The sequence below is a fragment of the Balaenoptera acutorostrata genome, chromosome 5 (assembly GCF_949987535.1).
Source record: "Balaenoptera acutorostrata chromosome 5, mBalAcu1.1, whole genome shotgun sequence".
Lineage (NCBI taxonomy): Eukaryota > Metazoa > Chordata > Mammalia > Artiodactyla > Balaenopteridae > Balaenoptera > Balaenoptera acutorostrata.
In genome coordinates, this window is record NC_080068.1 from 135,702,499 (window position 1) to 135,846,677 (window position 144,179).

Below are 144,179 nucleotides of genomic sequence, written 5' to 3' on the forward strand. Positions count from 1 at the left end.
CATTTTTGGATTGGGTTGTTTGTTTTTTTGATATTGAGCTGCATGAGTTGCTTGTATGTTTTGGAGATTAATCCTTTGTCAATTGCTTCATTTGCAAATATTTTCTCCCATTCTGAGGGTTGTCTTTTCAACTTGTTTATGGTTTCCTTTGCTGTGCAAAAGTTTTTAAGTTTCATTAGGTCCCATTTGTTTATTTTTGCTTTTATTTGCATTTCTCTAGGAGGTGGGTCAAAAAGGATCTTGCTGTGATTTATGTCATAGAGTGTTCTGCCTATGTTTTCCTCTACAGTTTATAGTGTCTGGCTTTACATTTAGGTCTTTAATCCATTTTGAGTTTATTTTTGTGTATGGTGTTAGGGAGTGTTCTAATTTCATTATTTTACATGTAGCTGTCCAGTTTTCCCAGCACCACTTACTGAAGAGGCAATCTTTTCTCCACTGTAAATTCTTGCCTCCTTTATCAAAGATAAGGTGACCATATGTGCATGGGTTCATCTCTGGGCTTTCTATCCTGTTCCATTGACCTATATTTCTGTTTTTATGCCAGTACCATACTGTCTTGATTACTGTAGCTTTGTAGTATAGTCTGAAGTCAGGGCACCTGATTCCTCCAGCTCCATTTTCTTCCCCTCAAGATTGGTTTGGCTATTCATGGTCCTTTGTGTCTCCACACAAATTTTAAGATTTTTTGTTCTATTTCTGTAAAAAAAATCCCATTGGTAGTTTGATAGGGATTGCATTGAATCTGTAGATTGCTTTGGGTAGTATAGTCATTTTCATAGCATTGATTCTTCCAATCCAAGAACATGGTCTATCTCTCCATCTGTTTGTGTCATCTTTGATTTCTTTGATCAGTGTCTTATAGTTTTCTGAGTACAAGTCTTTTACCTCCTTAGGTAGGTTTTTTCCTAGGTATTTTATTCTTTTTGTTGCAATGGTGAATGGGATTGTTTCCTTAATTTCTCTCTCTGATCTTTCATTGTTAGTGTATAGGAATGCAAGAGATTTCTGTGCTTTAATTTTGTATCCTGCAACTTTACTAAGTTCATTGATTAGCTCTAGTAGTTTTCTGGTGGCATTTGTAGGATTATCTTTGTATAGTATCATGTCATCTACAAACAGTGACCGTTACTTCTTCTTTTCCAATTTGTATTCCTTTTATTTCTTTTTCTTCTCTGATTGCTGTGGCTAGGACTTCCAAAACTGTATTGAATAATAGTGGTGAGACTGGACATCCTTGTGTTGACCCTGAACTTAGAGGAAATGCTTTCAGTTTTTCACCACTGAGAATGATGTTTGCTGTGGTTTGTCATATATGGCCTTTATTATGTTGAGGTAGGTTCTCTCTATGCCCACTTTCTGAGAGTGTTTACCATAAATGGGTGTTGAATTTTGTCAAAAGCTTTTTCTGAAACTACTGAGATGATCATATGGTTTTATTCTTCAGTTTGTTAATATGGTGTACCACATTGATTGATTTGCATATACTGAAGAATCCTTGCATCCCTGGGATAAATCCCACTTGATCATGGTGTAGGATCCTTTTAATGTGCTGTTGGATTCTGTTTTCTAGTATTTTGTTTAGAATTTTTGCATCTATGTTCATCAGTGATATTGGTTTGTAATTTTCTTTCTTTGTAGTATCTTTGTCTGGTTTTGGTATCAGGGTGATGGTGGCCTCATAGATTGAGTTTGGGAGTGTTCCTTCCTCTGCAATTTGTTGGAAGAGTTTGAGAAGGATTCCTGTTAGCTCTTCTCTAAATATTTGGTAGAATTCACCTGTGAAGTCATCTGGTCCTGGACTTTTGTTTATTGGAAGATTTTTAATCACAGTTTCAATTTCATTACTTGTGATTGGTCTGTTCATATTTTCTATTTCTTCCTGGTTCAGTTTTGGATGGTTATACTTTTCTAAGAATTTGTCCATTTCTTCAAGGTTGTCCATTTTATTGGCATAGAGTTGCTTGTAGTAGTCTCTTATGATGCTTTGTATTTCTGCAGTGTCCATTGTAACTTCTCTTTTTCATTTCTAATTTTATTGATTTGAGTCCTCTCCCTCTTTTTCTTGATGAGTCTGGCTAATGGTTTATCACTTTTGTTTATCTTCTCAAAGAACCAGCTTTTAGTTTCATTGATCTTTGGTATTGTTTTCTTTGTTTCTAGTTCATTTATTTCTGCTCTAATCTTTATGATTTCTTTCCTTCTACTAACTTTGGGTTTTGTTTGTTCTTCTTTTTCTAGTTCCTTTAAGTGTAAGGTTAGATTGTTTATTTGAAGTTTTTCTTGTTTCTTGAGGTAGGATTCTATTGATATAAACTTCCCACTTAAAACTGCTTTTGCTGCATCCCATAGGTTTTGGATCTTCGTGTTTTCATTGTCGTTTGTCTTTCGGTAATTTTTGATTTCCTCTTTGATTTCTTCAGTGATGTCTTGGTTATTTAGTAACATATTGTGTAGCCTCCATGTGTTTGTTTTTTTATGTTTTTTTCCTTGTAATTGATATCTAGTCTCATAGCTTTGTGGCCAAAAAGATGCTTAATATGATTTCAGTTTTTTTTAATTTACCAAGGCTTGATTAGTGACCCAAGATGTGTTCTATCCTGGAGGATGTTTCATGTGCACTTGAGAAGAAAGTGTAATCTGCTGTTTTCAGATGGAATGTCCTATAAATATCAATTAAATCTATATGGTCTATTGTGTCATTTAAAGCTTGTGTTTCCTTATTAATTTTCTGTCTGGATGATCTGTCCATTGGTGTAAGTTAGGTGTTAAAGTTCCCTGCTCTTAATGTGTTACTGTCGATTTCCTCTTTTAAAGCTGTTAGCATTGCCTTATGTATTGTGGTGATGCTATGCTGGGTGCATATATATTTATAATTGTTATATATTCTTGGATTGATCCCTTGATCATTATTTCGTGTCCTTCCTTTTCTCTGGTAACATTCTTTATTTTAAAGTCTATTTTATCTGATTATTGTTACTCCAGCTTTCTTTTGATGTCCGTATTCATGGAATATCTTTTTCCATAACCTCAGTTTCAGTCTGTATGTGTCCCTAGGTCTGAAGTGGGTCTCTTGTAGACAGCATATATACAGGTCTTGTTTTTGTATCCATTCAGCAAACCTGTGTCTTTTGGTTGGAGCATTTAATCCATTTACATTTAAGGTAATTATCAATATGTATGTTCCTATTACCATTTTCTTAATTGTTTTGGGTTTGTTTTCGTAGGTCCTTTTCTTCTCTTGTGTTTCCCACTTAGAGAAGTTCCTTTAGCATTTGTCATAGAGCTGGTTTGGTGGTGCTGAATTCTCTTAGCTTTTGCTTGTCTGTAAAGCTTTTGATTTCTCCATTGAATCCAAATGAGATCCTTGCCGGGCAGAGTAATCTTGGTTGTAGGTTTTTCCCTTTCATCACTTTAAATATATCATGCCACTCCCTTCTAGCTTGAAGAGTTTCTGCTGAGAAATCAGCTGTTAACCTTAGGGAGATTCTCTTGTATGTTATTTGTTGCTTTTCCCTTGCTGATTTTAATATTTTTTTCTTTGTCTTTAATTATTGTCAATTTGATTACTATGTGTCTTGGCGTGTTTCTCCTTGATTTTATTCTGCCTGGGAATTCTCTGTTGCTTTATTCTTTATTCTTTGTTGCTCCTGGACTTGGGTGGCTATTTCCTTTCCCATGTTAGGGAAATTTTTGATTATAATCGCTTCAAATATTTTATTGTGTCTTTTCTCTCTGCTCCTTTTCGGACCCCTATAATGCAAGTGTTGGTGCATTTAATGTTGTCCCAGAGGTCTCTTAGGCTGTTTTCATTTCTTTTCATTCTTTTTTCTTTGTTGTGTTCCACAGCAGTGAATTCCACCATTCTGTCTTCCAGGTCACTTATCCGTTCTTCTGCCTCAGTTATTCTGCTATTGATTCCTTCTAGTGTATTTTTCATTTCAGTTATTGTATTGTTCATCTCTGTTTGTTTGTTCTTTAATTCTAGATCTTTGTTAAACATTTCTTGCATCTTCTTGATTTTTGCCTCTATTCTTTTTCCTAGGTCCTGGATCATTTTTACTATCATTATTCTGAATTCTTTTTCTAGAAGGTTGCCTATCTCCACTACATTTAATTGTTTTTCTGGGGTTTTATCTTGTTCCTTCATCTTTTACATCATCCTTTGCCTTCTCATTTTGTCTATATTTCTGTGAATGTGGTTTTTGTTCCCCGGGCTGCAGGATTGTAGTTTTTCTTGCTTCTGCTGTCTGCCCTCTGGTGGATGAAGCTATCTAAGAGGTTTGTGCAAGCTTCCTGATGGGAGGGACTGGTGGTGGGTAGAGCTGGCTGTTGCTCTGGTGGGCAGAACTCAGTAAAACTTTAATTTGCTTGTCTGCTGATGGGTGGGGCTGAGTTCCCTCCCTGTTGGTTGTTTGGCCTGAGGTGACCCATCACTGGATCCTATAGGCTCTTTAGTCGGGCTAATGGCAGACTCTGGGAGGGCTCATGCCAAGGAGTACTTCCCAGAACTTCTGCTACTAGTGTCCTTGTCCCCACAGTGAGCCACAGCTGAACCCTGCCTCTGCAGGAGACCCTCCAACACTAGCAGGTAGGTCTGGTTCAGTCTCCTATGGGGTCACTTCTCCTTCCCCCTGGGTCTTGATGCACACACTACTTTGTGTGTGCCCTCCAAGAGTGGAGTCTCTGTTTTCCCCAGTCTTGTCAACATCTTGCAATCAAATCCCACTAGCCTTCAAATTCTGATTCTCTAGGAATTCCTTCTCCCATTGCTGGACACCCAGGTTGGGAAGCCTGACATGGGGCTCAGAACCTTCACGCCAGTGGGTGGACTTCTGTGCTCTAATTGTTCTTCTGTTTGTGAGTCACCCACCCAGCGGTTATGGGATTTGATTTTATCGTGATTGCACCCCTCCTACCATCTCATTGCAGCTTCTCCTTTGTCTTTGGATATGGGGTATCTTTGTTGGTGAGTTCCAGTGTCTTCCTGTGGATGACATAGCTGTGTCATTGATTGGGAGCATAAAAATTAACATTTTGCCTCTTTTATCTCATGAATGGGCAACATGGCAGCATATTTTCTGTAGTAAACAAACGTATTTTCTTCCCAGATATACTCTGGAGAAAATTTCTTTTATCGGCTTCCACCATGCACCTGGGAAGTTTCCAAATTAAGTATATATTCCAATATGTTTGGTAGAAAATATACAAAGTAATGTTCTAAGAGAAAATCATCCTGACTTTAATTTGTTTCAGAAATATTAATTTAACAGCTACAACATACAAAGGAGCTGTTACAATTGGAATACATGATTTTAAGATTCTTTGATTTTAAACACTATCGTAATTCAACAAAATTGAACTCACAAGCAATCTTTATTTCCTTATTAGGAGAACATGTGAGTTTTAGCTGAGTATCCAGCTTTGAAACTGAATATTGCTGTCTTCTCTCTCACCATTTTGCTAAATTAGGATTTTTTTCTCAAAATGGAACTGCAATTCTTTCTTCCCAGTATGAGTTCATAAATACTTCTTCCCTTATAACAGATTTATAAATAAAAAGTACCTAGGATGAGAAAGAAAACAGATATTTATTCCAAAATGAATAATAAAAAAACATTCTGTGTTTTTCAGATTATACATACACACACACATATATGACATGTGTCTATCTACTATCTATCTATCTATCTATCAAATTTAGCCTTTAGAACATGTAATGTACAAATCTTTGGCACTTGTACTCATTTATAAAAGCACTATTTTACTATTTAATGGCATTTTACTATTGCTTTATATTTCATCATGTGAACATTGAAATCCAATTTTGTAGATACATTTAAACACCCAAACAATACATAGAAATGTTTGTAGAAAACAGTAGCCATCATACATGTTTATAAAGGAAGGTCAATGTGGAAACGTTTTATGGGTAGTGTTAGAGCTGCATAACACAGTATTCCAGGCAGAAAAATTGATTTGAAAGTAAAAATAAAAATGTTAGACATTTGCTTGAATTTTTGGCACCTGCTTGTGCCCTGGTGGGCTCCAACTGGAGCCCCTTATTGTTTTTCTCTAATTCATACTGGAGCTGACAGAGGTGCAAGTTGCAAGTCACAGCTTGCATATCGTGCCTTAGGATGACAAAGCTCAATAAAAACAATTATTTCAAAACCCATATCTCATCCATTATTAAATCTATGAAAAGAGTTTTAATTTCCTGTGCAATTACATAGTGAAATGTCATACTCTGGATGAAAAAAGATTAATTGCTTTTGATAAAATACTGTGTATTTTTGTTCGATTTTTTGGACATCCATTTAATGTAGAAATATCATTTCAATCTAATGTGCTTCATATCACACAGAACTACCGTAATTTTGCAGAGGAAATATAGTTTAATTATTTTCTTTTCTCATAAGGGAGTAAGAATAAAATATTAATTCTTCTTGGCTCAAAAGCACCACAAGCCACACTTTATTTTTTCCATCACATTGGAGACTCTTACAAATGAGGAATAGCAAAATATGACTAATGTATTTCACAAGAGATTCATAAGAATACCTCAAGGAATATTTATATGTCATGTGTAGACACAAATTATAATTTCTATCACTTGTACTTGTTTTCCACTTACCAACGATTATTAAGTAATTCATAACAATGACCAGTCACTTTCTTCCTGTCACAAATATGACATCAATTTATTCTCTCATAAAGGCTCAACTAATGGCAAATTAATCTTCAGGAAAATAAACTGTCCAAATACTGCAAGCTGTACTTTACCTAGTGACAGAACCAAGAAACCCCTGTGAGAGTGAAAATAGCATTTGAAGAATAGTGGACTAGTGGGTAGCCATGATATTTTGACCTGTTGCATCTAGTCTACTAAATGCTTGGCTGTGATAGAATTTGTTTTTCTAAAAAAAACTGGACTAGGCATTTGATAGAAAATTAATATTTTAACAATTTCACCTTTCTACAGAGAAAATATAAATTTATATTGGATAGTATTCACTTTTCAAGTGCCTATTATATTCATTGATGTTAGACAGCAAATAATGAAAATATGGCATAACATATGAAGACAACATTCAAAATAATTATAATACAAGGAAGAGACAACATTTTATCTGTAGCAGTTTACTATGATAAAGTAACAGTCTGGGCTCTGGAAAAATATGTTGTAGGTCAGGAATGAATTTGATTGGCACATATGCTTTGGAAAGTTTACACAGTACCTCATCTATCAAAAACTAATATGGGAAATTGTAAGCCTTAAAATCAGTTCATTAATTTTTTCCAAGAATTACAAATCAACTAGAGTCACTTTATATCCAATGTTTTCTTCCCTTTTGCTGATTTGTGAAAAAGGTGAAAAAAGGTAAATGGTAGAAGATTGCCTTTTCAGAGTTGACAAGGGAAAAAGTGTTTCAGAGAAAACATATTGAGCATCAAAAATAAAATTTTCATATTCATTTTTAATTTTAAAATACCTATTTAGGTAAAATGTGGAAAGAAAATTTACTTTGCATATATCAGTCATTATTTGTCAGTAATAAAGTACTGGTCATCTCTCCATTGCTGCAATTTAAGGAAATGTCAATAAACCCACATCCACCCTGAAATGTGAATTGGAAAATTGAACAGTTATTCAATTTGATGCTTTTGTAACTTTAATCCTTTAATTCATAGTGTAAATAGAAAAAAAATGTAAACTTATATAACTTTTAAGTATTACACTGAAATCTTCATATAATTAATAGACTCCTAAAACAAATATTATACATATATTAATTGATAGGTTACAGTTCAGATATCTGAGTTCATTTTAATACAATATCGAAAAGCTTTTAACCTGCAATTATGCATGAGTACAAAGAGTGAAATATAAGTATTTTAGTTTCTTGTCTATCTCCAAGACATTCCTATACAGGCACATGCTGTAATAATCCAATTTTATTTAAAACACTTCCATAAATCAATAATTTCTTAATTTTACGCATACGTAGATAAATACAATAAATATATAAAGACATATCACAAATTACTCTTTAATTTTATACCTTATGAGCAGCAATTTACTTGACCCATAGGAGACGTCTCTGTAAATACTAAAGAATGAAAGAATTAAAGAAAGCATAGAGATTATACCTGATGATATTTACATAAAACAATGCAAGTCACTTTTTATTTAGTAGAAAAACATTATACACAAATGCGTCATTTTCTATTATAATTCAGTATTCTTAAAGCTCTAACAATCATTAAATCAATTCTGACCCCTTAAATTTAAGGTTTCTTAAATTGCTTTCTTCCTATCTTTAAAATTGCTTTTTTCAAGGTCAGTGATAACCTCCGTCTTGCCAAATCCAGTTACTAATCCTGTTTCCTCAACATAATCCAAAAATCAGCTTGATTCTCCATGTTCATATCTTTTCTAACTATACTCCTTCTGTAGGCAATCCCATGATTTAAGTATTATTTTTATAATGATGATTCCAAGTTTTCTATCATAGCTTTGCCCTTTCTTTTGAGCTCCTACTTATGCATCTGATGGCCTACTCAGCAACACTCCTTGGATATCTAAAACATCTCCAAGTCAACATGTAGAAAACAGAACTCACGATCATAGCTGTACCAAATGTTCTCCTACCCTAATGTTCCTTCCTGATCTCAGTAACACTTACTCTCACAATCACTCATACAAAATATATTGGAGACATATTTGATTTCTCTGACACAATATATCCAGTTTATCAACGAAATTTTGGTTCTATTTTCAAAGTGTGTACCAAATATAAACTCATCCCACCAGCTTCAACATTATCACACCTGTTCGAGTCACCATCATCTGCCTGCACTGTCATAATAAACTCCTTATTGGTTCCTCTCTGTCCAGGCTTACCTGTTTATATCTTTTTCTTCACACAGTGGCCAAAGTTATATTTAAACACAAAAGTTGGGAAACAATACTCCCTTCCTTATGATATTCCAAGGGATGCACATTATATTTAAAATAAAATCTAGGCCCCCATCTAATGGTCTACAAGGCATTACATGATCAAGTGCTGCCATCTTTCCATCTTATTCCCTACAATTGTCCGTCTTCCCCATTAGCTATGTAACATCCACACTAAATTTTTTGGTGTCCTTTGCAAATTCCAAACTCATTTTGAATTAAGAGCTTTATGTTAGCTGTCTTCTTGGCCTTTAAATTCTTTCTTTGAATCTTCGTGTGGCTCACACATTCTTGACATTCAGTTCATTCCTTCATAACATTCTTGGTCTCGTCTCAAAGGCCACATCCTCAGAAAATTCTAAATATATTTTCAAAAACTGGTTTTCTCTCCAGTCTCTCTCTTTCCTAATATAACAGTTACCATCATTTGAAATTATCTTAGTTTTTGTTCTGTGTTTTTGCAGTTCTGGTAGCATGTGACTCTATGAGGGAAAACCCATTTCTTCACGACTGTATTTCCAAGAACACACTTAACATAGTAGCTCAAAAAAATTTGTTGAATGAGTGAGTGAATGAATGAATGGACTTCCTGCACAACGCTACATTGACTGAGATATTTAGTAATTTTTTGTACAGTACTTAGTAGCTGTCTGCCAAGGTAGCTACAACTTTCCCCACAGTAAGATCCATTATGACAGTTTGACCACAAAAACATCCCATCACTATTCACTTGTTCTAGGAAATGGTCAGGTACAGAAAACCCTCCACTCATGACATTGAACAATCCTTCCACTTTTGAAACGTTCCCAAACTTTTTTCCCCAACTTCATTAAAGTACGATTGGCAAATAAAAATTGTATATATTAAGATTGTACAATGTGACCTTTTTAGGGTGTGTAAAATGTAGTGATTTTATGTGTTATATACATACAGAGAGAGAGAGAGAGAGAGGGAAATGATTATGACAAGTTAATTAACTTATCCATCATCTCACATAGTTACCTTTTTCTTTTTAAATGCGGTGAGAACACTTAATATCTACTTTCTTAGCAAATTTCAAATATACAATACAGTATTATTAACTATAATCACCATGCTGTACATTAGATCCCCAGAACTTACTCATCTTACATCTGAAAGTTGGTACCCTCTGACCAACATCTCCTCATTTCATCCACCCCCCAGATTTGCTTGTTTGTTCCCTTGCAGCCAAAGAAGGACTTCCAAGTGTACATGAAGACTAATTAGAAAGACCCATCCACTTCCCCAAATCCCACCTTAATAGGATGCTTGCCAAAGACTGTCTCAGTATTTCCTCTTTTTACTCTCTAAAATGTAATCTTTCTAACTCTTTGAACCCCTGATGAAACTTGAGATGACAGATGGGTTTCTTTGCCTCAAGTTTATGAATAAATAGGTTTGTTAATTTTGTTTCAGATTTAGTTTTGTCCTTCATACTAATGAAGAGAAATTTAGGAGAATTTGCTGGCTTTCTGAAGGCAGCAACATAGAGAAATATTGGATATTAATCCCTTACTGTCAACTCTACTACCAATATGATAATTCTCAGCCTGAGAAATAGGCAGATGAAACAGTATAGATGAAATGAATTAAATTCACTGATCCTTCAGTTTGCAATTCTGAAAATTTATGGAGTATGTGTGAAATAAACATATAACAATCTAGATATAGGTAGCACTGCTCAAATGTCGATTCCGCTAAAACTGTCCTCTCCACAAACTCGTTATTAATAAATCCTATTTTTGTATTCTTTTAATCCTATTAGAGTCTCTGCAGCATTTAAAAACATTGATAATGCCTCCTTTCTTGTGTGGGCTTCTCTGTCTCTTCATATCTATAATGTTAGCAAGTATTCCCAGGCCACGACAGTATGTAGGTAAAAATGAAATCACAACAATAGTGAGATATGAGTATCACTGGGTTACAAACTATATTAATCAATTAAGGGACTCTAGTTTAAACTAATTCATGCAAAGAGAAAAGGGATAAATTGGCTTATATGAATGAAAAGCCTGACTGTGACACCAAAAACAGATTCAATTGGATTTAGATAGCTAAATGCCATCAGGATATTGTCATTTAGACTCCATTCTTATTCATCTTGTAGTTTTTTCCTTTCTTGTGTTTTATCTTTATTCTCAGTGTGTTCCTCTTGATAGGAAAGATGGCTACTGGTAGTTCCAAGCTTACAAGGTCCTATAATTTCCTGGAACTCATATCAATTATTAAAAAAATAAATAAAATAAAATAAAATAAAATAGACTGAGAGACACCTCAGTAGGTAGAAAGGGAAGAGAGCTGGATGGAACTCTTGCCAGTTAAGAGAGTAGTTCTAAAATACATTCAGCCTCTTGAATGCTAAACATTTATCCATAGCTTTATTGTAATTTTTAAAAATTCTACCTAACAAAATATCACTATCCCAGATGAAACCAAATATGTTCTTTTATTTTACCAAGGGGGACAACCCAAAATTTATCTAATCACTGCACTAAGCTCCAATCACAGGATTTTTATATGTTATACACTCCTATTTATCAGGCCTGGATATACCTCCTTGCTATTCTGCTACTTACCCAAAGTGATAAATTATATGACCATCAACAACATCCTATAATGGTATAAGGGATATAATTACTTGAAAATTACCAAATCCACTTTCATAGAAGGAGAAAGAAAATCAATATACCCCATTTTCAAAAAAAGAAATCATGGAATCCTAAGTATGACAGTGCAATGAGTTAACTGGTAAGGCAATCTGTCCGCTCTCAGCTTTGTCTCTGGGAGATTATTTGTGTCCAATGCCAATTGTGTGATGACTCTTGAAGACGATTTTCTTTAGCCCATGAACTGCCTCAGATACTTGCAAATGTTGACCTTAATTCATCAGTGTAGGTGTATAGCTGACAATGCATCTTCTTCAAGCTGAGCTGTGGTCGACTAACATTTCTTTGACTTAGAGCTCCAAACATTTATTTTCATATCATGCCTCTTGAAATTAGGCCTTAAACCTGAAGATTCTGGGTCTGGGTAGCAGGCTTCAGGGCTTGGTAGTCTCTGTTTAATCTTCTGCCTAGAGTAAGAATTGTATACACTATGATGGTGTGGAACATCCTGTGCCCAGGCTGGTTCCCTGGGGGTTGATTCGGGGTCTAGTTTCTTCTCCAGCTAGATCTCCTGCCTCCCTGCTTATGCTAAGATTGTATTTGAGCAGAGAATGTGGCTTTTATAAACTTTCGAAGTACATGATTATCTGAAGACTCCTGCCTGGTATACTATCAATATTTCCCACCAGTAAAGAGCCTAGTCTAGGAAGGCTGCACTTTTTGGATTGAGATTTACAGCATGTCTATAGGACGACCACAAGAGGGAGCCAACAAAACCCAACATCCTTAAAATTTCTATCAATCCACGTTTAATTCCAATCTCAATATACCCACTGTTTTAGTCATAAATAGAAAAGTACCTCTCTTAACAAGGTGTTTTCCATTCCAAAATACAGGTTGACAGGCTCCAAGCTAAGGAATGGATTATAATCCCTCCACTGTGGTCCCACCTTGACTCAATCAATCCTACAGTTTTGGAATTTTGACTTACAATACCTCCAATGCTTCATAATTTTTCTACTGATCATGATTCCTTCAGGTGAAAATGACCAAAACTCATAACTAACTAACTTTAGCCTAGAAAAGTCAGTTGTTCTTGCATCCTGAATTGGGCAGCATGAAGTTGAAGGGGTTCTGCTCTTCCCAGTGTTTCCGGAAATACCTCTCATTCATTCTGTCTCTCATAACTCAGTTTTCACAACAAATGTGTTGGCTTTGTTTTCAGGTAGCTTTTCTGTACCTGGTGACTAAGATGATCAATTGTTCCATGCCAGACACTTTCAGGCAGAGCATAAGAAGGGAATGTTGACCCTTGGGCTGTGCAAAGTGGCAGCACTCTGCCTAGGCACTGAGTATTAGGCAGAGATCAGAAAGACACAAATACATGCCCAAAAGGAGATTAAATTCCAGTAAAGTAAGATGAATACTAAATAAATGATTGTGTAGAATATGTACAATGGTATCTCATATGGAGATAAAATATGGGGGGTTAGGAAATTCTGTAGAGTGTCAAGTGTAACATCTAGAGAAGAGCTTAAATTCTAGCAAGGGAAGACAAACAACTATCAATCAATAAATGGGAAAAACTTATGTACTATTTCAGTTGACGATAGATTCTACAGAAAAGAAGATTTAAATGCTTGTTTATAGAGAAATAAAGCTCTTAGGGAGTGCCAGTGGTAACTCTAGAAGGAAAAAGATGATCTTTCTGAGGGTATGTATCTGTTCCAATACTTCGTTCTGGATCAACAACTGTCTCAAGAAAAGGCAGTCTCTTTATCCAGCCACCATTTCTGACATGGGAATCCTAGGGCTACTTAAATAATTGGTCATTCAAGGAGGGATGGAGGGCAGGGAAGAAGGCTGTTCTGAGAAGGAAAATATAGATTTTGTTTCTAGACAATGGTTTAGAATTCTGGCTGGAAAAGAAAACAGAAGCTCCATATAAACTATGTCTTACAGAGTACCATTTAAGAGTGGTGCTTCCCAAGAAACTAATTCTGAATTAGTTTCAGAAGTCTAATGCTGCAAACAAGTTGTTAAATAATGCTGCAAGCTGTACTGAGCTGAAGTTACTCTTTATTTCATTAAAAAATGGGATAAATCCTTATTTTCCAAGATGTCTATTATACTTGCTCTTTTTGAACTTGAAGGAGAGCTTGTGTTACCCCGTATCATAGACGATAGTCTCTTTGGCTTCTCTCTTTCTCTGTAGGGCTCACATCTATGAAGTATGCCAGAGAATAGATGTATGTTGTCCTCACAAACCCCAAAGGCATTTCCTAAAGACTGGCGTCTATTTGAGGAGAAGTAAACTTTTATCTGAGGCCGTGTCCCCAGCATGAACCAACTCAAGCCAAAATTGGCTACAGCTTCTGGATACGCAATTGCTACAAAATCAAAGTTTAGGGTTTTCTGGGCCATCACTGCCTCACCATCCAGAACTTTCTTTTTGTCTCTCCCAGCATACTATTTCTAGATGATTTCAAGAACTTCCATGGCCTCAATAAAGAAATAATTTTCTGATTCTTAAAATATTTATTTTCATTGCCCTTAAAGGCCACCATTTTCTTAAATCTTACTATGGCTTTCCATTTCTATTTGCAAACCAGCCAATTTTTGTCTAAACTTACCTCTTTCTTATTATATCATATTTTATATGGCTAATAGCAATGATCATAATTATCTGACTCTTTAATCCCCTAAAATTCTCACGGAGCAGTGTTGCCAAATATTTAACTATGAAATAAAAAGACGTATCTGTTTCTTTGCTATCTGCTATCACATGTTAAACCAATCACTCTTTTCTTTCTTTCTTTCTTTCTTTCTTTCTTTCTTTCTTTTTCTTTTCTTTTCTTTTCTTTACTCCCCTCCTTTCTTCCACTTTTTTTTTTTTTTTTTTAAAGGATTTTCTTATTTATTTATTTATTTATTTATTTATTTTTGGCTGTGTTGGGTCTTCGGTTCGTGCGAGGGCTTTCTCCAGTTGCGGCAAGCGGGGGCCACTCTTCATCGCGGTGCGGGGACCGCTCTTCATCGCGGTGCGCGTGCCTTTCTCTATCGCGGCCCCTCCCGTCGCGGGGCACAGGCTCCAGACGCGCAGGCTCAGCAATTGTGGCTCACGGGCCCAGCCGCTCCGCGGCATGTGGGATCTTCCCAGACCAGGGCCCGAACCCGTGTCCCCCGCATTAGCAGGCAGACTCTCAACCACTGCGCCACCAGGGAAGCCCTCTTCCACTTTTGAATGACATAATTTCACTTACAATATAATTTCTATATTATTCAGAATAGGATGAGGGCTGAAACAATTTATGTCCATATCTTGAGTAATATAAAAATACAAAAGTTTTTTTTTTATTTGCTCATATTAAAGTCCAATATGGGTTAGTGGGGGGATAGGGGGTTCTGCTCAATGCAGTTATGCAGAATTGAGACCTCTTCTATCTTGTTCCTCCTCAAAGTCCTCTCTACTAAGCTAATGGATGGAGAAGTGCAGTGATAATGATGGTTGAGGGATTTACATTTTATGGTCCAATCATGGAAGTAGCGTGTCAACACCACTGACCAGAACTTAGCCACAAATTCATAGCTAACTGCAAAGGTAGTCTTGTTATCTATTGCTCACAACAAACTACCCCAAAATTAGTGATTAGAAATAATTTTGTTTTACTCGTAATTTTGTGGGTCAAAAATTTGGACAGGGATAATCTGTCTTTGTATTTGTGCTCCAATATCAGCTGTTATAGGGGATCCATCCCCCTGATATCTCAACCAATAGCTGGTAAATTGGTCCTGGCAGTCTCCTGGTAGGTCAGCTGCGCTGTTGGACAGGGACCCCATTCCTTCTCCATTTGGTCCTTTCAATGGTGCTTCTTGGGATTCCTCAGAAGATGGTGGCTGGCTTCCAGGAAAAATGTTTCAAGATACTAAAGCAGAAGTTGCAAGGTTCTAATTAATATAGTCTCAGACGTTACACAGATTCATTTCTACCACTTTCTGTTTGTCAAGCAAATAATTAAGGCCAGTCCTTGTTTGACAGGAGGGGGAGTAGATTCCACATCTCAATGTGCAGAGTAGCAAAATATACCCATTTTAACCACAGAAGAGTAGAAAATATAGCTTAACAGTATACTCAAGGATGAAATAAAAATATGAATACTGGTGAGCACAAGCTAGGATGAAGAAGAAAAAAAAAAAAGAAAGTTACCTTCAACTAATTACATATATTCCACATTGCCTACTTGACATTTACACTTTAAAAAAAAATTGAAAATTGTTCTAGTCAACGTATATAAATCTTGAATTCCCTTGGTGTGCCTTATTTCAAAGAAGGCCAATCATCCACTGTATTGAAAAGCCAGAAATCTGGGAGCCATCCCTGACTAGTCATTTTTCTTAATCCCACGTCCAGTCCAGTTCTAAGAGCTGAAAATACTATTGCTTTGAGTCTTACATCTTTCATTCCTTATGACTCTCTTCTCATGGGTCCATTTATGCTAAAACTAAATTTTGTACAGGTCAAAAAAAGTTTTCTCCTGGATTATCAAAAGCCTCCCATCTGATGTATCAACATTCAGATTTCTCTTATTCTAATCAATTCCCCAAACTGGAACTGCCTTCAGAATGATTTTTCTAAAATTCAAATGCAATCATGTTGCAAGTCTGTTAAAAATACTCCAATAGCTCCTCATCGTTGTGAAAATAAAACACAAGCTACTGAAGCTGGCCTAGGAGGTCTTTCTTGATCTAGTCTCTGTTACTCTCCCAGGCTGCATGATGTAATACTCCCCCTACACACTCTGAACTTCCTCCATACTTACCGCCATCACTTCTGTTAAGTGCTGTCATCTTTCTTGTTGCTGTCCTTTGCCCATTCTTCTCCTTCTGCCTGGTTTATTCTTCTCATGCTACCTATGATTTACTCCCACTTGCTGTTGAAGTGTTTATATTGTTTATATGGTTTCTAAAAGTCAACTCTAAGCCATAGGTAATCAGGAAACACGCCCTGTATATTTACATCTTCTACATTCTGATTAGCACTTAGAGAAAGCTCAAAAAATGTTTGAAAATATATGAATGAATGAGGGAATATAATCTTCCACGTGAAGCGATGTTTACCTGGCTTCAAGTCAATGGTAATTAATTTCAGGTTTTCAGGGGTACTGTAAAATTATTTATTTGGAAATAAGTCCTAATTAATAGATGAGTTTCAAAATTATAAATATTGCAGAATTGAGCATATGTATGTTAAAATTTTGAGAAGATTGAGAGTCACTGATTTATACGAGTGAAATTCATTTTGAGGTCTGGTTCCAAGCAATATAATTTCCAGGACATGTTTTCTTGCTTATTGCTTAAGAAAACATCCACTGGGCTTTCAAATACTATGGTAAGACTATATTATATTTATTACTTTCTAACTACAATGTCTGTGGCTTAATCAAATAAAATTTGATGGCCTGAAAGGAAATAATTTTTCACCTAGTGATACTCGTTTTTATCCAGGACTCCATATATACTGAACTAGTCTTGAACTTTTAGTACTCCATTGCTTTTTTTTAAAACTCCCACCTATATTTCTTGAGGATTGTTTTCAAATTTCAAGAGAGGACATATCTCTTTTTTTTCCTAAGTTTTTTAATGATTCTATAACTTGAAGTTAAAACATTCCACAGATCCTTAACTACATTTAACTTTATAAGTAGTGTTACATAGAAATTAACAAGAAAGAACATGAGTACACTAAATTTATTTTTCTTTCTTCATCCCCGAAGGAATTTGAAATTAATATTTGCACAATGAATAAATATGTGAGTAAATGAATGTATGGATAGATGATTGAAGCAAACTCAATTTCCAAAGGGTAATTCAGAAATATGGGACTTATCACTGGGGTAGTACAGAGAATATTCAAGACCTCCATTTTTTCCTTTAAAGTGAAATTCACTTACATGGATTAATAAGTTGATTTATGAAACACTGATCAATGCCTTTTCATGTCATAAGTTTCTTTTCAAAACCAACAGATAATTTATTTTTCTGAAGCATCTTTAGGTAGGGAATTTTATATCCTGAAATATTCTCACCAACATTATTTAGAATAATTTATAACAGTCTGTTATTACAAAATATTTAACCAAAATTTTATCATTTTTCAGAATAATGCTATATATGTTTTAAACATACAATCTTCTGGTTATATTTTACTTAAAAGAAAAATATATGCTTAGAAAGTTCAAGTAAAGTCTTTGCCTTTCAATGTCATATGTGATTAGCTTTCTTTGTCCCTTACCTTTTAAATACGAAGGTAGTCAATTTAACACATACATTTTCAAGTGGTTAACTTTATGTATCTTCTTAGATTATGAATAATTATGAAAATCAAATATTTGATGTTTAATAAAAGAGGGACTTTAATTTACCCCACTAATTAGACTATATTCTTTTATTTTCATAAAAAACGTGTGAGCATTTTACCCCAAGTTTTACGTAGCTGAGAAGAGGAAAAGGTCAGTGTTGGGGTATACTTGATTAGAGAGAGAAAATATTTCACATGAGCAGCGGCTTAGTCATAAAAATGGTTCAGACCAAACTCTATGGTAATTCATGTACTTATGAGGTAGCCTAAATCCTTTTCCTCATGTGGATACAGAGTAAGAAGTGTGGATTATGAACTTGACCTAAGTTCAACTATGACATTTCAGTAGTTCGAGTTTTACAAATTGTTTGGGGTTTTTGAGTCCGTTTGACATTTGTGGTTAGTCTTCTTAGACTCTTAATAATTTTTTGTTTACCTTAGATTATTACCCAGATTTATCAAATCCGAACTGCCTGTCAAATAGAATAAGCTGATATGGTCTTGAGTAACATGTCTAATGATCTGGAGGAAGGTAACAATGATAGACTCCTCTTCTTGGAAAGCTGGTCTCATAAACCAAAGGTCTTTCTTCATTCTTTTTATTTAGCTCTAAAAATGTTTATCTTCCCTTACGTTCGTTTATATTTCATTGAAACACATTATAAATAAGTGTAATTAAGAATATTAAACAACTATTTGACTAGACTAAGTTTTGGTGTTTAGTTATATCGTTGTATTGAAAGGATATCACATTACATAGTTGGTCCTTGAACAGCATGGACTTGAACTGCATGGGTCCACGTGTAAGTGGATTTCTTTTTTTTCAATAGATACTACTACAGTGCTACACAATCCATAGTTGGTTGAATCCCAGGTAGGTTGAATCCGTGGGTGCCAAACAGCTGATACTGGAGGTCTGTCTGTAAAGTTACAGGGAGATTTTCAACTTCATGGTGATCAGCACCCCTAAACCCTTCACCATTCAGAGGTCAACTGTATTGGTCTCAAAATACATACGAAGACATTACATCTTCTATTGAACTTCTTGATATCAACTCATGGTGAATATGTAGATGCAGTTAATTATTTTGTAGTATTAAACCTTTTTTTTTTAACATCTTTATTGGAGTATAATTGGTTTACAATGGTGTGTTAGTTTCTGCTTTATAACAAAGTGAATCAGTTATACATATAAATATGTCCCCATACCTCTTCCCTCTTGCATCTCTCTCCCTCCCATCCTCCCTATCCCACCCCTCTAGGTGGTCACAAAGCACCGAGCTGATCTCCCTGTGCTATGCGGCTGCTTCCCACTAGCTATCTATTTTACGTTTGGTAGTGTATATAGGTCCATGCCACTCTCTCACTTTGTCCCAGCTTACCCTTCCCCCTCCCTGTATCCTCAAGTCCATTCTCTCGTAGGTCTGCATCTTTATTCCCGTCTTGCCCCTAGGTTCTTCATGACCATTTTTTTTTTCTTTTAGATTCCATATATATGCATTAGCATACAGTATTTGTTTTTCTCTTTCTGCTTACTTCACTCTGTGTGACAGACTGTAGGTCCATACACCACACTATAAATAACTCAGTTTTGTTTCTTTTTATGGCTGAGTAATATTCCATTGTATATATGTGCCACATCTTTTATCCATTCATCTGTTGATGGACACTTTGGTTGCTTCCATGTCCTGGCTATTGTAAATAGTGCTGCAATGAACATTGTGGTACATGACTCTTTTTGAATTATGGTTTTCTCAGGGTATATGCCCAGTAGTGGGATTGCTGGGTCGTATGGTAGTTCTATTTGTAGTTTTTTAAGGAACCTCCATACTGTTCTCCAGAGTGGCTGCATCAATTTACATTCCCACTAACAGTGCAAGAGGATTCCCTTTTCTCCACACCCTCTCCAGCATTTATTGTTTGTAGATTTTTTGATGATGGCCATTCTGACCAGTGTGAGATGATATCTCATTGTAGTTTTGATTTGCATTTCTCTAATCATTAATGATGTTGAGCATTCTTTCATGTGTCTGTTGGCAATCTGTGTATCTTCTTTGGAGAAATGTCTACTTAGGTCTTCTGCCCATTTCTGGACTGGGTTGTTTTTTTTTTTGATATTGAGCTGCATGAGCTGCTTGTAAATTTTGGAGAGTAATCCTTTGTCAGTTGCTTCATTTGCAAATATTTTCTCCCATTCTGAGGGTTGTCTTTTCATCTTGTTTATGGTTTCCTTTGCTGTGCAAAAGCTTTTAAGTTTCATTAGGTCCCATTTGTTTATTTTTGTTTTTATTTCCATTTCTCTAGGAGGTGGGTCAAAAGGATCTTGCTGTGATTTATGTCATAGAGTGTTCTGCCTATGTTTTCCTGAAAGAGTTTGATGGTGTCTGGTCTTACATTTAGGTCTTTAATCCATTTTGAGTTTATTTTTGTGTATGGTGTTAGGGAGTGTTCTAATTTCATTCTTTTACATGTAGCTGTCCAGTTTTCCCAGCACCACTTACTAAAGAGGCAGTCTTTTCTCCACTGTATATTCTTGCCTCCTTTATCAAAGATAAGGTGACCATATGTGTGTGGGTTTATTTCTGGGCTTTCAATCCTGTTCCATTGATCTATATTTCTGTTTTTGTGCCAGTACCATACTGTCTTGATTACTGTAGCTTTGTAGTATAGTCTGAAGTCAGGAAGCCTGATTCCTCCAGCTCCATTTTTCGTTCTCAAGATTGCTTTGGCTATTTGGGGTCTTTTGTGTTTCCATACAAATTGTGAAATTTTTTGTTCTAGTTCTGTGAAAAATGCCAGTGGTAGTTTCATAGGGATAGCATTGAATCTGTAGATTGTAGATTGCTTTGGGTAGTAGAGTCATTTTCACAATGTTGATTCTTCCAATCCAAGAACATGGTATATCTCTCCATCTATTTGTATCATCTTTAATTTCTTTCATCAATGTCTTATAATTTTCTGCATACAGGTCTTTTGTCTCCTTAGGTAGTTTTATTCCTAGATATTTTATTCTTTTTGTTGCAATGGTAAGTGGGAGTGTTTTCTTAATTCCACTTTCAGATTTTTCATCATTAGTGTATAGGAATGCAAGAGATTTCTGCGCATTAATTTTGTATCCTGCTACTTTACCAAATTCATTGATTAGCTCTAGTAGTTTTCTGGTAGCATCTTTAGGATTCTCTATGTATAGAATCATGTCATCTGCAAACAGTGACAGCTTTACTTCTTCTTTTCTGATTTGTATTCCTTTTATTTCTTTGTCTTCTCTGATCGCTGTGGCTAAAACTTCCAAAACTATGTTGAATAATAGTGGTGAGAGTGGGCAGCCTTGTCTTGTTCCTGATCTTAGTGGAAATGGTTTCAGTTTTTCACCATTGAGGACAATGTTGGCTGTGAGTTTATCATATATGGCCTTTATTATGTTGAGGAAAGTTCCTTCTATGCCTACTTTCTGGCGGGTTTTTATCATAAATGGGTGTTGAATTTCGTCGAAAGCTTTCTCTGCATCTATTGAGACCATCATATGGTTTTTCTCCTTCAATTTGTTAATATGGTGTATCACGTTGATTGATTTGCGTATATTGAAGAATCCTTGCATTCCTGGGATAAACCCCACTTGATCATAGTGTATGATCCTTTTAATGTGCTGTTGGATTCTGTTTGGTAGTATTTTGTTGAGGATATTTGCATCTATGTTCATCAGTGATATTGGCCTGTAGTTTTCTTTCTTTGTTACATCTTTGTCTGGTTTTGGTATCAGAGTGATGGTGGCCTCATAGAATGAGTTTGGGAGTGTTCCTCCCTCTGCTATATTTTGGAAGAGTTTGAGAAGGATAGGTGTTAGCTCTTCTCTAAATGTTTGATAGAATTCGCCTGTGAAGCCATCTGGTCCTGGGCTTTTGTTTGTTGGAAGATTTTTAATCACAGTTTCAATTTCAGTGCTTGTGATTGGTCTGTTCATATTTTCTATTTCTTCCTGGTTCAGTCTCAGAAGGTTGTGTTTTTCTAAGAATTTGTCCACTTCTTCCAAGTTGTCCATTTAATTGGCATATAGTTGCTTGTAGTAATCTCTCATGATCCTTTGTATTTCTGCAGTGTCAGTTGTTACTTCTCCTTTTTCATTTCTAATTCTATTGATTTGAGTCTTCTCCCTTTCTTTCTTGATAAGTCTGGCTAATGGTTTATCAATTTTATTTATCTTCTCAAAGAACCAGCTTTTAGATTTATTGAACTTTGCTATCGTTTTCATCATTTCTTTTTCATTTATTTCTGCTCTGATTTTTATGATATCTTTCCTTCTGCTAACTTTGGGGGTTTTTTGTTCTTCTTTCTCTAATTGCTTTAGGTGTAAGGTTAGGTTGTTTATTTGAGATGTTTCTTGTTTCTTAAGGTAGGATTGTATTGCTATAAACTTCCCTCTTAGAACTGCTTTTACTGCATCCCATAGGTTTTGGGTCGCTGTGTTTTCCTTGTCATTTGTTTCTAGGTATTTTTTGATTTCCTCTTTGATTTCTTCAGTGGTCTCTTGGTTATTAAGTAGTGTGTTGTTTAGCCTGCATGTGTTTGTATTTCTTACAGATTTTTTCCTGTAATTGATATCTAGTTTCATAGCGTTGTGGTCGGAAAAGATACTTGATATGATTTCAATTTTCTTAAACTTACCAAGGCTTGATTTGTGATCCAAGATATGATCTATCCTGGAGAATGTTCCATGAGCACTTGAGAAGAAGGTGTATTCTGTTGTTTTTGGATGGAATGCCCTATAAATATCAATTAAGTACATCTTGTTTAATGTATCCTTTAAAGCTTGTGTTTCCTTATTTATTTTCATTTTGGATGATCTGTGCCTTGGTGAAAGTGGGGTGTTAAAGTCCCCTACTATGATTGTGTTACTGTCGATTTCCCCTTTTATGGCTGTTAGTTTTTGCCTTATGTATTGAGGTGCTCCTATGTTGGGTGCATAAATATTTACAATTGTTATATCTTCTTCTTGGATTGATCCCTTGATCACTATGTAGTATCCTTCTTTGTCTCTTGTAATAGTCTTTGTTTTAAAGTCTATTTTGTCTGATATGAGAATTGCTACTCCAACTTTCTTTTGATTTCCATTTGCATGGAATATCTTTTTCCAGCCCCTCACTTTCAGCCTGTATGTGTCCCTAGGTTGAAGTGGGTCTCTTGTAGACAGCATATATACAGGTCTTGTTTTTGTGTCCATTCAGCCAATCTGTGTCTCTTGGTTGGAGCATTTAATCCATTTACATTTAAGGTAATTATCGATATGTATGTTCCTATTACTATTTTCTTAATGGTTTGGGGTTTATTATTGTAGGTCTTTCCTTCTCTTGTGTTTCCTGCCTAGAGAAGTTCCTTTAGCATTTGTTGTAAAGCTGGTTTGGTGGTGCTGAATTCTCTTACCTTTTGCTTGTCTGTAAAGGTCTTAATTTCTCCATCAAATCTGAATGAGATCCTTGCTGGGTAGAGCAATCTTGGTTGTAGATTTTTCTCCTTCATCACTTTAAGTATGTCCTGTCACTCCCTTCAGGCTTGCAGAGTTTCTGCTGAAAGATCAGCTGTTAACCTTATGGGGATTCCCTTGTGTGTTATTTGTTGTTTTTCCCTTGCTGCTTTTAATATTTGTTCTTTGTATTTAACTTTTGATAGTTTGATTAATATGTGTCTTGGCGTGTTTCTCCTTGGATTTATCCTGTATGGGACTCTCTGTGCTTCCAGGACTTGATTAACTATTTCCTTTCCCATATTAGGGAAGTTTTCGACTACAATCTCTTCAAATATTTTCTCAGTCCCTTTCTTTTTCTCTTCTTCTTCTGGGACCCCTATAATTCGAATGTTGGTGCATTTCATGTTGTCCCAGAGGTCTCTGAGACTGTCCTCAATTCTTTTCATTCTTTTTTCTTTGTTCTGCTCTGTGGCAATTATTTCCACTATTTTATTTTCCAGGTCACTTATCCGTTCTTCTGCCTCAGTTATTCTGCTGTTGATCCCTTCTAAAGAATTTTTAATTTCATTTACTGTGTTGTTCATCACTGTTTGTTTGCTCTTTAGTTCTTCTAGGTCCTTGTTAAACGTTTCTTGTATTTTCTCTATTCTATTTCCAAGATTTTGGATCATGTTTACTATCATTATTCTGAATTCTTTTTCAGGTAGACTGCCTATTTCCTCTTCATTTGTTAGGTCTGGTGGGTTTTTGCCTTGCTCCTTTATTTGCTGTGTGTTCCGCTGTCTTCTCATTTTGCTTAACTTACTGTGTTTGGGGTCTCCTTTTCGCAGGCTGCAGGTTCGTAGTTCCCATTGTTTTTGGTGTCTGTCCCCAGTGGCTAAGGTTGTTTCAGTGTGTTGTGTAGGCTTCCTGGTGGAGGGGACTAGTGCCTGTGTTCTCGTGGATGGGGCTGGATCTTGTCTTTCTGGTGGGCAGGTCCACGTCTGGTGGTGTGTGTTGGGGTGTCTGTGACCTTATTATGATTTTAGGCAGCCTCTGTGGTAATGGATGGCATTGTGTTCCTGTCTTGCTAGTTGTTTGGCATAGGGTGTCCAGCACTGTAGCTTGCTGGTCGTTGAGTGGAGCTCGGTCTTGGCATTGAGATGGAGATCTCTGGGAGATTTTCGCCATTTGATATTACGTGGAGTGGGAGGTCTCTTGTGGACCAGTGTCCTGAAGTTGGCTCTCCCACCTCAGTGGCACAGCCCTGACGCCTGGCTGGAGCATCAAGATCCTGTCCTCCACATGGCTCAGAATAAAAGGGAGGAAAAAAAGAAAGAAAGAAAGAAGATAAAGTAACATTAAATTAAATTAAAAAAGTTATTAAAATAAAAATAAAATATTATTATTAAGAAAAAAAATTTTTAAGTAGTAAAAAAACAAAAGAAAACGGATAGACAAAACCCTAGGACAAATGGTAAAAGCAAAGCTATACAGACAAAATCACACACAGAAGCATACACATACACACTCACAAAAAGAGAAAAAGGGAAAAAATATATATATATCATTGCTCCCAAAGTCCACCTCATCAATTTGGGATGATTCGTTGTCTATTCAGGTATTCCACAGATGCAGGGTACATCAAGTTGACTGTGGAGATTTAATCCGCTGCTTCTGAGGCTGCTGGGAGATATTTCCCTTTCTCTTCTTTGTTCGCACACCGCCCGGGGTTCAGCCTTCGATTTGGACCCGCCTCTGCGTGTAGGTCGCCTGAGGGCATCTGTTCTTCACTCAGACAGGACGGGGTTAAAGGAGCAGCTGCTTGGGGGCTCTGGCTCACTCAGGCGGGGGGAGGGAGTGGTACAGAGGAGGCGGGACGAGCCTGCGGCGGCAGAGGCGTCATGACGTTGCACCAGCCCGAGGCGCGCCGTGCGTTCTCCCGGGGATGTTGTCCCCGGATCACGGGACCCTGGCAGTGGCGGGCTGCACAGACTCCCGGGAGGGGCGGTGTGGATAGTGACCTGTGCTCGCACACAGGCTTCTTGGTGGTGGCAGCAGCAGCCTTAGCGTCTCATGCCTGTCTCTGGGGTCCGCGGTGATCGCCGCGGCTCGCGCTCATCTCTGGAGCTCCTTTAAGCGGCGCTCTGAATCCCCTCTCCTTGCGCACCAGGAAACAAAGAGGTAAGAAAAAGTCTCTTGCCTCTTTGGCGGCTGCAGACTTTTTCCCAGACTCCCTCCCGGCTAGCTGTGGTGCACTAACCCCTTCAGGCTGTGTTCACGCCGCCAGCCCCAGTCCTCTCCCTGCGATCCGACCGAAGCCCGAGCCTCAGCTCCCAGCCCCGCCCACCCCAGCGGGGGAGCAGACAAGCCTCTCGGGCTGGTGAGCGCTGCTCGGCACCGATCCTCCGTGTGGGAATCTCTCCGCTTTGCCTTCCGCACCCCTGTGGCTGCGCTCTCCTCCGTGGCTCCGAAGCTTCCCCCCTCTGCCACCCGCAGTCTCCGCCCATGAAGGGGCTTCCTAGTGTGTGGAAACCTTTCCTCCTTCACAGCTCCCTCCCACTGGTGCAGGACCCGTCCCTATTCTTTGTCTCTGTTTTTTCTTTTATCTTTTGCCCTACCCAGGTACGTGGGGAGTTTCTTGCCTTTTGGGAGGTCTGAGGTCGTCTGCCAGCGTTCAGTAGGTGTTCTGTAGGAGCAGTTCCACATGTAGATGTATTTCTAATGTATTTGTGGGGAGGAAGGTGATCTCCGCGTCTTACTCTTCCACCATCTTGAAGCTCCTCCCTGTAGTATTAAATCTTAACCTATAATAGGTAATAGCCAAATTACTAATTTTCAACTAATATCAAAAATATATAAGATATTGTTTCCTCATATTTACTCTCATTATATTACTTTATTAAAATAGGGTATCTTTCAATCAGACAAGGAAGTTCATACCATATCTGTGTCTTAGTTGCAACTCTCATTTGTTGTTAATTATGGGTCCTTCTTTTTAAAAAATCCACTTGAAATAAGTAGGAATGTTTACTATGTATAAAGAATTTATTGTATTAATAATTTTAAAAAGCAGTTAGAAGCACTCTCAAATAAACATCAAATATAATATTAGAAAATTGAATATGTAAACGTTTTTGATAAAATAAAAAGTTACAATATTTAGTTTTTTTAAATTGAAGTATAGTTAAGCTACAATATTATGTTAGTTTAAGGTATACAGCAAAATTATTCAGTTATATTTTTTTCAGATTATTTTCCATTATAAGTTATTATAAGATATTGAATGTAGTTCCTCTTCTATACAGTCAATTCTTTTGCTTATCTATTTTATGTATACTATTTTGTACCTGTTAATCTCACACTCCTAATTTATCCTTCCTCCTTCCCTTTCCCCTTTGGTAACCATAAGTTTGTTTTCTATGTCTGTGATTCTGTTTCTGTTTTGTGTACAGATTCATTTGTATTATTTTTTTAGATTTAAGTGATATCATATAATATTTGTCTTTCTCTCTCCATCTTACTTCATTAAGGATGATATTCTCTAAGTCCATCCATGTTGCTACAGGTGGCAATATTTCATTCTTTTCTATGGCTGAGTAATATTCCATTGTGTGTGTGTGTGTGTGTGTGTGTGTATCCCATTGGTTGCCTTTATTAATCTCAAAACCCATTTGATGTCACTTAGATATTTTACAATATTTGCTAAATATTTAGAATTCTGTTTTATTATCACATTTAATTCTCCTCCCATTTCCATTCCATGTACAAAATTTTGAAATATATTTAAGGTAAGAAATCTAAGACTTAGCTCCCCAGATCAGCTGTCTCACTTGTTCCACACAATTTCCTTCTCAACATAAGCTAGAAATTTAAATAATATCAGGGTCTTACTATTTTTAAAATAAAAAAAGCCTTTAATAGCTTCCACTAGCACTTTAACATTAAATATAAATAGTTTATCAGATAGGCCTTTTTTAAAAAAAATTTCTAGATACTCCAAGCTCAGAGCTTTTGCAGGGTAAAGATGCAAAGTAAGGTATATTTTTTCTTAGAAAGATAAACTAATGTGATTGAAGGTGTTATGTGATTACTTTTTCCTTTTGTATCATCAGATTTGTTTTATTTTTTATTTTTACTTAAAATTAGTGGCTCATACATAGAAAATTCAAGAAGAATTTGCACCACTTGTATTTCTTTTCAGGCTGTTATTAATATTACTCACTTAACTTTATTATAACAAAAAATTTTATTTATAGAGGAGGTGGGTGTTAAAAACGATCTGCTATGAATTTTGCTATTATAATACCTTGGGAATGGCATCTAACCTTTGCTCCTCATATTATCATCTGTATAATGTAGCTACTGAATATTTTGCCAGAAATATTGTGGAAATCAATTGAATCAAAGATTTTTTAAAAACCATGTAAATGCCGTTTAAATGTGTTTAATGGACTTTGGAGCTCCTAACCTTCCATACATCAGTCAGCACACCAGCATTCTTAAATTGTATGAACTTCCCACCTGAGAATGGAGGAGACATCCATGATCTATTGATTGTGACATGTAAATATTAATCCATTTTATTCTAAGGGATTGTATTATTTGTTGAATTGAAAATCTAGATGCAGAATATCATGTTGTTTAAGATTTGTGCTTCTCACCAATAAACCTGGGTTTGCTCACTTTTTGCCTCTTTACCTACTAGCTTTGTAACAGGGAGATTTTATCTAACACTTTTTGTCTCCATTTCTTCATTTGCTTTAGGGAGATATACATAATACCTAACTGGTATGGTTGTTTTGATGATTAAATAAGTTCAGGCATATAAAGTATTGATGTAAAATGACAACTCATAAATTGTTCATATGATTTTCATTTCTAGCAACTTTTATCATTATCAACCTAATTAAAAACTGAAAACTTGTTAGGGAAACTTGGATACCAAAACCATCATATATCAATGTAAAGGAAAGTGAATTAGTCTGAATCATTGGTGTGATTCTTAACCTATAATAATTGTATTTCAACTTAAAAGAAACTTGAAGGAAAGAAGAAGCATATGCTGAATCACAAGTTTCTTCTATTCCAGTATTATTGTTAGACAGCTGTGAATATAAGATTGGATTTGTATAGCAAGTGTTAGGCTATTAAAAGAAATTAAATATGCATATGCATACATTTATAGGTATGAAAAGAATATTTAAATTTGGAATATATATTTTAGCAGTTGCTTTTCAGTAATTAATAACATAGAATACTTTTATGAGTAACTAACATGAACTGAAATGTAATATACAAGTTTGGAATCTTTGTTTTCAGATTAAGGGAGAAACTTATAGTTTATTCAGAGATCATATGACATTACTTTTTAGCTTAGTGTAGTATTACAGAACATAAAACAAACACAGTGGTTCCTGGAAGATAAGTCAGTAAAATTAGTTTTGGGTTTCTTGTAAAATTTGGGAGCATGTACAGAGAATCAAAAAGGCTATGCTCAACTACTGGCTTTAAACATATAAGCTCTCTGGAGATCAGTGTTTGATTTTATAAAGTGGAAATGATCATCTTTTCTAATTTCCTAGAAAGACTAAGCAAGTAAAATATTTTAAACACATTTAGTAGGGTTAAAAGGGCAACCAAACCCTAGTTTTAATATTACCAGGCAACATAATAATAAGGAAATTTGAACATCTCTAAATTTACAAACTAAGCATCACCCTTTTTTTTTTTCTGACTTCCCTACTCACATTATCATGTTGTAAATCCAAAGAGTAATAATACATAACCTTCTGCAGATTTTAAATAACAAAACTAGCCCTTGCCTGCCATGTTTTTTCTAAGTGAGTAGGTGTCTTGAAGATGGGTATTGCCATAACAACAGGGCAAGATATAAAACTTTGAGGTGTTTCATCCATTTGTTGATAACTGATTAATTTATCTCACTTGGCTGTTGATCCACTCCCTCTAATAAAATCATGTACAACGCTTTGCAGTATGGACAACCACATGAAGATGCTATCGAATATCACAGCATCTGCTATTATTATGAGTCAGAGAGCAGAGATAAAAGCTTCAGTAGCAGTCTTAATAGAAGCCAGCATTTTGTATTTAGCAATGATAGATGATAATAAAAGTAAAAACTGTGTTTTATATCATCATTGGTTGTTACTCATAGATTCTCAGAGGTTTGTGTGTAGGTTTGGGTCATGGATTTCTGGTCCCCTTTGCTGTACTTGGCAAGTGAATTATTTTAACATCTGAATACTTAAAGCTACACTAAATGCAGAGATGCCTGGAAGAGGGAGGTACTATTTTAGGATAATGCATTTGTGATTATGTATAGATTATAAAGAGAAATGAAAAACTTTACTTTTTTAAACATTCTGTGAAATGTATGCTAGACCTGGCTAAAGTGTTTCATAATATGCATTAGTAATCCTGGACCCATTAAATGATTTTGCTAAAATAATAATATATATTTGAGATGAAAAAGTGATCACTTGGTAGGATAAACTTAATGGAATGAATTATTTCAAAGTATAATTTGGTAGCATTCTTTAGATGTATTTAACTTAATGTTTAATAACTGTACACATTTGCATCTAGAATATCTAGTTAATAATTTTTAGAAGTGTGAAGATGATAGTTATGAAGATCCCTCTTCATCCTTGGAGATAAATTACCTAGTTTTTCAGGCAGGGTCAGGTATTATTTTGCATGCATTCACTTTTATTCTCTGGTTACAGAAGATGAATCTTTATTCTCATGGATTTGACCTGTATTTTCTTTTCACTCCCTTTATGTCAGAAATGCACGTAGTGTGAAATCAATCTTTAGCATTCAGTGATTTCCTAGCATATTCATTTAGTAACTGGACACAGAAAAAGTGTTTGTGTGTTCATCAGTCACGAATAAAAACACGTCTGAGTTTAGTGGCAGCCAAGGAGAGATATGATTTCCTAGGAAGATTGTATTTAAAGAAGATATATATTCACTGGTAATATCCCTCAAATGTCAATTCTGTATATATGCCATGTATGGAACAAAACCATATTTGCCCCATTATGTGGCAGAAATCAATATGATGTGTTTACTTTGGGATACTCATACTATTTCACTTTTCGAATAGCTGAGCCACATCTCCAAATGACTGATCTTGTAAGATTCAAGCAGATTCAGCAAGATGTCTCAAAATGTTCCCTCTCCACCTGCTAGCAAGGAATCCAAAGATACCTTCAGTCAGTATGCAAAAGAAGCCCTGATATGCTTCATCCTATGGAGGGTACTCCTATAGAAGGGAGAATCTATAGAAGGGAGGTTTCCCTGACTGTGAGAATTCCCTGCAGCAAGAAGGCAGTGGAGTTATATTTACCTCCACAGGCTGTCACAGTGAATCTATGGGCGAGAGAGGCCTGCAGAGGTCTCATTATGAGAATCTCATAATAGGGCTACTGCAGTGGTAACACACAACAAAACCTGGTGTCATGAACAGGAGGAAGGTATTATTTTAGATTTCCAATGCCTAATTTTAAAGACAGGTCTCGTTTTTCCATATTTCTTCTTGAAATTGTCTCACTCATTATTTTATAGTTTTATCACATATTCCCTCCAGTGGGGAACCTTACATGCTGAGGTTAACTGATGTCATCTTCTTAGGAAGCTGAATGGAAGACTTGAAATTGGTGAACTTGGACACTTACAAGAAATATTTTTAAAAAAACTCATTATGGATGATACTAATGTTCAAATTCAAATTTCTTTAGCAAATAAATGTACTTCCCATAATTAATGTTCATTATTTTGAAAATGCCTTTCCCATCAGTCCTTTCTCCTGAATCTGCCTGTTCTTCTTGACTTTCCTACTGTTAAATTCCCTTGCATGGGTCTGGCAGAGATACTTGCAGGTGAAGAATCATGATGATGCCGGACAAAGATGAGGAAATTGAAAGCTTTCAGAGCTCAGTGTTTATTAGCTCAACATATGTAGTTTTTCAGTTAGTACTTTAGTGCTTTTCACAATGATATCAATTACTTCGTGCACACTCTAAAACAAATCCTGTTGGAATTTTAAAATTGAAAAATACAGTTTCATATTTTTATTATGCCTGCTTTCCATTCATTACCATAGTTTTTTTCAAACAATTGTTGTTTTCCGATCATAGAGATATATCTTGAATATTAATCATAATCAAAATTCTTTTTTTCTACTAGAAATGCATTCTTTTCTATTTTTGGATATATGTGGCCTCTTCAGTTTATCTTAGCTTCTTCACAGTTATAAAGATATAATACGAGAAGCCATGGCATTGTCTGATATTCAATTAACAAAAGAACTCAGAAATAAGTGATTGAGGCATGGCTAAAAATTTCCTTTTATAAATATAAGTATTAAGATCTAGGTGCCAGCTGTAAAACCTAGTCCTACACCCCCACCAGCCCATAGCTCTGGAAAAGACAGGAAGACTATGGTCTGAGTACCTCCAATCTTGCAGATGCTGCACTTTGCTAGGTATTTTGAATATATGCCATTTTTGAAGAGATGTCTATTGTGACCAATGGACTCAAAGCAGTGATATCCGCCTACCGTGCTATTCATAGTTGTAGAAGACTAATAGCCCATGTTGTAACTTAGGAGCCCTTAAAGCTCTGCATTCCTAAGTTCTCCATATATGATGTGTGATAGAGAAGAATACATTAATGATGAGTTAGGAACACAAATGTTTGTCCCTCTAGTCTTGAACATTATTTCAATTCTAACTACTATGAAATTGTAAGAATGGTGTTAGGAGAGGAGAAGTATTTCATAAGTCTCCTTTCATCTGTAAAGCTCTCTAATTAAATGAAAACATCCCTAAATATTAATTTTAGTAACAGGTAGAAAAGAGAGCATGAAGGCACCCCACAATATGGTAGGTAGGGATGGGGCAAAGAATTTACGTTAAGAAATCTAACAACGAAATCTGAGTTATGTCCTAATCAGACTCCGTGCCTTAACCAGTGTTCTCTTTGGGCTCTCTAAAGGGGGAAGAGAGAACACTCGTTCTGGATGAGATAATGTCTTTATTTTTCTCTCCAGCAGCCAATCTTAAGAAATTGATTTTTATTTGGCAAATAGCAAAAAAAAGTTAATTTTGTAATACATCATTCAGACCAAATGGCATATCTGATTTTTTTATTAGAAACCGATGTAATATATTAAGAATAACGTTTTATACAATTGAATATACGTTTCCAAGGAGAATATCAGATAAGTTTAATCTTTTAAACCAGTAAAACCTGATTACTTTTTAACTCTGTGACTGAAAGGGAACTGCTATAAAATGAGAATGAAACTACGTGCTTCGGAAACTTGGATTTAACAAGGAGTGCTAAAATTCAACCTTGCATTAGTCATTATAATTTTTTGACACTGTCTTAATGTGTGAAGGAAGAATTGAACTCTAGAGCTAGAAAGGGCATCGTTAAAAGACAAGATTGCCTTTCTGTATGACAGATATTAATATTAGATCATTTGCTTCACTAGGAGCAGAGCTTATGAGGTGTATGGAGGCCACACAAATTTGGTTGAGATTGAAAACCTTTCTTGCTATATTTCTTCCTCCTTCCTCTGTGCTTTACCAATGAATTAAAAGAAATATGACTGAGTATTAATTGGCTTTGCTGCTGTATTCCACATTTGTTACAGAAAAAGATATTCTATTGAAATGCTTCATTCAAATAAGAGCATTCTGCCTTATCCTGGAGGCTTTGAAGACAAAATATTTTGCTTAATGTTTTAAGAAAGAACAACTTGCATAGAACCTGAGAAATTCCCGTATTTGCAATGTCTCCCTTCCACAAATATATACACCAGCCAAACATAACTCAAAGCAGCCAGTGATATTCCTTCAAGATAAAAGGAGACAGTTTCTGATTTTGTGTATTATTTTCACCATCAAAACATAAATTTAGTTAAATCAGGAATTGAAATGAAGCAGCTCAGGAAAGTATATACATTTTCTTTTCCAAGCACAGTTAAGACAAAAATGGAGGAAGAAAAAAAGGAGAGAGGAGAGGGGAGTGATTTTAAGCAGACATGTATTCACTAGCTGTTCACAGTCTCTCCTACATACACAGAGGAGGATTGCAGTTCAGACTACTGAAGAGGGAACCCAACTTCCTGGGTTCAAAACCTGGCTCTACTCCTTATTAGACATGTGGTACAAATTATATACTGTTTCTAGGCTTCACTTTCTTTTTCTGTTGGATAGAATAATAGTAGTTCCTCTCTCCTAGAGTTATATGGAATTGAGCTAATATTTCTACAGCACACAATGCTACATAACTTTTTAAATGTAAATAACTGTTCTCTGTTGTGTCATATACAGGTTGATTTATGGTGTTTGTAACTTTCCTAGCTTCTGAGGTCATCTGAGTTTGTAATTTCTAAATTACGTGCTGACTTGAAATGGTATGGACCTTGATATCAAATAAAGAAATTTTCTTGATACTGCTGACACCCACTGAGAGATAATTCTTTATGGGTCACCATCATTTTTTGAGTCAAAAAGCCTGGAGTTGGGGGTGGATGTGATATTTTTGAAGCAGGACAGAGATTTAAAACCAGCCATCTCTGATGTCAAATCTAGAAGCAATGGCTTATGAGAGGCACTGACTCCAGTTAGCTATCTATAAGTAATGCAGAAAACTATCAAAGAATGTGCAAATGTTTGATTTTATCTGCATACTCAGTGTTATGAAGCACAAATACACCACTGAGTTCTCTCTACTCCTGGCCAAGTATTCACTTCCTGCCCAAAAGAAAATTTAGGAGACACTAAAAATGCAGAGAGAAAAATAACAAGCTGCTGTCAAAGGGGTGGGGCACCAGGTGCTCTGCTAAACGCTTCCCATGTGTTATGTGTTAGTGAATTACTTATGCTCTTTAGGCTTCAGCTGGTCATCTTTGAAATGGTGATAATAATGACACCTAACCCACCATGTAATTGTTCAACGGATTCTGTAAAATCGTATATGTAAGGCATTTGTAGTGCCTGACTCCAAAATTTGCATATAATATATTTAATGGTAATTATTTTTACTATGAAATATTTATAATAACCCGATGAACACAGATAATATTATTTTCTTCAATTTGCAAAGAACAAAATTTGGACTTACAAAGAGTAAGTAACTTGCCCAGAGTTGAGCAGCTGGTACGTGGTGGAGCTGAGATTCAAAGAACAGTGGCTCACAGCGACTGTAGCATGTAATCCTCCTCAAAAGCTTGCAAGTGCCTTGGAGTGTGAAGCCGAGATGCTTTCTAGCAATGTGTTGCTTGGTAATTACTCTGGCACCCAAAGTATTTTCCACAATACATTCTTATTTATTTTACTGTTATGTAAGCAATATGTGTGTTCTCAGTTTTGATACTTTCCCTTGGTATTTTTGGGAAACGTAAGAAGCAATTTATGAGATGGGGTCATTTTTCTTCATATTTATCACTGCTATAGTGTGATCATTATATGTTTTCTTAACTGTAGAAACTATATAATTAAATATTAATTTGAAATTCCACGTGAATATAATTCAGCGGTTATGACAAATCACAGTTCCCTAGTGTACATCTGCTCCAGTCAAAATTTTGCCACAGGAAATTATGGCTAATCAGTAATGATTTCCTTTAAAATCAATTGGAATGGCTCCTTATTAGGTTCTGAATTACAAACGCTGATCCATATGTATGTATGGCAGGTATCTAAGTGATAGAAGTTAAGATACAAAAATGCAGATACTACTAACCACTAAAGTCTTATTTAGAATTAATAACTTTAAGACACAATGTTTTGTATGCCTAAAGTCTCACCATTTAAGTAAATTCTATCCTTTCCTTTCTTGTAACTATTGTGTTTGCTGTTCTTTCCTATTTGTGAGCCAACTGTCTCACACACATCTCCCAAAATCAAGTCCCAAATTAAATCACACCTTTTCTGTGTACAAATATGGTGGCTTTCTTCTATCACAACCGGGGGAGGGGGGGAAAGAGAGAAACAAAACAAAACATCTTAAATGAAGGAATATTTCTTTGCTATTCTGATCACAAATATATTTTAAATTCCATAGTGTCAGTACTGTGCAGTCAGTATATGTAATATGAATAAGCTTATATGTCATATAAAACATCTACTAACTAGTCAACTAATAAAGTTTCCTCTTCAATACGCCATATATGTGTATATATGAAGAAAGTGAAGGTTTTATAGATAATTGAAAATTTAAAATAATTCCAAGTTAAGTGAGATTTCATTTTGTAATGCCTTGGAGGATTTTAGCGTCTCTAATTATTTTTCCTGTTAGCTATGGTCTTTACTAGGCTCAGGAACCAAAGGATTGATTGCTTGTGGATAAGTTTTCCATTTGTGCCTGTCTGAATGGAAAATTGTTTACCAGATTTACTTACATACTTTACTAATGATTTTCTGCTTCAGTTATATCAAATCAATTTTGAATTTCTGAATACATTGGAAGGTAGGGAAAGGCACAGCCAGCAAAACGGACTCAAAACATATCATATAATCTCATTTCACTGATTTAAAAAACAGCTGCTAGTACTTAGTGGGCTACATGACACATAATAGGTGCTTTATAAATCATTATGGAAAAATTATCATTGCTCTAACTATAGATATTATTCTTTGCTGTTGTCCAGGGCTTCATTCTTCTTAAAATGATGAATGCAGTTTGATTGGTGTCAGTTTTGAACACCACTACTAACGATAATCACCACAATATATCTATTATTTACTGTGTGCTTATTATGTGTTCAGGCACTAAGCTAAACACCTTATAATATTCTCTCATTAAATTAAATTCTCACATTATGTACTATAATAATCCTTATTCGTCAAGCTACACTGTCTCTATTCTGTAAAGCAAATTGGAGTTTGATTAAGTGACTTTTTGACTGAATTCCTGGGAGATAGCTATGATGTAGAGTAAAAATCATTGAGTAACTTTTGCATCTTGCAACTTTTGGTAATTCAGGAGAATTTCAATTGACTCTTTAGTAAAAATATTATTATTTCAAAAAGTTGTGAATTTAATAGCGAAGAGTTGTAAACTATAACACCTAAAACAAATATTAAGGTGTTTTTATATGTTCAAAGGATAATAATTTCTTAAAATATATCCTCATTTATTTTCCCAATTATTTTTTTCATTTTTATATTAATTTCCTTTAGTTCATCATTAGTAAAATTTTGCAGCCAAATACACTGACTCATAAAAAAGGCTGACCATGTCTGCTAAAATACATGATTACCAACCTCTCGTGGTTCTTAAACATTGCCTGACAACCCAGCTAAGTTTTTGACTCCAGCTCACTCCCTTAATTTTCATGACCTTTTAAGCCCTTTCCTTCTGAAATGTCCAGCCTCTTTTCTTTTCCCTCACACATGCTGACAATTGTGCCTCCAGCTTTGGAGAGAATATTGAAACCATCTAATGACAATGTCTTCCAGGATTAAAGATACAAGTCTACCTATATCTCCATCCATTTTCACTTCCTTCCTTCCTGATATGCCAGAGAAGCTTTGCCTCCTCCTAATTCCAATCCCCCCAAACCTTCCCACATTTCCTGAATTGTTGAAAAATGGACAGTTCTCTCTCTCTCAGTTCATTTGTATTGGCTTTGAAACATTGAGGCTATTAAGTCTGTGGCCTCCAAGCGAATTTTATGTCTTCACAGAGCATGCCCTGTATAGTCCTCTTCCTCACCAACTTTGCGTCGGACATGTGATTTGCTTTGGTCGACGGTACATTAGCAAATAGGAGACAAGCAGAAGCTTGATAAACACTTGTACATTAGGGCTTCTTCTTTTAGAAAACTCCCTCTTGGAGTCCAGCTGCTAAGCTGTAAGAGAACCTAAGTTAAACCCTATGGTGAGACAGAGATTATGAGGAGGAGTACAGGGGCACCAGGCACGTGAGGTAAAGCCTTCTTGGACCCTCCAGTTAGCTCCGTCACCCATGACCCCACTCACAGGTCATGTGGGGCACCTCAGTCACTCAGCCAAGCCCTGCCCAAATTAAGACCCACAGAAACATGAAAAATAAATTATTCTTGTCTTAAGCTACCTAAATTTGAGGTAGCTGGTTATGCAGCAATAAGTAACTAAAGCAAATATGCTCGAATATTTCCTCTTGAAAGAACAAATGGAAAGATATAACAGAAAAACAAATATGGACATGAGACCTGACGATCTCATATCTTCTTCTAATTACCATACATACACTCTATCACAAAGAAAAGTTCTCAAACCCATTTTCATCACTCACTATCTGAATTTCACAATTCAGTCTTCATTCTACACAGATACATCTACGTCCCATCCCTCTAAGAACACAGCTCTACCGCTAGAGAATCAGTGGCTCTCTTCTGCTGAACTTTAGGTTTCTTTTCTGATTTTTAAATGATCTCCTAAAAGCACTGAACTCTTTTACAAAATCCCTCCTTGAAACAGTTCCTTCTTTTGCCTTGCTTTATGTTTCTTGATTTTTGTCTTACCTCTCTGGCAGGTCTGAGAGTATCTTTTAAAAGTGTATCCTCCCTTATTCTGAAATTAAGTGTTAAATTTTCTACAAACATCCATCCTGGGTCCTCCCATCTTCTTGTCTTCTTGTCTCACTGTCTAGTGTCTACTTCCTTGCCTGATGGTTAGTTTACCGCTTGTACTTAAAACGGCTTTCAAGTGTCTTCCAGTGTTTCCTATTTAAAAGAAAATTACCACCTTTCACCCAATTATGCAGACTGAACTTGGTCCTTTACATCTCTGTCTCAAACTTCATATCAAATCAGCCCAAAATTCCTTTTGATTTTACTTCTTAAATATGGTTTTTAATTTTTCATTTTTTTACTTCTTAAATATTTTTAAACCATCCCCTTTTATCCATGACCACCACCCGAAGTGATATATATGTGTGTGTATGATGATTTTAAACTAATATTTGGTATACTGCTGATGCTCCCTTGTGCCAGTTTTGCTTGATCTAAGCAAAAATTAAATCTAACATAAGATTAAGTTTAGGCATTCAAAATTCAAAAATGGTGAAGAAGAGGAAATAAGTGATGAAATGTGTACTTCTGATATTGAGCATAACATTTGACCCCTCCGAGAAGATAAAGATGAGGTTCTACTCTTAACAACTATTTTAAAGTGTAGCATATATTTTAGCAGTCAAGCGATAGATTGCCTATTTTAAGTCTCACTCTCTGGGAAGTTAGATTTCTATCACTTCTTAACCTTTTCCTTTATACCCATCATGTGATAAAGTTGCTAATAAGAGAATAGAAGCTCAATAACTTATGGTTATTTTCCAAAGTGGTCGGAGCAATTTCCTCCAAAGTGAGAATTTGGAAAAAGGAAGAAATGGTCCTTCCTTTTTTACATGAACCCGCATTATTTATGACCTATCTTTTTTACAAAGTTAAAAAAACAAAACAAAACAAACCAGCCCTCCCAAATAATTGATACCCTTTTCTTATAGCCACAATTTGAGTTTACATAATCATGACCGCTATTTCTCTCCTTGCCTAACTTCCTTTCTCAGAACTCTGTGTGTTTCTAGCATTGGAATACCTTTTAAACTATCTGATCATAAAGCAATTCATTTTTGACATAGAGTTATTTGGCCTTCTATTTTTGCAAGTAGTCAGAGATACCGATTGCAAAATATGGTTTTAAAATTGCCCTTTCCTAAGCTTGGCAGCTCTGTGAATTCTCATTAAATTTGTTTGTAATATTTATGACAGAATGCATGCATGAGAAAATCTTTTGTTAATGCCATGTATATAGTGAGGCCTACAAGAAAACCTGTTCCTTTGGATATAATATAGCCAAGAATACTTTAAAAAAATAAGTACTGTGACAATAAATCTCTGCTATGACTGTAGAACTCTAAATTACATAAAAACTGACATGTTTATTCTTGACATACTCATCGGACCATGATTAATATATGTTTCACTTTTCATCAAGTGAGGAAAAGGTGGGATTATGGTTGAGCCCCAGTTCCTGTTTTGTATGTTTTTTGCAACACAGAAATAAAGACAGAAAAAATTAGAGTTCTTATTAATGTGTATTCTTCAAGATGAACCATGTTATGCATATTTAATAGAAATTACTGTAGAAATAGAACAACTAAAAGTTAACTGCTAAAAAATATTATTTTTTTCATAGATAAAGTAATCTAATTTTTTTCAAAGAAAGGCTGCTACTCTTATTTTAGGATTCTATTGGACTACAGATGACCCTTAGAGAACTTAGCAGTTCTCCATAGAATGCAATTGTATATTTATTATTCAATAGAAAGAGGAACAATTGACTCTAGAAATATTCTTATTTTTGTGATTTTTTAATAGTTCAAAACAGCAAGCTTTTAAAATTTTTTGAAAATGTTTATTTAATAGCAGTAGCAATATTTTTAAAGACTTTTAAAGAGTGCTTACTTTACCTTTCCACGGTTGGAAAGGTAAAGGCTATTACAAAGTAGGTTTTATAAGGCTTACACAAACTATTTTTCTATTGTTCTCAAAACAAACATTCTGATGCATAATCTTTGTGCATATTTACATATGCACATTTATAAAAATGTGTATATTGTATTTCCCCATATGAGTTTGTTAATGCCTGTTACAAACTGCCATCATCATAAATTTATGTTGAGCCAACTAAGGCAAAAGATAAAGCAAAAATTTGCAATGGTAGGTCAAATTTCTACAAAGTAGAGAAGCTTGATAATGTATGGTGTAGGTTTTAGATGGAAAATTATATCACTAGATGAATGCACACATTCACACTTGTAAAATCTGAGTCTCATCTCAGAGTCTATGAGGAATTTTAATAGGGTGGAATTCAGTTGTTGACTTCACCAATAGTATAAATGTCTCCAGTCTCAGCAATCTGATTAGTCAACCCACAAATGTTAGATCTTTCTTTTTGAAGTAGAGACACATTATTATGCTCACAGATATAGATATGTGACACTATTATTTTTAAGTGTGTACTATAACGCTAAAGAAATTCAAAGACAAATTCTCTGGAAAGTGGATGATTTCTCTATGGGGAAATTATAATAAGAGGAAATCAATTTATAATAGTAAGTTTATAAAAATGGACTTGGGATATGGGAGTTTTATCTTTGCCACAAAACTTATTCTGGCCTGAAACCAAAGTCAGTTTTTAAGAAGATTTTTGACAGATTATAATCTGACCTAATCTGATGATTAACTTTCATAATTTAATTTTCAGTAGACAGATTCATGTGTAAATTCATGGTGGGGAGAAGGACCTCAATGAAATTCTAACAATCCTGCCTCCTCATTTTCTATAGCTCACACATAATTGGTTTGTATTATATTTTGTATTAAAAGATTGAATAGACAGTGGTTTTCTCATCTAAATATCTATTTTTCAGAAAACATTCTCAGTGTCATAGGTCACCAATTTGTCTGATTACTAAAATGTACCTGTCCAAATCTTTCTGCCTTAACTTAAATTTGATCCACATATTCATTTACCAGCTTGACTCTTGTGGTTTTTTTTTTTATAAAAAGCGTAGATGCATATATGAATTTAAGATCATCAGTTATTCCAATGCTATGGAAGTATTCACTTCCCTAAAAAGCAAGCACCCAAAGAGCCAAACTGGGTATTTCGTAATATTGGACATTACAGTTAATTAAATGCAGGTTGATTTGCAAATACATAAGCACAAACAGAAATGAGAAGTAATATAATCAAAAATTACTCATAATTAAATGTAGACTTTCTTCCATTAAGAGTTAAGATTGTAAAAACTTTAGTATAATATTCTTATATGAGATAATTTTTATTAAATTTTTATTGTGTAATATAATCATCCCAGAAACTCTGTGAGGTTTTACTTTTATCTCAAGTTTTCAGATGTAGAAAATGATCAAATCACTTGATCTGCATGATAGCAGAAGGAACTCATTAGAAGACACTTCTGAAAGGCCAGGACCTCTCACAGTTATTAACTTTAATGGATGAGAACATATTCAGCAGATTGCAGAATCTATTCACTCTCTTTCTCAATTTCTTCCTCTCTTTTATACAAATGCAAACACATAGGCACATACACACCACTACCCAAACCTAAGTACATGTGGCTAAATTCTCTCTCTTCCCCCTAAAACTTTTACCTAACCATAACCTAGAAAGGGTAGATCCTACCTGACAATTATAGGCAACATTCTGGTGTTCCTGACAGAAAGCCACATTACGAATTGCACATTACATCTCACCTCCTTTGTAGTGTTCCACACACTACACAAGCAAATAGAACATCTGTGTGCTTATGTATTAAATGAGTAGTGGCGTAGCAGTAAGTAAACCTGAAGACCAGTTTAATTATCTGTGCAGTTTGTTTTCTTTAGTTTTCTCTCGCCAACTTAATAAATGATATAAAACCACTATGTAGAAAGTAGGATAAATTATAAGATCTTTAGTCATCAACACAGTAAAATAAATGGTGCTCTACTATAAAAATACATGCTAAACTAGCAGTGGTTTTGTTCGCCATAAACTGCACCCTGGGCAGATTGCAGAGAAAGCTGGGTCTTCATCTAGAAGATCAGCTCCTGGGTTTGTCATAAAGGTCCTATAGAAATATACCTACATAATGTTTCTGTCTCATTCACCTCTCAGACCACAGATGTGCTTGTGAAGTCCAAGGGTTTCCTTACAATTTCTGAAGACTAATTGTTTGTTCATTGTTATACTGAAAGAAGAGAGAAAAGTTTTAATACATCAAGGAATTCATTTCACTGGTAAGTTTTTCAGTTAATTTAATGACCTAAGAATTCACACAGGGGTTGGGGCAGTGGTTTGGCATTAAGCCTACATAAGATGCAACAACATCATTACCTTGAATTAAAGTGCAAGAACACTCTACTGGGAGCATTATAGTATCCTACACAAAGAAGATGATTCATGAGCACTCTTCATAAAATTAGCTTTATTTCTCCATTCTAGAATAAATTATAGAACATTCTAAAGTATATGCCCTAAATCAGTAGTAAGCTGCCCCTCCTAAATCTCAATAACTGTCTAGGGTAATCTTCGACAGCTGGGTGCTATTAGGATTTGTTCTAATGGTGACAATGTGGAATTCACTAACACAGGGCTTATTGCCACTTATCCAGCAGGGGCATAAAATGAGGTGACATGGTAATGAGTTGATACAAATGACTTTTGTAACTTTCACACTGCTACCAGGCTGAGGTAGGCAATCAGAGGGAAACTACTGTCTGCCTTTCGTGATGGTTTTAATGTGTTCCATTTGATTTAATACTGCTGGTAGGCAAAATGTGAAAGGAAAGTAGGTCACTGCCTCTTTGCTTTGCTCAGATGACAGGGCAGTACTTACCTGGTTGATTCTAGGAGTTATATTTACTTTCACTGATGACAAAGGATATATTTTGAGCTAGGACTTATGCCATTCTTTGTAAATATAGTATCAAAATACTACTAACAGTAATCATTAAGCAATAAAAGAAAAAAAATCTCATTTAAAACTGATACATATTTATTAAAGTGAAATTGAATTTAGCTACTTCCATAGTCATTGAGAATAAAGGCTCTCATATGGATAATCAGCATTTCAATTTAGGAATTTCTTAAGTTATGAGACTGACATAGTTTGTGAATATATGTAACTGTCAGCCTTTTTACAAATGCACCATTATCACAGATAAACTTCTAAATCAGAAACTTTGGTAAGTTTGAACATAGCATTTGCTAAAATCTTTACTACAAAAACTAAAAGGACTTTTTAAGATAGTTTTCCATTTTCCTTTAATTGTCCTTTTAATAAAAACTTAGACTCATTAAACTGGCAAATGTATAAAATGCTGACCTCATTAGTAAAATATGTTACATTTGTTGGCCTAATTCTTTCGGTTTGCTGAGCTTTTATTGAATTTTATTATAAATGTCATTTTATATTAAAGTAAGTGAAGAATTAAAAATCAATATAGCAGCTTAGATGTTTCTATATGGGCAAACAATACATTATGAGAAAGGAACACATTTTGCCATGATTCCCTATATGCATGTTCTTTTCATAAGTTTCATTTATCATAGCAACATGATAAATTTCAGGAAAACAGCTAAAATATAGTTTCCACAATACTGGTAATTTTGAGGCAGACAATCTTAATTTACACATTTCATTTAAATGATTAACTTTTTTATGCCTCCTTCCTAGCACAGGAAAGGCAGATCTTTGTGAAATTAATTAGATAGATGCCGAATGCTACATGCTTATCCGTGGAGGAAACACCAGTTCCTGCCACGCGCATTAGATGTTACAGGAAGCTGCAAGCTTGCCTCTGAGTCTACGCCCTCCAAGGGAAGCAGCAAGTCAAAGCAAGCGTGGCCTGGGACAAACTGGGGGCAGAACCATTGCTGCTGCCCAGCAACTTCTCTGACCCATCGCTCTCCTGGGGAGAAATTTTCTTTTCTTAACAAAGAGCTTTAGCTATTCACCCTCCATTGGCAGCTTCTCAGTCAGGGACAGCCAGGCTTTATGCAGTCACCATAATGAGAAAGACTTTTGTTTGATGTAACAGGCTAGCTGGAGACTGGAGAGACGGGAGAGAGGTAAGGGAGTTCAATCCCCTTCACTTTTGTGTGAAAGACAATCGAAGCACCTTTTTTAGGATGAAAAAGGTAATTTCCTATATAGTAAAATTTAGGGAAAGAATTTATTTCCAAGTTTCTACAGAACATGTAAGTGAAAAGCAATATATAAAATACTGAAGATGCGAGAATGAGTGTTATGCAAACAAAGACTCTAAAGTCAAGCTTCACAAGTTAAAAGAAAACTCTGTTCTAAAAAAATCTCTAAAGAATTTCAAATTAACCTCATGCCTTATGGGGAGTTTAAGCACTATATAAAAATTGTTGGGGAGATTGTCTCCAAAATTTGAAGGTATGGTAGTGATAATTCGATTTAGAATACAGGGTAGTATGTGGTATACTCAATTTTCATTTGGAGTCGGGGAGCTTCGAATATCCCAGACTCTGGATGACGTCCTCCAGAGCAAAGTTTTACAAATTGCCCGATGTGTCCTGTTAGTTAGTGATGAACTTTAATGATTCAGAACCAAAATTTTCAAAAAATAAAATATAAAAAAAGAATATTATAGTAGAAAAATGAGAACTAGTATAATAAAAAAGAAAAAATTAAAGTGTATCAGAGGTAGCAAAGTTAATTGTACTTCCGGAACTTTTGCTTCAATTGTGTGTGTGTGTGTGATGTTTGTCACTGTTAAATATAGTATTTTTTTTGCTGTGGGTTATGGTGAAAAAAGTTTGAAAATCTTTGCTCTAGAGTAGCAGTAGGTGGAGTATTACAAGGAGCATGTTTTCTGATAACCAGGGTCTTTATGTATGTGTTATGATGCCAAGGATGGAGAAAACAAATCCTGGCTTAAATTAGTACCCCAAACTGAGGGTCACAGGTGTTCTGAATAGGCAGACTTGACCTGCATTCCAGCTGCTGCTTCGACGGGAGATCCACTCAGTGAACTGAGAAGTATGTAGCTGTAGATATTCACTCATTTTACCAGGGATAAATATTCTCCTGGGCAATACACTGGAAACTAGCTAGGATGAAATATAGTTTTACTTTTTTCTTCAATACAATGTATATTTATGAAACACTACTCTGGGCTTGGGGTTTAAGTTGGAGGCAGTGAAAGAATAAATATTACGTATTAATCATTTTTCAGTACCTTAAGGATGTATAATATCTAAGGGGACATATTTATTGAACACTAGAATTTAAAAGTCATATATAAGATAGGTTCATACTTTCAAAGAGGTCATGATGTATAGATAAATATAAATCAACTAATAAATAAACTGTGATACAATTTGTTAAGTATAAATTTAACATCTCTAAAAGAAAGTACAAAGAATAAATCAGAGAAGAATTATAAAGTATCATTTGAAATAAATATTATATAGAATTATTAGAATTTGAATGATAAAATAGAAGAAGAATATTGTAATAACTGGAAATGGTAAAGGCGCTAAAGTATGAATATATCAGGGGAGTTTAGTAAATTGTCTAGTTCAAATAATAATTACACATGTGAATATATGAAGATTACTTATATTTATTATACCATATTTATTATTATTATAAATTATGGACTATAGAATATTACAGTTAAATACCAATAAAACATGTCCAAAATGATGATGAATTTCAATTAATTTGCTTAGCAATTTCTTATCATGTGCCAGATATTGTCCAGAGCACTTTGCAAAAAATAATCCTCCACAATATCATCCCCATTCAATAGAAGAGAAAACTGGGACCAGAGAATGTCACTAACTTGCACAAAGCCACAGAGCTAGTAAGCTGGAAGTCTAGCCTGGAGTATGTAATCTGAATCAACTTACTATTTTGTCTTTATTTGTGATCAGGTACATTTATCTTTGTCTTATATTTTGTATTCTTTAATTTTGTGCCTAAATACACTTGCAATTAGTTGTATACATTTAGGCAGTAGTAACATATATTTCCATCATCTTAAAAATAGGTATGTATCCAAGGAGCAATTCAAATCCATGAAATTCCAAATAAGCCTCCTATTAGAAGACTTTTTTTTCCACAATAAAACGTTAGATGCATACTAAATTTGATTCTGCATCAGACAAGCAGATACAAAATTTCAGACTATGAAACGGTTTAATAACTGATACATATACTGAACTTTCTAAAAGTTAGAGTTGTAATTTAATTTTTATTCATAGCTGTCAAGTACCAAAGGCCAGAAATAGAATAATAAATTCAAAGGAATATTAAAAGACCTTAAATAGAGGACCAGACAGATGTTTGCAAGATTAATAATGTTATTAAATTTCTGTAGAATCGTACAATACAGAAACAATGGTCCTAAATATAACAGCATTTTTTTAACTTGTGAACAACTTTGTGGGCATACTGATGTAAGTAACCGAGCTCATGATCTTTTATCTAATGCTTCTGATTTTCTTTTTGTTGTTGTTGTTCAATATTTGAACTTTTCTGACTCCCTCGTTTTTCCCTATTGTAAGTACTTTTTCTCCTCTTGATCTTTTCTATGAATTTATCACTACTTTTCTACCCCATGTAAAAATTGATTTTAACCAAATTCATACACTCTGTAAAGAGATGTATATTGTGCCATTTACAATGTGTTACAAGTCTTAGTTTTTCTCAGTCTCTACTTTCTTTGACACACAGTAAAGATAAAGCATCTTCCCTTATGCTCATGTTTTTCCATCCATCATGCAGAAACCAACTCTACTGGGAGAAATCACATCCACTTTTAATTGAGCAGCCAGAGTTCCAAGTAAAATCAGTTCCTAAGGTGATAAGAACTTTTAAACAATTTCTCTAGAAACTTTTCAGCTCTTTCCTGAAATTACATATTTTACTTATTAATGCTATGGCTTTCTCATTTGTATGGACAACAAAAATGCCATGGCAAAATTTTTGTCTGTTACCAGACCAGAGGACAGAAAGTATGGCAGCAGATTCTAAAAATATCCAGAATATTCCCAGAAAGTACCATAAATTTTGGAAGACTGTGTCGCAACACGGAACTTTTTAATTTACAAGATTTAAGCACATGGTCTTGAACTTTCTATAATAAGTTCGGTTACTTTGCCAACAAAGGGACCAGAATAGATGGAATATAGTTAAAGGTTAATGTTTGCATGCCACCCAGGTCACAAATAAATGTTTTATTTCTTTGGGAATCCCAACTTTCATTGCTATAAATAATTAATTGCAAGCACTAGATGATAGTTGTTAAAGGTCATAATGGAGACAGGATTTTAACGTTCCTGTTAGTAAAATTATGCAGAGGACTTAGAAGTAGAGGAACTACTCAAGCATCGGTTCTTTACTGACAATTAAACTGAAGAGGGGTGAGGAGAGAAAAAATTTTTTTGAATTCTTTGTTGGCATAAGGGTAATTCAGAAAACACTACGTAAGTCATTTCTTTCTTTCTTTGTAAATGCTTGTGGCTTCATATGTGTAAAATTTTTTAAATTTGTACTGTATATGTACTGTATTTTTCTTTTTTCACATCACCTAGTTCATTTTTCTTTTTACCCCCTATTTTTTAAAAAATTTACTTCTTATTGAAGTAGAGGTGATTTACAATGTCATATTAATTTCTGGCGCACAACAAAACGATTCTTTTTCATACTCTTTTCCATTATGGTTTATCACAGGATACTGAATATAGTTCCCTGTGCTATACAGTAGGACCTTGTTGTTTATCCATTCTCTATATAATAGTTTGCATCTGCTAACTCCAAACTCCCACTCCATCCCTCCCCCTCCCACCCTCCCCCTTGGCAACCACAGGTCTTTTCTCTATGTCTGTGAGTCTGTTTTATAGATAAGTTCATTTTTGTCATATTTTAGATTCCACATATAAGTGATATCATATGATATTTGTCTTTCTGTGTCTGACTTACTTCACTGAGTATGACAGTGTCTAGGTCCATCCATGTTGTTGCAAATGGCATTATTTTATTCTTTTTTATGGCTGAGTAATATTCCATTGTATACATGTACCACATCTTCTTTATCCATTCATCAGTTGATGGACATACAGGTTGTTTCCATGTCTTGGCTATTGTAAATAGTGCTGCTGTGAACATAAGAGTGCATATATCTTTTTGAATTATAGCTTTGTATGTATATATGCCCAGGAGTGGGATTGCTGGATTGTATTGCAACTCTATTTTTAGTTTTGTAAGGAACCTCCATACTGTTTTCCATAGTGGCTGCACCAATTTACATTCCCACCAAAACCACTGTTGACTCTTTTTTTTTAACTTATTTTATTAAGGCATTTATTTATTTATTTTTATTGATGTAGAGTTGATTTACAATGTTGTGTTAGTTTCTGCTGTACAGCAAAGTGATTCAGTTATACATATGTACACATTCTTTTTTTTATATTCTTTTCCGTTATGGTTTATCACAGGCTATTGAATATAGTTCCCTGTGCTATGCAGTAGGACCTTGTTGTTATACCCCTTACTTTTTGAAGTACTTTTCCCACACCATTGGATCTTCTGTCTGTCTCCTAGGGCTCAACGCTGAAAGCTTCTCATAGGCTACAAGAACTTCTTTGCTACTGTGTGTACCCAAACTCTACCCTGCCTCCAGCAGTTATTTAATATTAAAATATTCACAATAAGAGAGGATTATAAGAAAAAAAAATTTTTTTTTATTGTTTGCTCTTTGCAACTCAAATGTGGCTACTATGCAAATTATAATTGCTTTATGGAATACAATTCTTTATTTTATTTTTTAAATCCCAAGGAGTGATAGGAATTTGTAATTTTAGGCTAATTATGAAAGGCTTAACTGTTTAGGTGACCAACATACTTGCTAAATCTCTTGGTAGGCATAATTATTTAAGTGCCTATTTCTAGGAGAGAAAAAAACCTTTCATTTTTCCAGGCTTATGTAGGGAGGTAGTTATAATACTACTCCAAAGAGAAAACAGCCCTCACAAGAGCAGTCATTTTCAGGGAAAATTAATACCAGTTTAAGAATTTTCACAACAGCTAATTATTACCTATTTTTAAGAGATTTGGACATTTTCAGTGAGTAAGCTTTAGGATATATTTATATTTTGGGAGATGATGGCTATGGTCAGTATTTTTAATGACATTAAGGCAATAATTTTCCCGTAAGTTTAACATCAAGAACTTCCAACAGGCACACAATGTTTCTCTGCTTGATTTTTAGTATTTAACACTCACCTAAATGTTAATTAATGTTTATTTTCAATATAAGTAATGATGTGTTAAATGTTTACATATATAAAGCCTAGACACATTTCTGATAATTTACTTAGGTTAGGCTATGAACTATAGCTCATAGAATTTTATAGCTATAGAATCATGGACTTAATGGGAACTAAAAAATTTGAAGACTCTTGAATACTCTGACAAAATTGACAGCCAGAAATACTGTTACTTAAATTATAAGTAAATCTGATTATTTTTTAGGATTGTAATTTTTGTTTACAGTTGATTGACTAGGAGAAGGTAGTACTGAAATATTCTCTGTAGTTTTGAATTGAGGAGTAATAGAAAAAAATTGTATCCTACATTCCAAAGTCCTGTATTTGTCTGAACTCATCCACCACTTGTGTGTGATCTTACATCAAATTAATCAATTTTCTAAGCCTCAATTTCTACATATACAAAATTGGATAAAAATATTTTATCTTATTCAATTTGGTGATTATTAATTTTCAGAATTTTTATATAAGCAATCCCATCATCTGCAAATAATTACATTTGCATCTTTATTCTAGCATTAATATCACTTAATATTTTTTCTGATTGTAGCATTGGTTCATCCAGTTACTGGCAATCTTGTTCTCTTTCTCTCTCTTCAAAATCCATTTTCCATTTGACTATCTCTCACCGGCATGTCAGCTACCATCCCCCAACCTCTTGCTCCATCTTTCCTGGGGTATCATAGTGATTGATTTACAGGTCTCTACTGCGAATATTGCAGCCCTACAGTCTATTTTTCCCATAAATCCCAGAGTTTTAATGTTTATGTCAGTTGTTTTCTCCAATTTATGTAATAAATTTAAAATTTGTTACATAATATTATGCCAGTTGCTTGCTCAAAACCTTGTAAAGTCTTCCCATTACATTTAGAATAAGTCTCAATGTATGTATTAATTGGGATATGGGTCATCCACTAAGGTGGTCAAGGAATCCCTGCATTATCTGGCCGAGACATTTTTTTCTATCTACTCTTCCTCTTGCTGACTCTGCTCCAGTCACACTGATATCCCTCTTTGTTCCTAAATGTTCTCTCTTCCCTTTGCCTCTAATGTTTTATTCCAGATATGAAAGTGACTTGCTTCCTGCTTTTTTTCCTTGTCTATTCTGAAATGTCACCCCTCAGAGATGATTCCTTTCAACACCCTATCTAAATGACATCACCCTGTCATGCACTCTCTACTTACCGTTTTTTTTTCCTTCTAACACTCATAGCTGCTGAACATTATACCCTTTCTATCTCTGCTTCTAATATATACCTTCAGTGGGGGAAGGGATTTTTTTTTTTTTTTATATTCACTGATGTACCTCCTGCAGTGCCTCAACCTGCACCCAGCCTCTGGTAGCTATGCAATAAATATTTGTTGAATGAATAAACTAAAGCATGAATGAACTGGGAAAAAAAAAACTTATGGAACAATATTGAGTAGTACCAGTGATAGCTTGTGTTTCAGTTATGCATTGCTGTATAATCAAAACCTGTTGTCTCAAAACAACGTCACACATTTAGAATTTGGGCAGGACGCAGCAGGGTTATCCCTGCTTTACCTGGTATCTCTTCAAGCTGAGAGAGCTTGAAGCCTGGAGACTGGAACAATCCAAACACTCACTCTCACATCTCTGGAGGTTGATGCTGACTGTCAGCTTGAACATCAGCTAGGATTTGGGGCACAGCACCTACATCTCACCATTCCACGTGACTGCTTGGCTTCCTTACGGTATGACAGGTGAGTTCCAAGTAAAATTATTACAATGAAGAGAAGAGAAAGACAGGTTAAATGTGTATGTATCACTTTTTATCATTTTGTCTGGGAAGACAAGAAATGCCACTTCTGCCCCATTCTATTCATCGAAAAGCATGACTAACACTGGCCCATATTCAAGGGGAAAGATATTAGACTCTAGTTTTTAATGGAAGAAGCATCAAATATTTTGCTGACATATTTTAAAACTATTATAGAATGCATTGTTATTTTAGTCCCCTTTTTAATGGAATTACCTCTAGGGTTTTCCTATTTTATATATATATATTTCCTGCTCAACAATAGCAAAGACAAGATTGATAGGCCAGCTTATTACGAATGAATTAATGAATACAATTTTGTATACATGTAAGGCATTTTCATGCCTCATCAAAGAAAAATTACACCTAAATAGCTGTCAATGCATACTAAATTGGTAAAAAATCTAGTAAGATATTTTAAATATTTTGAAATACAATGCTACAAGTGACTTATTTAGTAAAATGTACTAAGTGTAATCTATCCTTACTGGCTCACTACATGTATGCATTCCCATCCCACCTACACTGGATTCCCTTCATTTGCCATTTTTACTGTCAGCTTGACAGCATCTGTGAATTTATTGGACACTTTCAGGATTCAGAATGTTTTCAATGTGATGGCAAAATTCATACCTGAAAAAAAATTTTAAGGCTATTATTTGGTGCTTCTTTTCAAAAAGTCAACCTTCTCTCAGCAAAATAAATCTGAACAAAGTTAAAAGTATTCACATATCAGGAGTAAAAACAAATAATATTTTCACTGGATATTGGGTTATCACACTGACTATTTAGATGCAATATTAATTTTCATGCAAAAATCTCTACTTTCCTCTTCTGGTAGTGACTTCCTTCTGACATCAGCTGCTGTCTTTTTTCACTTAGTTCTACAGTGCTGACATATTTAGGTTTTTACATAGAGAGGCTCCCTATGTGATTGTATATATACGTACTTTGTAAATGACAAGAAAGCTTGGAGATATTTCTCCTCTTTAGGGATAAGCAGATTCATTAAATAAGAAATATGATCAGATTCAATAGTATATCTTTTCATTAAAAAGAAAAAAATTACTCTTTGAAAAGAAAAATGTAATTAAATAATTATACCTAGTGAACAATTGAAGCACAATTAACAGTCTTACCACAAATCTGAGACTAACATTATTTCCAACTATGGAGAAAATGGTAATGTGAATGTTTTAATAGTTTTAAATACATTTATATTTTATACTGTACATAACGGATGATCTAAAAGAATACTGTAATACTTTTTCATGATACTTCCTTATTACATTCTCAAAAACAAGGGTAAAATTTAGCATATCGAAAGAAAGATTTGATTCTCACAGGAGACTGAGGAACACTTGTCTTTCTTTTGAGTAGTTAGAGGTAAATTTCCATTATAAAAGAGATTTTTATCATTAAATTTTTAGCATAGAAAGGATGTGTACAGCTTCAAAAAGCCAACCTGATTTTAGCTTCAAGTTCTTTTTCTTCCTCAAATATTAAAGGTATTTGCAGATCCTTAGACCTGTTTGTCTACTTAGCCAAGTTAAATTAAAATGCAAGATGATAATCTATTGTTAGATTATTTTTCCAATATTGACAATCAGTTCCCTTTCATAATGAACTTTTCTCTGTGCTAGCTACTTCAAATTTTTTTATCCTGTACCCATAGGATTGAACATGATTATGAAAGATAAACCTTAGTAATAAAAGATGAAAAGGGGTTATGACATTCTTATTAAACAGAAAAGGCAACTTCTTTTGATTCTAATCTTATAGTTACTAGCAGTGTTAGAACGTTATTAGAAGTACAGGAAACAGGCATATTTATTCATAAGTCCTGCTCTCATAAATTATAATCTGTAAAGAGTAGAACTTTTACAAAACTAGTGCACCATGACTCTTCTTTTTGTCTTATAAAATGTGTAATGTAAATTCTATTTTTCTACAGGGGAAATGTTAAAAATATGAATATTTGTTCAGAAATAAACTAAAATATTAATAGAACTCACAAGGATCTTCAAGAGGGTAATGTAATGGGAAAGAATAAAATTAATATTTCTTGATCTAGTGTATTCCAGACAATTTACTTGTTTTTTGTTTTGCTTTTTCTTCTTTTTGTCTTCCTGAAGAGTCAAAGAAGAGGTCAAGTTACTTATTTTTAGGCAACAGATTCCAAACTAGCTAATTTAAGTAGTAAGGGATTTATTAAGTTGCAGAGAAAGCTCACATAATTGTTAGGAGGGATAGAGGCTTTAGGCTTAGCTTCTATGATTGCAGAAATGGGCCACCATAAGAGCCATTGTCAGGAATCTGAAACTCAGGAAGCTAATCATGCTGGAAACTCCAGAATGAATTCTTTTCTGTGACAAACCCCAAACTACCAAACTGGAAAGTCTTCTGAAAAATTAGGAAGTCATCACTATAATCACAGTCTAGAACTATACTACTCTGATTATATTATTCAATTCTCAAAGAAGCCCATCACAAGTGAATTTAATTACAGGAAACAAAATCACATCTGGTGCCCTAGCTGCAAGGTAATATAGCAAATGTAAGTAGAGTCCAGACATCATATGCTTAAAGGGCATTAGCATGGGTATTGGAAAACATGTCAACTCTACCCACTGAGGCCCCCCTTCCACTTGGTTACAGAGCACCAGTAAAGATCCTGTTCCAGTTACTATGGTAGAGAAAGTATCTCAGAGCTTAGCAGCTTCACACACTATCTTACTTTTCTCATAGTTCTCTTTTGGGTCTCTATGTAACTCTAGTCAGATTGGTTAGGGCTGTAGTCATCCGAATACTCCAAAGAACTGATATCCAGGATGGCCCACTAGTATGGCAAGCATTTCGGACCTCTGTTGTAGAATAAAACCCATAAAGTGGCCTGTTCATGTGACCTGGGTTTGCTCACAGTATAGGAATTCAGGGCTCAAAGTATGAAGGCTCTATTGTACAAGAAAGATGCTCCATAACTTTTTATGATATACTATCAGAAACCACTTTTTCTGTTAGTCTCAACAGTCTATACATATATACACATATATTATACATACATATATACATATGTTATATATATAGTATATACTTATATCTTTATAAATAAATGAGAAGAGAAAAATACAGATAACTACAAATATTCTCATTCCTTTAAGAATTCTCAAGACTTGGTTGGCATTCATAATATTCATTTTCCATTACCCATTCCATGTCCATTTTACCTGTCTGAGCACCTCACCGTGTCAATGTTCTTTATTTAAAGGTGGAGGGGCAGTTACTAAAATGTTTATTCTTGATAGTTCAGGTCTCTTGCTTGTCATCCAGTTTGGATATTTCTAATCTACCAAATGGCAGGACTAAGATGTGTTTAAGATGAGTCATTGAGTTTGAGAAATACTACTACCTCTCTCGATTTTGTTGCAGCATACATATAAACTTTGATTTAAAAGACCAAGCCCTGAAACAATAGAAAAATTCCATCTTTTTAGATATTGTTCTGGTGGCATGAGGTTTCCAAAACTGCTTGATGCAAGTTTTAGTTTTCAGTTTAGTGATCTCATTCCTAAGTCCCTGTGGAAGCATGGCACCCTTGGGTGTCAAATTATTGAAATATGATATGAAAGTTGAAAGATAGGAAGTAAACTTTTCTATTTATTTATTATTTCAAATGGTTTTAAAATCATATAATTATATATATATATAATTATGTAATTATAAAAATTATATAATTTTGAGAGGTGCCACTATTAAGTACCAGAACATATAGACTCTGGCCATAGAGAATATCACTCTAATACAAAACCAAATTACCCGGGGTTTTTTCCCCACTTATTTGAGACAGTTGACTCTTCAGTAGTTCTCCCATTCTCTAAGAGCAGCTGCTTCTAGTACATCAGTGAATCCTGTACCACAGTAGTTGCCTTATTTGTTTTGTGGTAAAATGAATTCCTTGATAAGAATTAGTATTGTTATGTGAAAACCTGATGGTAAATGAGGTATTTGGTAAATCAGTTAATGGTGTGTTTACAACAGGTTGGTGGACAGAAAAGCCATAATTCTTTTTAAACAAAGATGTACTACAGTCAGGAAAAAATGAACTCTCTCTCCCAAAAAAAGATATCTGATATATTCATTGTGCTACTAGATGGCTGACTGATTCCCCCAGGATATAGCATCATATTAACAATTCTCTGCAATTTGCAGATCAGGGACTTAGCATTGAAAGTATTATATATGCCTATTGTGAGGAAATTCAAACTATTGAGCCCGTGCATAACCTCTATCCCTGACACTATGACCACATTTTATATTCATTGAACAAGAGCTAGAACAGATGTGGAAAGAAGATGATTGACAGCCTTTAGATAGGATATCTTGTTCATCCAATTATTGGCAACCTCCTCTAAGGAATATTCATGTCAGCCGTAAATATTCTCACTTTCTAGGACCCTTTAGTGAGGTCTATCCACATTCCTCCTCCAAAAGCTGCTTTGTAATCAATCCTCCAATTTTATTCTTTCCAAATTCCTCATCATTTGAACAAACCATTAGATACCACTCATGAATGAATACCTATTTGTATTTCCAGTAATGTCTAATTCCAGACCAAATGGAAAATAATATATAACTCTTGAAGTTTTGCCTACTGCCAAGATTTTCTTTTCCCATTCTCTTCCCCGCTCTCTTGTCTAACTGTAGCATTCTCCTTCTGGGTCAAAATTGTTCTCCTCAGTTAACTGCCATAGGAAGATCATAATGAGACTATAAATGTGGGTTCAGAGAGAAATGGCAGGAGTAAGCACACAAGGAAATTAAGACCTGCTCAATCTGTCTTGAATATACCACATTCTATTGTGAGAAAGTGCTTCTGGATGTTACTGGCTGTTTGGTTTTGGAATCAAGTAACACCAAGTTTATGATGGGAAATCTGGGAATTACAGTCACTTGTTCCATCATCAGGTGTTCAATATCCACCATGGCACAATAACAAGCTAAAAACGATTGCTGGTCACTTCAAAGAGAGCCTGGATTTGCTCCAAAACCTAAGCACCCTCCACTCTGATTTGGCCATCCAAGCCGATGGTAACCTTCATGAATCATCCTGATCGGACAGGCATTTTAAGTACCATCACATTCAGAAACTGAGAAGGCTTAGGTGAAAGACTGAGCCAGCTGGAGAGCCTTTTCTTGTTCTCAGTGCAGCTCAAAACTGGCCACTTAATAAGTGTGTCAGAGCAATATAATTAAATAGACTATCCATTCCCATCAACCATTAATGCCTTTTACTTGGTGGTAGAGAATGTAAGTTGAAGCAACTTTTCCTTTCTTCTGAAGGAGGTATGCTAACATGTCTAGATCTATAGATGCCAGAAACTATCAGACGCCTTACTGTTATATCATTCCCATATTCTGGCATCCATCAAATGCTACTTCCTTGTCAGTAGGTACTATCAGCAAGTAAGGTGTGGTAAGATAGTTAATTAAGGTCTCTGCAGGCTAAATTATGACCAAGAAGCAGTGTTGCATAGCCTTAATCAGACCAGTGAAGATTTACTCTTGTATTTGTTGGAGGAAAGCATAATGCTTCCTCTGTTCTTCTGATTATTGGGATAGGGAAAAAAACATAATCTTTAATGGAGTAAATTCTGTGTAATTGGTGTTAGGGGCCATGTTAATTTGTTGCAATTAAAATAATAAAAATTAAAATAAACATGGATGGTCATCGCCTAATTAAATTTAGAATACTCCTTTATTATGTTCTAAGACTTTTTTTTTTTTTTGCACAAGTCAAAATGGTAAAATAAATAGGGATATGACAGAGGTCATTTCTGCTCCTTCCTTGACGCTGTTGTTAATGACCCTACATTTTATAAAGCCTTCAGGATTCATTAGCTTCCAATTAGCTTGTCAACCAATAACCCTCACTCTACAGGGAAGTACTATGGGGATTTTACCAGTGTCTGAGTATTTATATTCTAACCACACATTCAGAAACTGGGGAAATAAGCACAGTGTGAGTTCATAAACAGAGTAAATTCTATTTATCATCTGACCCTCCTGAGCCCTCACTCTGATCAATGAATCACTATGACATTCTAGAACCAAGAGAGCAGAATTGGTTTGGAGCCAGTATTGGATTACTCCAGACAAGAATATATATGTATTTGGTTTTCTCCCCAGTGCAGGTTTGCTGCAGGAAATCAAAATAGATCTCTTAGGGAAGGACTGGGAAATAGATGTGCTGTATATATTTAAGATGTCTTTGCAAAGTCCTTTATCCAAATATGTGGTTATCTCTTCCTTCAAAGGACTCTTGTTTTTAAGAGGAATTAATATATGGGAATTTGAGATACAGTGAAGCTCCATCTGATGATTCAGTTCAGAACTCTCTCTTCACCATACATAGAAGAGTTTTTCTGGTTAAGTAGATAAAGTACAATCCTAATGGGCTAATGTATTTTCTTTAGGAGCATATCATCTAATAGCTAATAGACAGACAAAATCTGTCAGTCAGATGATTCTGATTACAGTGCTCCCTCGGTATCTGCAGGGATTGGGTCCAGGACCCCAGCAGTACACCAAAATCTGGGGATGCTCAAGTCCCTTGTATAAAATGGTGTAGTACAGTTAGCCTTCTGTATCCAAGGGCTCTGCATCTACAGATAAATCCTCAAGCTGGGGCAAAAAAGATCTTGCTGTGATTTATGTCATAGAGTGTTCTGCCTATGTTTTCCTCTAAGAGTTTGATAGTGTCTGGCCTTACATTTAAGTCTTTAATCCATTTTGAGTTATTTTAGTGTATGATGTTAGGGTGTGTTCTAATTTCATTCTTTTACATGCAGCTGTCCATTTTTCCCAGCACCACTTGTTGAAGAGGCTGCCTTTTCTCCATTGTATATTCTTGCCTCCTTTATCAAAGATAAGGTGACCATATGTGCATGGGTTTATCTCCAGGCTTTCAATCCTGTTCCATTGATCTATATTTCTGTTTTTGTGCCAGTACTATACTGTCTTAATTACTGTAGCTTTATAGTATTGTCTGAAGTCAGGGAGCCTGATTTCTCCAGCTCTGTTTTTCTTAAGATTGCTTTGGCTATTCAGGGTCTTTTGTGTTTCCATACAAATTGTATAATTTCTTGTTCTAGTTCTGTGAAAAATGCCATTGGTAATTTGATAGGGATTGCATTGAACCTGTAGATTGCTTTGCGTAGTATAGTCATTTTCACAATATTGATTCTTCCAATCCAGGAGCATGGTGTATCTCTCCATCTGTGTCATCTTTGATTTCTTTTGTCAGTGTCTTATAGTTTTCTGAGTACAGGTCTTTTACCTCCTTAAGTAGGTTTATTCCTAGGTATTTTATTCTTTTTGTTGCAATGGTGAATGGGATTGTTTCCTTAATTTCTATTTCTGATCCTTCATTGTTAGTGTACAGGAATGCAAGAGATTTCTCTGCATCAGTTTTGTATCCTGCAACCTTACCAAATTCACTGATTAGTTCTAGTAGTTTTCTGGTGGCATCTTTAGGATTTTCTACGTATAGTATCATGTCATCTACAAACAGTGACAGTTTTACTTCTTCTTTTCAAATTTGTATTCCTTTTATTTCTTTTTCTTCTCTGATGGCTGTGGCTAGGACTATACTATGTTGAATAATAGTGGCAAGAGTGGACATCCTTGTCTTGTTCCTGATCCTAGAGGAAATGCTTTCTGTTTTTCACCATTGAGAGTGATGTTTGCTGTGGGTTTGTTGTGTAAGTCTTTTATTATGTTGAGGTAAGTTCCCTCTATGCCCACGTTTTGAAGAGTTTTTATCATAAATGGTGCCGAATTTTGTCAAAAGCTTTTTCTGCATCTATTGAGATGATCATATGTTTTTTATTCTTCAGTTTGTTAATATGGTGCATCACATTGATTGATAGGTGTATATTGAAGAATCCTAGCATCCCAGGGATAAATCCCCCTTGATCATGGTGTATGATCCTTTTAATATGTTGTTGGAGTCTGCTAGTGTTTTGTTGTGGATTTTTGCATCTATGTTCATCAGTGATATTGGTCTATAATTTTCTTTTTTTGTGATATCTTTGTCTGGTTTTGATATCAGGGTGATGTTGACCTTGTAGAACGAGTTTGAGAGTGTTCCTTCCTCTGCAATTTTCTGGAAGAGTTTGAGAAGTATCGGTGTTAACTTTTCTCTAAATGTTTATAGAATTCACCTGTGAAGCCATCTGGTCCTGGACTTTTGTTTGTTGGAAGATTTTAAATTACAGTTTCAATTTCATTACCTGTGATTGGTCTGTTTATATTTTCTAATTCTTCCTGGTTCAATCTTGGAAGGTTGTACTTTTCCAGGAATTTGTCCATTTCTTCCAGGGTGTCCATTTTATTGGCATAGAGTTGCTTGTAGTAGTCTCTGATGATCTTTTGTATTTCTGCAGTGTCAGTGGTAATCTCTCCTTTTTCATGTCTAATTTTATTGATCTGAGTCCTCTCCCTTTTTTTCTTGATGAGTCTGGCTAAAGGTTTGTCAATTTTGTTTATCTTCTCAAAGGACCAGCTTTTAGTTTTGTTGATCTTTGCTATTTTCTTTGTTTCTAGTTCATTTATTTCTGCTCTGATCTTTATCATTTCTTTCCTTCTACTAATTCTGAGCTTTCTTTGTTCTTCATTTTCTAGTTGCTTTAGGTGTAAGGTTAGATTGTTTATTTGGGACTTTTCTTGTTTCTTGAAGTGAGCTTGAATTGCTATAAACTTCCCTCTTAGAAATGCTTTTGCTGAGTCCCATAGATTTTGGATTGTCATGTTTTAGTTGCCATTTGTATCTAGGTATTTTTTGATTTCCTCTTTGATTTCTGCAGTGATCTCTTGGTGATTTAGCAGCGCACTGTTTGGCCTCCATGTATTTGTGTTTTTTACTGTTTTTTTCCTATAATTGATTTCTAATCTCATAGCACTGTGGTTGGAAAAGATGCTTAATACAATTTCAATTTTCTTAAATTTTCCAAGGCTTGATTTGTGACCCAAGATGTGATCTATTATGGAAAACATTCCATGTGCACTTGAGAAGCAAGTGTATTCTTCTGCTTTCGGGTGGAATGTCCTAGAAATATCAAGTAAGTCTATCTGGTTTATTGTGTCATTTAAAGCTTGTGTTTCCTTATTTATTTTCTGTCTGGATGATTTGTCTATTGGTGTAAGTGAGGTGTTAAAGTCTCCCACTATTATTGTGTTACTGTTGATTTCTCCTTTTGGAGAAATGGCTGTTAACATTTGCCTTATGTATGAGGTGTTCCTATGTTGGGTGCATAAATATTTATAATTGTTATGTTTTCTTCTTGGATTGATTCCTTGATCATTATGTAGTGTCCTTCCTTATCTCTTGTAACTGTCTTTATTTTAAAGTCTATTTTATCTGATATGAGTATTGCTACTCCAGGTTTCTTGTGATTTCCATTTGCATGGAATATCTTTTTCCGTCCCCTCACTTTCAGTCTTTATGTGTCCCTATGTCTGAAGTGGGTTTCTTGTAGACAGCATATATAAAGGTCTTGTTTTTGTATCCATTCAGCCAGTCTATGTCTTTTGGTTGGAGCATTTAATCCATTTACATTCAAGGTGATTATTGATATGTATGTTCCTATTACCATTTTCTTAATTGATTTGGGTTTGTTTTTGTGGGTCTTTTTCTTCTCTTGTGTTTCCTGCTTAGAGAAGTTCCTTTAGCATTTGTTGTAAAGCTGGTTTGGTGGTGCTGAATTCTCATAGCTTTTGCTTATCTGTAAAGCTTTTGATTTCTCCATTGAATCTGAATGAGATCCTTGCTGGGTAGAGTAATCTTGGTTGTAGGTTTTTCCCTTTCATCATATTAAATATGTCTTGCCACTCCCTTCTGACTTGTAGAGTTTCTGGTGAATGATCAGCTGTTAACTTATGGGGATTCCCTTGTATGTTATTTGTTGCTTTTCCCTTGCTGCTTTTAATTTTTTTCTTTGTATTTAATTTTTGATAATTTGATTAATATGTGTCTCAGCATTTTCTCTTTGGGTTTATCCTGTATGGGACTCTTTGTGCTTCCTGGACTTGATTGGCTATTTCCTTTTCTATGTTAGGGAAGTTTTCAACTATAATCTCTTCAAATATTTTCTCAGATGCTTTCTTTTTCTCTTCTTTTCTGGGACCCCTATAATTCGAATGTTGGTGCATTTAATATTGTCCCAGAGATATATGAGACTGTCCTTAATTCTTTTCATTCTTTTTTCTTTATTCTGCTCTGCGGCAATTATTTCCACTATTTTATCTTCCAGGTCACTTATCCGTTCTTCTGCCTCAGTTTTTCTGCTATTGATTCCTTCTAGAGTGTTTTTAATTTCCATTATTGTGTTGTTCATCACTGTTTGGTTGCTCTTTAGTCCTTGTAGATCCTTGTTAAATGTTTCTTGTATTTTCTAAATTCTATTTACAAGATTTTGGGTCATCTTTACTATCATTACTCTGAATTCTTTTTCATGTAGGTTGTCTATTTCTTCTTCATTTATTTGGTCTTGTAGGTTTTTACCTTGCTCCCTTGTCTAACATATTTTTTTTTTTTTTGATGGGTAGGGCTGTATTCCTGTCTTACTGGTTGTTTGGCCTGAGATGTTCAGAACTGGAATTTGCAGGCAGTTGAATAGAGCCTGGTCTTGGTGTCAAGATGAGGATCTCACTCTGATTAATATTCCCTGGGGTCTGAGGTTCTCTCTTAGTCCAGCAGTTTGGACTCGGAGCTCCCACCACAGGACCTCAGGTCCAACCTCTGGCCTGGGAACCAAGATCCACAAGCCACATGGTGTGGCAAAAAAAAGAAAGAAAGAAAAAACGGAGCAATACAATAACAAAGAACAAAAAACAAAATAAAATTACAAAGATAAAACTATATTAGGAAAGGGGCTTCCCTGGTGGTGCAGTGGTTGAGAATCTGCCTGCCAATGCTGGGGACACAGGTTTGAGCCCTGGTCTGGGAAGATCCCACATGCCGCGGAGCAACTAGGCCCGTGAGCCACAACTACTGAGCCTGTGTGTCTGGAGCCTGTGCTCCGCAACAGGAGAGGCCGCGATAGTGAGAGGCCCGTGCACCGTGATGAGGAGTGGCCCCCGCTCGCCGCAACTGGAGAAAGCCCTCACACAGAAACTAAGACCCAACACAGCCAAAAATAAATAAATATTTTTAAAAATCTAGAAAAATATATATATATATTAGGAAAAATAAAAATATAATTGAAACAACTGCAATAAAGTAAAACAAAGCCACAGCAGAAAAAAGATAAAAGAAAGAAGGGGGAACAAGCCAGAAAGAGCAGAATAATAACAAAGTGTAAAGAATAAAATAAAATTAGAAAAATAAAAGATTTATTAGAAAAAATAAAATTATAAATACATCGACAGCAATGAATCAACAACAAGGTACAACAGAACCCCAATCTAAAAGAGGAAAAAAGAAAAACAAAAAACATAAAACAAAAAAACAAAAAACTTGGCTATGGGGAGCAGAGTTTAGGCAAATGTGGAACTTAGTCAGGGGCAGGGTTTAGGGTGGAGCAGGACCTAGGCGGGGGTGGGGGGGTGATGTTTGATTGTGGGGCAGGGCCTAGGCTCAGGACCTAGGCAGCGGGGGAAAAGGCCTTGGGGGCAGGGCCTAGGCAGGGTGAGTGTGGGGCAGATCCTCTACTTAGGACCTGCCTGGAAGCAGAGAGGCAGCATCTCCAAAGGGCTGCCCCCAGAGCGTGGAGTTCCAGAGTTTGGAGGTAAGGCCCTGGGTGAAGGTGTGTGGGTGGGGTTTAGTCTCAGTGCAGTTGGAGGGGGTCTCAGAGGAGGTCTCCAAGTATAGAGGTAGGGCTCTGGGTGGGGGTGTAAGCGCAGGGCTTGGGCTCTGCACAGCAGGAGGGAGGCTCCGAGGGCAGAGGATTAATCCTGGGTACCCAACAGCCTCCCTGGTGCCTAAGTGAACAGGGAAAGTGCTGGCCACATTCCCCTCCATTCCTCCATGCCCCCCCACATCTCTCCCAGGGTCTCCCGCATTCCTGCTGGACCTCTAACCATGGGTGGGTCCCGCTGGGTGTAGGAACTCCTCCTCTCCCCCAGCCGCCCCTCAGGGTCCGGCCTTTACTTTTGTTCCCCCTTCCCTCCCTCCTACTCCCTCAGGACGTGCATGGCTGGAGGGGGCCTCGGTGGGCAGAGGATCAGGCCCAGGATCTCAGCAGGCTCCTAGGGGCCCAAGAGGGTAGGGGAAATCTGGCCACACTCCCTTTTGATCCTCTGCCCTCCCAATGGTCCCCCATTTCCCCCTCAGGCGTGGGATCCCTTCCCCTCCCACAGCCATCTCTCAGGGGCTCCAGTCCCATCCTGCCTCCACTTCTCCTCCCCCCCTCACTCCCCCCATGCCCCATGTCCTACCAGGTCACTGGGGGTTCCTCCCATCCCCTTAGGTGTCCATGGTCCCCCACCAGTGCCTGGTAGGTGCCTAGTAGGTGCCGCATCCTCCTAGTCTGCTGTCTTAACTCCTCCTGTTTAGATGTCTTCTTAAATTAGCTTTAAATTTTTATGATAAGCCTTTAAGGTAAATTCCAGAGAAAAGAAGCTGAATCAGATACATTGTAATCCATTTTAAATCTTGAATTGGTATGGAGGGTCTTGTAAAACAGATACAGAAACACCAATATTAAATTGGCCTCCAGGATATTAGACTAAATAACTCCTTCAATTTCAATCTAATCTGATCATTGCTATGTAAACTCAGTTTAAGTATTCATAAGGTTAAATTCTTATAGGAAAGAGAGATCCGTTTTCAATGGATAAAACATCAATAATTTAGCATCATTTGACCCCAAGAAAACAAAACTGAGCAATTAGTTTAGCAAAATTAAATTAATATTTAAAAATTACAGAGGTTAAATTTTCTAATTTAATAATTTTTATTAGTCTCTTGAGGAAAAAGCAAATGACTGTTTAAATATGCAGTAAAAAATTATAGAATGTTTTGTATGAGAACATAAAAATAAATAAAGATATACTTGTGAGAATAGTTTTAATTCTATTTCAGTTAAGCATATACAATGAAACTTTATTGGGATTTTTGGAAATAGTGAAAAGCTGGAGAATAATATATTTTGAAACATATGAAATTCATCCTATAATTATGTCAGAGTAAATTCCAATTTAATAATTACTAAAATACATTATATTAATAATATTTCTTGGGAGGAGAGAAGATGGCGGAAGAGTAAGACGCGGAGATCACCTTCCTTCCCACAGATACAGTAGAAATACATCTACACGTGGAACTGCTCCTACAGAACACCCACTGAACGCTGGCAGAAAACGTCCGACCTCCAAAAAGGCAAGAAACTCCCCCCGTACTTGGGTAGGGCAAAAGAAAAAAGAAATAACAGAGACAAAAGAATAGGGACGGCACCTGCACCAGTGGGAGGGAGCTGTGAAGGAGGAAAGGTTTCCACGCACTAGGAAGCCCCTTCACTGGTGGAGATGGGGGGTGGCGGAGGGGGGAGCTTCGGAGCCACAGAGGAGAGCGCAGCCACAGAGGTGCGGAGGGCAAAGCGGAGAGGTTCCCGCATGGAGGATCAGTGCCGAGCAGCACTCAGCAGCCCGAGAGGCTTGTCTGCTCACCCGCCGGGGCGGGCGGGGCTGGGAGCTGAGGCTCGGGCTTCGGTCGGATCGCAGGGAGAGGACTGGGGCTGGCGGCGTGAACACAGCCTGAAGGGGTTGGCGCACCACAGCTGGCTGGGAGGGAGTTCGGGAAAAGGTCTGCAGCTGCTGAAGAGGCAAGAGACTTTTTCTTGCCTCTTTGTTTCGTGGCGCGCAAGGAGAGGGGATTCAGAGCGCCGCCTAAACGAACTCCAGAGAAGGGCGCGAGCCGCGGCGATCAGCGCGGACCCCAGAGACGGGCGTGAGACGCTGGGGCTGCTGCTGCCGCCTCCAAAAGCCTGTGTGTGAGCACAGGTCACTCTCCACACCGCCCCTCCCAGTAGCCTGTGCAGCCCGCCACTGCCAGGGTCCCGGGATCCGGGGACAACATCCCCGGGAGAACGCACGGCGCGCCTCAGGCTGGTGCAACGTCACGCCGGCCTCTGACGCCGCAGGCTCGCCCCGCCTCCTCCGTACCGCTCCCTCCCCGCGGCCTGGGTGAGCCAGAGCCCCCGAAGCAGCTGCTCCTTTAACCCCGTGCTGTCTGGGTGGGGAACAGACGCCCTCAGGCGACCTACATGCAGAGGCGGGTCCAAATCCAAAGCTGAACCCCAGGAGCTGGGCGAACAGGGAAGAGAAGGGGAAATCTCTCCCAGCAGCCTCAGAAGCAGCGGATTAAAACTCCACAAACAACTTGAGGTGCCTGCATCTGTTGAATACCTGAATAGACAACGAATCACCCCAAATTCAGGAGGTGGACTCTGGGAGCAGGAGATATTAATTTTTCCCCTTTTCCTTTTTTTTGTGAGTGTATATGTATATGCTTCTGGGTGAGATTTTGTCTGTATAGCTTTGCTTTACAATAGCTTTATTTTACTTCACTATATTATAGCCTCTTTCTTTCTTTCTTTCTATTTTTTCTCCCTTTTACTCTGAGCCGTGTGGACGAAAGGCTCTTGGTGCTCCAGCCAGGCATCAGGGCCGTGCCTCTGAGGTGGGAGAGCCAACTTTAGAACACTGGTCCACAAGAGACCTCCCAGCTCCACGTAATACCAAATGGCAAAAATCTCCCAGAGATCTCCATCTCAACATCAAGACCCAGCTTCACTCGACGACCAGCAAGCTACAGTGCTGGACACCCTATGCCAAACAACTAGCTAGACAGGAACACAACCCCATCCATTAGCAGAGAGGCTGCCTAAAATCATAATAAGGCCACAGACACCCCAAAATACACCACCAGACGTGGACGTGCCCGCCAGAAAGACAAGATCCAGCCTCATCCACCAGAACTCAGGCACTAGTTCCCTCCACCAGGAAGCCTACACAACCCACTGAACCAACCTTAGCCACTGGGGACAGATACCAAAAACAACGGGAACTACGAACCTGCAGCCTGTGAAAAGGAGACCCCAAACACAGTAAGATAGGCAAAATGAGACGACAGAAAAACACACAGCAGATGAAGGAGCAGGCTCAAAACACACCAGACTTAACAAATGAAGAGGAAATAGGTAGTCTACCTGAAAAAGAATTCAGAATAATGATAGTAAGGATGATCCAAAATCTTGGAAATAGAATAGACAAAATGCAAGAAACATTTAACAAGGACGTAGAAGAACTAAAGAGGAACCAAGCAATGATGAAAAATACAATAAATGAAATTAAAAATACTCTAGATGGGATCAATAGTAGAATAACTGAGGCAGAAGAAAGGATAAGTGACCTGGAAGATAAAATGGTGGAAATAACTACTACAGAGCAGGATAAAGAAAAAAGAATGAAAAGAACTGAGGACAGTCTCAGGGACCTCTGGGACAACATTAAACGCACCAACATTCGAATTATAGGGGTCCCAGAAGAAGAAGAGAAAAAGAAAGCATCTGAGAAAATATTTGAAGAGATTATAGTTGAAAACTTCCCTAATATGGGAAAGGAAATAGTTAATCAAGTCCTGGAAGCACAGAGAGTCCCATACAGGATAAACCCAAGGAGAAACATGCCAAGACACATATTAATCAAACTGTCAAAAATTAAATATAAGGAAAACATATTAAAGGCAGCAAGGGAAAAACAACAAATAACACACAAGGGAATCCCCATAATGTTAACAGCTGATCATTCACCAGAAACTCTGCAAGCCAGAAGGGAGTGGCAGGATATACTTAAAGTGATGAAGGAGAAAAACCTACAACCAAGATTACTCTACCCAGCAAGGATCTCATTCAGATTCGATGGAGAAATTAAAACCTTTACAGACAAGCAAAAGCTGAGAGAGTTCAGCACCACCAAACCAGCTTTACAACAAATGCTAAAGGAACTTCTCTAGGCAAGAAACACAAGAGAAGGAAAACACCTACAATAACAAACCCAAAACATTTAAGAAAATGGGAATAGGAACATACATATCGATAATTACCTTGAATGTAAATGGATTAAATGCTCCCACCAAAAGACACAGGCTGGCTGAATGGATACAAAAACAAGACCCATATATATGCTGTCTACAAGAGACCCACTTCAGACCTAGAGACACATACAGACTGAAAGTGAGGGGATGGAAAAAGATATTCCATGCAAATGGAAATCAAAAGAAAGCTGGAGTAGCAATTCTCATATCAAACAAAATAGACTTTAAAATAAAGACTATTACAAGAGACAAAGAAGGACACTACATAATGATCAAGGGATCGATCCAAGAGGAAGGTATAACAATTGTAAATATTTATGCACCCAACATAGGAGCACCTCAATACATAAGGCAAATACTAACAGCCATAAAAGGGGAAATCGACAGCAACACAATCATAGTAGGGGACTTTAACACCCCACTTTCATCAATGGACAGATCATCCAAAATGAAAATAAATAAGGAAACACAAGCTTTAAAGGATACATTAGACAATATGGACTTAATTGATATTTATAGGACATTCCACCCAAAAACAACAGAATACACATTTTTCTCAAGTGCTCATGGAACATTCTCCAGGATAGATCATATCTTGGGTCACAAATCAAGCCTTGGTAAATTTAAGAAAATTGAAATCGTATCAAGTATCTTTTCCGACCACAATGCTATGAGACTAGATATCAATTACAGGAAAAGATCTGTAAAAAATACAAACACATGGAAGCTACACAATACACTACTTAATAACGAAGTGATTACTGAAGAAATCAAAGGGGAAATCAAAAAATACCTAGAAACAAATGACAATGGAGATACGACGACCCAAAACCTATGGGACGCAGCAAAAGCAGTGCTAAGAGGGAAGTTTATAGCAATACAAGCCTACCTCAAGAAACAGGAAACATCTCGAATAAACAACCTAACCTTGCACCTAAAGCAATTAGAGAAAGAAGAACAAAAAAACCCCAAAGCCAGCAGAAGGAAAGAAATTATAAAGATCAGGTCAGAAATAAATGAAAAAGAAATGAAGGAAACAATAGCAAAAATCAATGAAACTAAAAGCTGGTTCTTTGAGAAGATAAACAAAATTGATAAACCATTAGCCAGACTCATCAAGAGAAAAAGGGAGAAGACTCAGATCAATAGAATTAGAAATGAAAAAGGAGAAGTAACCACTGACACTGCAGAAATACAAAAGATCATGAGAGATTACTACAAGCAACTCTATGCCAATAAAATGGATAACCTGGAAGAAATGGACAGATTCTTAGAAATGCACAAACTGCCGAGACTGAACCAGGAAGAAATAGAAAATATGAACAGACCAATCACAAGCACTGAAATTGAAACTGTGATTAAAAACCTTCCAACAAACAAAAGCCCAGGACCAGATGGCTTCACAGGTGAATTCTATCAAACATTTAGAGAAGAGCTAACACCTATCCTTCTCAAACTCTTCCAAAATATTGCAGAGGGAGGAACACTCCCAAACTCATTCTACGAGGCCACCATCACCCTGATACCAAAACCAGACAAAGATGTCACAAAGAAAGAAAACTACAGGCCAATATCACTGATGAACATAGATGCAAAAATCCTCAACAAAATACTAGCAAACAGGATCCAACAGCACATTTAAAGGATCATACACCATGATCAAGTGGGGTTTATCCCAGGAATGCAAGGATTCTTCAATATATGCAAATCAATCAATGTGATACACCATATTAACAAATTGAAGGAGAAAAACCATATGATCATCTCAATAGATGCAGAGAAAGCTTTCGACAAAATTCAACACCCATTTATGATAAAAGCCCTGCAGAAAGTAGGCATAGAGGGAACTTTCCTCAACATAATAAAGGCCATATATGACAAACCCACAGCCAACATTGTCCTCAATGGTGAAAAACTGAAACCATTTCCACTAAGATCAGGAACAAGACAAGGTTGCCCACTCACACCACTATCATTCAACATAGTTTTGGAAGTGTTAGCCACAGCAATCAGAGAAGACAAAGAAATAAAAGGAATCCAAATCGGAAAAGAAGAAGTAAAGCTGTCACTATTTGCAGATGACATGATACTATACATAGAGAATCCTAAAGATGCTACCAGAAAACTCCTAGAGCTAATCAATGAATTTGGTAAAGTAGCAGGATACAAAATTAATGCACAGAAATCTCTTGCATTTCTATACACTAATGATGAAAAATCTGAAAGTGAAATTAAGAAAACACTCCCATTTACCATTGCAACAAAAAGAATAAAATATCTAGGAATAAACCTACCTAAGGAGACAAAAGACCTGTATGCAGAAAATTATAAGACACTGATGAAAGAAATTAAAGATGATACAAATAGATGGAGAGGTATACCATGTTCCTGGATTGGAAGAATCAACATTGTGAAAATGACTCTACTACCCAAAGCAATCTACAGATTCAATGCAATCCCTATCAAACTACCACTGGCATTTTTCACAGAACTAGAACAAAAAATTTCACAATTTGTATGGAAATACAAAAGACCCTGAATAGCCAAAGCAATCTTGAGAACGAAAAATGGAGCTGGGGGAATCAGGCTCCCTGACTTCAGACTATATTACAAAGCTTCAGTAATCAAGACAGTTTGGTACTGGCACAAAAACAGAAATATAGATCAATGGAACAGGATAGAAAGCCCAGAGATAAACCCACACACATATGGTCACCTTATCTTTGATAAAGGAGGCAAGCATATACAGTGGAGAAAAGACAGCCTCTTCAATAAGTGGTGCTGGGAAAATTGGACAGGAACATGTAAAAGTATGAAATTAGAACACTCCCTGACACCATGCACAAAAATAAACTCAAAATGGATTAAAGACCTAAGTGTAAGGGCAGACACTATCAAACTCTTAGAGGAAAACATAGGCAGAACACTCTATGACATACATCACAGCAAGATTCTTTTTGACCCAGCTCCCAGAGAAATGGAAATAAGAACACAAATAAACAAATGGGACCTAATGAAACTTAAAAGCTTTTGCACAGCAAAGGAAACCATAAACAAGACCAAAAGACAACCCTCAGAATGGGAGAAAATATTTGCAACTGAAGCAACTGACAAAGGATTAATCTCCAAGATTTACAAGCAGCTCATGCAGCTCAATAACAAAAAAACGAACAACCCAATCCAAAAATGGGCAGAAGATCTAAATAGACATTTCTCCAAAGAAGATATACAGATGGCCTACAGACACATGAAAGAATGCTCAACATCATTAATCATTAGAGAAATGCAAATCAAAACTACAATGAGATATCATCTCACACTGGTCAGAATGGCCATCATCAAAAAATCTAGAAACAATAAATGCTGGAGAGGGTGTGGAGGAAAGGGAACACTCTTGCACTGTTGGTGGGAATGTAAATTGATACAGCCACTATGGAGAACAGTATGGAGGTTCCTTAAAAAACTACAAATAGAACTACCATACGACCCAGCAATCCCACTACTGGGCATATACCCTGAGAAAACCATAGGTCAAAAAGATTCATGTACCAAAATGTTCATTGCAGCTCTATTTACAATAGCCAGGAAGGACATGGAAGCAACCTAAATGTCCATCGACAGATGAATGGATAAAGAAGATGTGGCACATATATACAATGGAATATTACTCAGCCATAAAAAGAAATGAAATGGAGGTATTTGTAATGAGGTGGATGGAGTTAGAGTCTGTCATACAGAGTGAAGTAAGTCAGAAAGAGAAAAACAAATACAGTATGCTAACACATATATACTGAATCTAAGGGAAAAAAAAAAAAAAGGCCATGAAGAACCTAGTGGCAAGACGGGAATAAAGACACAGACCTACTAGAGAATGGACTTGAGGATATGGGGAGGGGGTGGGGTGAGATGTGACAGGGTAAGAGAGTGGCATGGACATATATACACTACCAAATGTAAAATAGATAACTAGTGGGAAGCAGCCGCATAGCACAGGGAGATCAGCTCAGTGCTTTGTGACCACCTAGAGGGGTGGGATGGGGAGGGTGGGAGGGAGGGAGATGCAAGAGGGAAGAGAAATGGGAACATATTGTATATGTATAACTGATTCACTTTGTTATAAAGCAGAAGCTAACACACCATTGTAAGGCAATTATACTTCAATAAAGATGTTTAAAAAAAAATTTTCTTTTACATTCAGATAGCCATAAAAAGGTGAGAATTTAATTTCTTTCTTACTCAGTATTAACAGATTAATGAATAAATAATGCTATACTAAAGTAGTTTAAAAAGAAAGACTATCAAGATTCAATTTTTCAAAATGACAAAGTAGAATTTCAGCTTTTAGCTTAGCTGTTAAATTTGTTCTTTTTGAATTTAGTAAAAAATGTGAAGCAAGCATAATTACTTAGAGATAATAATATTTGAGACTAAAAATTAGAGTGTCTTTTTTTTCAAATATGCTCTTATTTTACTTAAAAATAAGAACAAATAAAGTTTCCAGAAGTTGTCATGGAAAATTTATACAAGATATGTGAAAAAAATGGCATAGAGACCAAATTAATTTAGAAAAATTTTAAAAGGTAAAATCAATTGCAATGTTGGATTTAAAATCATGCAGTGTAATTTACTACGTATTAAAATAAAATATTTAAGAAAATTGTCAGCTGGAAAAACTTTAAATTGAAGAATTTTTCAATGTGTTTAAATTTGATGATAAATGAAAGTTTTGGAGAGAAGTATAAAGCCATTACAAGGGAGATTAATTGATGTTATATTTAGGTGGCAGGACTAGTAATTATTTGCATTATTTTAGAAGTTTGTATACTTATCTCCTAAATTTTCTCCATGGTCACTGTTCTTTTTTCATTTATTTAAAAGATATAAGAAAATGAGTTTTTCACATAGTTTGATTATTTTAAAATACTTTTCTGCTTCTGGCCCCTAGTGGAACCTGAATGACTCATCATGAGCCACAGAGTGACTTTTTGGCTAGAACACAAGTTAAATACAATGAGGAAATGATGTCAGTTAGGTGTGTGTAACAGTGATCCATAGAAAAAGGAAAATAATACAAAATCAAACCTGAGTAGATTAATAAAGCAATAAAAAAAATGGCATTCTCCGGTATTCCAGACTATCGTGTCACTTCCCTCTATTACACACATGCATCTTTTCAGCTCATCTATAACCTAATGAAAGGTTCACTATAACCAACTGGCAGAGAAGGAAAGAGGTTGAGCACGAATCACAAAGGGCTCAGCTCTTTGTATGACACTAGCTGAAAATGGATTGTTTCCACATTACAGCTTCATTTAACAGAAGTCCTAAAGAACAGATGTGAGAAACTCTCCCAGCAGCAGAGTTTCAAGCAGTCCATTTTGTCATTTGGGTTATAAAGAAGGATAAATGGCCTGAGTTACATGGATTCCTGGGCAGTGGCAAATAGCATGAGTAGTAAGTCAATGCCCAGAAGGAATAAAAATGGAAGGTCCAAGAGCAGGATATCTGGAGAAGTGATAAGGGATAGACTGATGGGCAAGTGCACAGAATGTGTGGATCTTTGGGTTACATGCGAATGCTCACCAGAGGCTGCTGACTGCAAAGATGGCTCTGCCAAAACCAGCTTTACAGGATGACTTTCCTTGTGTGTATCACCTCTGGACTCTGTCACCGAGTGTTTTCAGAATGAGCTCATGGATGGAATAACCTTGGTGGTGGGAATTGAGAATACTCATGGGCTCAGAAGTATGGACTCACTTTCACCAAGACTAATCTATCTACATTCACTGCAAAATATACAAGCTGTCAAGAGCAGAGGCTGAGACTGAGTCCTTAATATTGCTCCAACCCTCAAGGTGATGCATTAGGCCAGTTGCTGGCAGGTATATAATAGTTGACTACTTTCCCCTGTTGGATAGTGATTTATCCTAACAACAGTCCATAATGTTTGCAGATATGGAATTACCTTCCCTTCCCACAGCGTCTCTGCCACACAATTCCTCAGGAATGCTCGATCTGATCCCAGCGTGTGACATCCCACACAATGTCTCCAGCCAAAAGATGCATTTTACATTGGAGTGGATATGAAAATATGATAATGGAACCAAATTTTCTTCCCATGGACCTTGTGTGGCAAATTTCCAAGTATGTCCCTGTTGGTATTAAGTTTCAATATTCACAGAGGTGATGAATTGATAATATACTCTCTTTTGCCAATCTTCTTTTCCTTGGCTGAATTAACCACTCCCATACCAATCTTTCCTTCATTTCTCAAATAACACATTTACACTTGAAACTTATCTCAAGATAATATCTGGACAGAATCCACTGAATATGGAATGTGGAAACCAAGGGGGGAATTCTGGGTAGAGATCTTGACTCCTAGGAGATAACTTCTGCCTGGGGAAATATTTAGATACACAATTACCACCTGGTCACATCAGCTCCTTTTCTTCCAGTGGAGCAATAAGAAGAAAGAAGGGAATATCCTGGTGGGGTATCTTCCCTGAAGAGATACCCAATGGGGAACAGAAGAAATATGACTGGATCTCATGGTATGTACTAAGGCATCTTTTTTTGGTTCAGCACCCATTGATAATGGCAAGTGGGCAAATTGAAGCAACCACAATATACACAAGGACAAGTTAATTAAAACCTAATCTCTCTTGGTTCCAAAGGTTCTGAACACTCTACCATGACAAAAGTAAAGAAATAAAAAGAAACTAAACAAAAAACAAGCAAACAAAAACCCCCCAAACTAAAAAGAAATCAAATCAATTCAAACAAAATGGCATCTTGGGTTAAAGGAAATCTAGAATGAATAGTGGAGGAGGAAGTGAACATCATTCACCATCTTCAACAGTAAAGACTGTTGTCAGTTATTTCTCAATAAAGCTGGGGAAAAAAAAAAAAAACAGTGAGGACTGTCAGTTGTTTACTAACACTGTAAATGACCTATATAATTTTAAGAATTTGAAGGATACACCATGACTGGTTAGATTTGTAAACATCTTCTCAGGAAAGAAGAGAAGCTCTCTTGTTTTCAGAGATATGGAGGTCCCATAGTGCAGTGTGAGATAGGGGACACCAGCAACGTGGGATGTGCATGTTAGCTCCCAGTTCATAGGCACACTCTGCAACTCTCACCTCCCATCCTGGCACTTTCTATTTTGATGCTCGCTCTTGAGCTACTACAGGCCTCACTGGTTGCTTATACATGCCCAAGTTAGAAATGCAGTCAAGTTAATTCATTGTAAGTAAATCTTTGACAAAGGGGAGATTCTCCCAGGGCCATTTGTCCTAAGATGCAGGACACATGGCCTCTAAGAAAGTGGTGAAATCAGTCAGAATCACCTGATACTAAATGGTGACCAGCTTGTAACCCTCATATTGTTTTTCTTCTTGCCGGCCTCATTTCCTTTTCCATCATTCTTGCTTCCCCAGGATCACGTATTTTCAGCAATGAGTTGTCCATAAAATTTGCCTCAGACTCTGTTTTCTGGGTAACGTAAGCTGAGACAGAAAGCGCCTCATCCACCATTATTTTTGTAATCCTGTAGTAGATGCTAAGTGAATCAATAAATTGAAAAAGAGTAATCCATACATTATTAATAAGAATCTTTCTCATTTATTTTCTAAAATCAAATAGTGTGTGCAACGTAAAGGCTTAAAGTGAGACACTTGAAGTCATTAATAATTTATTTATATTAGTTATATGTATTATAAATTATACATGTATGTATGTTATATATTATAATTCTTAATAAAGTCACTAATAATTTAATAATATAATTAACTGTTAAATTTTAAAAGTGTCTCACTTCAAGTCACTAATTTTAAAAAACATTTAATTAAATCAGTATTATGTCTGTATGTGACAGAAAGACTAGGGAAGTGGGTGATCATTGTCATTTTAAGCAGTGGGAAAAAGCAGTAAAAAAGGAGGAATTGAAGTAAACGTGATTTTGAGGAAAGCTGATCTTAGTCTTGGTAAATTTTTAATTACTTATAAGAAGGTGATTTATATATTCACACTTACTCTAAGCTTACTTAAAAAGAAACCCCTCAAAATGTATGCTATCTCGATTTACACTTATACCTATACCTATATCTTCCGTATCTTCCATTTCTTAGTTTTATCAAAAATATATATATCAACATGGGAAAGTGATGAATGAAAATATATACTCTGTTATTTTGATAATTTTATCACTTTGGTGGAGGGGTTATATTTTATCACTTTGGTGAAGGGGTTATAAATGAGTTAAAACTTATTCATTAATTCCCAAACATTCCATAATATGCACATTATATTTATTATTTAAATTTAGTATTACTATAACACAACTAAAATATGGAATTATTAAAACTTAGAGCACAATACCAGACCTTACATGCTACTTACTAACAAGGTAATCTTAAATAAATTATTTAAGCTATGAGATTCATATTCCTCACCTGCAGAATGATAAGAACAATAGCTGGGTTATAAGGTTATGATGATATTGAATATCATAACCTATATAAATCACCTGGCACAATGCTTGGTGCATATAAGATAATCAATATTTGACCTTCTTCTGCTACTTTATCAGCCACTGTTTTCTCAAGTGTTACCAACACTGTATCAATTCCCTTTTACTGTCACTACTACTAAATCTTTATCTACCAAGTCAGTTTTGAAATAACTTTCTAACATCATCTTTATACATATCCTGTCCACTAAAAAAATAATAACACTGTTAAGCTTCCTTTCTTTCTATAAGTTTGACATTATTAAAAATGAGCTTATGTCAAAGTACACATTGCTAATTTTTCCCACCTTGAATTTTTCTAGAATTTCTCCAATGTTTTCACGTGTATGGAATGCCAATTATGAGGTAGAATCCTGTGGCATTTAGCTGTTGTAAGTCATTTTCAAGTTTCATTTTAATGCCAACTACTAATTTATTTTTCTTCTGTTATTTCCATTCGTTTCAAAACCTCTGCCATATTTAAAACATTCAAATAGTAACAAAATATTTTGCAGTACATACAAAAGTTCACAAGTAAGAAAGGAAAATCTCCAGGGACCAGACATGAAGGAGAAACTCTGATGCAGAGTATTTAGCAGTTATTAAATTCAAATAGTGCAGACAGGTTTTAGAATCATTCCTAAAAACTGAGATTCTTACACCAATACCATGCTAGTGTGAGGGTGAAAATAAGCTCCCTGCAAAAAACCATGTGTTCCAAAGGGCCAAGCAACTTACAGCTGGAGCAGACCAACTTCCTTGGGCCATGGATAGAAAAAGAATCACTAGGAATAATTTGGAACCACAGGATTTTGCCTTCTACAATGAGTGATCTGAATTCACACCATTCAACTTGTGTGGGAACCTGTAGCTTGAAAATTAACAAAAATCTCAGACATCCCTTGTACTCAAGTTAATGTGGAATTTCCCCATAGGGAGTCTTTCTGACCACTTGGTCCCAGTTTAATTTTTAAATTAAACTGTGGAAGAAAAATTTTTAAATTAATCTGTGGAAGAAACCTCCCATAGACACATCCAAACCATAAAGATGTACATTTAAAAAGTAAATTTTAGAAAATTATATCTAAGACAGAATTAATAAAAAAAAACTGAACTAATAATATTTCTGTCAGCAAAAATAGATTATTAGAAAAGATTATTAAGAAAAAAGGTTATTACTTAACTAAAAATGAAAAATTCCAAAGATAATATACCAATTCTGAATCTCTATGTACTTAGAAATATATTTTCAGTATCCATAAAAAAGCCACCAACAGACTAACAAAGCCAAGTCCATAAATTTGTAATCTTGGCTCAACTTTTTAATAGCACTTTTGCGGAAACTGAAGGATAGATAAAGCATACACATAAATGCAAAGAATATTTGATTCTTTGTATAATTGTACAATTAAGAAAATTGATACAATGGTAATTTATGAATGTTAGAAATTTATATAGGTGTAAATTGACTCTCATTTTAACTCCTAACTAGAGAAAGCCGTGAGCATGTATTAGTGAAAATATAAATAAGTTGTTCATTAAATCATTGTTAAAAATTACAAAACACTATCCTTAAATAAAGGCATAGGAAATAAATTATAATGTATTGATAGAATGGAAAACATAAAGAATTTAAAATGAATTAGTTCTACATTTTAATTTCTGACTCTCAAAATCAGAATCACAAAAACATTAGAAGTGTTAAGCATTTAGAAATATATTTAATTTAATGACACCTAAAACATAAAAAAACCTCAATTTATAAGGAATTATATTATTTATGGCTACAGATGTATTTCATAAACTCATAAAAGTGTGGATAGGTTAGGAACTCATCAACCTGAACATACTGCCTGTGGAGAGGAAAAGAGATGAATGGGTTGCACTAGGACTTGAAATGTATAATATTATTATTATTGTTTATAAATCTTACGGCAGAGTTAAATATGAATAGTGAATGAGCGTTATATTCTCTATACTTATCTCTAAGTTTAAAATATTTCAAAAATTTTCGAAAGAAAATGTTTAAAAGGAAAATAAAATTTCAATGTCTATTTGCAACATAACCTTTTTCTGCTTTGATGAATGTATCAAATGTAGCGTCATTAGTTTTAATCATTCACTGACTCGTTTTATTTAATGAGCACCTACTTCAGTTCCAGGCACTGTACTATGTGCTGGTTTATAGAGCAGTAATTAAAATCAAAGGGGTTTCCTTTTGCCATCAATTTATCTACCTAATAGAGAAGGCAGATACGTAGTTGCAGGAGTATAGTGACGTGAGATGACTCTTAGAAGGGAAGAACTGGGTGCAATGAGAATACAGGGCAGACAGATGTCCCTCCTAGAGGAGGAGAATTTTAAGCTGGTGCATGAAGAATGGGTCAGATTGTTGAAAGAAAATTGTTGAGAGTTTGGTTGTTTGGTAGGAAACAAGGGTAACTGTTCTAGCCACAAGGAGTATCCTAAGACAAATGAATCTAGCACTTTGCTGAGCTAAAAGTAGTCTAGCATGACTAATGCATACCTGAATTTGAACAGAACAATCAAATAAGATCTGATCAGCCGTTTTAGAGATCTTGGAAGGTCTTATAGGTGACCCTGATAAGGATCCAGCATCTGAAGGAAGAAGTTATATTATTAGAACTTATTTTTTGAAAGCATAGAGCATGGATAATTAATATAGGAGAAGGATCTATTTGAAATAGGTGGATTGGCTATTGTCCAGGAAACAATGTTTATTAGACTCAACTAGGACAGAGTCAGAAAGAATGAGAGAATAATTATTCCACAAACATACAAATTAGTAATGATAGGACTTGGTAATTGAACAATAATGTGGTTTTGGAGAGTGAGATATTAAGGATGCCTACATTTATGAATCAAGAAACTGGGTGACTAGCGGTGCCTTATATCAAGATAGGAAACAGGGCAAATGAACAGTGTTTAAAACTCTAATTCGAAAAGCTACGTGCACTCCAGTGTCCATGCAGCACTATTTACAATAGCCAAGACATGGAAACAACCCAAGTGCCCATCAACACATGACTGGTTTAAGAAAAATGTGGTATATATACACAATAGAATATTACTCAGCCATTAAAAAATGAAATATTGCCATTTGCAGCAACATGGATGGACCTAAAGATTATCGTACTAAGTCAGAGAAAGACATATATGATATCACTTATATGTGGAATCTAAAAAATAATGCAAACGAATCTACATACAAACAGCCTCACAGGCATGGAAAACAAACTTATGGTTACCAAAGAGGAAAGGGAGGAAGGGAGGGGTAAAATAGGAGTATGGGATTAACATATACACACTACTATATATAAAATAGATAAACAACAAGGATCTACCGTAGAGTACAGTGAACTATATTCAATATCTTGTAATAACCTATAATGGAAAATAATCTGAAATATATATATATAATTGAATCATTTTGCTGTATCCCTGAAATTAATGCAATATTGTAAATCAACTGTATTTTCATAAGAGTTAAGAGTGACATTCACTAAAGAACATTCTGAGTTTAGTTTCGTATGAATCATTGAGGAAGTCATTAGTCTAGTAGGAAGTCATAAAGATGAGTCTGATACTGAGGAGAAAATCTGTCCTGCTGAAATTTCAGATTATGCGTCTTCACTGGTGTCATCATATGTGTGAATGGGATCACCTAGGAAGATGGTATAAGTTAGCAATAAATGAGAACATAGTAATGAACCCTGAGTATCAGTTTTTATGGAATTACTGGTAAGGAAGCCACATTGCATTGGGTTAATGAAAACTGAAGATACAGGAGAGTAGGCTAGAATTCTTTAAGAAGGTTGTGATAGTCTGAAGAAAATCAGGGTAGTAACTAGAGTGTGTACAAAAGAAAATACCTTTTAGTGACTTGTATCTGTTTAAATGCTGATGCAAAAAAACACACTCATGGGCTTTTTTCTCTTCTTCAAAGCGTCTGTGCAAGAACTGTGCTTTCTACACAGAATGTTCTTCCACCAAATGTTCCTGTGGCCGGGGCTTTTCCTCATTGCTGTCTTAGCTTAAACATTACCTCTTCAGAGAGACTTTTTTAAAATTTCAAGCAATATTTTGTCCTCTCTCACTGAAGCTCTGATCACATCCCCCTATTTCATTTTAATCAACTTTATTTATCATCACCTACTATATCTTGTTTAGTTATTAAATTGTTTCTTTTCTTCAAGTAGTGAGAAATTAAACAAGTTGACTTTCAAATGACATTTCATCTTTACTTTCCTAGAATAAATACAAAATTATCTGATTATAATATACTGATATACACTGCTTAATTCAGAGTGCTAATATTTTGAGAAAAATCCCTCTCCAGTTGCAGTTATAAAACCTTTGTCAGGTTTTGATATCACAATTTATGTGTTTTTTAATAACAAGTTGGAAAATATTTAATATTATATTCTCAGGATTAGTGAGTAGGATTGGTGGTGTTGATTCCTTAAATGTTTGGAAGCTATCATTGGTGAAACCATCTGGTGTTTTCTTTATGGATTATGTATGTAATGAATATCTATAATGCATATAGGACAAGGCAGATTTTTCAGTTCTTGTGTCAGTTTGGTAAACTATGTTTATCTAGAAATTTATTTTTAATATAAATTTTCAATTTTATTGTCATAAGCTTTTCCTAAACCATTTATTATCTTTTTGATGTCTGATGCATAGGAAGTGACATCACCTTTTTTAAAAATTTCTGATATTGATTACTTTGCCTTCTTCTCTGTGATCTTTCTCAGTTTTTCCCAGCATATTTCAATTTTATTAGACTTCTCAAACTCCAAATTTGCCTTTTAAAATCCACTCTATTGTACTATTTTCTCTATCCCTTATTTATGCTTTTATCTTTATTATTCTTGAGTATAATTAGATAATATTTTCTAATTTCTGTAGTTGTACACTTAGTTTATTTATTTTTATCCTCTTTTCTATTATACGAAATGAAGGTTCAATATTTCTTTTTGAGAAAACCTTTAACTATATCCCACAGGTTTTGGTACGTAACGTTTTCATTATTATTTCGTTCAAAATATTTTATATAAGTTCATGAATTAATAAAATATGCAGTGTTTAGTTTTCAAACATTTGAAGATCTTCAGTTATTTTTGTTACTGAATTCTAGCTTAATTCTCCATGAAGTCAGAGAACATATTCTCTATGATTTTCATGATTTAATATTTGTTGATTTTTACGATCACATTTTGTCCTGCCTTGAATAAGAAGAGAATGCAACAAAATGTGTTTTCTAACAAGGAGCTGACCTTTTCTCCCTATGGCACAAAACGCTGCCGTATCAACCAGTTTACAAGATCTATTTCATGTGTGCAATAAAATTACATTATCTGTCCAGGGGCTAGTCGCTTAAGCATAATAAAGTAATAGATGTGCAGGAAAACACAGTAGAGGACTCTGACTCTATATAATTGTTTTTTCTCAGTAATTGCTATGAGGATGACCATTCCAGGCAGCAATAAGTCCCAAGTGTACTCATCTCTTTACCCGTGTTATTTCCAGCCCGGGAGCTAATTTCAACAAGGCCTAAACCTTATTCGCTGTTATCTCCAATCTTCTACCTGTTTTCTTTTTTTCTTTATTCAGAGAAGAATTCTCAAAGCCTGAATTAGTGAGAAGAATTAAGGTTTAGGGAGGAAAAAAAAGCACATTTACTTCCAATTTTAACTAACCCACCATCATAGGACAACTGAATTGAATGTTCTTGACATTGGGTTTTTTTAAAAGAAAATAAGGCTATACACTTGAAAGGAGAAATGAACAAGTAAGTAAAGTCACCAAATAGTCATTCCCCTAAAGCTGGGCCCAATGAAGGATACGCTTAACTTCCTGATGTCCGTAGTGAATGTAGCTGGTGACAGATACAATTAAAGCAATGCCTCTCAGATCAGAGCATGGTTGCTGCTGACATGGATTCTTCAGTTGCTTTTTTTAAAGTGGGAATCCCACAAACTGAGTTCATTGTCAAAGTTGGACCCTGTAGCAGGCTTCTCCAAACTCTATTCAATTACTATATGTACTTTCCTTCAAGTTTTAAGATCTCCTGAAGTGGCCTCTGAATCACCAATACATGATCTCAAATTTTATTAATAAGAAGTGGGGACATTTTTTCCTATTGCCTTTTTTTGCTTTAAGGCTTGAGTGTTAGAAATTATACCTATTTTTATTGTCTTAGCAACTTTATCTTGCTCAATGAAACCAAGGGTTTTGTTTGTTTGTTTGTTTTTGGCCATGCCGCAGGGCTTTAGGGAGCTTGGTTCCCAGATCAGGGACTGAACACTGGTCCTTGGCAGTGAAAGCATGGAGTCCTACTACTGGACCACCAGGAAATTTCCCTCAATGAAACCAAGTTTAAATCACTGGGAATGCATAAACTCCTGCAGTCAATGTTACCGTCTAGTAAAGAGAAAAATCTTCTATTTTCTTACTAAATTGCTTTTTAATTATACATAAAATTGACTACCAGGCCCTTTCTTCATTTTGCAAGCATGACAATCAGAAAAATATCTTTCAAAACACTTATACATGGCAAGCCCATGTAAATTATTGCCTATAATGAGCTATTTTTAAGAACGAAATGGAGTAATTAAATAATTTAAAATATACAATATTTGAAATATTTATTGATCTATAAATTTGTTGACTTGTATTCGTTGACCTAAAGTATATTTCTATGCATAAACTATTTTCAAAATTAGAACTATCTCATATATATGGATATGTTACACGTTAAAGCAAAATCAAAATTTTAAAACCTAGTTTATAGCAATTTTCCGAATACTAAGACAAAACATAAGCAGAATTATTATCTTCACATATAATCTTGTAGTTTACTTAGTCTCTTATCTATTTCGTCCACAGTACATTATCACTGGCATTTTTTGGAAGGCCATATTTTTATAAATAGTCTCTCATTTTTAAAAAATTTTGCTTGAAATATTCTTCAAGGTTACATTTTATGGTTAGTTTGAAATTGTAGAATCTTCAGTTGACTCTTCTCTGTCTGACATAATACGTTTAATTGAGGAAACAATTTCATCATAGTTGTTGAGGTAGCTCAGAGCAAATTCTGCTACATTTTGTTAGATTGATGTTATCAATCATATTTTTTCAATATTGAAATATATAAATATTTTAGCCCAAATATTCACACAGGTATTGTCTCTTACTTTCATTCAGCAAAGTATTTAATCCAAATTTTTACAATGAAAACTCGTGTCTATATTTTAGATATTTTTAATGTTTGCCAAACTTAAATGCTGCAAAATCACAGGTTTTCTCAATTTAATTCCATTCTGGTACAGACGATAAATATACCCAGTGAAATGGGGGCTGCATCCAAATATTCTTCTCAAAAGCTAAGATATTAATTAAATATATATATATATATATATATATATATATATATATAAACAGGAAATCTTATATATGATTGCAGATTTTATCATTTTGCCTTTCTGTAAATAGCTGTTAATATCTTCTTGTTTGAAAGCTTTGTTTCCACCAATCACAGTTCTCTAAGACTAAAAAGCTAAAAAATTGTTTTGGTGCTGTATCCAATAGCTATTTTGTTAAAATTTTCCAACTCATTTTGAATAAAATTTCTCAATTTGCAAGACATTAAAAATCAGTATCATTGTAATATGTACATAAGTTTATTAAACAAATAGTTATTCAAAAGCTTAAACATTTCTAAAGTCCAGTTGGTGACGGCAGCAAAGAGAAAATATATTTTTACATTAAACTTTAGCTTTGTCCAAAAATTTTGTAGTATAGTTATCCTGTCTACTTATAAATTATGTGTATATTTTGACAACTGTAACTTCTACATTGATTGTTAGAATGTTGTATTTTATAGAGATGCACATTTGTTTACGACAAACAATTCCAAGTATATTTCTGTTCCACAGGTTTCTTAATTTATTAACAACAGGTTTTTTTATCATGATGCTGTGCTATATTAACATTTGTTTTCTAATTATCATCTCAAAGACAATTTTGTCTTCAATGTTAAACCTTTTAATTGAGGTTACAATACTATTTACAATAATAACAAAACTTCACCTTTGAAGAATAAACTTCCAAAAGCTTTATGAGCATTCCATTACAATATAAACCATTATTGATATTAACTGATTCTGTATTTGAAGCATCTGTCGTATAACATATTATAAAACTGGCAACATTTAGTTATTCTGCTAATGATGCCAAGATGTTAAGAGCTATTGCTTCACATTTCATATGTGCAGAAGAAAAATTGGAATAAAAAAAGAGCAAAATTAATTGTGGCAGTAATGGAGATGTGGCATTTTGATTTGCCTTCAAAGAAAAAGGTGCCTTTCTTTCTGAGAGGAATGTGTTTAGATAACAGTCTCCAGCTGCACCATTTGGGACCTCCTGCAGCATTTGAGCTGAGGCCCTGCTCTCTTTCAGGGAAGCCACAGACAATGACTGAACACAATGAAATACTAGGGCCTGATGATTTCTGCACAAATTGAGACTCATTTATTGGGCAATCTTTATTCTGGACAATTGGTTTTACTGAGACTTTGTCAGATTTACACTGCAATCTGTGTCAGTGTCTGCCAATTCTTTTTCTTCCCTGTTATGGAATTAATAATATGTCCCTCAAATCCATTATGTCAAAGCCCTAAACTCCCATACATCAGAGTGTGACTGTATTTAGAGACAGAGCCTTTAAAGAGGCGATTAAGTTAAATGAGGCCATCACAGTGGGGTCCTAATCCATTATGACTGTTGTCCTTATAAGAAGAGAGACACCAGAGGGATGATCATGTGAAAAGGCAGCAAGAGGGTAGCTATCTGCAAGCCAAAGAGAGGAAGCCAGAGGAAGCCAGCCCCACCAGAACTTTAATCTTGGGTTTATAGCCTCCAGAACTGTGAGAAAAAAGTTTTGTTATTTAAGTCACCAAATCTAGGGTATTTTGCTATGATAGCCTGAGCAAACGAATACTACCTTTTTCACAGGTGTCATATCTGCATTGCAGTCTGAAGCCTTTCTCCAGCAGATCCTCCTTTCTCCCTATCTTTCACAGATTCTATTAGTGTCCTATTACTTCTGTAACAAAATACCAAACTTAGTGGTTTAGGATAACATCAAATTATTATCTTACAGTTTTGGAAGTCAGAAGTACAAAATGGTTTTTACTAGGCAGAAAATCAAAGTGTTGACAGAACTGCATTCTTTCTGGAGGCTTTATTAGAGAATCCATCTTCTTGCCTCTTCCGTATGCTACAGACTGCCTGCATTCCTTTGCTTGCGGGCTCTTCCTTCATTTTTAAAGCCAGAAGCACAGCATTTTAAAATCACTTTAACTGTGATCCACCTGCCTCCCTCTTTTTACCTATAAGAATCAAAGATGTTTAATCATATCTGCAAAGTCCCTTTTGCCAGATTAAGTAGCATATTCAAAATATTCAAAAGTTCCAAGGATTACCATTAGCACATGGCCGTTTGCGGGGGGCAGGGAGTGAGTATTATTCTGTTTACTGCACAGGCATTACATCTCCATGCCCCAAATAAACCATTTCTACCCCTAACTCTCTTTCTGTGGAAGGACCACACAGACACATAAAAAACTATATTTCATTTAAATGAAAAAAATTATGTCATATGCCAAGGCAATTTCAGCAGTTGTGTACTTTACACAGTGATCTCTAGACGATCATTAAAATGGTAAGAACTTTCAGAGTAGACACTGATGCATCTTCAAACATTTATAGAATCAATATCATTGGAGCCTCTGTGGTAGACTACAAGTGCCAATAAAAATTATGTGCAAGTTATATGTTAAAATCGACTTTCTCAAGAAACAGAAGTTTAGTAAATAAACATGAACTTCCCTATATTTTAATTTATTGCGGCTCAAAGGGTTTATTGCAAAATAAAATATAGTGCTACCAAACAATAAAATAAATTTAAAAATCCTGATTTATCCATAGAACAAGATATCACAAACAAACATAAAACACAGTTTACATGATGTCTAGACTTTCTTACCTTTTCCCACCATTTCCTTCACATTCACCCTAAACTATTATTTCTAACATTCTCACTGATTCCTCCACTAGATTACCAGGTTACCCAGAGGCTTTGCACATCTCACAAACCACAGTGAAGGCCACAGAAAAATAGGCTGCTACATCAAAGAGACGGCAGGGGCAACAGCATTAGCTAGTCCTACCGCCAGCTCTCCCGAGCAGCTCGTGTTTATTTTACCAGTGAATAACCTGAATGGAATGCTATTAGTTATATTGCAACCAAAAAGCAAAGAATTATCACTGGTTATTTTTTCAAATTAACTCCATATTAAAGTGAGAAATCAGTTCACTGCAAATACCTCTCAGATACTACTAGTCATAACCTTGCAAGGACTAAAAGTCTACTAAATTCATACTTATTTTACTGTAACCAGTAATAAAAATATCCAATTGAAAATTAAAAATCTGGGACTAATTTAAATTGGATAGGCTTTACTGAATTTCCTTTGACCAGGATCTCTGGGTGAAAGAACTAGGAACAAATGCAGGTATCCAGTTTAACATCCATGTGATCTATGTCACCATAGGGAGATAACACTTTTAGAGAATTGCATTAAAGCTGCATGGAGCCTAGAGTCTGTCATACAGAGTAAAGTAAGTCAGAAAGGCTAGTGGGAAGCTGCCGCACAGCACAGGGAGATCAGCTCGGTGCTTTGTGACCACCTAGAGGGGTGGGATAGGGAGGGTGGGAGGGAGGCTCAGGAGGGAGGGGATATGGGGATATATGTATACATACAGCTGATTCACTTTGTTGTACAGCAGAAACTAACACAACATTGTAAAGCAGTTAGACTCCAATAAAGATATTTTTAAACAAGGGGGAAAGAGAGAAGGGAGGGATAAATTAGGAGTTTGGAATTAACAGATACACACTACCATATATAAAATAGATGATAAACAACAAGGATCTACTATATTGCACAGGAAACTATATTCAATACCTTGTAATAACCTATAATGGAAAAGAATCTGAGAAAGAATAATATATATCTGAATCACTTTGCTGTACACCTGAAACATTGTAGATCAACTATACTTCAATGAAAAATTAAATTTAAAAGTCCCAGCTCTTTAAAAAAAAAAAAAAGCTGCATGGAGGTATAATGGGATGATAATCTCTAAATGATGTTAAGGAATAACAGTGATAAAAAAGCAGTGTTGGGGCTTCCCTGGTGGCACAGTGGTTGAGAGTCTGCCTGCTAATGCAGGGAGTGCGGGTTCGAGCCCTGGTCTGGGAAGATCCCACATGCCGCAGAGCAACTGGGCCCGTGAGCCACAACTACTGAGCCTGCACGTCTGGAGCCTGTGCTCCGCAACGAAAGGCCACGATAGTGAGGCCCGCGCACCGCGATGAAGAGTGGCCCCCACTTGCCGCAGCTAGAGGAAGCCCTCGCACAGAAACGAAGACCCAACACAGCCAAAAATAAATAAATAAATAAATAAATAAATAAATAATAATTAAAAAAAAAAAAAAAAGCAGTGTTGAAACCTTCCTTATCTTTGAAAAGGAATTGATATCACTGACTTAAAGGAGCAGAAATAATAGCCTATTTGATATTTAAGAAGTTTCCTTTTCTTTCTGGTTCTTAGGACATCCAGAGGCAAAGGATAAAAACAGCAACAGCAGTACCGACGACAATGAAACCGCTAATTTACTGTAAATCATGGCATAATCTCCTAACTCTTTGGGAAGTTAAGTGACAGTTTCTGAAAAATAAGGTCAGAATTTTAAGAGACAACACCCACATGAAGCTAATCTGGAAATGTCTCGCTTTTCAGAAATGTTTTACCAAGAAATGCCAGAGAGCATGCCAAGATTTATCAAACCTGTCAACCCCTACGCCCTTCGGACTGGTGCAGGAACAAGTGATCCTGCTAAAATAAACCTGCAATCTTATCTAGTAAATTGAATTAATTTACAGGGGGACACAGATGGTGTTTTTATCTCATTTTCCCATTGAATAGAATGAAAGTGAAAAGACCCATGAAAAATGAAGTGTTGGCTAGGTGGATCACGCTGAAGAAAGGAATTTGGTTTGGGAGACTTGGCGGGGATGGGACACTTCTCACATGGCCCAGGAAGAATGGATCTGACAGGAGTTTGGTGATCTGATTAAAAGCAGCTTCACTGGGCTTCCCAGGTGGCGCAGTGGTTGAGAATCTGCCTGCCAATGCAGGGGACACGGGTTCGAGCCCTGGTCTGGGAAGATCCCACATGCCACAGAGCAACTGGGCCCGTGAGCCACAATTACTGAGCCTGCGCGTCTGGAGCCTGTGCTCCGCAACAAGAGAGACCGCGATAGTGAGAGGCCCGCGCACCGCGATGAAGAGTGGCCCCCGCTTGCCACAACTAGAAGAAAGCCCTCTCACAGAAACGAAGACCCAACACAGCCATAAATAAATAAATAAATAAAAATTAAAAAAAAAAAAAAAAAAAAAAGCAGCTTCACTAAAATGTGGGGAGAAGGGAGCAAGTCCAAAACTAATATGAATGTGTTCTTGGTTTACAATCAGAAGAACTGTGTAAGAATTGCCCATGAATTAATTCAGAAAATTATTTGGAAAAGATTATGGACTGATAACTGTGATTTCAGATGCTTATAAACAATGCAGAATAGTAAGAGTGACAAATAATACATAAAGTTTTCTTAATCTGTTGAGACTGATTTAATTAAAATATGCACCAGTGTTATACACACCAGTTATCCACGCACACACGTGGAGGAAGCAAAAACATTAACAAATTAGATGAATATATATGTTGACATATATACATAGATTTTTTAAAGTTTCCAGTGGTGAAAAATATGGCCTTTTTGAATTGAAGGACTAGTTTTGTTAGTACAGTTGCTATGCATTAAATGTTATTTACATATTTCACATTCCTATCTCAATAAAATTTTCTTACATATTCTGTGCAGGGTATTTTAAATCTACCTCTGTTACGCATTTGATATATTGATATATATTCTTTGGAAATATGTATATATTTCTTATCTTGTCACAGAAAGAGGGCTATAAGAAAGTTTTAGCTCCAGTCTTAGGGGTTTTATAAAAGTTCTTTATAAGGCTCAGTATACTTTTCTGTCAAATAGACTGAATACTTCATTACTGTTTTCATGCAGATTAAACAGAAATAATTTATGTAAGAAAGCACTTAGCCTAATTTCTGGGATATAGCAAGCTCTCATTTCCTACAACTGCTCCATTTCTGTTTTCATTACTCCAGATCAGGCCCATCTGGACGTCTAGGAGCTATTCTTGACTGCTTCTTCTTATTCATTAAATATCTTTTCCATTCACTGACCTTAATATTAAATATCTATAATTTTAAACTTTTCTTCTTCATTATTGTGTCTGAGCTCAGGCCCCTGGCATCTTTTACTTCAAGATTTGCAATACTCTCCGGTCTAGTTCATTTTAAATTCATCCCTCGAGTATATGCAAGTGCAGTGACGCTCCTTGACTTAGTTTTGTTTTAATTTGTTGGTTGGTTTGTTGTTAAACAACCAGGCGTACATTTAAACTTCTGACAATATCATCAATTGTGTTTGGAGAACCACTAATCTTCCCAAAGTCCAGGTAATTTGATTGGGCCATACTGCAGAACTAGGTGTTAGGTTCTCATTTAAGCTTGGAAAATCTATATATTTCATCCCACATCTTACATTGATTGGTTCAGGAATGTGACCCAAATAGAGCTAATTAGGGATAATTAAAAAATGATCATGAAAGAAACCATTCTTTCTTCTTGAATTTAAGGTATATAAGACTGGATTTTCTAGTACCTTGCACATCCTAAGGAGCAAGCCTGCCTGAGAATGAATGCAGAGAAAAGCTGAGCTCAGAGGTGGGTGGTCTGTACTGAGGTCCTTGGACTTAGTTACCTAAGCCTCTTTTTATGCTTGTACATTCCCTAAACACAGTCTCTTATTACTCATTCCCCTATATTTCTTTGTGCTGTATCTTTGGTATCAGATGTCCTCTGAATCCCTCATTTCACACACACACACAGAGGCACAACGTTAAATAGTTTCTCCCTCTTCTGCTTCTTTTTCATGCTGTGCCTATCTTTTTATTAGGATAGCATGTAATAACTTGCAGATGTTTCTGATTCCCACACGTCCATTACTACTCAGAGGGTCAGGATGATACAAAATTCATCTCATACTCTTACTTGACTTTACTGCCTGGCACAAGGTAGGTATCCATTAAATTCTTTTGAACTAACTTCTATAAATCATGTATCCATTGAAGGAAAATTTTAGGACCCTGTATCTCAAGTGTATTTTTACACATTGACAGAATTGTATTTTTGTAATGTTTCATTCTTTGACTTAATTTCACAAAGTTAGGAAAAAAGAAAACATATATTTACTTCATTACAATTTAGTTCACATAAAGGAAAGCAACAACTAGTATTTATTGGACATTTACCATGCAATAAGCCCTATGCTCTGTGATTTTTCATTCAGTTCTTTAAACAAACTTATGATATAGAAACAGCATTTTATAGTGATACACATAAAAAGACGGACTTTTGGAAAGGTAAATTAAGTGGAAATCACACAGTAAATTAGAAGCAGAGGCAAGGTTGGAACTCAGGTACCTGGACTGGCACATTTATATTTTTAACAACTACATTATGCAGAATATACTACTGTTCTGTTTTCTTGAGACATATTTTTCTATTTGTGCATAAGTTTAACGTGTTTATAAGAGTTTTAATTGAACTCAGTCTCACCGGAGTTTCCAGTTCACTGCACTGCATTGACGTACAGCTATCACATTTCTTGATGCCTGCAGGGCAGGTAAGCAGTTAGTAGTTCCCAATGACTCCCTCTGCCACCACAAGGGTTTTGATCCTCTGTTCAGTTCTTTTCTAGCTAGAGAAACTGTCTAATTTATTCCTCTGTGTGTCAGTTACTTCATCTGTTAAGATGGGGATCTCACCACAAACTTCTTGTAAAGAGTCAATTAACTTAGGTTTTGCATATATAAGTAAAGTTAGAGGCATTCAGTAAAATTTATTTTTTCTAAACACTGAAAGTAACACAAATAATGGAATACATTTGGGAAAAATTGATGCATCCATCTTGAAGGCAAGAAATTGATAGTGTTCAAAATAATAATTATTGCCCATAGGATTTCAGATTTGCACTTTTGCTTAAAGGTGGCTTATGGCCCCCTTCTTCGGTCAAGTATCCTTCCTAAGAATGAATCTTGTGAATCTAAACTTAATTATAAAGCCTAGTAGTAGCCAAAAAATTACAACAATTTTTTGGCCAGGTTCCTAACCATTAGTTTCTCTTTCACTTAGCTTGAGTATAAAAAATAAGTCTATTTGGAACATGAACAACAACAAAAACAGAAAACTTAGGTTATAGAGGAGGGCGGTGGAGAGAGAATAACACCGCTATGAGATTGAAAGAAATATAACATTTATGACTTACAAAATTGAAATACAAGTTTGTATAGATATAAAAACAAGCAGAACGTAATAAATTGAACAAGAGATAAATAAGAAAATTATTAAAATGAAACAAAATGCACCAAAAATCTTTAAGAGAAGTAGAGACTGGGGTACGCTGTTTTAAGAGTCCTTTCAACTGGAATTAAGGGCCCTCTTGGATAAACCTCAAGAACATTGATCTTTTTTTATTCACCTTCCACTCCCCAGTGTTTTCCCAGCGTCTTGCAGTCAGCCTTCATGTTTAACAGATGAAAGAGTGAGCTCCGTGGTTGTATAGAAAAGCAGCAGAATTCAGTGGGATTAAACAAACCAGTTTTTCTATTAAAAGGCTATTAAAATGTCTTTATTAGAGTAATCACATTTTATGATAAGCTGATGATTTTAGAGTTTCTCTTAAAATTGCGCTTGCCAGATGCAAGATATGGCAACGGTCAAGACTCACTATTGGTGGTGAGCACAGAAAAGAAAAACAACAAAAGCAACAATAATTAAAAGTCACAACTAAAAAATTGAACTGTTCATTCCGCTTCCTCATCATTATTTTCAGTATCTGAAATTGAAAAATTATTCTCTCTACTGTTTAAACATATTGAAACATACTCATTTATTCATGGGCTTTTATTTATTCAGGACTCTTTTTTTCTAATACTTGTATGATACTTGACTGCCAGAGCGATTATAAATACAAACATTATAGTATTTTTTCTTTTGTAATTCACGAAGCCGAATGGTTTACTTAGTTAATTATTCATTCCAATAAAATGGAGCATGCATGTGAGGCTAAAAAGAAATATCAATAAAATTGTATTGTTAACTAACTCATGAACAAAAGGTTCAGGCCCTACCAAATCATAGTCTATAGAGCAAATTAACTCCCAGTCAGTGAAACTTCTTCAGATGGAAAAGGTAGTGATGAATTGTTTTAATCATGTATATAAGTGCAGGGACTTCTGATAAAATATCCTGACGCAATAATGTTCAAAAACCCACTGACTGCCAAATTTAAAATTCATTCACAAGGTGATTGACTTTTAATTTCTCTTATACACTCATGATAGAAAAACTCTATTAGCTTTCATGTGTATTGGAAGAAATACTTATTCTGTGGTCTTGGTCATAGATCAAGTACAGTAAATCTAAAGGCATCAGAAACACTTAGAGACGTTTAATTAAAGATCACATTTAACTTAGGTGGGAGGCTTGCTTTCTGGACCTATATGACACCATAATAAATTGTAAGTAATAAACTATTTTTTGGATTTATAAAATGGAAAAATAGGACAATGTAAAATTTGAACAACTGTATATAACTAAGAATGAATTTTAAATTACATTTTAATATTAGAATTAAGTTTTTAGTTATATTAATAAAACTGAATAAATGAAATCAATTATTCCAGTTTTCATAAAGTCCAAATAACTTCTAGCAAACATTACTACTTGAGGTGACCAGTCTTTTACAAGCCACACAGTACTAACCAGGAATACTATAGCACTTACAGCACTTACAGTTTTTCAAGTAAGCAAAGCAAAACTCAGATGAAACTATATGAATGAGCCTTTTTTAAATGCCTTAATATTTGTTGGTTTTTATAACTCAATAGTATATTATCTAAAGTCTGTTTTTCATACAGATTTATAATACTTGACGGCCTAAGTAGAGTGATAGCAATTAGGATTAGTTGACCAAATTGATAATTAGGCAACTGTCCAACTTAGATCATTTCAGTATTTGAAACATCTCTCAAAAGTTTACCATCAAAGTAATCTCAAGTTGAAATATAGACATGACAGGCTCTTCTGCTTCCTTTGAATTCTTAAGCAAGTTCCTTTTTTGTTTGTTTCTTTGTTGAAGAGAAAGAAAATGTGTACGCCTGTATATTCCGGTTCCTGTGAAGATAGTGCAAATCTCCGGCAGCCTGCTGGCTCGTTCCCTCAAAATCAGTACTGAAGAGAATCTAGAAGCAAGAGGGAAAATAAACATGAATTCCAGGAACTCCAGCGGCATCCAAAAACTTGAAAAATCTCTGGGGATATTAAAGGCTGTTTTGAATTCACATATCTGTAAGAATTGAGTTGCTATAATACACATAAGAGAGATTTCAGAGGTCTATGTAACAGAATAGATTGGAGGAAAACTTTAATATGTTTTTCTTGCCTCTCCCTGTGTTCCCTTTGACAAGCTTGCTGGTTTTCTGCAGGTAATATCAGTGTAGCACAAAATCTGTGCTTGGATGACAAGTGGAAGACAGCATTTAATGACCAGCTGCCCTCAGGCATTCACTGTCACTGCTCCTGAAATAAGGTGGCAGGACTGTTGGAATATACACTGTAGAGGCAGCTCCCTCCCGTTAGGCAGCTTCTCCCTAAGTGCTTGGAAGTTAAATCAACCCTAGGTTGTTGCTCTCATCCACGTGGTCTATGACGCTTCCATCCTTAAACCCATTCCAAACAGCAAAATGGGAGAGAGGGAGGAAAAAGGCTCATTTCCTCCCTTGAAAAGGAATTACAGCTGTCATACCTATCAGAAGTTATATCACATCCCACTGGACAGAATTCAGTCACGTCATGCACCTGGCCATGCACAGTTGCAAGAGAAGCTGGGAAATGTAATATATATATTTTTTCTGTGTGAACATATGCCTATAAAACATTTGAGGGCTTAATTACCAAAGAAAATAGAATGTGTTTATTGGGTTACAACTAGAAGCATCTTCCATAGTCTATTCCCTTCCCAAGTATTTCTGCATACCCATCTCATCCTTTTAAAGAATATAAACCCTCCCACTCACTGTATGAGACAATACAGACCCTCCTTCATTTGTGGCATCCAGCTCCCAGTTCAGGACCTTAGGTCCTGACACATACAATTGTGTCACACATACAATTGTGTATTAGTTGTCACAGTAGATCTCCATTTAGAAATGGAGAGAATAAAACATGTCACAGTCACTAGTCAATAGCAAATTCCAGTTCTTATGGAATAGCAGAAACTTTCTTGTCAAGAAGAGTATACATATATATCTTGGGTGCCTCATCTGGCTGTAACCAGTTCTGTTTTTCAGGAGGTTCTTGTACTTTTCTCTCGGTGGCCACATCTGAGCCAGCACTGGAGAGCATTTATTTCTGTGTTTTGCATGGCTTTCCCAGCCTGGTTACTGCTGCTATTAGCTTGGTAACTTGAAATTGGAAAATGCTACAAATTGGTATGAATAATGTGTTAATAGTACAGATACAACTTGAAACTTTGTCATGTCTGTGACCATTACATCGTGAATGGCACAAAGAATTTTGTGGGGATATCTTTCCAGTATTTGGAAACTATAATCTTTTCCAGCAAAGAAATCACACACAGGTGGTCAACAAACTAGGGAAGTTCCAACATATACTTTATTATTTCACTTTCTCTTGTTAATATCAAGAAAATATCAATTTTCATGTCAATGCTACACCAGTTCATTAGATGCAAGCTCAGTTTGTTTATGGTTGTGCGTTTAGCCAAATCAACGGCAGCATGTTGTAAGAATCAGTTTACTATTTGGAATGTTCAATAAAGTGTATTTCATTTTTTATTATTTGTAAATCATGTGCTGCACATCTTTAATATCAATAACATATGTTATCTTTCTATTTATCTATCATCTATCTATCTGGAAAGCTGGTTCTTAAACATTTACCAGCATGCCAGTGGCCATCAGGTGGATATATAAAGCTATAGTTTATGCATTTTCATGTATGAATTTCACAAAATTAATATCAGTGAAATGAAGAATATATACCTGGCACACTATGTACATAAATGCATAAAATATCCCAAGGTATTATATATATGTGTACCTATATTATTTTTGTCAGATATCTATGTAATTAGTAATGCATATACATTATTAACTACATGTACGTGATTAACATGTGTATGTGCTATCCACATATATGACTACAATTCATGATAGTTTTTGTTCAGTTGATCTTTAGAGAATAGCATTGAAATATGTTTTAAAAGGCTTCAAATATATTTTTGAAATTTTATTTATTAAGATGAACAGTGGATGCCTGAGTATGCACTATATTATTCCTTATAGTTTATTGTATGTTCAAAATATTTCATAATATTATAAACTTAAGAAAGAACCTATGTCCCCGATGATATGTTTGGGTTCTGGAAACAATGAAGCTGACAATAGTAATCTTACTGTTTTTTATATTAAGTAAAAGAATAATATTTCATTTAAAATAGGTAGTGGAAAGGGAAAGTAAAGTAATAATTTAAAATGTATACTATCACTTTCTGAAAAAATTACTGGAAGTGATACTATATGCTTTCTAACTCCTTCTATTCACGCGTCCCTGGTATAAGTCATTATTTCTTGGCTGTGCTACTGCTATTGCCTCCGAATGGTCTCTGTTCATGTTCTTCTGTCACACACACAGAGAAGTCAGTGCAAGCTTTCAAGCTTTCTTAAGGATAACTCAAATAATGATGCCTCCACTTAAAACATTCCTATGGCCTCCCATCATTCTTAGCATGATGCCCAATATTTATCATTTTGTACAAGACCTTTCATGGTCTGGCTGTCATGCACTGCTGTGATGTCATCTCCCTCCTCTCACATCCCTGCTCACTAAACTCCAGCCAGTCTGGCCCTTACTTCTTTTCAATGGGCCAAACTCAGTTCCTTTGTACTCGCTGACCTTTTGGCTTAGAAACTTCCAGATCTATGCATGACTCCCACCTTCTCAATATTCATGACTGAACTCAATGTAATTTCCTCAGAAAGGCTTTCCCTGCCTGAACAAAATCAGCCTTTCAGTCACTTTCTAATTCATTATTTCCTCTTATAGTCTCCATTTCGCTTAATAGTAACTACAGTCATTGTGTAATTACCATACACATTTATTTGTTATATATGTCTTACACATGAACATGAACGAATATTTATAAAAAGAAACATACATATATTTATATACATACATATACATTTATATACACATATTTATACATATTTATATATTTACTTTTATACATATGGACAAATAGATTGAGACAAACATATATATATATATTATCATCCATATATAATTTTGTCCCATATAATTTTTAAATTTATTTTCTCCCCAGAGGGTAAGCTCACTTAAAGTTGAAAGAGATTCATCCTATCTATTTGGTTCATTGTTGTATCTTCAGGTCCAAGACACATAAAGGCATGAGTAGGTGTTCAGTTTAGGAGATCCACAAGTTTATTCTGAGTTAACACACATCCAACTAAAATATATTAATATTCCCTACCCTTCCATAGGCCATGTGACCATGTGACTAAGGTCTTGCCAATGAGATATAAATGCAAGTGTTCTGTGGAACATCTGGGCAGGCTGCCCAAAGAGAGTCAACGCAGGTAAGAAAGATGAGGGCCTTCTTTGTTGTTGCTGCTTTTCCCCTTTCCTTCATTCACAGAATAGAATGTGTGCATGATTAAACATCGTAGTCATCTTGGGCATAGCTGGCTTTGATTAGAGGAACCACATCCTAGCATGGTGAAGGAAGAGGAGGTCCCCAATGATTATCAAGTTCATTTTATCAGACAGGGCCACTCACTTCAGAATTTTCTTCTTCCTAAGACAGGAATAAGTTTCCATCTTAAGACACTGCTATTTTGTTATTCCTTGCTGGATAAAATTCTTAACTAGTATATTAAATTATTATTATAACAACAAAATTCTAAGGTAAAAGAAGATAAAGGAGATAGAAAGCATAGTTCCAATACACTTTTTAAATTAATAGACTTTATTTTTTAGAGCAGTTTTCGGTGTTAAAAAAGTGAGGGAAAATATAGAGTTCCCATATGTTCCCTCTCCTCCTTCTCCCTCCATGGTTTCCCTAGTATTAACATCTTACCTTAGTGTGGTGTATTTGTTAAAGTCGATGAACCAATATTGATACGTTATTAACTAAAGTCCATAGTTTACATATAGGGTTTACTCTTTGTGTAGTACATTCTGTGGGTTTTGAGAAATGTGTAATGGCATGATAAAAACATTTTAAATTATAGAGTTAAACCAAAATAGATAAAAATAGATTAATTTTTATATTTATTTGATTATGTGTTTGTAGTATGTTCCTCCCTGCTAGAATATAAGCTCCTTAGGAGTAGATTTTTGTATGTTTTGTTTATTATTGTATTTGTAATCCTTTTAGAGCAGTTTCTTGCCTGGAACAGATGCTCAGTAAATATCTGTTGACTATACAAATGCAAATTTGGATATACATGTTGAATATTCTTGAAACAGAGATGATATTCTCTAATGCAAAACAAAATGAAAAACTAGAACAAAGAATTGTAAACCATATTTGAAAATCTCAGAAATTTTTAAATGGTTTGGAGGAAAAGAGGGAAATAAAATAATTTTGGGGGAAAATGGATAAATAGATGTTAAATAAATAAATAAATAATTTGAGGAGAATTAAAGCATTTACAAAGGTGTGGAGAAGAGTTTAAAAAAAGAGAGAGATGCAAAGGTTAATGCAGTACCAAGGTATAGTAACAATAGGGAGTTATTTCCAGCTCTAATACTTAAAGTACTAGGAAAGAAAAGCCAGAAAGAGGGAGAGGGAAAAGCTGAGGGTGTGTGTGTGTGTGTGTGTGTGTGTGTGTGTGTGTGTGTGTATGTGAGAGAGAGAGAGACACACACACACACAGAGAGATGGAGAGAGCCACCAAGCAAGAATTCTCTCCCTTTGATAGGTGGAACCAAAGCAAAGAGATCTGACATGATAGGAGTTAGAGAACCAAATACCTCTAACTCTCTTTTCATTCTGTGGATCTCCTGTCAGCATCTCTTTTTGTTGAAACTACATCATAAACTGAGAAGTAAGGGAATCTACTGATGTGGCCAATAATGGTCAACTTCTCAGTTACAGAACAGGGTACAGAAAGTAGAGAATGACTCTAGGGTGGGAAACAGAAGATATCCTTTTCAGTCCTGGATTTTTTGGGGGTGAAAATTTTGTACTCCTGACACAAAGGATACAAAAATTCTCTTTAGCTACCATATCCTGTAGGGTGTTGGCAATTGAGTTGCATTCTCAACTGAAACCAAAAATATTATTCAACCATATAAAGTAGTAAATGAAAAGAGAAGAAATGAATGAAGTAACACAGAACAACACTTCTGTAACTGCTTATAAAGCTTAAATTGATATTTGTAGCTTCTTTTTCTACCACACATTCTGTTTCCTTTACCTTCTGCCAGCACCTAGATGGACCTGGTTTTTTATTTGGCTAAATGACTCAAACCACTTTTAAGATGTGAGTCCTCGTTAGCATTGTCTTCATGTAGCCTCAGTACTTTTCCATTGAAAAAGACTTCTGGGCAGAGACTGTAACAGGTGCCCTAGTGAATCCTCTGGGTTCCACTCATGGTCATCTTGGTACCAGTATAGACCAGAGTTGTTCATTTTCTGCTTAGGAATTAGGACCAACCAGCTGTCACGCAATTTAACCATCCTCTTCTTTATGTATTGGTTGGGTGGCATGAGGAAGCTATAATGGCCAGAGTGTTGTCTTAGCTTCCAGGTGACTGAGATCATTGCCATCTTCCATGGTGGAAGCAATTTTTCCTTATACAACAGAACCTTGAAACCCATGGAGTCTAGTGGGTTATTTGACAGTAGTAAGAAGGGCCATTCCCACCCCACATTCCTTGGTTTGTGGATCTATGTTTCTGACCATGGAAGAGACAGCTACTGGTGATGTTATAAACTGAATTATTTAGAAAAGCACTTCAATCTTTTAGGCAGTTGTCTGCCAGCTGGCATTAAAACTGAGCATTCTGTGGGTTATAATTCTGTCAAACCAGCTGCTTCTAGATTACATAGAACACGGTAAAAATATTCTGCAGGTGTGACTCCTTTTCTGGACTCTCTTTGTCAAACAGTCTATCCCTTCACCAGACATGATAGTTAATGAGAAATCATGGCAGTGGATAAGGTCTTCTAACAAAAGCACTGTGGGCAGGGCTTGAAATACCTTTGCATAAGATATCTTTCTCCCAAAGGGCGGGTTGCGGGGGGCGGGAATCACTGAATTCTCCATGATACAAAGTGCTCTGTCTAATAATGACACTGTATGGTCAGGCCATACAAGATAGTAGCTGTTCTCTTGCTCTTTATATAGCCGCCCCCTCAACCAGTTCCTGCTTCACTCACATGGTTATCCAATCCTGTTGATTATAGGGCTTAATCAGTAATTGCCTACATGCTTGCCCCCTGCCCCAGCCGCTGGTTTCCCTGGTAACTGATGAGCCATCCTGACGTCAGTTCCCCTATAAATGGTAGCCTCCATCTTCCCCAAGTAGCGAAGATTTGCTATGTCCTTCTTGCCGGCTGCCGTACGCAGTGGGGTTTCACTCCAGGACCCTTTTTTTCTGGACATGTAAGTTCCCCTATCCAATGAACCATTGGTGTCTCTGTAGCTGTCTCTAGGCTCTTTCTTCGGTCTCCAGTCTGGGCAATTACAAGGCTGCAGGTCTGCGGGGTGCAGCCCAACAGACAGCTGTTTCTTTTCCCTGTTGAATAGACACCCAGGCAAAAAGCCACAGGTTGGTCTAGAAAAAATGTAACATATGCAGTTGTGGTTATATCTTAGGGCTCTATTTCAGAGACCTAGCTCCATTTGAGTATATCCTTTTCGGTAAACTGGCTTAGGTCTGGGAAGTAAGTATGAGGTATTAGGTTTCTGCGAACCAAACTTGGACCTTTTCCCCATGTATGTTTAGCACCACTTTACAAGGATATATATCTGTTACATTTTCAGGGATATTGTCTCAGTCACCAACACTGATAAAGCCCAAGGCCAAAGATCAAAAAGAACACCACTGTATTCAATGGCAGTTAAGTTTATTATGTTGCCGTAGTAATGAAAAAACATTGAAGAAATCATGAGATGTTTTTGTAAGGAGAGGGAATTATAGGCTTCCCTCTAATGAGCTAATGGGGGTTGGAGGGGGACAATTTTTTAATGGGAGACACCAGGGCCAGGCCCGGTGCGAGTGGGTGGAGTGGAGCATGGGGTTTCCCAGGAAGGCAAACAAGGTGAAGTTGGATCCCACAGGGTGTGCTATATGGCTTCAGCTGTGTGAGGGTAATAAGTGCAGGTCCTGATGGAGGGGCAGAGGAGGATGGGCTGGAATGCTTTGAGTGTCAGGGGCAGCTCAGAGATTAGCAAAATTCAGTGAGGGTCTGCTGCTGCCACTACTCTCCCCAGAAGAAGCCAGATCACCCATTTCTCAAGAGTTCTATGGGGGCGGACCTGGTAGTCCTGGGATGAGAACCACCTGGTTACCCAGGTGCCGCAGGCCCCTCATCTCAGGCTTGCCCGAGGGAAGCTGGCTCATGCCGCCTATCAAGCAAGCCCCAATCCTCCCAGACCTCCTCACCGAGCTTGGAGTCACAGTGCCATGGTGCCTCTCTCCAGGGGCCCGGCCAGGTTGGGAGGGAACCTCTGGGCCAAAAGCTGTGCAGGAGCAGGACTTCCCAAGGCCAGAATGAGACAGTGAACTGCGCATGCCCAGGGGGCAAATCTGTATCCTTCCAGGAGACCTCAAGCCCCGGGGCAGTGACCCTGGCTTCTGGTGAGAAACAGTGGGACTCCAGTGTGATGCCTTCCAAGGTCTGAGGCCACCTCATTATGGTATATGCCATACGGTATATAAGATGTGAGCGATGCTATGTATTTATACCCAGTATGGTGTGTAGGGGTGTGTGTGTGTGTGTGTGTGTGTGTGTGTGTGTGTGTGTGTGTGTGTGTGTGTGTAGGAATGTATTTATCTCAGGTGCAAGGAATGTAAGGAGAAGGAAATTATTTGGCATTTTGTTGTTAAACAGGGCCCTTGTACCCTTACGTCTGGCTATTTTCAGACATCATTGCAGTGAATTTAGAATGGTCTCGTTTTGGTCTTGTTCCATCATCGTGATGAAGGGTCCTCATCTGATGTTGATAGTCTGTGAAATTTTTCACATCCAGTATGAAACACTGCATACTAGTTGTTTTCTTCCTGTTGCCAATTGGATCCTCTAAGGGGCTTTTTTCTTTCTTTCTCAGTTACTCCTTTGGCCAAGGGCAGCTGAAGTCAGACTAAAGAATATTACTCTGTTCAGCCCAGATCTATAGTTTTCAAGATTTTGTTGATCAGAAAGTTTTGTTGTCTTTAGTCAGGCAAGAGTTTGTCTTTCCTATTCCTTCTGTGGCATGTTAAGTTGTTGAATTATCTGATATGACAGTGGTGTCCCATTCTTATTACTACTTTGAAACAGGATGCATTGGCCAGCTGCATCACATGCAGTTGACAAAAGTTTATTTGTCCGTGTAAGGGGCTATGAAACCAGGACCTAGACCACAAATCCCAATCATGGAAATATCTCCATGCTTCCAGCTGAGTCTTTTATAGAGCCATTTGGTCTTCTATTTTAGAGAAGTCACATATTTACACCAGTGCAATAAGAATATTATATAGCACACATTTTTCCTTGAAGAGGAATCAAAGGGTATGTGCTAGTTTATGACAACCCAGTTAATCAATGTAAACTGATTTGGGGCATCACCAAAATAGATACTGTTATTGATGACATTTCCTAGGGTCAGAGACAAAATTTGGACAACTTTTTCCAGTTGTATTACTGCATCATTGAAAATGCAGCTTACATTATAAAGAGTGAATTGTAAGCTCTCCTGAATAGGTGGTATGGTTGTCCCCAGGTATCCATGGGAGATTGGTTCCTGACCCACCCCTGCATACTAAAATCAGTGGATGCTCAAGTCCCTTATATATAAAATGGTGTAGTAGAGTCGGCCCTCCGTATGGGAGGGTTCTGCCTCTAGGGACTGCACCAGCTGCAAATGCAGAACCTGTGGATAGGAGGGCTGACTGTAGTAGCCTCTCTTTGAATATTTAGGGATATCTTGCTCAGGAAAACAGATGACATATGTTTGAGATGTATGAAAGGCTCTAACAATTGCACAGATACACAGGCTAGATGTGTATTCAGTAGGCAAGGTATGCCTGGTTTTCACATAAGATGTAGTATCCTAGTGGGCACTAGGATTGGGAAAGAAAGAATTGGTAGTATAAGTATTGTTTACTACCATGAGAGCAAGTCAATTACTGTTATCTGAATGCAGGCTGACTTTCTGAATGGATATAAATAGCATTTACAAATCAGGCTAGGAAGTCTCTGAAGAGAACAAACTGGATACAGCAGCAAGGATAGCCCCAATATTTGTTTCCTCTGGTGAGCTCTTTTTTGTTGACAATTCTAATATTATTTCAGTGAAAGTATTCTCTTGACAGGAAGTGGAGGTGAAAACCAATTTTTATAAGACTGAGGTTGAGGTGAATAATGATAGGACAATTTATATATCACAAGGAACCTGTTGAAGAAAATATACTTTATGAGTGGTGAAAGGAACAGCTATTAAATTTGTGTCATCAGAATCACATGGAAGATGAAAAATTGGGGCATCAGTAAGATTTAGAGCATGAATTATATTCTGAGAAGAACTGAGTGAGTTTTGCTTTTCTTTTTCTCTTAAGTGACAGAAGAAAGCCAGATGAGATGAAGAACATATGGTGAAGATATGGAAAAACAACTGTCAGAGCCCAAGTGATCACAAAGAGGTACCAAAATACAATAACTATAATAAGGAGTAAACCAAATGGAAATAAGCAAGTTGACTTAGAAAACTGTTTTATAATTTTGTGTGGAAGCTGTCTGCTTTGTCCCATCATATGGTTGATCCAAGAATCTTTTTTTCTGGCTTTATTGATATATAATTGACATATTACATTGTGTAAGTATAAGATGTACAATGCAATGATACATATATATACTGTAAAATTTACAATAAGGTTAGTTAACACATCCTTCATCTCACATAATTACCATTTGTTGTTATAGTGAGAACATTTAAGATTTACTTTTATAGCAACTTTCAAGTATACAATACAGTATTGTTGAATAGTCACCATGCTGTACATTAGATCGCTTATAAGTTTGTACCCTTTAACAAATATCTCCCCATTTCCCCCACTCCCTAGCTCCCAATGATGACTAATCTACTTCCTGTTTCTATGGTTCAGCTCTTTGGATTCTACATATATCATGCAGCATTTCTCTTTCTCCTTCTGGCTTACTTTACTTGGCATAATGTTCTCAAGGTTCATCCATGTTGTGGCAGATGGCAGGATTTCAGCCATTTTATCTTACTTTTGCAGAATAAGAAATCTTTAGAAGTGTTTAATAAAATAAGTATAAATTTGTTATATATTTTCTGGTGAATCTATTTTAGTAGAAAATTTTCAATTATGAAGATATTTGAAAACTGCTGGAAGTAACTCCAGAGAAGCATAAGCATGGAAAATATTGCAATTTCAGGAATTTACTGTCCAATAGAATTTTTAGAAACACCAACAAACTTATTTCCATGTTTGAGACTTTTCCTAACTATTTGTGTACCTATTGCTTTATTTGAAAGAAACCTTTGAGAAATAAAATTTATAAAATATACATTTTAATCAATCATGAGAAGATAGATTGACCACTCTGGCTATATTGTTTATTGAACATGGATGTGCAAATAAAATTAATTTTGAAAATGCCATTTACAAATTTGTAGAAGTTGTAAAAAAAAAACATTAAATTTCTCTGCATTACTGCAACAGACCAATATATAGATATGCCTTCCACCCTTTGCAAAAAATTGTAATTATTACTTTTTTTCTTGTCAGAATAATTTTCATTTTGTTCATATTTATGTTTTCATAATTTTACTGGCATTATTATGTATATAAACTTATGCATAAGAAGATTATCACTGTATACATTTCTCTGCACTCTTATAATTATCATTCCATAATTATTGTTAAAGATAATTTTGTTTTAGAGGTTATTTTTGTTTGTTGTTTCCTTTTAGGAACAAAATATGTTACATATGCCACCAGTTGTAGAGCCTTCTTTAGGAAACAAATCTTTTTTCTTTATTTTCCTAGAGTTGAAGTTCTTTAACAGAAAAATTGTTGAGGTTATATAAAAAGGTTGTGATGTCAGAAAATTTGGCACTCAAAATCTGCAATGCTCAGCCAGTCTTAGGCATCTACAAAATTAATTTTGGGTCATTGATCTAGGAAAATTTTGAATAGCTTATAATCTTTTAGGATTATAAATTATATTTCTTTTGGGGATATACTATGTTTCAAACAGTGAATTTTTTCCTAGTGGAGTTTCAATTTCTCTTTTGAGTCTTTACTTCCTTTCTGAGATAAGGTATTTAACAAAAAGAGTCAGTAATAGGACTTGTTCATTTTTTGAGGTTAGCAATGGGTCATTTATGTGGTTAGCAATGGGTCATTTATGTATCATATTAAAGAGTCATAAGAGAACATTAAATTCTTAGATCTTGATTAGGGAATTGCTAGACTAAAGGAGGGTTTCAGTAAAACCTAGAGGCATTTCAGTCCAAGAATATTGTTGATTCTCTTATGAGAAGGCAAACAAATACTGATTGTATGGATCTAAGTGAAAACTAAGGGAGAACAAAAGTCTACCAGTCCACCAAAGGTGTGTGGCCATGGGAGTTACTGAAGACAGAGTTGTATTTGGGTTAGGACCCACCAAAATGTGAAAGATTTGAAGCTTGTCTATATCTCAGAAACCTATGAAGCTTTTTGATAGACCACATAGGAGTGCTAAAGATCTAATGGAAAACATTATAAATCCCCCCTTTTATGAAATCTTCTACAGTAGGGTAAGTTCTTTCTGTTTGGGTCCAGTTGATGTACTAATGATTCATGTGTGGAAGAGTCCTCGTGTATTTCTAGAAAGAGTCTGTGAAGAACTTTGATTTCATTGTCATATTTCCATTGAAGTTTCTTCCTATTACGTTTTCTAGAGTGCTGTTACAGAGAAGGAACTTATGTTGGTGAGTGAGAGGGCCAAGAGTTACAGTTACACATTTTTTGAGGGAAGAGTTTTAGGGGCACTTTAATGTCTACCACCTGAAGTGTTCTTATGACTCAGAGGAAGTGGTACAAAGAATGGTAGGAAAGTTATTCGTTGTTGTAAGAGAATCAGTGGACCTTAGGTACTACAGTCCTGCTTGGAATTCATTCAGATTCCCTCAGGATTAGGAACTTCTACTACTTTTTTTTTACCTAGGTAGAATGAGTCAATTAATTTTCCTTTGGCCTTTTTAGTAATAATGTCAGCAAGTTTTCCTTTGAAGAATTTTGTTGTTTGTTATTTGTTGCAACTTAAGGGAGGGGATCCAAAAGCAAATCCATTAAGCTACTTTATTTTTACTGCCATTATTTTATTTTGAACTGTATTTAAAAAATTAATATAAAGTCTCTTACTATTGTTCAGACAAATGCTGAAATTCATGTAGTGAAGCAATCTGCAAGCCTATTGTTTGTTTACATACCAGATATGTTCTGATAGTAAGCTAGCAACCAAAGAGTGGAAAGGGCCACAAAAGAATCATCACTACAGTCTATCCCTAAAGACTGTCTCAAGGTTATGACTAATTCTATTGATTTGCCCTTTTGCCATTTGCAGAACTGGATTAATGTCCAATCTATTTTTAACAGGAAAAACATACAGTAGATTTCCTTAAAGTTGTTCTACCTAATATGCTCTGAGATGTACTAATTCAGTCAAATTTACTTATCTTCAACTGTTGTCAGTTGTTTACTATTGCTAGGTTGAGGCGTCTCATCATCTGTGTTAAGTATCCCAAAAGAATTTTGTTGGAAACTCTACCTGATAAAGCCCTGGGATCAAAGACCACTAGGAACATGCCTGTAATTAAACAAAAGTGATTCATTACCTCACTGTAGCAAAGGCGAACATACCAGAAGAAATATGGAGCATCTTGGTAACAATGAGTTGAGCACAGGACAATTGATTGACAGGTTATCTTATTAATTTTTGTCTAGGAAGTAGGAGGAACCAAAGCAGATTAAGAGTCTTTACTGGAAAAGAAGCAGTAGCTAATCATGTTAGAGGAGAAAGGGAGATGATTGGTTATTTTGTGGCTGTGTAATGTAGTGGTAATTGTCCATTTTCAGATAAGATCATGGTATGATATTGTTTTTTGTCTTGCTTTATCATGGTCATGGAGTAAACTTGTTTGATATTATTTATATGCTTAAATTTTTTTCTGTTCAATAGAGAATATAACTGAGTTTAGCTGTCAGCTGAATGGAAATTATTTTTCAGTCTCACCACAAATCCCTGCTGGTCAAACCCTTTGCTTATAATTCCATCTTACTGAGGTTATTGTGCCCACTTTCCTTCTGATTATTAATATTACCACCTGTCCTCTGCCACTTTGGGCTTGCAGTATTCTCGCTGATATCACAGAAATAAATCCCATTTTAGTCTCCCCCGCAGTAATATTTCTCCTAAATTGTAAACTCCCATCACAGCTTTTCAAAAGGCAGATGTTCATTCATTCACTCAATAATTAATATATTAATGACTTGGCAAAAGGTGTGTTTTCCACGTCCCCCCAAAAGGTGTGGTTAGCAGTGGCTGATCAGACTGAATATAATAGCGCAGTCAAGACTTCCTGCATTCTTGAGCCTTCAATTTCTTTCATACAGCTTACATCAAAATATGCCATTGATTCTGGGCAACTTTTAAGTCAGATTATAATTAGCCAACCTAGCAGATTATTTACTATTCTCTTGTACATGAGCCCATATATTAAATCCTGAATCCCATGTCAATATATGTAGCCCAAATCAAGATTGTATTTTCTCCTTCTTTGTCTAATATTCTTAGAAATCATTCCAATACAAGCTCCCCAGACTTCCACTGATACATATTAATAAGTTCCATAAGTATTTCTCTGTTGAGGCTATCCACTCCCAGTGTTGACCTTGTACTTCTCTATTTTATGTTGGGATATTCTGCTGAATGCTCGAACTTTTGCTACGAGACTAGAAACAGTATCAAGAGTAGGTTTGGATCTAAATGAGTATCTGAATCCCCTTGAGAGGGAAATGAACTTGGTAAAGCAATAAAAAGCTTTTTATATGGAAGAAAGCTAACCTGTTCAAAAGAGGTAGTATGAACTGCTTCCACTGGCAAGGCAGGTTAAAAGGGGTGTGGAGTTCTTATCCCAATGTGTAATTCCAAATATTCCCATAATAATTCTCCTTTATTACTAGGGCATTTACCTTAGAGTGAAAGACCTGGAGATGTTAGCGTTTTAACTTCACAGTAATTAAGTCAGGTCCTGGATTTGATCCCTTGACTATAGGAGGCAAGGGACTCCTTGAAATATGTCATAGAAGGCTTCTTAATTTTTATTTGTGTTTTGGAGTCAGAAGTTCATAGCCTGCAATTTATCTTTTCATATTATCTTTTCTTCATGTACTTTCATGGTTGTAATCAAAAGAAGTCATCTGACAATTCTATCCATATAATCTCTGTTTAACCCATAACAACTAAGAGCCACAGATCCTTGACCACTAAAGGCTTTTTCCTCTATCTGTAATTTATTCCACGCCACTGCTGTTGATAATTTGAATAACTCCGAAGCTGCAATAGATGATTAATGCCCATTTCCTTCCTGAGAAGTGAAACATCCTAGGACTCTTCAAACATATAAGCTGAAATATGTTTCAGAATTCTATTTTGAGAAAGTAACCAATATAATCAGTAAAAGTAAGAAAAGTAAAGAATGAGAATAATGATTGAAAAATTAAAAGTAGATAAAACATAAATTAAAACAAAAGTAATTACCTCTGTATCTCAATTACTTCATTAAATGTGCAGGTAGCACTCCTCTACATCTATCTCTCTATAGAAAGAATGAGATCCTCAGATTGGTGAAAATGCAAACTGAGCTCTATATTGTTCATAAGAAGGAAAGTGAGGGAAAAAGATTGAAAAGAGGGGTTATGTTAAAAACAAACAAATGAACGAACACTGAGAAAATTTAACAAAAATAAAACTGAGTCACAAAAATACAATATAGATTTCATGGACAAAAACACTAAATAAAACCAAGCAGGAAAAGATGTGGGGGTTAAAAAATTGTTAAGGAAGAAGATGGAACGCACATAGTATCTATGGCACCTAAAGTTGTACAGCAAACTTCTAGAAATAGAGGATTTTATTTAAACTTCAATCTACATGAACATGATCAGACAATTATAGTGAAAAAAATGTTTATACATCTTTCAGGCTGTATGACAAAACAGAATGAAAATAGACAAGAAATTTAGAGACATGTATATGCATAACTTATTTAACCCTCCTGGGAATAATTTTTTGTGTGTGTTTTTGGACCATTTATAAAAATTAATCATATACTTGCCAAGAAGAAATCATTAATAAATTACCCCAAATAGCAATTTACAGGCTATGTACATATATATTGATTGGGATTATGATAAAATTATGCTATAATAATAATAATAGTAATAATAAACTTGCCACAGAAATTATTTTCATAAAAAATCAGAAAGGTTTCCTAAATAATCATTTAACTGAAACAAATTATAAATTATGGAAACTAGGAAATATTACCAAAGGGAAACTCAGAACTATAATGTCAAATTGTCCAGAAAGTAGTAATAAAATGGAAAACATTTCATAGGAAAACCTAAGGGAAAATGTTAAGTCTGTTTCTAGAGGAAATACAATGTCTTCAATAATTTTAATTAACAATCAGAATAAATGAACTGTTACTAGTAAATGATTAGCAACAACAAATTTAGCATTTTCTTGGTGAAATTTAAATTAATGAACCAGGAAATAATTATTCAACAAAATCATTTACTCAGCAAATGTTCTCGGAGTGCCTACTGTATGCCAGGCACTCTTCTGGGCTTTGGGAAACAGCTTTGAATAAAGAAAGAAAAACTCTGCCCTCATGGAGTTTACATTTTGGAGAGTGATGATTGCTTTATGATAATTAGATAGCAATAATTGTTTTGTAGAAATTGAATAGAAAAGAGAATAAGGAAGAGTAGTGTTGCAATTGAAAAAAAGAAAAAAATGGTCAGTGAATATCTCAAGAAATAGAATACTTTGGAGTAAAATCAAACTATTTGGAAAAAGCCATGCAACTGTCTGGAGAAAGTGCATTCTACCAATAAGCAACATTTTAAAGAATAACTAATAGCAAGCTAATTCTTTAAAAATACCTTTAAAATTTTAAGTAATGACTTTCAAGAATCAAGTTTGAAATTAAAAACAAAATACTGAACATAATCAGATTTAGGAAAAAGTACTATATAATCATTCATAATGAAAGTACTAAAATAATCATAAAATGATATGCATATCTATGGCAATAAATTCAAAATGGATGATTTTCTAGAAAATCACAAATTACTTTGATACAGTAAGAATAGAAAATAAATAGAACAATATACAGAAGATGCTATAAAGTTGAAGTTCTACCAGTATTTTGGAAAGGCAAAAGAATCAGATACTAATGCTTGAGTTTTTCTGACCTCAAAAAGAAAATGAGGGGCTTCCCTGGTGGCGCAGTGGTTGAGAATCTGCCTGCCAATTCAGGGGACACGGGTTTGAGCCCTGGTCTGGGAAGATCCCACATGCCACGGAGCAACTGGGCCCGTGAGCCACAATTACTGAGCCTGCGCGTCTGGATCCTGTGCTCCGCAACAAGAGAGGCCGCGATAGTGAGAGGCCTGTGCAACGCGATGAAGAGTGGTCCCCGCTTGCCGCAACTAGAGAAAGCCCTCGCACAGAAACGAAGACCCAACACAACAATCAATCAATCAATCAATCAATAAGAACGTGAATTTCTTTAAAAAAAAAAAAAGAAAATTTATATAAAAATATATATTTTAAAATTTGATTTAGACTCAATAAAAATCAAATATTCTATAAAGCTAGAGTAATATAAGGAGCATGAAATTGAAATGGGAAAAATTAAAAGGTCATTATGTCAAAGACACTGGAAAGATGAAGTGATCTTATAGTTTTGACTGGATAGTATAAGTGGGAAATGGACACTTTTGTATAAAAGTTTGAAATTTTGGATAAATGCAGTTATCCATGGTTTTTGGCTAATGTCCATCAACATTTAAAATGTGTCCATTGAACTTTTAGGAATTTATTCTACAACAATACTTGTACTTTCTCCAATGATGTATGTAAGTACAAAACTGTTTGCTGCAATACCCAATAAGTGGTAAAAATATAAACATCTGTTAAAAAGACTTAAATGAAAATTATCTATCCATTTGAAAATCCAAGAATAATCAATTTAAACAACAATTTTTTTAAAACCAATTTTAAGTGAGTATAGATTACGCATAAGAAATTATAGTTCTACATTGTTAGTCTTTTTCTATTTAAATTAGTATTTATAAATTTACTCAAATGCATTAAAATTCTGGAAGATTATACAAAATTTAAATAGAGCATAGCTTAGTGGAGGTAGAGAGTAAAATAATCTTTAAGGCTTAATTTTTAAATCTTTCCACTCACATTTTTTAAGTTTTAAAATAAGAATTAACTGTATAACTGAGAAAGAAAATAATTTTAAAAGAAAAGCAAAAACCTATAAGCTAATGCAAATAATTTAAATTGCAAAATATTCCAGAGAAGTTTGCTAAAAATATGTAGTTTATCATTTGTTATTAAGATTTATGTCTGTTGCTACAACAACAAAAAATTACAAACAAAAATTGTAGAAGATAGAAATTTCATTTTCCTTTCTTGTACAACAAGGACCAGGATAAGGAATCTGTGGTGATAAGGGGATATTCATGATGTACTCCAACTCTTCTTAATTTGTAGTTCTACCTTCCCTAAAGTGCTGCTCATATTCACATGGTTAATCATGTCTTCAGTCAAAGGGAAAAAGGGAATATAGAGGAAGAGGAGTGTATGTTCATTCCCATTAAAGGCACAAAGGAAATTGCATGCATCTTTTTTTTCTCACATCCCATTAGTAGAATGTAGTTATAGAGATTAGTCATGACATATCTGACAGAGAAGCTGAGAAATGTAGCCTTTAGCTGGGGTTTCAGGTACCCAACTACTAGGGTTTTTTTGTTTTTGTTTTTGTTTTTTAAGAGTAACTTTTTTTAAAAAAATTTATTTATTTATGGCTGTGTTGGGTCTTCGTTTCTGTGCGAGGGCTTTCTCTAGTTGTGGCAAGCGGGGGCCACTCTTCATCGCGGTGTGTGGGCCTCTCACTATCGCGGCCTCTCTTGTTGCGGAGCACAGGCTCCAGTCGCGCAGGCTCAGTAGTTGTGGCTTACGGGCCTAGTTGCTCCGTGGCATGTGGGAATCTTCCCAGACCAGGGCTCGAACCCATGTCCCCTGCTTTGGCAGGCAGATTCTCAACCACTGCGCCACCAGGGAAGCCCACTACTAGGGTTTTTATTACCAGAAAAATGGTAGAAGGGATATTGAAGGTAATGTAGTCTTCCAAATTTTTTTGTAAAAAATGTTTCACATCACACAAGAGAAAGAATTGTGGTACTACTGGGATTGTAACAAGTATGTTAAATTAGCAGACATACAAGAGAATACAATTAGAATAGCTGTCAAAGTAAAATTCAGTAATGCAGATAAAATGTACATAAAAATTAGCTCCTTCTTGCTTCTTTCTCCCTATTTATTGCTTTGCCCTCCCTATTTCCCAAGTCTTTAAATCTAAATATTTTTAATTGGTGTTCTGCTGAGATAAATAAGCAGACCACACTATAGGAAAGATGGATTGGTTTTGTTGGTTTATGGGAGGGGGTGGACTTTTCATGCTTCCTTTCTCTTTTTAATCTCAAGAAAAATAACCTACCTTTATAGATGAATACTTCAGTTTAGAACATAACTCTATAAGCTATTTATCCTGAAAAGAGTTCTGCATGGCTGTTGCGTTCTGTGTATCCATTTATGCATCTGAGGTTCATATCAATATCCAGATAATGACTTTAAGGAAGGTATTTCTGAGTCTACAAACAACAAATGTCACTTTCCAATAAACATCATCTTCCAGTTTCCATTGGGTTTCCACTGCCTTTCAATTCCAGGAAAACTAAACGCCATTGATTATTATCAAATAAGTAGTTGAGAAACATTAATTGTATTGTTATTGGATAGATTGTTCCATAAATGGAGATTAGGTCAAATTAAAGGGTAGGTTTCTTCAAGATTTTTATCTCCTTATTTATTCCATTTAATTATTCTATAAATTACTAAGAGAGGAGTGTTTAAACCATAACTCATAATACTAGATTTGTCTATTTCTCCTATTGCTTCTGTCCATTTTTGTTTTATGTGATTTGAATCTTTGTTATCAAGTGCATGCACACTCAGGATTATCATATCTTCTTATTGAATTGCTCCTTATATTATTATATATGTCTCCTTTTATAACTATTAACACAATTGATACACATTATTTGTGTATATTTTATTTATAAAAAACTCAAAATTTATTTGTATCCCCCAAATCAACACTTGGGGGCTTTTTCCATCATTAGCAGACATATGCAGAGTTGCGAAAGAATTGAGTTGCCTGATATCCACATTCCCAGCTATAATTGAACAAAGTGACATCTGCCTTCGTGTTTCATCTTTCATACACAGATGACCAGGGGATGGAGATCTTAGGGGACAAGACAGTGTAGTTCAAGAAGCTCTAGCTCTGGGGCCAGTTGGATAGTGTTTTTGAGTCTCAACCTTGACACCTATTAGTGGATAGCGTCAGGCAAGTTTCTTAACAATTCTGAACCTTCTTTTCTATTTTGTAAAATGAAGAAAATAAAATCTAAAAATCAAGTGTCTTTTTAGAATTTAAAATTATAATCTATGTGACATGTTTGTGTGTGTATGTTTATAAATACTTTTCCTTAAGAGCAATGGCTCATTCATTAATTCAGTGTTGTGGTAACTCTGTAGAATGTAATTACTACAAATAATGAGATTATCTGTATTTCTTTTTTTTTAGTGTCCACTTATGATATTAATGTAGCCAGTCTAGCTTTCTTTTGACAGGTATTTGCATGGTATACATTTTTTCAACCTTTTTCTTTTTTTTTTTTAATATCTTTTTTTAAATTTCTGAGACATACATTTTAAAGGAATAACTAGAATTATGACTTGTAACATTATACCAGAACATATAAGATTTTTAAAAATTTCATGTAATGTCTGAAACATTTATATTAACATATTTCCATACAAATAACCCAAAGAAAGTTTAGTATTAGTTTTTGTTTGTTTGTTTGTTTGTACTGCAGGTTCTTATCAGTCATCAATTTTATACACATCAGTGTATACATGTCAATCCCAATCACCCATTTCAGCACACCACCATCCCCACCCCACTGCGGTTTTCCCCCCTTGGTGTCCATACGTTTATCCTCTACATCTGTGTCTCAACTTCTGCCCTGCAAACCGGTTCATCTGTACCATTTTTCTAGGTTCCACATACATGCGTTAATATACGATATTTGTTTTTCTCTTCTGACTTACTTCTCTCTGTATGACAGTCTCTAGATCTATCCACGTCTCAGCAAATGACTCAGTTTCGTTCCTTTTTATGGCTGAGTAATATTCCATTGTATATATGTACCTCATCTTGTTTAACCATTCATCTGTCGATGGGCATTTAGGTTGCTTCCATGACCTGGCTATTGTAAATAGTGCTGCAGTGAACATTGGGGTGCATGTGTCTTTTTGAATTACGGTTTTCTCTGGGTATACGCCCAGTAGTGGGATTGCTGGATCACATGGTAAATCTATTTTTAGTTTTTTAAGGAACCTCCATACTGCTCTCCATAGTGGCTGTATCAATTTACATTCCCACCAACAGTGCAAGAGGGTTCCCTTTTCTCCACACCCTCTCCAGCATTTGTTGTTTGTAGATTTTCTGATGATGCCATTTCTGACTAGTGTGAGGTGATACCTCATTGTAGTTTAGATTTGCATTTCTCTAATAATTAGTCATGTTGAGCAGCTTTTCATGTGCTTCTTGGCCATCTGTATGTCTTCTTTGGAGAAATGTCTATTTAGGTCTTCTGCCCATTTTTGGATTGGGGTGTTTGTTTCTTTAATAGTGAGCTGAATGAGTTGTTTATGTATTTTGGAGATTAATCCTTTGTCCGTTGATTCGTTTGCAAATATTTTCTCCCATTCTGAGGGTTGTCTTTTCATCTTGTTTATGGTTTCCTTTGCTGTGCAAAAGCTTTGAAGTTTCATTAGGTCCCATTTGTTAATTTTTGTTTTTATTTCTATTACTCTAGGAGGTGGATCAAAAAAGATCTTGCTGTGATTTATGTCAAAGAGTGTTCTTCCTATGTTTTCCTCTAAGAGTTTTATAGTGTCCAGTCTTACATTTAGGTCTCGAATCCATTTTGAGTTTATTTTTGTGTATGGTGTTAGGGAGTATTCTAATTTCATTCTTTTACATGTAGCTGTCCAGTTTTCCCAGCACCACTTATTGAAGAGACTGTCTTTTCTCCATTGTATATCCTTGCCTCCTTTGTCATAGATTAGTTGACCATAGGTGCATGGGTTTATCTCTGGGCTTTCTATCTTGTTCCATTGATCTATGTTTCTGTTTTTGTGCCAGTACCATACTGTCTTGATTACTGTAGCTTTGTAGTATAGTCTGAAGTCAGGGAGTCTGATTTCTCCAGCTCCGTTTTTTCCCCTAAAGATTGCTTTGGCTATTCGGGGTCTTTTGTGTCTCCATACAAATTTTAAGATGATTTGTTCTAGTTCTGTGAAAAATGCCATTGGTAATTTGATAGGGATTGCATTGAATCTGTAGATTGCTTTGGGTAATAGAGTCATTTTCACAATATTGATTCTTCCAATCCAAGAACATGGTATATCTCTCCATCTGTTGGTATCATCTTTAATTTCTTTCATCAGTGTCTTATAGTTTTCTGCATACAGGTCTTTTGCCTCCCTAGGTAGGTATATTCCTAGGTATTTTATTCTTTTTGTTGCAATGGTAAATGGGAGTGTTTCCATAATTTCTCTTTCAGATTTTTCATCATTAGTGTATAGGAATGCAAGAGATTTCTGTGCATTAATTTTGTATCCTGCTACTTTACCAAATTCATTGATTAGCTCTAGTAGTTTTCTGGTGGCATTTTTAGGATTCTCTATGTATAGTATCATGTCATCCGCAAACAGTGACAGTTTTACTTCTTCTTTTCCAATTTGTATTCCTTTTATTTCTTTTTCTTCTCTGATTGCCGTGGCTAGGACTTCCAAAACTATGTTGAATAATAGTGGTGAGAGTTGTTTTCCTTGTCTTGTTCCTGATCTTAGAGGAAATGCTTTCAGTTTTTCACCATTGAGAATGATGTTTGCTGTGGGTTTGTCGTATATGGCCTTAATTATGTTGAGGTAGGTTCCCTCTATGCCCGCCTTCTGGAGAGTTTTTATCAGAAATGGGTGTTGAATTTTGTCAAAAGCTTTTTCTGCATCTAGTGAGATGATCATATGGTTTTTATTCTTCAGTTTGTTAATATGGTGTATCACTTTGATTTGCATATATTGAAGAATCCTTGCATCCCTGGGATGAATCCCACTTGATCGTGGTGTATGATCCTTTTAATGTGTTGTTGGATTCTGTTTGCTACTATTTTGTTGAGGATTTTTGCATCTATATTCATCAGTGATATTGGTCTGTAATTTTCTTTTTTTGTAGTGTCTTTGTCTGGTTTTGGTATCAGGGTGATGGTGGCCTCATAGAATGAGTTTGGGAGTGTTCCTGCCTCTGCAATTTTTTGTCAACATTTTTCTTTAAACATTATCTATAACCTTATATGTCTGGTTGACAGTTGTTTTCTCTCTCTTCCTTCTGCCTTCTTCCTTTTTCTTCTTCCTCGTCCTTCTCCTCTCCCTCCTCCTCTGCATTCCTACTGTTTCTCCTTCTGTTCAATCTGGCAATCTCTGCCATTTAACTGTCAGAGACCTTTAAATGTATAGAACTTTTATATTTAGCAGTTATTGATATGGTTGGCTTTAAGTCTACCATTTTGCTATTTGCTTTCTGTTTGTTCCACTTTCTTTGTTCCTCCCCCCACATCTCCATACCTTCTTTAGATTTTTATTTAATATGTTTTCAGTGAGGATTACTCCACATGTAGATGCACTTTTGATGTGTTCATGAGTGGAAGTGAGGTCAGTGTCTTCCTACTCTGCCACCTTGATCTCCCTCTACAATGCATATCTTTAACATAACAATATACCTTCCTTACACAAGTATTCTTTGGTTCTTCCCTCTCATCCTTTGTACTATTGTTTAATAATTTTACCTCTGAATGTGTTTTAAATAATACAGTACATTGTCATTATTTTTGCTTTAAAGAATCAGTTATTTTTGAAGAAATATTTAGAGGGAAAAGAATCATATTTATTCACGTTTACTAATTCCATTACTCTTCATTACAGTGTGAGGTGCTGAATTTCCACCTAGTATCATTTTATTTCATTCTGAAAAACTTTATCATTTTAGTAAGCAGGTGAGAAGTTCTTTAAAGTTTTTTGTTTTTGATTGTTTTGTTTGAAATGGTATTTATTTTTCTTTATTTTGTGCAAAATATTTTTGCTGGCTATATAATTCTAAATTGAAGAATTGCCCCATCTCCGTTTCCCCAACACTTTAAAGATTTTTCATTTGTTATTGAGGGGGAAGAGTAGGGCTTGTGTCTTACATTCAACAAGAAGACTTTGATCGTATTAATCTTTGTTTCCTAGTGTTTAATGTGTCTTTTTTTTTTTTCATCTAACTTCTTTTAAGATTTTTCTCTTTTCCATGTCTTTACTGTAATTTGATTAGTATATAATTTGATTTGGTTTTCTCTTTATGTTACTTGGCATTTGCTGACCATCTTAGGAAGTTTTAGTTTTCACCAAATTTGCAAACATGTAGTCTATCACTTAAAAATATATATATATTTATATATGTATATTTAAACATATAATATTTAAACATATATAATTTATGTATATAAGCATGTTATGTATATTATATAAATTATATATAATGGCTTATACATATTTTATATAGATAAAGGATATATATATTCTTTGTTTCCCCATTTCAAAGGCTCCAATTTCACTTATGTTAGACATTTGCTGTTGACTGTTAAGTCACTGAGGCTCTGTTTATTTTTTAGTATATTTTTTCTCCTTAGTGTTTCCATTTCGAACTGTCTTTGCTATGTCTTCAAATTCACTGATCTGATGTTAATCTCATTTAATGAAGCTTTCATCTCTGACAGTGTAATTTTTGACTCTAAAAATCCATTTGGTTCTTTTGCATATGTTTCATTTTTCTCCTCATTATGCTCATGTTTTCCTTTATATCCTTGAGCATATTTATTATAGCTGTTTTTAAAATCTCATCTGTCATTTTCTTGTTTCTTTGCATGTGTAGTAATATATAATTAGATCTTGACATTGTGAATACTGTGTTTTTGTGTGCCTGGATTTTGTCTCTTTCTTTAAAGAGGGTCAGCGTTTACTTCTGAGGGCAGTTGAGTATTTTTCAGTTAAGCTTTATCCATTGGAGACTTGTTTTTAAGTTTGGTTAGTGTATATCCAGAGCAGAGTTTTCAGTAGGAACAATTTAGTCCTATTACTATGGCATGAATCTTCTGTGGTGTCTATTGAATCCTTCCATCATTCAGTGAAATCTCTCTAGTCTGTATGGTCAAAATATGAGTATCTTCTAGCCCTGTGTAAACTCTGGGAATTATTTAGCTTATTCCTTCCTGACAGTTCTTTTTCTCAGTATGTTAGAGTTTTACCCTAGGCATGCACAGATTAACTTTCTGCAACATTCTTTTAGATTTCTTCTTCATGACTGCAGAGTACCCTCCACTCTGGTACTCTGTCCTGAAAATGCCAGCTTTCCTCTTTCAAAATCGTACCCTCTGTCTTCTCAACTTAAAGAGATGCCTATGTATTTTCTCTAGATTCCTCCTCTATGCACTATAACCTGGAAGGTTACTTGAATAGAAAGTGCTACTGTAGGGCTCACATCATTTAATTATAAAATCAATTGTTTTGTTTTCTGTTTTTTGAAAGAACATTCTCTAGAACTTGGAAATGAAGAAAATATGAGTCTAAGGTTATTTCATTTTTTAAATTATAGACTTTATCTCCTGATTTGAAAATAATATACTGTTAGAAATAGTGAAGACGCTTGTAGTACATAGCCAGAAGAAAAAAAAAAAAGAAAAAATATTATGGAGATATGTTAGGCAGGTAATACAAATATTATTTTCTGGATTTTATGTTGCCTATGGCATTATCAAACTTTTTGAAATTTAAAATTTGTGTTTATTCTTTCATATTAATTAAATATTTATTTTGTTTCTAATTTTGTAGCATAACATTGTATTATTTTGCTTAAAAGAATGCCATTAAATTATAATGTTCAGTCCCATAAACCTGGACTTATATCCTAGTGGGACATACACTCTTACCTGAGGGAGAAATACTAGGGAGTAACTTTGTTGGCAGTGAAGGCCAGGAAAAGAGACCAGCAAATATTCTGAACATATATCACAATTTACTACAGTGTTACATTTCAAGTAAATGTGTCTGTAAAAATCTGATTGAAATTTTTATCCTTTTTAAGTGAAACAGATTTTAATCATACTTATTTTCTAGATATTATAATATTTCTCACAATGACTGTAATTTATACGTGTAAATAAATGTATTTGGTGAAGCACAATTCTGTTTGTATATTTTTTAAAGTTGTTATCCTTCATATTTCCATATAAACTATCAAAAGTTCTCAATACTATATTTAAAAATTTTTAACTTGTGGTTTAATGTTTCTATGTTTGTCTCATTTAGTTATCTATTTTAATAAATATATGAATAAAATATTCTTTTTACTCTTCCTCAAAGAATATAATAAGCCAAGTGAGATGAGAAATGCAAAAAAGACAGTAATCTTCACTGTCAGCAAGATTAGTGGGACGTGGTGAGGGCTATTGCGACGTGAACATTGAAGCCCCAAATTGGCTGGAACTCTAGCCAGTTGTCACCATAAGAGAATAAGGGTTGGTTTTCAAACCCTTTCTCAATAGAAGCCAAAAGTCTAGATTTTTATGTTACATGTCCTAGTTTTTTATGAAGATTTTTTAATGTTTTAATTAATTTATTTTTATTGAAGTATAGTTGATTTACAATGTTTCAGGAATAAGCAAAGTGATTTAGTTATATATATATATATTATATATATATATACTTTTTAATATATATATATACTTTTTCAGATTCTTTTCTGTTATAGGTTATTACAAGATATTGAGTATAGTTCCCTGTGCTCTACAGTAGGTCCTTATTGTTTATCTATTTTGTATATAGAAGTGTATATCTGTTAATCTCAAATTCCTAATTCATTCTTCCCCCACCTTCCCCTTTGGTAACCATAAGTTTGTTTTCTATGTCTGAGTCAATTTCTGTTTTGTAAAGAAGTTCATTTGTATCATGTATCCTAATCTTTACATGCTCATCTATTGAACATTATCTACTATATAATCATTCTCTACACTGAATTCATTCTAAGGCCTCCAGACTGTGACTTTGTTGTTCATGTGTCAGTGTTTGTAGGTATTTATCTTGTCATGGTTTTCTTAAATTGATATTGCTTAATTTGAAGAGAAATATAATTGAAGAGAGAGGCTCTGCTGCTAAATGACAAATATCTGTGCAACATAGTTCTAGAAACTTGCAAACTTTTATTTCCTCATTTGTTATTCAATTAATACTAGAATCATTGCTATTTCAATAGCTGCTATGATTTAAGTAGCATAAAATAATTGTCAAAATCTAATGAACTCAGTTACTATGTTGACAGATCAAAATGATCAATTGTGTCTCATATTGGAACATAACTTCCTTTTGACTGTTTCCTAATCTCAGCATGTTGTTATTACCAACTAACAGCCAAGATAGCCCATCAAGACATAAAAAGAAAGTTCTATTAATTATGCAACAAAAATGTTGTGATACGTCACTGACCTTTTCAAAATTCTTTTTTTTGTCAGTGTTTCATAAAGCATTTCTGTAAAGACATAAGAAATAAACAACAAAAGGTCATTGTTTTAGACTATTTTTCCTAAATGATTAAGGGGAAAAAAAACATAGTTTTGCATTTTTTGCAATATTTTACAAATGATATTTCTCAGCTAAAATTTTTGAAAATTTTGTATTAAGTATAAAGCTAATTAAATGTACAGAATAACAATGGCTCAGTTCTAAAGCCCTTTGAATCTGCACTAGGATAACATAAGCCTTTGATGGGTTTGCATGTTAAAAGAAATCTGCCTTTTCTTTTTGATGTGAGAACTAGATTTTTCAGAACAGACTTTTGTACTTTCTCTTACTGGTTTAGCAAAATTCAGGTGAATAATTTTTATAGAAGTTTATAAAAAAGCAACATGTTAATTTTCCAGATTAATTATAAAATATGCTTCATCTCATGGACATGTAAACACAGATTCCTATGTAAAATCCTTGATTCAGTAAATTTTTATTGAATGTCTTTCAACTAACAGACACTGTTCATGGCACTGGAAATACTGTAGTGAGCTGAGAAAAAGACAAAATTATGCTGTAATGAGGATCCATTCCACTGTTGGAGACAGAAAATGTATATATATGTAGATGTAATTAAATCCATAAAGACCCAAAGGAGCTGAGAGAAGAAATTTCAAACAGAGTAAATAGCAATCATAAATGCTCTGAAGTGAAGGGGATCATACCTGGGGTATTTGAGAAACAAGGAGGTTGATACGGTCACAGAGCGGCAAATCACAAGGGCCAGATTACACAGGGTCTTATAATTCATGGAGAGAGACTTTGAGTTCTATTCTGAAATTCTAATCTCATTTACATCTTAACAAAATCACTGGAATTGCTATCTGAAAATACATGAAAGACAGTCAGGGGTAAAAACAGTGTACTAATTTGAGTATTATATAACACCAAAGTGTGATGTAAATGGGGCTTTGGCCAGCATAGTGACAGATGGATAGTTAAATTCTGGGTATATGTATAAGGATAGCCTGCAGAATTTAAATGAAGACATGAGCAAAGTGAAATAGCTTACTGCGTAGATGTCTGTGGAAGGAGTATTCCAAGCAGAGGGGATTTCAGTGCTCATTGCCTTGAGGTGGGGATGTGCTTGGAGTAAAGGAACAGCGGGAAGCCCATGTGGCCGGAGCAGAGTGAATGGCTGAATGTTGGGAGCTTAGGAGGAGATGAGGTCAGAGAAATAACAGGGGCCAAGTAAAGCAGGAAAGGGTTTGGTGCAGGAGAGAAAGAGAGGCATCTAGGATAACAACAAAGTCTGAGGGCCTAAGTAACAAGAAGAATTGAGTTGGTACAAACTGAAATGGGTAAGGCTAGACGTGCCGTTGGTTTGGAGGAGAATCAGCCTAGTTGAGTGAAGATCAAAATTTGAAACATGGAAGTTTCAAATATGTTGATAAATATTCTGCTATGAAATTTTCATTAGGAGGAACTTGTCAGACAATCGAGATGTGTGAGTTAGCAGTATTTAGATGAGATCACATGGGGAGTAAGATAGAAAGAGAAGTGGTCCCCAGACCGAAACTTGGGGTTTCCACTAGTTAGAGAATGAGACGAAGAGGAGAGAGCCAGGAAAAAACTGATTAAATTCTGATCCTTTAAGTGCGACCTCTATTCCTAATGCTTTGATTTATTTTTGTGTGTTCATATGCAGATTTCCATATGATTTCATAAAGTGTTCTAGAACATATAAAAATATTTAAGTAATATTTTCAGAATAAAATTGCTCTTCTATTTTCCTGACATTTAAATGAGAAAGTAATTTTTAAAAAATGTTATCTGTAGTTTTGGGAAGTGGGGGAAATAGGAAATGGTGCAGGGACTTCTAAATGGAGATCTTTTTATATTCTTCTTGAATTCTGGAAAAGAGATATATTATCCATTAAAATAAAACATTTAGAGCTATGATTATATTCTTAATGTTAACAGTAGCTGATCTTTTAAGACTTGTTTTATTCGTAGTGTTGTTCTACAAATGAGGCCCAGTTCTAGTCAAAAAAACATTTAGGAGTTTAAGAGGCAATCTGCATAAAGTAGTGCAAGTAGATTTCAAGTTTAAATGATTTCTCACATTTTTCTATGCTATATATTCAACATTTAAAGATTTATGCATTTAAAGATGGTTTAGCAAACTGTTTTCATTCTCTATAAAGAAAAGTCCAGTTATCTTTTCTAGTCATGTAATTTCTATTGGTTTTGACTTCTTGAAAGGGTAGTAGAAACACATTTTAAATGCTTGGCCTTTTCTACGTGAGGTGTTTTTAAAGGGAGCAGACTTACCGTTTCTATTTTGCATGCTTTCCACACTTATAAGCTTACTGCTAACTATTTTGTTGTTTAAATGAAAGACTGTACTGACAATTAAACGGAGGCTCATGCATGCTCCACTGCCATATCTTATTATCATCAACGTGAGAGGAAGCAGAATGCTGAAATTACTGGTTTTCACCTGCATCTGCATGACCTTATTATGCCCGCCAAGGTGAAAATGTCAACTTGAAGAATGTAATTATATAACTTAAACTGCAGTGATGGCAAGGTTAAATCCTTGCTTTACTGACCTTAAAAGCGACTATAACTTCTAGGTTTGGAAAAGTCTTTTGTTTATGAATTTGACCTCTCACTTTTACTCCCTCTCAAGTTTCTCTTAGATAAAATCTTCCACACGGGTGTTAATTCAATATAGATTTTGGATTTTTTTTTTCCTGTTTCTCTCTTTAATACATAATATTTCCAACAGAGAGAAGGCAGGTAGCATATTTTTACATTTGACGCTGCCATTTCAGATCAAATATAAAATGCTTTTGAAGATACTATGAGATAAAGCAACCCAAGGTATTTGTAAATAATTTTAATTTTCAAATGTGATTTAGAATCCATATAGTTTAATACATATATTATTTAAAATTGCTAAATATTAAATATCCTCAGTTAATATTTAATTATCTATTGGAAACTCAATTACCCCAACAATTCCTTTCACTTGAGAGGTTTTTTAGTAAGTTAAACTCTAAATATTATAAAATTCTATTTTATAACTGTAGGGTTAGAAACAATAATATGCATTTAATTATAAATTAAAGATGTTATTTGAAATAATTCCTATCCCTATTAATATGTAATGGAAAAGCATTATGGCTTTTAAAGACATACCTTAATAAGAGTATAATTTATTAAGTGTAACATTTACTTAATACATACTCTTTGCTGGGCACTATGGAAGACATGAAGCCATTTGCTCCAATCAGATGTTATTACTGAAATGATGGGAGTAGAATTTAAATATATTGCAAAGCCATGCAGATGAAGAAACATATGAATAATGTAAAGCATAGTAAAGAATTCAATGAAAGAAGAGAGAACTTCTAGCCAGAAGGATCTATGAATGGTTATTAGATTGTTAAGTGTTAGAACTGGTCTTGCTGGATAGGTCATTCAGGATGTAGGGACTGGGAAGAATAAAGGTATAGATGTGGGAAAGTATATATTAGAGTTATTTCTTATATCTCTAGTCTGATCATAGGGCAGGCAGCATTTGCAAAAAATGTTTGATCAAGATACACGTTTGAAAACAAAATGTGTAGATAGTATACCCTCAGGATATATAATTTACAATGAGAAATGGATTTATGTAAGTAGTCAAAATATGGTCTAACAGATGTGTGCATTGTAACCAGAAAAGAGAATAATCAATTCATATTTTTTATTTACCTTGCAATAGAACAAACACATTTTAAAAGCTATTTTATTTTAAAGAAAAAATTTTCAAAGATAAAAATCAACTTTAATTTTATAATTTATTTCTAAATGACAATATGCATATTTATTAAAAAGCTAAATATTTTAAATATATTAATGTATATTTTACACATATTTTCATATTGTATCCGTATTCAATTAGAAATGCCCTCTGGCTTAGGGAACATTGGACTGCAGATACAGAAACAGTGAATATAAGCTTTTTATTTCAAAAATAGGAATTTGAAATGAAACCATTTCTGTTTACATACTTATACCTAGAACCATGCTTATGCCTATACCTCTGTCTGTGGCTATACATGTATTTATGTCATCATTAAACTACAGGATATGATGTGTAATGGAATATCCGCCAGCTTAGAGAAAGCCAGAAAAATCCTTGCAGGTGGTGAATGGAGGGAGTGATTTCGAGGGAAAAGAATGGAGGCAGATGCTCTGAGTCCCTCATAATGTGGCACGTGTGTGCTCATAAACTTAGACGTGAGTCTGTGTGTGTAGTGGTGGTGGCACCAGGAAAAAGACAAAAACTCCAAGCCCGTTAGCTACAGGGAACCTGCAAACGGAAAGCGCTTCTGTTCTGTTTCCTATTCAACAGTGTGCTGAGCCTGTGTGCTCTCCGTTACGTTCCTTTCCTTCATGGCCTTTCCTTAGTAAAATTCAATGTGTAATTTTTTTCCATCCCCATGAATCCCACCTGCACCACCAGCAATAGGACACAAAGCTTTAGAAAATGAAGGCAGTCACTTTTTTTTTTTTTGCACTTCTAAATTGAAATATACACACAGTATCTTTTCAGCAATGCTATTTCTATCCATCATATAGTTCTTAATATTCAGAAAAGTGTTGTTCAATCAATACTCATTTTAAAAGACAGCAGTAAGTCATTGCCTATATTTAATCTTTTCTTGTAGAAAATTTCCAAAATGTATTTGGCCCTATGTGGTAAATACTCATTGTGGACGCATTGTAGCTAGGAGCATTTCTCTCTTCCCCAGAAGAAAATAACGCGTTAAAGGAGGGTCATATCCCCTTTATGTGAATTGCCCCCTTTGACCATGCAGATTGATAATAGACTAGATAGAACTCTCTCCCATGTAAATCTAGAATTTGTAATTAAGCAACACAGAGATGACAGTTGATGAAATTGACATATATTAATGGCAGCTAGAAGAAAAGTACATTTATCTATTAAATATTTATTACTATATCAAGTACCATCCAATGGAATTAGAACTAAGGTTATATTGTTTTTAGAAGAATATATGTTCTGCACTTGTGTGGTTTACAATATAATAGAAGTCATAAAATACTAATAAGAAAACATAAAAATATAACTTCGGGTTGTGGTAAACACTGAAGGAATTGGTTAAAGAACAATGATAAATAAGGTGGAAAAAAAAGGTCTACATTTTTCTATGGAGATTAGGAAGGACTCGCTGTGGTGACTGAAATATAAGCTGAATCTGAAGTTTGAGAAAGAGCCTCCATGTAATGTCCATTCTGGAGAGAGTGAGAAGAAAAGGTTTTGGTATGGTAGAGAAAACAAACAGAAGGAGTCCAGTGTATTTGATTTGAAGGAGTGAGAAAGAAGATGGAATGAAATGAGGTTGGAAATTTAATTAGGAGCTAGATCCTCCAGTATCTAATCTTGACAATATTGAAGTAATTGGTGATTTTGACAAATGGTTCCAATGGAATGGTGATGGCGTAGGCCAGATTGTATTCGGTTGTATGGTAATTGGAGGTTTGAAGGTGGGGACATGCTGACGAATATTCTTTTCAGTTTAACTGTGAAGAGAGCTAAGGAAATGGTTCAGTAACTAGAAAGTCACATGGGGGCAAGAGCATATACTTTAGAATATGACATACTAGAGAATATGGCTGCTAAAATCTCCACAATTCCTTTTATTCCTTCCATTTCTACATCTTGGTTCTTTGATTTGATGAGATATTATAAGTAGAAGACATATTTTTTGTTCTGCTAAGCATCTCTCTAGAAACTACCCTCAGGCTAGAGTAGCATAATTCAACTGCACCTGAAATACCCCAAGCATATCATGAGTTAGTCTCTGTCATCCTGGTAGGCTAACCACTTTGAGCACTTCCAAGGGTAAACTTGTAATCATAGTGGTTAAGTCATGGATAAGCAAGAGAGCAGACTACATCCATTAAGACCTTTTTCAAGCTTCATAAAAACATGACAGCAAAGGGAAGGATCAAAGTAACACTGAGTGAAATTTATTTGAAATATGTGTTTGATTGAGGTGCTTCCAAAAGTCTTTAATGTTTGCACCTTGAACAGCTTAGGTCATGTTTTGTTTACTAATCAAAAAGTATGATTTTTTACTTTGGTCCTAGGGAAGTTCTCTTTGACCTCTTTATTAGTTTTTGTGGGCTTCTGTGTAACAAATAATTCATTGTCTCACAGTTCAAGAGGCTAGAAATCCACTATCAAGGTGTAGGCAGTGCCATGCTCCCTCTGAAGGTGCTAGGGAAGGATCCTTCCTTGCCCCTTCCAGCTTCTGGCAGCCCCAGACATTCCTTGGTTTGTGGCAGCATAACATGAATCTTCATGTGACATTCTCTGTCTCTTCACGTAGTCTTCCCTCTGTGTATGTCTATTTCTGTGTTCAGATTTCCCATTTTTATAAGGACCCAGTCACATTCGATTAAGGCCCACCCTAATGACCACACTTTAACCTGATTACCTTTGTAAAGATTCTCTTTCCAAATAAGGTTAAATTCTGAGGTACTAGGAGTTAGGACTTCAACATATTGGGGGGGGGCACAATTTAACCCGTAACATCCTCTTATTCCCATGTACAAGGATGTCTTTAGTGTAATTGTCCCTGGCCTTGTACCTATTGCTTAGTTATTTTTCCCCAAAAAGTAGGAATGAGATACCTGCTTAGTGGCGACAGACTTGGGTTCACGTTCTCCTGGGCCCATGGATCTGCTCTATTTAAAAGCCATCTACCTTGTGTTTTATTTTTTTGTTTCTTCTCCTTACCCTTGGGCTAGTAGAAAGAAACTGCAGATCCCAACTTCCCAGTGGATGGGATCTTACAAATTGGCTCAGAGTGGGAGCAACAGGTAGAGCATATTAACAGCCCCATTAACCCCTCCTAAGCCATTGTCTTTAAAGAATTTTATGATAATAATGGTAGTGTTTGGCTCCCCTACATCTGATGCCTGTCAATCTATCAATTAGTTTCACATTTCTACAGAGAAAAATGTTGATATAATTCTGACATTTCCTTTGAAAATGCAATTTAAGGTCCAAATGTTTGTCTGTCACTTTGGCAACTCTCTTTTTTTATTCATCGAGTCATGAAAAATTAGTCTGCATGACGCATATGATCTATATATAATATACTTTGACTATTATCATAAGTATAATTCCTGAGACTATAAGACAAGAGACATTAAATTTCAGTGATAGCAATTGCATACAACTATAGCGTAGCTAATAGCAAAGTGCATTAATGCATATATCAATATTTATTATTTCAAATTGATTAGTTTTGTGAATTTACTTTATTTTCTGTTTTCATATGCCATTAATAAAAATATAAAAAGTGTTTATTTTTTACATGTAAAAATTACAATGTGTTTTAGAAGGAAAAGTTTCACTTACATTTATTTATTCAAAACTAAATATCTCATGGAACACATATTTGGTAATATGAGTTGAAAAAAATATTTCGTATATCATTGAAAAAGTACAACGGCCCCCTCTGTGGTTATTGTAAGAAAATGAATAAATATCATATCTAATAAAGATTTTTAATAACCTCATACATGTCTATAATTGAGAATCCTTCAGAGTATTCAAAGTGGACAAATACATAACCTCTTTAAATTGAAAGTTAATTGAAGCAATTTGTAAGATCCCTTATTGTTGCACTGTCCAATAACATAGGCAATAGCCATATGTGGTTATTTACATTTTAATTAATTAAAATCAAATAATATTAAAAATTCTTCAGTCACTTTAGTCATGCATGAATCCACAAGTGGTTGCCATCTACCAAGTGAACAGAGTAGACTATAGGACATTTATCATCACAGAAAGCTCTATTGGGCAGTGCTTCCTTAGAGTCTAAAGATTTCATGGATTTAATTGAATATTGATTCTTTAAATGATTTCTAACAAATCAGTGACTCATAAATGCCAGTTATTTCAGGGTCCTTTCCCTACACTGCACTAGAGCACCACCCCTAATGCTAACTCACACTCTGTGACTCTAGTGAGTGTCATCATTTTAGGAGGTACATGACACATTAGTTCTTGAATAATGAGGGATGGCAGCCAACATCTGGAGCTGCTCTGGACATGTGTGGTAAGGCATAAGGAGATGTGCAAGTTTTCTCAGAGGATCATTACATTATGCATTTTGTTTTCAGCTCATGTCCTAAAACACAAATGCTCATCCTTTTAGATGAAACAGGATAATACCATTCTCTTTGAAGGATGATAGAAAATGCAGAGCACAGAAAGAAAATAGAAAAGTGACAAACATTTAGGTCACAGAGAACAGCTGGACAAATAAAATTTATTCTAAGCTAGACAACCAGCTTTACAAAGACTATATTGCGAGAGAGCAATGCTGCGATTAAAAGGCAAATGTGGACTTCTGTAAATGTAAAGACTAGGGACTGTTCGCATCTACATCAAAGGATTCTAAAAGACATTGGTATCTGAGGGAAGAGGTGGGTAATTACAGAAGATTCCATATAGCACAGAGAAGATGAACCTGAAATTAAAAAGAACCAAAACAAGAGAAACTTATACAGATGACTATTAACTGGCCATTATTATCTGATCTTTAATGCAAAGAAACTAGGTGTTTATACAAAAAAAAAATTTAGTAAATTTATTATCTCTTTAAGTTTCTGTATGTAGAGTATGTTTGGGTTAATGTGTAATTTACATCTATATAATTTTGCTAAGGTTTTTTTTTAATTAGTTATTCTCAATAAATTATTTCATTTTAGAAAAATGAGTTAATTTTCCTGATACACGCCCACACAACTAGGAGAGTGAGCTATACTTTATTATTAAAAATAAAAATTTTCCTCTTGAACAGGAAACACTAATCCTTCCCTAATGATTTTTAGAAAATGACTATTTCTTTGTGGTATACTATGATGTATTATGCTATACATGTGTTCAGCATAATAAATCTTATCAAAGTACTTGGGTTTTGGAGTCATGAACTCTGAATTTTGGCTGTGCTATTTACTACCTGTCTGACCTTTGGAAATTACTTCAATTCCATAAAACTTAATTTACTCATCTGTAAAATAACGGTAATATTGCCTATCTAATTAACTTATAATATTTGAATAAGATGATTTTAAATCACTTAGAAAATATTCTGCTACAAGTAAGGAATAATTAATACACTTTAAAAAATAGCTCTACATACAAAAATGTTTTAAATTTAAAATATTGAATAGATGCATATTTATTTATGCTATAGTTATCGCTCACATTATTGCAGCAATTATAGCAAAACATATTTTGTTGTGTGATATCAATTATTTGGGAAGGAACTCTTCTGGGACTTTGAAAGGAGTGTCTTGTTGCATTTCTTGTCTTGACCCACAATGACAGATAAATCGGGTATTTCTTTATTCTCCCAAGGTCATTCCTTCCAATTGTGCATTTTACTTGGTATTCAGGTTTGCATGCCATCCTTTGAAGTTGTAGACTTGTCTTATTCCTGATAGATCTTAAGCTTCTTTTAAACTGGAGTGAAGTTTGGATAACAGTTCTAATCACCAAAGAATTCCTTCCAAACAGTGTGATTTTTTCTCCCCTGTATTCCATAGGCTTTACCTTATAAAGGAAGAATAGATGACTTTTAAAATGTACTACTGATGTGAAACTTTAAATTTGCAGACTTCTTAAATTCTAGTCATTCTTACATGATGTTTTGGGAGGAAAAAAGAAAAATAAAACCCTAGGTCTTAGGATGATTTCCTATATTCAACAATAGAAAATCAATTTCTTTATTTATTTGACATATATAAAAAATGTTTTTGGAATACTTTGTTTTACATATCATTAAAGGAAATTAGTTTTTCCTATTATCTTTGTGCTCTAAGAATACTGAAGATAAAATCCTGTCTGTACTTTTTCTTAGTTCTAGGTTGCGTTTATACTAACCAGGAAACTCTTCAAAATATTTAGGACATAATTTTAAACCACAAATAATTTTTGAATTATTTTGTATTTCAGCCACTTCAATTTATGGAAGAGAATGCCAGAGACTTAGTAAGGGTTATATAAGAACTATGCTAGAGCTAGGATTCAGACCTGGTTTAAGGGTAGGGATGTATGTGAGTATACAGGTGTGTATCATTCTTTTCTTTCACAAAAAGCAGCGTAATAAATACGTTATACTACCTGTTGATTTTGTACTTAACAAAATATATAAATATATATCCTGGATATCACTGCATATCAGTTCACAAAGACCTGCATTTTTATGCCTGCTTTATACTTCCTTTTAAATGTATTCTTATTTATATTTATTCACAGGTAGTTTATTTTTATTCAAGCTCCCAATAGATGATTATTTAAGAGATTTCCAGTGGTTTGCTATTACAAATAATGCCACCATAAAAAACCTGCTAATATGTTATTTCATTTGTATGGAGGTGATTCTTCAGGGCAGATTAGTAGGACTGAGATTTTAATTTGCTCCTCTGACAGAAGAGACCTGTACAGGGGAAAGGTGCTAGGGAGAATTGATTTTAACCTATAGAAGTTCCACCTGTACCTTCTACCAAGTAAACTCTGGTGGTGCATAGGAAACCCCTCCTTTGAGAATGGTTTCCACTTCTACTTAAGGTACTTCCTGGAGGCTACAGTGGGCAGTATCTGAATCATCTGAATAAGGATTTCTGACTCAAAAGCCCTTATCATTTATCCATAAACATTAAATCCATGTAGGGAGAAAAGTTATTATTTACCTGACCATGAAAAAAATAAGCAAAGATGAAAATTGTATACATTCTGATGACAACAAAAGTATGTTTGCTTATTGACAAACTGACCACGAATTAGGGCTTTTATATAAACAGTAATTCCTGTATGGTTTCAACAAAAGCTAAACCTATCAGCGATAAACATAATCCTCTTAAATGGGTTCTGACATTGACATTCATAGTTTCATAACCTTTCATCTTGAAGATTCCAACAAGCTTTGTAATATTTTCTAAGCAACTTATGAAAGACAAACCAAACAAAGGGATTACTGCAACACACTCAGAAATAAAATGCTCAACGCTACACAACTGTACATGACGGAAAGTAAAGAAGCATGTGACATCTGATTGAAACTACCTTCAAGATTTAGGGGAACAGGATTACCCAGCTTGGAATCCAGCCAGGAGAAGGATATAGAATTTAGAGTTATCATAGAGGATCCTAACTGCTGATGCAAAGCATCAGCTTCTGTTGTTAAGGTAACTTTCTAATGGGGGGGGGGGTAAATGTTATGTATATGTTATGTACACACACACACACACACACACACACATAATTTAACATATATGTACACATTATTTCAACACTCTGCATAGTATAAAGGATTTACTTTTCATTACAGCTGCGACTACAATTAAAAACCGTTGCTTGTGGGAACTTCCCTGGCGGTCCAGTGCTTAGGACTCACGCTCCCACTGCAGGGGGCACAGGTTTGATCCCTGGTCAGAGAAGTAAGATCCCACATGCCGCGACATGGCCAGAAAAATAAATATAAAATAAATATAAATCAAAATTAAAAAAAAAAAAACTTTACTTATGAAGAGACACTACCTAATGTTATTTAACCTGAGTTGTCTTCTTTCATCGAACCCAATTAATTTTCTTTAGTGATTGGTTTAAAATCGGTTGACACAAGTTTTATTATAAAAATAATCAAAACTGGCATGCTGTCTTACTTCACTCTGGATGACAGACTCCAGGTCCATCCATGTCTCTACAAAGTCAGAAAGAGAAAAACAAATATTGTATATTAACGCATGTATGTGGAATCTAGAAAAATGGTACAGATGGACCTATCTGCAGCGCAGGAATAGAGACGCAGACATAGGGAAGGGATGTGTGGACACAGTGAGACGAACTGAGAAATTAGGTTTGACATATGTACACTACCATGTGTAAAACAGATAGCTAGTGGGAACCTGCTGTATAGCACAGGGAGCTCGGCTTGGTGCTCTGTGGTGACCTAGATGCTTGGGATGGGGCGGGGAGGTCTAGAGGGAGGGGATATCTGTATACATAGAGCTGATTCACTCTGTTATACAGCAGAAACTGACAACATTGTAAAGCAACTATACTCCAATTTTTTAAAATAATAATTTTCAGATACAATCATCTTTATTAACAGGTTTTTTTGGTTAATATTTACAGAGCTATCTTAGTAGTAGTAAAAACATATTTTAAACTTTGGATTTCAGTAAATGAGCCCACTTTTCTGAGCTGAGATAATTTGTGTAACCAAGGGGGTTCATTGTGTCCTATAATTCATCATTTACTCATCAGTCTTATTATCCCACAGAGTGAATGCGTACCTCAGGGAGGCTCTTACTGGCCCAGTTGGGATGGGGTGGGGGAGGGGAAATAAGCCCTGGACAGCTAAACAAAATGTCATGCCATCCTCCAACACTTTCAGGAATCTCCTTCAGACTTGAACTGGTGAGTACTGAACAAATACCACAAAATAAGATTTTAAATACGTGGACCTAATATATAACGACATTTTGAGGAATCATTCTGTTTGCTGTGAAAAGAATGGCTGTATCCAGTTTCCAAAGCTTCAAACAAAGCTGAGTCTATACAGCCATAAAGGAAGGGTCTCTTTGGTGACTATCTGGGCAATTTAGGCAGTAGAGATGATCAAACCTGATTATCAGGCCCCCAGACTGGAATGAGAGTTGGCTGTCCACACATCTTAAATTAACCACATCATTTGCTAGGCTCTACTTGACTGAGTGCTTTGTAAATTCAACATCCAAGAAGAATGATAAAGGGCAGCACAACGCAGCAGCAACTCTTTAGTCTCTGACCCTGATTTCTATCATCTTAAAATAGACTAATGCCTAACTTGCAGGGCTGTTAAGAGAATATTTTCCTAACATTTTGGTTTGCAGTTAGCACTCATTGAATATTTGCCAAACAGATGACCTCACAGTGCTAGCTCATAGGACATTTTTGAAGCTCCTAAAGGAAACCTAAGTATATTGGTTTAGGGAGGCACGTGTGTTAACTCTTTGACACAAACTAGTTTATTCAAGTTACGTAACCCACTAAATTGTCTGCGTATGCCCTGGGTATTACATCCTGGCTAAGAAAATTTGAAGTTGCTGAGAAGAGAAATTTACTATGAGGAGCCCTTCAACTGGGGTGGGTGAAGAGAAGCAATATGGAGAGAGAGCAAATTTTTACCAAACTGAAAGACTGAGCCGAAACATCTTCCAGATAATCTGGTCTGTAGTCTAAGTTACAGAATAAAACTTCCTCTCGATGAGTGCCTTGCTGACAAACATTACAACCCAAGGGAAAGAGCAGATCCTGTGCATAGCTGTAAACTTTGTGTTTTTGATTCTGTCATGTGGGAAAACTCTGCTATACATTTCATTCCTTTCAGAGAGTTAATACCTAGGCTGCTTTCTTTAGACTATATTAAAAATTATTTTAAAACATATTTTATTTTTGTATATCCTGGAGACTCCTGTTGATTTTAAAACCAAGTTTACTACCCATGATTTAGGATAAGAATAAAAGGTCTTTGCTCATTAAAAAAAAAAAAAAAGGCATGCAGTAACATAACTTTTTAAAAGTGAAAAAAAAAAGGTTTTCACTATTTTCTTATCTATATATGAGTAGTTTATATCATTTCACATACATATTGTGAAATACAATTTTGAATCTGAATATATTTTCAAATATTTTATGTGAAATTTGAATATATAATCATCTAACCTTTAATAGTGACTCTGGGTTCCTATTTTGCTTGAGCTAACCATCTAATGTGTTCAGATTTTGAGAGATTTTTGTTATTACTTTTCATCATACTGAATAATGCAGAGCAACAGATGATCTCTAATAAGAAAGATATATAATGTTTATCCAAATTCAAAATATTAAATAAGTCAAGATATATCCTGACATAAATTGTTCAAGATAGAAAACTGAGCCTCAGGGGAATTATGTGACGAGCTTAGCATTAGCTAGTGGCAAAGTCAGGAGTTGGATTTGCATCACTTGCTGGGTTTTTATCCATTACAACACACTTCTAAAGGAAAAAAATCTAGTTAAATAACTTTGTTATCCATTGAAGAACTACTCTAGTATAAAATTCTATAGAAGAGAAAGGTTTTGAACAAAAGCTTCATACTATTCATTTTACAGCAAAAGCCATGTCAGGTAGGTGCTAATGAGAGTACTGTTTTTAGTGGAAAGTGCCATCTGTCTTTTCTTTCTTCAGTTAAGTCTACCCATAAAGATAATATTTCTAGACTTATAAATGCCATCCTCAAAGATCAAACACCATGAATATTAAGGAAATACAAAAACTAACTTCTTGAGCAAATGATAAATGAGTGGTGGAAGCAGGGAGGGCGATGAGCATTTAGGAAACAGGTCAACAGCATTGCAGTTCAACGTGGTTACTTCATATAATATTACATAGGATTCTGTAGTTAAAGCGTTTGTTCAGATTATCTCAAATTTGTGGTGGTTCTTAAAAGAGAGGAGTAAGAAGAATCACAGCGAGCAGGACAGCCTATTGTTATAGTTCATCAAATTCAGCCTCCCAAAACTGAGAGCTGCAGGGAGCTGGTGGAGTATAGATCTACGATAGATTGTGGTCCACAGTATTTAACTGATAAATTCCAACTGTGATAATTTCTTGCAGTAATTATAATCCATTTGTGCAATGACATTAGGCCACCTACTTTATTAGAAAAAAGGCATTATATTATGTGAACTCCTGTGGGTTTTCTATCAATGCATTATAATTCAAAAACACATCCGTAGTCAAATAAATTGCATAAATGTTGTTGTAAAAGAGTCAACATAATGAATAGATTTAGAAAAGGATAATATATACCTTTTTCAACCCAGAAACAATCTAGCCCTTTATTCATAAAGCTCTTCTCTTGGTGCGCTGCATGTTTTGGATCTTACTCTTGCTCACTTTCTTTTTTGTAATAATGTTCGTGAAAGAGCCTGTACCACCTGTAGACGTATATATGATGTCAAATCCAATAGAGAATGAGAAACAACAGTTTTCTACTGGCCTCTAAATTGTGAAGAGATTTACAGTAGATTGTTAAAGAAAATATACCTTATTTTGTGGGCTATTCAAAAGTATGTTTTTCATTATTGATTTTAGGAAATTATTACAAAAATGAAAACATTCTTCTATAGTGAGAGTCAATATAATTTTGTTGACATAATGAGAAAACCTTATTTTTATTGGTCATGTATTCCAAACCTATCTACTAGATGGTCCTTCTCACAGATTTTATTTTTTTTTACAGCAAATGTAACAGTGAAAATGGTAACTCTTCAGAACCATGTGATTTTTAAATAGGATTAGATTACTAAATGGAATCATCAAGAACATAGGACTTTCAAAAACATTTTTTATCAAAGCAGGGATGCAGCTTATTGTTTCTCAATTTGTAAAAGCTAATTGGGTCATGGCACGATTTCTGCTCTGTGAAAGACAGAATTCTAGGTAATCCAAACAGCTTGCCATGGAACAGATGGTGAGAAAGGGAAATTAGAATCCACATTTTCAAATGAAATATTTTTATTAGGGGGAAAAATCTAACTTCTATATGGTAATTTATGACCTGTGAAGAAATATAAACGTATTCAGTTACCTTTTGGTTCTTTCTTATTTCTTCACATAATTGTACAACATGGAAAAATTTTTACTTCGTTAATTTCCACTATTTCTTACATACTGGTATTTAACTTTTTAGCATTAATTATCAGTTCTCCTATGTTGATCTTATTCTTCCTACAGCTGGATCTTTTTTTACTAGCACACTTGTTGAATATGTTTGGGAACTCATTTGAAACATGTTTCTATAACTTCCTTTTCCTCACTGAATGTATCTAGGGTAAACATGCATTTAGAATTGAACCTCAGAGATGATTTACACAGGGTGGTGGATACCCGTTTTTCTTGATGTCTAATTCACAGATGATCACAGATAACATTAAGTTAATTATTTTTGAGTTTCCATGTCACTCCATTTAAGCAGGCAAGGAATTTATCTCATTATCCAATGTTAATAAGGCAACCTTAAAAACCCTATAGAAAAAGGTAAAAGTCAAATGCAATGTCAGGGCTACAACTCTGGAATGGTATCTATTGTTTAACATGTTGGGAAAGGAAGAGCTTGTGTACTGTGTACCAAGTAGTGCTAGATATTCCGTGTAGGATTTGCATGATGTTCCGGGTCCCTTCAAGTCCCATCAAGTCCAGAACTTGCTTGGTAGAATGCAATATAAATTAAAACTCTTATGTATAGAATGCTTCTGTGGCTTAGTCCCTAATAATAAATGCAATATAGTCCTTTGGATGTTCAAAATATAGTATAAGAGTTCATGACCATGAACAACATACCAAAACAAAAACAATAACCCATGTCACGTGATAAGAAGCTATACCAACATCAATACTGATTCTTAAACAACATTATCTGGGTAAAATGTTTCAGGAATGCTACCGTCTTTATTTGTTCCCGGACAGAGAAAGGAGTTTTCAGCATAGTTCAGGTGATTGTAGAGATTAATGTCAGGTCCTGCAAAGGGGAATTGACATAGCCTTCTACTTTTAAACTACTCTTGTGGTTCATAACTGCCATATTTAGCTTTACTGTCTACTCTGAGTTCTCTAAATTGAGTTATAAGAAGACAATGGATTGTGAGAAAAGTGTGATCTTGGAAGTACTACAGTAGAATAGTGGTGAGGTCAGGCAAGTATCAAAGTGACCTGAAGATATGACCAATGAAATTTATAAATTGTAGTGATTTTTCCATCTTTTATGAATCCATTTATCCATGCCTACACATTTTCAATTTGTCTTTAAAATTCTTCTAAGAATTATTTTACTTCAGAGAATGTTTACACTAACAATACAGAATTATTAAATTACTGACTTAGTGTTATTAAGCTATCCCAATATTAAGAGATTTTAATCAACAAATAATTTGAGAAGAAAACCGTCTTCAAAATTACAAGTTCTTTTATTTCCTTTCATTACATACCATATAGTATGGAAAAAATGTTTTAGAAATGTATTATGAAATACTTGTCCTCATTTCTGTGTATAATCTAGGAATTTAAAATATTATTAACTGACATGTTAGTAGTATTAAAATATTTTGGTAATTATTCTATTATTATTTATATAACTTTGTCAAATAGCCTATTCTTATTCTGTAACCTATACTCACTCTCTCCTACTATTTTAAAACAGAGAAAAAGTTGCATTTCTAGTGATGATTGTATAAGGAAGAAATTTCGGTTTATGTTAGTTTTAAAGTATTCTTTTATGTTATTATATATTTTCTAAATAATAACTAACTCAGTATTGGGATCTTAGTAAGTTGACTAGAGGTTCACATTTACTTTTATTTTAAAATATTTGATAATTTAAATTTAATCATGATGCTTTCTTAAACTACTTAAAGTAAGACTAGAACAGTTTGGGTCACTATCGTTTGCAATGTAAATGAATACCTGAGGATTTTTACAAGTCATTATAATATACGAGCAGAAAAATGGTTGAATATAATGTGTAAACGGTAAGTTAGTAATTGATTTGTTTTGTATTTAGTATTTACTTTTATTTTCTTAATTTCTTGTTCCAATGAATTTTTGAGATTTATTAAAATAGAGCTGAGCTAAACACAGTGGAATACTTAAATTGAATAAAATCGAACTGTTGAATTTATACGACCAAAATGATAGTTATTTTATAACTCCATGGATTTTTTTTCTTTGAAAAACATTGGCAGACCTGAAAGTAAACATTAGCTATGAAAAGAAATGCTGTTGTAAGTAATTCCACAAATGATCATTTTATAATCATCTATAAAGTAACCCTAGAACTGATGATTTTATGAGACTATCTCTACATCAAAGATCCATAATCCTATGTCTAACACACTCCCTCTATTTTCAGTAATTAGATAACCTGAGAGTTTCCCATTCTCTCTGTAAGTTACCAGTAAAGAAATAATTGTTATTTGATGAGGAAACAAAATAATTGTACCAAGCTGATATCTTATCAGCCTAACATTCTCTCCCTATCTAAAATTTTAATATGACAGAATCAAAATATTATGTTTTAAAGGTAGTAGACCACCTTCTCCTCGGGATAATTTACAATATCTTTTTCTATAAATATACAAGTTTATTTGGGCAATCTTTTGACATGTGCAAAACCCTAAGAAATCATGTCACTAATGGCACTTTAAAATTGATCTAATTTTTTGAGAAAAAATTTAGATAATTGCAAAACACAATGCAAAGTTGTTTTCAACTCACTATAAAGAGAGACCCTAAGTAAGCCTTCTGTACAGAGGTCTTTATGAAGGTCTGAGTGGAAATTTTTCCTCTTAATACACGTTTGCTCTTTGAAATAGAGACATAAGTATTTGAATCAGTGTTACTTAGTTTCCCAACGTGAACAATCAATATTCAAATATAAATATTAAATGAGTATTATGACTGAGGCCCTTACTTACTTTACAAAGTTGTTGTACAATAAGCTAAGAAAGTGCTTTAGAGATGAAAAATATTGTAAAATGTAAATTTTGCTTATTCTTATAAGTTACATCTATCTGAAATTGCACATTTCTCTTTTGCCATTTTCCCTTCTTCTCCAGACTCCCTGCAGTGTTTCAGAATGGTTGAATTTTAAATTCTGTGGTCCAAGAGATCTTTAAATTGTCTTATTTTGCACAAGTACTAATGTAAAATGCAGAAGGCTTACAAAACCTCATAGAATTTCAAAATCACTGCACGGATGGTGGAGTGGGTTGTAAAGTATACCAGTTGCCATTAGCCACTAATAAGAAAATCATTTTTACTTGGTTTAAGTAGGTGCCCTCACCTGAGGACAATTCATCAGGCTTAAAAAGGATCAGAACAGATGAAGCTGCAATAGCAGCTTGATGACTCAGAGCAGTGCTCGCAGGCATGGAGGCTCCCCTTCTGCAGCTCCCCGTCCCATCTCTTCACTCTTTCTCCTCCAGAGTTGCTTCTGCATGTTCGGTTTCAGTCCACTTACCTAACCATTGCAGGAAAAGGAAAGTGAAAGAACAATATAAAGATGGGGAAGAATATGAAAGATCAACTGACAGGTTCCTTTATATCTGACCCGAATTCTAACCTATAACCCAATTTATGACAATTAACAAAAAAAATAAATATGGAAAGGACTTAAAGGCATGTTTTTATTTATTTATTTATTCATTTATTTATTTATTGCTGTGTTGGGTCTTCGTTGCTGCACCCGGGCTTCCTCTAGTTGCGGTGAGCCGGGGCTCCTCTTCGTTGCGGCGTGTGGGCTCCTCTTCGTTGCGGTGTGTGGGCTCCTCATTGTGGTGGCTTCTCTTGCTGTGGAGCACAGGCTCTAGGCGTGTGGGCTTCAGTAGTTGTGGCTCGCGGGTTCTAGAGCACAGGCTCAGTAGTTGTGGCGCACGGGCTTAGTTGTTCCGCGGCATGTGGGATCTTCCCGGACCAGGGCTCAAACCTGTGTCCCCTGCATTGGCAGGTGGATTTTTAACCACTGTGCCACCAGGGAAGTCCCAGGCATGTTTTTCTTTGTACGTAATAATTATTTGACTGACTGATAAGAAAATTAATCAAATTAAGTCTACCTTAGAAGGAGTATTGTGTTAACCAAAAAGTTCGTTCAGGTTTTTCCATAAGATGTTACAGAAGAACCTGAATGAACTTTTTGGCCAACCCACAATATATTAGCATGGTTCTGACAGTTTAATAGAGAAAAAATTAAAATTAAAAAAAATTTTTTTTTGCAACAATAGTTTAAATATCTCTTAATACAGCAATTGCATGTTTGAATATGTGAAGTATTTTATCACAAAGATCTTTAAAAGGGAGAAATTTAAATGACTATAATTTTAGAAAAAAGAGCTAAAATTAATGTGATTTATTCATTTCTCCTCCTTTCTATACAACTTCGACTTCAGTTTTGTGCTCAATAAATGCTTTTAGGGAATGCCCTGGAGGTCCAGTGGTTAGGACTTGGCACTTTCAATGCCGGGGCGGGTTCAGCCTCATGGCGCAGCCAATGAATAAATAAAAATTAAAATTTTTTTTTAAATTATAAAAATTAAAAAAATAAATGCTATTAGTGTTGTAATAGTAATCTTTCAGTGATTCATAAGGATATATAAAATAATATCAAATATTATAATCAAGTATTTATTGTATTTTAAGCAAATTGCAGATAAATATATATGCATCTACTTATAAGTATATAGCTATACAAATGATGATTATACTTATAAAAGTTAATTATGCAGATTAATTAATGGTTACCTGATACATGCCAGGCATTGTTCCACCTGCTGGGAATAAATACAGATGAACTACCTGCCCTCTTGAAGCTTACATTCATATGCTTAAACTATATCAGTGAACACAAACTACTTAGAAGTTGAATTTACTGTTTCCAGTATACAACAAACCTGGCAAAATGTACTACTCATTTTATATGTAAATGAGAACACTGGAGCAGTATATTAAGTTTTCAGGATTATTTACCTTGTTATAAAAGAGTCCAAGATACAAAACTCTCCATACAGAAATTTATGTTTGCACATATTAAAATATTAGCTTGGCTTGTGAATGTGTTAATCAATATTCTGAGAGGTACATTTTGTTTACATTTATATTAGTGGAATTTGATATTGCTAAAGAAAAATCTACTTGTTATATCCCATAAAGGTAACTGTAAAGAGAAGTAGAAAGAAGGTGGAAAAGACAATTTTAAGCTAGAAAAAGGAAAGGATATTTTTACTAAAATATATTTGAAAGCAATCTTAGAATTTCATTAGTTTTCTATAGCTGTCACAACGAATTGTCATAAATTGAGTGGTTTAAAACAGCACAAATGTACTATTTTGGAGTTTTGTAAGTCAGAAGTCTGGCACAGGTCTCATTAGGCTAAAATCAAGATTTTGGCAGGTCAAGGTTTCTTTGTGGAAGCAGTAGGAGAGAATTCATTTCCCTGCCTTTTCCAGCTTTTATAGACTGCCTGCATTCCTTGGGCCTTAGCCTCATTCCTCCCATCTTCAAAGCCAGCAACATCTAATCTCTCTTGGGTCTATCTTGGAAAGTTAAATCTCCCTCTGACCAGAGCAGGATAGGTTTTCCAGTTTTAGTAACTCGTGATTATATTGGGCCCATTTTGGTAATCCAGAAAAATCTCCCATCTTGAGATCCTAAGCTTAAGTTTTTAAAGTCCCTTTTGCGTTATAAGGGCACCCATGTTCATGGCTCCTAAGGACTGGGACTCAGACATCTTTGGAAGGCCATTATTCTGCCTAGCACAGAATTACGCAGCCTCCTCTCTCTATTGACAAACAGGAAAACTGAGTTACCACTTCATAAGATCATTTCCTCCAGGTAATTTAATAAATGAATGACAAAGACAGAATCAGGATTTAAGATATTAACTGGATCCATATTATTTTAGTATTCCCAATAAATTTCTAATACAAATCTGGAAGGCATTCACATGAAACAGATCTACTTCAAATATGTGCCCTTTTTTTTTTTAGATCTTTTATGATGAATTGTTTAAATTTTATCAAAATGCATTCTTATTGTAACCAATTAAAAATATACACTACATATTGTTAAATGTTTTTTAATTCATTCTCCCAAAGCACATCTCGTCATTCCACTTCAAAGCTAAACACTGTTAATGGCCTGATATGTATCTTCAACATCCTTTATCCATGCTTATGCAAAATATGCTGTGCATAAATTATGATTCATTCTTTTTATACCTGCTCAACATTCCATCGTTTTTATATGTATATATATTTATTTATTTAAGTATTCCCCTATTAATGAACATTCATATCATTTAGTGGTTGTATTCTTTAAAGGGTCATTGCTGATTAAAATTATATGTACTTAATTTTAATAAACGTTTAAAAAAACAAAATTAGTCATATTTATTACTCCTTTGAACAACCAAACAAAAATCAATAGAGGAAATTTCGGTGCAAAATATTCTCAGGGATCTATCTGTTGGAGCATTGAGGACAATCTTCTCTCCCTCCCTCCTTTTCTTTCTCTTTCTCTCTACATATATACATATTTTTAGAATATGCTAGTGTTTTTTTGTTCCAAGAAGGAAAACAAAATTTAAAAAAAATTAGAAATATATGAAGTATCTGTAATAATAATTAAAAAAGGATGAACAACTAGACATGGGGGGAGAAACAAAGTGAAGCTTTTCCAGAGATTTTTGTACAGCCTAAGACAATACTTGTGTCTCTAATTAGCACAGATGCAGTTGATAAAAAGCTAAATGGTGACAGTGTAATGCCTAAGTGACATTTGTACTTAGATAATTTTTTCTATGCAATGGAATAGGAATGGCTGAAACAGAATTATAATGTTTATCAGGGAAGACTATATTAGCAGCAGGAATACTTTTTTCTCTATCAAAAAATGAGTACTTACACTCTGGGTGCACTAGTTTAAGATCTCAGTTCATTTTCTCACCTCCCATGCACAACTGAAGAATAGAAACCCTGGCACATAACTCCACTCCCTCTACATTGTCAGCACCCACCAGCCTTACTCTGGTGGAAAAGGTGCCGTTATTTTCACTCCATTTCATTTATGCATTTGAGATGCTTGCCTGATCAAACTTATCTCACAAGGTGTCGATTATTGTTTTTGTCAGTGCCTGGCTTAGAAAGTTGTGTAGGCTTTGATTTATCTGCTCCAACTCTATCGTTCCATGTAATATGTAACTTTTAGAGCATAGATTTAGTAGAACTTGAATTTTTAAGAGTCTTCAAAGGGAGTGCAGCCCTGCTGATGCCTTGATTTCAGACTGATGACCCCCAGAACTTTGAGAGAATAAGTTGTTGTTGTTTTAAGCCACCAAGTTTGTGGTAATTTGGTACCAAGCCACAGGAAACTAATAGAATTTTGCTTAAATTTACAGGAGAAGATATCTTAACAGCTCAGTTAGCCAGAAGGTGGTAGGATATCCTGACTGAAAGCCTTTCACATACCCTGGAATAGAAGAAGGGCATTTCCCAAAAGGAATTCAGGGAGAACACACACACACACACACACACACACACCCCACCCAGATGATAAAGGCATTCTGGGAAAATGAAATAAGCAAATAGACAAAAGAATTCTGCTGAATTCATAAAAATTCATAAAATTACTATTAGTTTTGATTATTAGCATTTGCAGAATTAACATGATTTGAGATGTATCCTTCAGGAATATCTTCTTCAAAGTATATAGCAAAAACTAGTAATATGGCCAAATCCTTAATATCTGAGCCATCTATTTTTAAAATAACACTTTGATATCACTTTATCCAAGAGTTAAAATGTATTTTATTACTGTTAGCTACATATTTTAATGATATTTCTTGATATCAACATGATTACTGACCCAAAGGTTTGACATCTCTACAACAGAGGATTTCATCAAAAGTGTCATGATCTTAGACTCACTATCCAAGGCAGTTATATTATGTTAATCTCCTAGGAAGCTTTAAACAATTTTTTATTGGTTTCGTCGATTTTGATATTCCTGTATTGTTTATAATTCACAATTCTCTCTTCAGCTGAAAGAAAATGCTAGCGGTCGATGTTAAATATTACCATAAGAATAATATTTTCATATCTTTCTTTTTCCAAGCTGTCTCTCACTCATAACACATACTAAGATTAGAATCATGTGTATCTCCCAA